The 142,133-nt window shown below is 46.3% G+C and overlaps 8 protein-coding genes across 20 annotated transcripts; 3 read left to right on the top strand and 5 right to left on the bottom strand.

The window, feature by feature from the left end:
- Positions 1-1,742: 1,742 nt before the first annotated feature.
- Positions 1,743-10,446, bottom strand: LOC131269651 (uncharacterized). Of its 2 annotated transcripts, XM_058272121.1 has the most exons (5): positions 10,282-10,446; positions 8,235-10,223; positions 7,547-7,671; positions 2,710-4,549; positions 1,743-2,602 (listed from the first exon to the last, which is right to left on the bottom strand). In XM_058272121.1, the coding sequence occupies exons 1-5, from the start codon at positions 10,399-10,401 to the stop codon at positions 2,579-2,581; spliced, it is 4,098 nt and encodes a 1,365-aa protein (XP_058128104.1). In that variant the 5' UTR covers positions 10,402-10,446; the 3' UTR covers positions 1,743-2,578. The 2 variants fall into 2 exon arrangements, with proteins under 2 accessions (XP_058128104.1, XP_058128103.1); XM_058272120.1 differs by having other exon boundaries at positions 1,743-4,549.
- LOC131269654 (uncharacterized) lies at positions 2,436-116,586 on the top strand. 2 transcript variants are annotated; one of them, XM_058272129.1, is made up of 8 exons: positions 2,436-2,447; positions 109,095-109,533; positions 109,598-109,692; positions 111,141-112,350; positions 113,058-113,812; positions 114,467-114,663; positions 114,772-114,876; positions 114,969-116,586. In XM_058272129.1, exons 2-8 carry the CDS (start codon positions 109,494-109,496, stop codon positions 115,027-115,029), a joined length of 2,463 nt encoding a protein of 820 aa, XP_058128112.1. In that variant the 5' UTR covers positions 2,436-2,447; positions 109,095-109,493; the 3' UTR covers positions 115,030-116,586. The 2 variants fall into 2 exon arrangements, with proteins under 2 accessions (XP_058128112.1, XP_058128110.1); XM_058272127.1 differs by lacking the exon at positions 2,436-2,447 and adding an exon at positions 108,372-108,468 and having other exon boundaries at positions 108,566-109,533.
- LOC131269652 (WD repeat-containing protein 44) lies at positions 12,976-20,901 on the top strand. 4 transcript variants are annotated; one of them, XM_058272122.1, is made up of 9 exons: positions 12,976-13,228; positions 13,379-13,589; positions 14,095-14,184; positions 14,624-14,768; positions 14,858-15,013; positions 16,155-18,464; positions 18,970-19,190; positions 19,269-19,400; positions 19,461-20,901. In XM_058272122.1, exons 1-9 carry the CDS (start codon positions 13,125-13,127, stop codon positions 19,611-19,613), a joined length of 3,522 nt encoding a protein of 1,173 aa, XP_058128105.1. In that variant the 5' UTR covers positions 12,976-13,124; the 3' UTR covers positions 19,614-20,901. The 4 variants fall into 4 exon arrangements, with proteins under 4 accessions (XP_058128105.1, XP_058128106.1, XP_058128107.1 ...); XM_058272123.1 differs by having other exon boundaries at positions 18,970-19,184; XM_058272124.1 differs by lacking the exon at positions 14,095-14,184.
- Positions 21,028-25,279, bottom strand: LOC131269653 (beta-mannosidase). Its single transcript, XM_058272126.1, has 7 exons — positions 25,144-25,279; positions 24,872-25,021; positions 24,636-24,772; positions 24,189-24,565; positions 23,712-24,106; positions 22,377-22,850; positions 21,028-22,307 (listed from the first exon to the last, which is right to left on the bottom strand). Exons 1-7 carry the CDS (start codon positions 25,277-25,279, stop codon positions 21,202-21,204), a joined length of 2,775 nt encoding a protein of 924 aa, XP_058128109.1. The 3' UTR covers positions 21,028-21,201.
- On the bottom strand, positions 29,088-41,766 carry LOC131269660 (progestin and adipoQ receptor family member 3). Its single transcript, XM_058272138.1, has 5 exons — positions 41,522-41,766; positions 32,885-33,469; positions 32,627-32,815; positions 31,832-32,003; positions 29,088-30,282 (listed from the first exon to the last, which is right to left on the bottom strand). Exons 1-5 carry the CDS (start codon positions 41,681-41,683, stop codon positions 30,218-30,220), a joined length of 1,173 nt encoding a protein of 390 aa, XP_058128121.1. The 5' UTR covers positions 41,684-41,766; the 3' UTR covers positions 29,088-30,217.
- Positions 47,768-61,212, bottom strand: LOC131269662 (ubiquitin-conjugating enzyme E2-17 kDa). Of its 6 annotated transcripts, none has more exons than XM_058272145.1 (7): positions 61,153-61,212; positions 57,578-57,646; positions 57,155-57,489; positions 54,331-54,394; positions 51,808-51,839; positions 50,635-50,818; positions 47,768-50,053 (listed from the first exon to the last, which is right to left on the bottom strand). In XM_058272145.1, the coding sequence occupies exons 3-7, from the start codon at positions 57,176-57,178 to the stop codon at positions 49,914-49,916; spliced, it is 444 nt and encodes a 147-aa protein (XP_058128128.1). In that variant the 5' UTR covers positions 57,179-57,489; positions 57,578-57,646; positions 61,153-61,212; the 3' UTR covers positions 47,768-49,913. The 6 variants fall into 6 exon arrangements, with proteins under 6 accessions (XP_058128128.1, XP_058128124.1, XP_058128127.1 ...); XM_058272141.1 differs by having other exon boundaries at positions 61,047-61,167; XM_058272144.1 differs by lacking the exon at positions 61,153-61,212 and adding an exon at positions 60,526-60,575.
- On the top strand, positions 62,809-98,697 carry LOC131269649 (uncharacterized). Of its 3 annotated transcripts, XR_009179013.1 has the most exons (11): positions 63,079-63,220; positions 63,494-63,943; positions 77,431-77,544; positions 79,150-79,295; positions 79,402-79,969; positions 80,124-80,995; positions 81,535-81,952; positions 87,654-87,752; positions 87,831-89,177; positions 94,986-97,110; positions 97,173-98,697. XR_009179013.1 is itself a non-coding variant. In XM_058272117.1 (10 exons), exons 2-10 carry the CDS (start codon positions 63,680-63,682, stop codon positions 96,498-96,500), a joined length of 5,343 nt encoding a protein of 1,780 aa, XP_058128100.1. In that variant the 5' UTR covers positions 62,809-62,873; positions 63,494-63,679; the 3' UTR covers positions 96,501-98,697. The 3 variants fall into 3 exon arrangements, 2 of the variants coding, with proteins under 2 accessions (XP_058128100.1, XP_058128099.1); XM_058272117.1 differs by lacking the exon at positions 63,079-63,220 and adding an exon at positions 62,809-62,873 and having other exon boundaries at positions 94,986-98,697; XM_058272116.1 differs by having other exon boundaries at positions 94,986-98,697.
- LOC131269656 (uncharacterized) lies at positions 100,345-103,019 on the bottom strand. The gene is made up of 2 exons (XM_058272130.1): positions 102,543-103,019; positions 100,345-102,342 (listed from the first exon to the last, which is right to left on the bottom strand). The coding sequence occupies exons 1-2, from the start codon at positions 102,848-102,850 to the stop codon at positions 100,728-100,730; spliced, it is 1,923 nt and encodes a 640-aa protein (XP_058128113.1). The 5' UTR covers positions 102,851-103,019; the 3' UTR covers positions 100,345-100,727.
- Positions 116,587-142,133: the final 25,547 nt, after the last annotated feature.

Here is a 142,133-nt window from a genome sequence, read left to right on the forward strand (position 1 = left end):
AAGAAAACACAGAAAGAAAATGAAAAGAAAACACAGTTTGTTTTGTTAAGTTTTTCTTCAAATAGATTGCAGCATACCGTCGCTTTGTTTTTATTCAGAGTTCATATACGTCCCAGCCTAATCTTATTATTTATCTCTACTCTCTGTGTGTTTTGCTTGAATGGTTTTTTGTTGTTGTTTGATGTCTTTTTGCTTGTCTGTTGCGGAACGATCACTTCTAGTATTTCGTGTATTTGCTTGTACACAGTTTGTGTTACGTAGGTAGATTTTCGCATTGCTCATTTTATTATTTCCTCATTATTTTGCTTTCACACTCGCTCGTTTTATGTTGCTTATGGTTTTGTCTTTTGCTTTTCAATTTGCTTTGTTGCCTATTGCTGGACAAACGAACGACGCCGAGAACGCAGCATCAGACAATATTACTTCCGTTTTTGCACAAGAATAGTTTAAAAATGTTTTAGCGTGGTGTACGTTCTACACCCCCGGCCAGCGTTCCGGTTTTAAGGGTTCGATGGGCAGTCAGTAACGAACGCAAGACCAGGGATGTTCGAACCGGAGCTGATTGCTGCGCGTCACCGTACGTTCCATTTGTACGGTGGCTTGCTCACGAAAAACCGACCGGTATGTAGTATGAAAATATTCTAAACCTAGCGATAAATCCTACGTATGTACACAATATGGTTTTGTCAGCAATCTACTTTTGATGTCCTCCTCCTCCTCCGTCGCTCGGGGTGCACGTAACCTACACTCACAGTTAGAATAAACCCTTGTTAGTTGCTTCTCACATTAAGATTGCATCGTGCCAACTTGCACGGAGTCCCATTCTCTGATGTCCTCTGCTCGACAGATACGGTAGAATATAATTGATATTAGCTTAAACCTAGCGTTCCCGCGAATTCTTTCCGCGTGGATTGTTGGCGTTCGGCGTATGGAAGGGGTGGTAAGTGTGCGCGCCTTTCTTTGCCGGCAGTAATCGAGTCGCATACGGTGTGACACGGGGCAGCAAACTGAGCTCGCTCGCTGGCCGTCCAGACAGCCAGAGATGCTCCTAGTCGGTCGAGCAACTCTCTAGCAGTTCCGCGGCGCTACCACCGCTTCTTATAATACTAATTCCTACTATCTGACCCTCCCTTAGGGAGGGTTTGGTGAACGTCACGCGGCTTTTTATCACCTTCCGCGCGAGGCTCTAGTTTCGTGTATTTCGTTTGTTTTTTCTGGCTTCACATCGCACCCCGCGCCAGTCGATCGCCGAGATTTCCGGTTGTGCTGTTTGCCGCTCATTTTGCCTCGTACCTCTAGATCGTGTGCCTGTCCATGATTAATGATAAAAAATCCGGCGCATCGTTTCTATCCTAAAGCCAGCGCAAGCCGCCTGGGAGTCTTTCCATCGGTCCTGGTGTTGCGAATAAGACGTATTCGATAAATAAGAAAAAAAAACTATCTACAAAAAGGAACAAAAAGAACATCCTTGCATCGCTCAGCCCAGTGGCCGTGCCTGCCTCGGGGCGTCTACGGAAACGAACGGCCTGGTTGCCGCAAACACCATGACGTGATTGGTATGCTGTTTTTTGGGGGGAATTAAATTTAAACTAATCGGCGCGCCACTCCATCCTTCCGCCACGCCGAAGAACACACCGGGCGTACGTAAACCAGCTTCGTACGGCTTTGCTTCCCCCTAATCTTACGTTTGCGGGAACGAAACGAGGGAAACGAAAACGAAAACAAAAACATATCCTTAGAAGTTAAGATGCGTCTCCTGGACAACGGGATATTGACAAGGTTGAAATTTACTAAACAAATACTGTACAACGATTGCCCGCTGGACGCCAAACAGTGTGCACACACCCGAGGTGTGCCACTAAAACGCGCCACCCCCGCGGTGTTGGCCATTGGCTCTCTATTGCACCCTATCGCTGCGCACGGATGATGAGTCTCACATAAGTTTGGGATACTTGTTACAAATCTCTATGCAAACGACGAAGGTGGTGATCCTTAACGGAAACCACCAGTCAAGACCACATTAGCAATGTGGAAGAAACAATGACATAAAACCAAACTCCAATAAGAGTTAGGCGAAGAGGAGTGCAAAATTTAACATTTAAAATCATTATTCAATTTAGCAAAGGTTTGTTTCGAGTAAAAAAAAAGTCGCCAGCGACTAAAAATAAAAATAGAAAAATACAATTGTACGACAAAAGACGTACACAAATGCGAAAAGTAAAATAGTTATAAAAAAAATATAACAGATGCCCGCCCTCGCCTACGATAAAAGTAAGCTGAGAGAAGCGCGCTGGCGGTTGTTATGATGGTGATAACATTGTACGACGAAAGACGTACGTAAATGCTAAAATAGTAAAGTTGATAGATGCGCACTCACGGACGTTAAATGTCCGTGTGATAAAAACTGCACAACGCAAGGTGTGTGCGAAATTGAGAAAAGTAAAATTGTTAAGTTGATAGATGTGCGATCCGGTGATAAAATCGTGCACCGAAAGGTGTCCGAGGTTAAGTTGATAGATGCGCGCGCCGGCGGATGTTATCCGGGTGATAAAACTGTTTGCGCGCAAGAAACGATGATCTATGCGCGTTCCCGTGCGAGACACTTAAAAATGGTAAAATAAATTAATAAAACAGTCGAAGGGAAATGCAAACTAATGGTCCGCCTTAGCCTTCCGCCGTCAGGGGATCGCGCGCGTGATGGATACGCACGTGCTTGTTGTGGTTGGTCTTGGTGGAGGACGTCTTGCCGCAGATGTTGCACGCGTACGGCCGCTCGCCGGAGTGCATGCGCTTGTGCTCGGTCAGGTAGTACTTCCGGTGGAACTGGCGGCCACACTCGTCACACTTGTGGCTCTTGTCCGTCTCGTGCTCGCGCGAGTGCCGCAGCCAGTTGTACTTGCGGATGAACTGGCGCCCGCAGTGGTTGCACGTGTACGGCCGTATCGAACGGTGCGCGTTCACGTGCGTGAGGTAGTCCGACTCGCGCACGAAGCCGGCCGGGCAGAGGGTGCACTGGAACGGCTTCATGGTCGGGTTGGCGTGCGTCCACTTGTGCTGCTTCAGGTTCCAGTTGGTGGTGAAGTGCTTGTTGCAGATGCCGCACGAGAACACCAGCCGCTCCTCGGTGTGCGTCTCCATGTGGCGCCGCATGCTCGCCTTGGTGTATGGCTGCTGGCAGACGGTGCACGGTTCCGTTTTGTTCTTCAGCTTCGCGTACTGCAGCGTGTGCGACAGCCGGATGTGGCGCGTCAGGCTGTTCTGGTGGATGAACTTCTCGCGGCAGTACGGACACGGTTTCGGCTTCTGCTCGTGCGTCTCCTTGTGCCACTCCATCTTGGCACGGGTGGGAAACACGTCGCCGCACTGCGAGCACACGTACTCGTGCTTCACCGCCACCTTGTTGAGGTGGTAGCGGTTGCTGTGCTGCGCCAGGTTGGAGAAGCGCTTGAAGTGCCGGTTGCACAGCTTGCAGCGAATCGGTGCGTGCCCCGAGTGGACGCGCATGTGCTCGATCAGCTTCTGCTTGATCACAAAGTGCTTCCCGCACACCCGGCACCCGTGCTCCTTGATGCCGAGGTGGCGCTTAAGGTGGAGGGCGAAGTTGCGCCACTGCTTGAAGTGGCGCCCGCACGCCATACACTCGGCCGGATGGACCATCAGGTGAGCGTTGAACTGGTTGAAGCGCTCGAACTCGGCCCGGCAGACGGCGCACACGAATAACCGCTTGCGCACCACCGTCGTGGTGGGCGTCATGAGCACCAGCGTGTTCGACGGTTGCGCACCGAGCTCATACTTGCGCTGTATCTCCTGCCGCAGCCAGTGGTAGTCCATCACCACCGGGGCCAGCGGCTCGGGCGGAGGCTTCTCCCCGGTAACGCCTGTCTTTACATCCTCCGTGAGAAGGCCCGAACCTAGCAGCTCGGATGGCAGCGACAGTTCCAGCTGCTGCTGCTGCTGCTGATGATGCTGCAGCTCTCCCGGCTGCGTTTGCAACTGTAGCGCTTCTTCCGGATGCACGCTTCGCATATGCTCCCGCCGTTGCTTGATCGAGCTGAACGGCTCCATGCACTTGACGCAGCGATATGTTCGGGGGATCCCACTTCCGGACGGTTTGCTGGACCCACGCGACCCGGACGGTCCGGTGGTTCGCGCCTTCGTCGGGCCGTAGTGATGAGATGAGGGGGCAAACTCCTCAAAATCTAACGCTCCGGTCCCTTTCGGCAAGTATTTCTCCTCCCGCATACCCTCCACATACGGCACGAGTATAGCGGATTGTTCCACTACCTGTTGTTGGTGCTGCTGCTGGTCCTGATGGAGCTGTAATTCGAGATTAGCACCCAGCTCACCGAACGGCACCTTCGGTATAGTGCTTTTCATAGACCCACTGCGCTCTCTTTCCTCCTCGTCCTCATCTTCACCTGGTACGTCATCCTCATCATAGTCGTCTTCATCTTCGTCACCAACGACTTCTTTTTTGTATCCCCCCACGGGAACACTACCCCGCGACGGGTAATTGGTAAGGGACGCCTGTGAGCCTGATGAGAACGGGCTGTGGGATAGAACGAAGTGTCATTCATTGTCGAAACGAATACAACTAGTGAACAGCACAGCCTATGTTAATAGTAGTAGTAACAGTGAACAACACAAGCACCTAATCCTCTAGTTAGCAGTGAAACTAAAACAACGCACGTTCCGGTACGTTTCTATCCAAAGGCCACCAAAGCTCCTGACGTTTCCGTTGGTAGTGTTCGAATGGGATGTGTGTAGGATGAATGTTAGAAACTATCTACAAAAGGAACAAAAAGAACGAAGGAACGGGCTGCGCAAACCATGACGTGACGGACATCATGATGAGAACCGTCCTAACGGCGGAAAACGGCAATACCGTCGAATAATGCTAAATTTTCATCGTTTGATTCCCACGACCAATAAGTTTCCCTGGCGGACGTATCGATGTTAGTAGGTTTTAATCAATTAATGCCCTTCCAATTCCCCAATCACCGACGATCTGAAAAGAACCCATGTTCATAAAGGAGAAGGATTGAAATACAGCGTTTACATCACAAGAACGTTGCTACTTGCGATCTAAGCCCCTGTTAGGGGCCCTCCCGCGGCCACTCAAGTCCGCACTCACCGTTTAAACCCACCACTGCTCGATGGGCCGCTTTGCTAACCGGCGTAACCGCTCGGCTGCCACGGAACCCATTAGCTCCTTTTGTTTCATTAATTTTGTCAGACTTACATTTCATTTTGCAAGACAAAAATCTCAACATCATCAGATCTCCGCGAAGATCTGTCTGCGAGGTCAACGCTTGCATGAAGTACTGATTGTAGCAGGATAATGTGCAATGTGGTCAGCCAAAATTAAGAGAAAACAAAATTCTAACACACAATAAACGAAGAAGAATGAAAAATTTATAATTTTTAAATTGTTGCCTGACAATGAAAATTAGTTAAATGTGCAATTGAAAGATGTGCGATAGCGAATTGTGTACGACAGTGAAGTTAGTTAAAAAGATAGATGCGCGCAGGTGATTGTTCTGATGGTGGGTGAAAAGCTGTACGCTACCGTGCCCGTATTACCGAAAGGTGTACGAAAATGCAAATTAGTGCAAAAGTGAAAATTCATTAAATTGATATGTACGCGCACAAGTTTCTAATACGCGCACAAATTTGCAAAAGTGAAAATTCATTAAATTGATATATACGCGCACAAGTTTCTAATACGCGCACAAATTTGCAAACGTGAAAATTAATTAAATTGCGTATATATCAATTTAATGATTTTTTTCTAATACGCGCACAAGTTTCTAATACGCGCACAAATTTCTAATAGACGCACAAATTTCTAATAGGCGCACAAGTTTCTACTAGGCGCACAAGTTTCTAATACGCGCACAAATTTACAAAAGTGAAAATTAATTAAATTGCGTATATATCAATTTAATGATTTTTTTCTAATACGCGCACAAGTTTCTAATACGCGCACAAATTTCTAATAGGCGCACAAGTTTCTACTAGGCGCACAAGTTTCTAATACGCGCACAAATTTACAAAAGTGAAAATTAATTAAATTGCGTATATATCAATTTAATGATTTTTTTCTAATACGCGCACAAGTTTCTAATACGCGCACAAATTTCTAATAGGCGCACAAATTTCTAATAGGCGCACAAGTTTCTACTAGGCGCACAAGTTTCTAATACGCGCACAAATTTACAAAAGTGAAAATTCATTAAATTGCGTATATATCAATTTAATTATTTTTTTCTAATACGCGCACAAGTTTCTAATACGCGCACCAATTTCTAATAGACGCACAAATTTCTAATAGGCGCACAAGTTTCTACTAGGCGCACAAGTTTCTAATACGCGCACAAATTTGCAAACGTGAAAATTAATTAAATTGCGTATATATCAATTTAATGATTTTTTTCTAATACGCGCACAAGTTTCTAATACGCGCACAAATTTCTAATAGGCGCATAAGTTTTAAATAGGCGCACAAGTTTCTACTAGGCCCACAAAATTGCAAAAGTGAAAATTCATTAAATTGATATATACGCGTACAAGTTTCTAATACGCGCACAAATTTCTAATGGATGTACAAATTTCTAATAGGCGCACAAGTTTCTAATACGCGCACAAATTTCTAATAGACGCACAAGTTTCTAATACGCGCACAAATTTACAAAAGTGAAAATTAATTAAATTGATATATACGCGTACAAGTTTCTAATACGCGCACAAATTTCTAATGGATGTACAAATTTCTAATAGGCGCACAAGTTTCTAATACGCGCACAAATTTCTAATAGACGCACAAGTTTCTAATACGCGCACAAATTTACAAAAGTGAAAATTCATTAAATTGATATATACGCGTACAAGTTTCTAATACGCGCACAAATTTACAAAAGTGAAAATTAATTAAATTGATATATACGCGTACAAGTTTCTAATACGCGCACAAATTTCTAATGGATGTACAAATTTCTAATAGGCGCACAAGTTTCTAATACGCGCACAAATTTCTAATAGGCGCACAAGTTTCTAATACGCGCACAAATTTACAAAAGTGAAAATTAATTAAATTGATATATACGCGTACAAGTTTCTAATACGCGCACAAATTTCTAATGGATGTACAAATTTCTAATAGGCGCACAAGTTTCTAATACGCGCACAAATTTCTAATAGACGCACAAGTTTCTAATACGCGCACAAATTTACAAAAGTGAAAATTAATTAAATTGATATATACGCGTACAAGTTTCTAATACGCGCACAAATTTCTAATGGATGTACAAATTTCTAATAGGCGCACAAGTTTCTAATACGCGCACAAATTTCTAATAGACGCACATGTTTCTAATACGCGCACAAATTTACAAAAGTGAAAATTAATTAAATTGATATATACGCGCACAAATTTCTAATAGACGCACAAGCTTCTAATATGCGCACAAGTTGGTAATACGCGCATAAGTGTCAGTTTGCTAGTTGACTAGAAAGTGACTAGAATGAAAGCTGTGCCACTACGTACAATGGCATCCGGGAAATTGCCGCGCTATGGGTGCCCAAACGGTTGCTCAGATTCCAGCACTCCTGGGCCGTCGAGTAGTCGTAAGAGCTCGGGTAGACAGGGATGTTCTCGCTGACGGCACACAGCTGCACAGATGGAATAGAAAGGAAAGAAGAAACATTAGGCTAGGCTCGAGGGTTCCGTTTTCGTATGTTGGATTCAAAATACAGAATTATAGGATTGATAAAATAGTCCTAAAGGCCTAAATTTAACACTACAATACATTGCCTTAGAATCTAGCTTGAATGCTATTAAGCAGTCTTTCTGGCCACTCTTTTACAAATGCTGTAACTTCGTCCTTTTGGAATTAGTAAACGGTTATTTTTAAAGTTGGCGTTTATGGTTTGTGTTTGGAAAATATAAGGGATGGAAAACCTTTCGACCGACCTTTTTTCATCTTTTACCTAAGTTGGAGGGTGTATCGAAAACCAAAAATGCATTGACTACCTTAACTAATATACCAAAAAGTAGCCATTTACAGATCAGAAAAATCTACAAAAAGGACGAAAATTATATAGCGTGGTAACACAAAAGAGCGGTCAAAAAGAATTCGCGCCTGGTCAAGGTTGGTTCTCGGGGAACTGGAGAAACAAGTAAGACCTTTAAGAAATGTTTGCTTCGATTTTAAGAAAAGCCTGTTTTTACTTACCCGTTTCCAAGGAGTCAACTCCATATCTCCGTTGCTCTCCTGCTCGGAAATTTCCCCCTTCGCTGGCATCTTTTCGTCCGTGCGTATGTTGAGGCTTTCCGTGGAGGGTGCCCGCTCCATGCTGCACGAGACGATCGAGGAGGCCAGCGACATGGCCGACGACGAATGGCGGCTGGTGGAGATGGCCGCGTTGGTCACCGCCGGCTTGTCGTCTGTGCCCGTGATGTCGGTATCCTCTTCTTCCTCCATGGAGGAATTATCCTCGCCGTATGATGCCGCTGTGCCGTGCCCCCCACCATTACCCGCACCACCATTGTGTGCACCGATCGGACTGGCACTGGCGCTCCGGTCGGCACTGCCGAGTAGCCCGCCATTGGCCGCAAGCACAGCACTGCTGTACTGGGGGCTGAAACGGTGAGCCCACACGCCCGGGACCGCCTCGCTGTCGTCCGGCGACGAAGCACCGCTGGTGAAAGCTGAGTTGGTGGATAGTGCGCGATGGAATTCGCTGGCGTAGTCGACGTCGGCGTGGCTGTAGAGCTGGAAGGGGTGCTGCTGCTGCTGTCGGCGATCGCCGTCCGACGCGCCAGACGATGCGATAGGCCCGACGACGCTCTCTGATGCAGCACGCGACGATGGACCGGCTTCGAGGAAATCCTTCACGTCGTAACTCTGCCGATAGTACGAGGCCGGGCGATGGACACCAGCGGCTGCACCAGCGCCAGAATGTTGTTCGAAAGCACCAGCCGCACCTGCAAACTTCGACGTCGACGACAGCGACGGTCCACCGACTTCGAGGAAATCCTTCACGTCGCGATGTTGTTCGATGGAGGCCGGTGGCGTGCGTGGGTCCGTCTCGACGATAACGTCGTCGCCAGCGACAGGCGGTGGAGTTGTGGGGATGACAGTAGCTGGTTGCGCATCCATCGTGGCTGGCTGTTGCTGGGCTTGGAACAACATGCCTTCGATTTTTACCGGTGTCGCCGCAGCTTGCATCGCGTTCATCTCACAAAGCTCGGCAAACGACGAAATGGACGAAGACATCGTGCGATCTTCGGAGTACAGGACCGCGTCCTGCGAGAGCATACTTTCCGTTGGCTTCCGGTCGACGAGATCCTCCGTTTCCACCTCGACCTCGACCATCGCCGTCGCGTCGACCATTTCGAAACACTCCAAGGATGCACGCGGCAGCAGCGGCGGCTCCTGGTCGACGATCGCATGGTAAACTGCCGGTGGTTCACTCTCCGGATTTGGCTCCAGCTTTACCAGCTGCTGGGGTATGTCACGCCTCCCGCGACGGCACCGGCTCATCTCATTACCGGAAAAGCGGTTGGACGAATGGCCCTCCTTCCTTTTCCGGTTGCCGCCTTGGCGTCCTCCTTGGCGTGTATTTTGGTACTTCCGGTCGTTTTCCTTATTGTCACTACTACTATGCCCCGACTGCTGACCGCCACCAGAGCCAGACCCACCATTCTGCCCCGGATCGTCCTCCCAGTCGCTTTCCTCTGCTACCTCCTCCTCGTCATCGTCCTCATCGTCGTCGTCTTCTTCCTCCTCGTCCCCCTCATCTGGCAAGTCCTCTTCACGTGCTAGGATCGGCTCGAGTTCGATTTCCTCCTCGGCCACTTCAGGACTGCAGCGCTGCTTGGTAGCGACAACCGCCTGGTGCCTCTTATGCGATTCTACCTTTCCTCCCGTTGACATGCGTGCCGTTAAGGTGATACGTCGATGTCTACGGTGCTGCGACTCGGTAGCGGTGCTGGTGGTGTGCTCCCTGGAGGAGGACGGACGCACCGGGGATGCAGGTGGGTGTGGAGTTTTACGAATAACGCTCGTCTCCAACCCCACCCCCAACGAATTGACCGCTGGGTGGCCTTCCCCGGGGGTGTTGATGCGTGCCCGCTTCCCATCGTAGCGATGCAAACCCGAGGGTCGCACCGGTCGTACCAACTGCGTCGTAGGTTCGGGGTCGTCTGTCGCGCTGCGCAGCTGTAAATTTATGTATTTTCCATTAGGGTTAAGAAGTTTATGAATCAAATTTAATTACCTTCACGTTGCTAAGGACGGTCACACTGGGCTTGCGTGGTGAACTAATACACTCCACACTGCTACTGCTGCCGCTGCTCACCGTTATGATCGACTCCGCTTTTGGCGGCGACAACCGCATCAATACCTCCTCCGTGGTGGTTGTTTGTGTTGTTCCACGGATATGACTTCGTTCTATTGTTTTGTATTGTACCGCCCGATGGTGGTTACTAATCTCGAAGCCATAGGATGTCTGCTTAAAAGGCGTACCATATTCCCTGCCCAGTAGTCTGGCCAGTACTTCATCCTCATGAACCAGGTAGGAATCCGCCAGCGATAGCCCAGACGGTCCGGCCTCAACGGTGCCTTCGCTGGACCCTGCTGTAGGTCCGGTCTCAACGGTCTCTTTACTAGATGGCAGCTGTCCGCTACTAGCCGGTATTGGCAGCTGTCCGCAACTAGCCGGTATCGGCAGCTGTCCGCTACTGACCGTTTGAGTGATAAGATTATTGGAATTAATCTGGGTGGCCCGACTATACGGAGGAGGCGGTCCAGAGTATAGTTCGTTGGTATATCGAGGCTGGTATGGGACTGGTCGTGCAGCACCTGATGATAAGTTGGCTGGGTTTGTGGGTTGCGAGATTATCAATGGCCCGTCATTTGGAGATACTTCGATTGCTGCTGCTGGTATTGCTGGCGCTGCAGCGGCGGCTGACAGGGGAGCGATCAATGCTGGTTGGTTAGCGGCTACATTCAACGGTACTGGTGCGTTCAACGCTGGTTGCGGCGGTCGACGATTTGCCGTTGCTGCCACCAGTCTTACGAGTTGCTCCTTTTCGTGAGTGTTTAAATGCTCCTCCAAAGTTATCCCGGTCCTCAAGAAAAGAGTACAAACCGGGCACTCTGTTTCTGTGTTCATTCTGTAGCTAGTTTTATTCTGTAGCTTTTGTAGCTTTTTAAACGAAAGATGGAATTCACAATTAAAACGATTGACAAAAAAACATGAAGAAAATAGCACAGTAAAGCATACACTGCCCGCAAACATTGCATGAAATCCGAATATTTCAACTAATTTCGCTTCCATCGGTTTCCGGAGTCAATCAATACTCATCTAGTAGGCTGCGGAGACACTGGCCCTTTCTGTCTCTGTCTGTGAAAGGATCCGACTTCACGCACACAGTAACGCCCACCGATGTGAACAACTATGCAATTCGGTGGAGGTAACACATTTGACAAACGCTAAAATGAAATGTCTGAAGTAAAACAACTCCCTCAGAGTTTTGCTTCAGACATTTCATTTTTTTTCCCAGCATTTTACAATAACTCCATGGTTGTTCAAAATGAAAGCCCCAGCAATCTGCCACCAGCAACGGAACAAGGCCTTGCACTGCTGTTTGTCCCTCTCACTCGAATTAATCAAGCGGAAGGTTCTCACTCACTCCCGTGTTGCTGCTGGTATCATTTAATTGTGAGCAGATGCACAACCCACAAACCAGAATCGATCGGTCGAAAAAATCACAAAATGGCATACGCTAGCAAACCTAACCCTAGAAACTGTAATATTGCTACCTTCCAACGTAAACGATTGCAATCCGACAATTGGTGAATGTGTCGTGCCTTGCTTACCTGATTCGAAGCAAATGAAGACTTTTGTTCCAGCAAAACGGTGACTGCTAATTCACGACGACCATCGACGATGACTGCTTCTTGCTGAATGCCTCTGGCTTTTGGCATTTGGCTCGGCCAGTGTTGCCAAAGCGCTAGAATGTTGTTACAGACATTACACGACGAATGCGATTCGAGCAGCCCAGATGTCAGGTACTTAAAATCGAGCAGCTTTGTTTCCACCGAGGCTTTTAACGAAGGTGTTTAAGCGCGAGTAACCGCAAGTCCTCACTAGACATTTCAAACGGGTTTCGCCCAAAAGCTCCTCAACACAAATAAAAAACTGCTTATTTTTGTAAGGGCCGAGGCCGACTGACACAAAATTGGAAGGATTTTCGAGCACTCGAGCAGCTTTTCAAGCAGAATTGCTTTTTAAAGCTCGTAATTTTGTGTCACTTTGAGTCTGGTGACATCGTACGGTATAATACATCCGTACCTTTTATCGGTAAAATCCCACATCAAATTTCTCCCATCCGAAAGTGCCGTCGTGGCTACACCATTTGTGAGCGGATGTATCTAAAAGGTATGCAATGGGTGAAACAAATGCTGTTGTGTGAACCGTTTGTATTGAATGACTCGTTAAATTAAAGATTATGGATATACTAAACAGGATGTACAACATGAACCTCCTCATGGATTACCTGCATGAGTTTTTAAAAATTCGGCTACGCAATCAACCTACGAGTACGGTATGAGAGGGGCCCACGGGTGGTCATTCAAATCAGTACAGTGTCGGCTCGAATGCCGGCACTCTTGGCCTCTGGCAGCTTCCTTCTTTTATAAGATTGCAGTAGATGACGATCCTTTCTTGAAATAAACTGATTGATCTCAACATCTGGAAATAGTAAAATCACACGAGGTCCGAATAAAAGCATTCGAGCAAACAGCTCGATTTCGGGCGCACATAGACTGTGCGAAAAACTACCCTTGCTGGCAACACTGCTACGAAAGTTAAGAAAAGCGTTCAGCTGTGTGGAAACATCATCTATCGATCATCATCAGCTGCTGTCAATGGTGAGTCAGTAAGTTGTCATTGGTTCAGTACGAAAATTTCTGACGGTGTTCCGATGGAAATCCACCAGTTCATAAAAATTGCGTTTAAAAAACAACAAAATATTTCACTGCTCATACCTTTGCGCACCAGAACCGAGGTCATCCAGTAAAGCGCAATACCGAATCCGTGAAAACGCCGATCATACCATGGCCAGCGGTAGCGAGAGCTCGGACGAGTTTTACGATGCTATGGACGACAGTCTAGTGGCTAAAACGCTAGACGAAACGACCATTAGCAGCAGCAGTAGCAAGTAAGGAATCCTGTACTTCAGTATATGAATATTTTAAATGTTCTTTTATCCATCATTGTCCGTGTTCGCTCATGGAGGAATTTGTCTACCACTCGAACAGCCTACTTTTTTACTGAATCACTAATGCGTTTTTGATTTCCAATCGCACAGGAGACGTCCCGGAAGATCGCACGATACTGAACTAAATGCAGCTTTCAGCACATTAAGCCTGGAGCAACCAAACCGTTCCCACCATGGACAACCGGCCGACGAAAGTGGCGCTCATGTGTCTTCAAAAGAACCTTCAAAGAGTCCCAAATTGGGTGCTGCTGCGGGTTTCGCAGCGTCCGTAGCAGAACACGTCTTCAAGGAACCAAAATCAGTGAGTAGTGCATTGGAAGACACTGTATAGATTTGCATGCGTTAATTTGTATCTTATTGGGATGTGTTTCCTTACTTGAATATGTATTTATTGTATTTTTTTTTTATAAGTTCGTCTTGAATTCGCTCGCAAAAGCCGCGCGTCGCGAATTTATCGCATCTAATTATTGTAGGCAGTGTTCAACAAAGATGTATATTTGTTTTTATAACCGTTCCGCAAGCTCCGTTCCGTTAGCCCTTTTGCCGACTACCAATAGAAGGTGCGCCTGAAACACCATGACAGCACCATCAACCTGCGGCACCATCAACCTCTTCCAATCGGCCTAACAACAATCAATGCACACCGGGATGAATAGCGGAAATCGTTACACACACTTTTTTTTGTGGCACTATACACATCTATTGGGACAATGGCAAAGGGTCAACCTAATCATTTCTACTTTCTCTGGCCGCTAGAGTTGTTCGTCATTGTTCAATACGTTTATTTTTTTATTTCTTTACTGTAGCTTCGTAGTCAACGATTTCACGAGTTTCGCCAAGCAATGCAAAACGATGATGACGAGAATCCGGGCAATATACTGACACCCGATTCACAGGTATAATACTCAAGCCACCTTTGGAACATATCAAAAGAGAAAATCTCAGCCTATTTGTATCGCTGAAATGATTAAACAACAACATACTACAAAATAGCATCTTCGTTAGCGAATGAACTTGATCATCACTAAAATCGGTGGGACGATCTGCCTTTTGCTCAATACGCTTTTAATATTTTTTTTATTATGTTTAGCCTGTTAACCGTTGTTCGTAAGGTAGTCTAAACGATAGTATACATGAGGTTCTTGTGAATGTTTAGTTTATTTCACTAGTTTCTTTTTCGTTCCTATTACTTTCCTCAGTGACAAATCTTTTGCATGGTATATACAAATATGCAGATAGGGTGGCTATCAAATAGTTAAACTAAAAGAAATCAAATTGATGCAAAGCGTTTTAAGCTATTCCGAATAACTCTTCCACTTGGTTGCTGCATTCCAGAACAGCTCCGTTGAAGGTGTCTATGTGGCACCCCGGTCTAACTATCCTTTCCGGGTGATCGAGAGTGATGTCACCAGCATTCACAGTATCTGCTCACTTGGAATCGTTGGACGCATCATGGCTGGAGGCAGCATCGATGCCAGTGGTATGCACGTTATTCTAAACTACTTTTATATTTGATCGATCCGAATAACGACTGGCTTTCTTTTTCTATGCGCTTCCTTTTCGTTCTAGGGCATAGCGTCGGAAAGGACTCTACAGCGGTAAAGCAGGTGCAACCACAGGCGATTAGCAAGCAGCAACAATCGCTTCTTCAGCAGCAGCAACCAGCGAGTAAAAAAGGAGCACAAGGCGGTGAAGTTGTCGCGGGCACAAGCCGGGTAAAATTAGGTAAATCGAACAAATCGAAGGAATCGAAAAAATCGAAGGAATCGAAGAAATCGAAGGGATCGAAGAAATCGAATGGAATAAGGAAGCGCCCCAAAAGGCGCTTCCCTGTTAAAAAATGGCAGCTAGTTTTATTGAAGTTTTTATTTCAAAGCGGTAGTAAGTGTTATTGGACTGGTTTATATATTTTCCAATATCTGTGCGATCATATTGAAACGCGGCGTACCTATTTTCTGGACGATGCGTTTGTTTTTCGCATTTCTTTTTTTAATTCAATTTTTTTTCAGCTTACCATGACGGTTATAGTCGAATATCTAATTTACTGCTTCAAAGACTGCGTACTATAAATTGAAACTTTTCGTTGATATTTTCCCATAGGTAACCAGTAAACGATCCGTATTTTAAGAATGGCAGTACGCAATTTCAGTCTATAAAATAGACTCGAAGTTTATATTCGAAAAATAGTATAGTTTGACGATGCCTTCTAAATAATTCTATATATATATATCATCTGAAATTATCTATACCTTACAAAACAGACTACGTTGAATTGTAAGAATTATTAACGTGATTGTGTTTTTGAAACAAATCGCATAAAGGAAAAGTTTGAAACATAAGATTTTTCTTTGTGGGAATTGTATTGAATTTTGTATCCAATTTTGGATTGGATGTGAACTAAAGAAATTCCATAGCTTGAGAAGATTCTTAACAGACAGATATGATTAACGTGCATCGTATAACTTTTGGTAGACTTTAGTTCGATCTGACTTCATGAACAGAGTTTTAACTTAAAGCTCAAAAGAAAATGACAGAGAAGTATAGTGCGCGTGTGGTTTCAAATAACATACAGTATTTTATTTGAGAATTGTTATCTCATTCCAAATTACCCAAACTTTACAAAACAGACTATGATGCACTGGAACAATTATTAAAGTTTTTGTTTTTCTTAAACAAATCCCGTAAGGAAGAAATATTAAACAAAACATTTTTCTCCATGGGAAAAGATATTGAATGTAAAACAAAGAAAGTGTATACCTTGAGGAGATACTTGGGAGAAAGATAAGTTTAGCATCGTGTGTGCATTATTTGAACTATTAGTCTCATACTAAACTAACTTAACTTTATGTTGTGTCGTGTCGTACAGATTCGAGCACAAAGGAACCCACGGTGTCGACGAAGACAAATGAGATGCTAAGTGCGGTCATCTCCACCGTCACCATACCGCTTGCGGAGTCACGCCCGGTCGCTCCACCGCGTAGGAAGAAAAAAATGCGCAAACTGTCCAGCAGCTCCTCCGACCAGTGCACGGCCAACGAGCCCGGCGGGGGTGGAGGTGCGGGCACCAGCGACCAACAGCCGACGGATAGCTCCTCGAGCGAGGTACTGATGGTGAAGTCGGCTCAATCGCAACCCATGATCGCAAAGCTGTCGACGGACGACCTGGCGTCCAGGGGTGAAGCCCCGGCCAGCGGCACGAACGGGGGCAGTATCGTCAGTAGCGGCTCCGATGGTACCACAACGACGGGCGGTGCGGACAGCTACAGTGGCAAAACGTTACCGTCCCCCGCTACGCTCGAGTCGATAACGCGCGAAATCGAAAACTCGTTCGAGGAAGCGGCGAGTGCGGTGGCCGGTAGCGTCGGTGGCTCGGGTGCGATGCTAATAAACGGCGGTACCGGGTCGTTGACGCGCCTTGCCAGCACGCCCACAGCCGTGACGTCCGTCGGTGGTAGCGGGGCCGGTGGCTTGTCCCGGTGCACCACAACGCAGCTCAGCCCCACCGGGAGCATGAAGAGCGTCTCGGCGATGGCTCGCGCCAGCTGGACCGACAACTCACAGGGGCTCATCTCGCGTGTCACCAAGGGCCAGTACGTGGTAAAGCCAACGGACGGGGTGTTCAACAAGGCGGAGGGCCCGTCGGGCGATGAGATTGCGCGGATCGACCGAATCCACAAGGAGTTTCTGAGCAACATCAGCAACAGTGGTAGCATCGGTGGAACCGGTGCAGCTGGTGGTGGTGGTGGTGCTGGTCCCGGTAGGGGCAGCCTCGGTAGCCATCGCAAGAACTACTCCATCACGGGCACGAACAGCCTGGAGGGTGGCATGCGCACAAGCCTGATGGCGAAGCAGCTGCACGTGAAGGAACGCCGAAAGTCGGCCGGCGACGAGGATATGCTGAAGCAGTTGAACATGTACGTGCGCACACGCACCAGCTCCGGCAAGCAGCTGACGGACATGGAGATCCTCGAGCAGGTGCCGGTGAAAAACCTCGACACGGGCGAGAACTTCCCGCTGTCGGCGGTGGAAGAGAAGCTGCCGCAGTGCATTAACCCGCTCTCGCTGCACATCATGCGCCTGACCAGTCACATCCCCGAGACGGACGAGGAGTCGGTGGGCCCGGGCCAGCCCGGCGACTCGGACTCGGTGCAGCCCGGCTACGAGGAGGAGCTGGAGGCCGAGGGACTCGAGGGCGGGCGGTTGAAGCGGCGCACGGCCGCCAAGCTGAAGCGCTTCTTCCGCACGACGGCGAAGAAAACGGTCAGCAAGGCCAAGTCCATCGCGTCGGAGGTGTCGCACGCCCGGCACAAGGAGGACGTCGCCGACATCCAGGACGTGAGCAACCCGGAGCAGAACATCAAGATCAAAGCGTCCAGCACAAACAAGGGCCCGTACGACTTTGCCAAGCTGCAGCACGTGCAGGATCTGACCGGCGTGCACACCGTCGCCGTGTGGTGCATGAAGTTTAGCAGCTGCGGGCGCCTGCTAGCGACCGCCGGCCAGGACCGGGTGCTCTGCATCTGGGTGCTGAAGGACGCGTACCCATTCTTTCAGGCGCTGCGAACCAAATACAATGCCGCGGACCAAAAGTCGTCGCCGACGCCGTCGGAAGAGTCGCTCAACTCGACGCTGAACGCGGCGCACGCCGCCGAGGACGGTGCGGCCCTGCCGGAACCACCGGACGACGTCTCGCCCGGCCCCTTCATGCCGCACTCGTTCTGCACGTACTCCGGCCACACGTCCGACCTGCTCGACGTGTCCTGGTCGAAGAACTACTTCATCCTCTCGAGCTCGATGGACAAGACGGTGCGGCTGTGGCATATCTCGCGCCGGGAGTGCCTCTGCTGCTTCCAGCACATCGACTTCGTGACGGCGATCGCGTTTCATCCGCGCGACGACCGCTACTTCCTCAGCGGCAGCCTCGACGGCAAGCTGCGCCTGTGGAACATACCGGAGAAGAAGGTGGCGCTGTGGAACGAGGTGGACGGCCAGACGAAGCTCATCACGGCGGCGAACTTCTGCGCCAACGGGAAGTTTGCCGTCGTCGGCTCGTACGACGGTCGCTGCATTTTCTACAACACCGACCAGCTGAAGTACCATACGCAGATACACGTGCGCTCGACTCGGGGCCGCAACGCGATCGGGCGCAAGATTAGTGGTATCGAGCCGATGCCTGGTAGGTATTTAGCTTACGCTTTCCGTCTCTTCCCTTTAAAACGTCAAAATTAATTTTGTGAAGAGTGAAAACAGATTTTAGTGGTAGCAGTAATTTAATTTCCGATACATTTTTCACTTACAATTGCAGATATTAGTTTTTTAAATATTACTGGGTTCGACATTGAATGTTTTGTTTTACTCTCGATAAAGAAATGAAAAATAATCTAAAATTAACATACCTACTACCTTACTAAAAATAACTAAAAATTGAATATTCAACTATTGTGAATTATAATTTCATGATAAATTATAGATAAATTACATACCGTGTGCAGTGACTGACGTACTTTTAGGAAGAACTTTTAGGTTAGGAATTACCTTTTGTGAAGTTTGACAAATTGAAATCTAATTTTTGCTAGAAATTTTCTTGCTTAAACGGTTTGAAACACACTTTAATTAATTTTATAAAGAAATTAAGGTTGATACAACCCGCTAACCTCTCTGCGCTACCTATCCTATTTTAGGTGAGGACAAAATCCTGGTTACATCCAACGACAGTCGCATCCGACTGTACGACCTGCGTGATCTTAACTTGAGCTGCAAATACAAGGGCTACTTCAACTCGTCGTCACAGATCAAGGCATCGTTCAGCCACGACGGCAAGTACATCATATCCGGCTCGGAGAATCAGTGCATCTACATTTGGAAGACGCACCACGAGTACACCAAACTCAGCTCGGTAGGGGTAGGTTCCCGTTGGCGAGGCGGCTCGGTACGCTAATGTTTGGCCCCTTTTTGTGACTCTTTTTTGCTCGACGTGCAGGTGCGGCGCGACCGGAGTGACTTCTGGGAAGGTATCAAGGCGCACAACGCGACGGTCACTTGTGCAATATTCGCTCCACACCCGGAAGCCATCATCAAACCGGATCCGGACGAGTCGACGAGTGCAGACAATGTGAGTGTAAGTGTTATCCCTAAAGAAATCACGTTACTAAATGGATGCATAACTTTGCAGATTTCGGTAAATCAATCGTTCGCCGAGCAGAGCAAAAAAGCATGCCGAGGGTACGTGATGGTAAGCGCTGACTTCAATGGCTGCATCAAGGTGTTTATCAACAAGACGAAGCCGAAACACAGCAGCCTGCCGTACACGGCGATAGCGGACTAACTGGTGCTGCTTCCGGTATATCAATGGGCTAATGGGGACGTTGGGATTTATCTGCGATTCATTACACGGCAACACGATGGTCGCCAAAGAGTGGAGTTAGGCGCGCGCTTCATCGCCCAGCATGAGAATGGGAAGAGAACATTTAAGTTATTAACATATTACACTGTGAATGTAGCTGTAGTCTTGCCAATCCACGGCACCACCAGCAGCAACCCGGGTTGGGTAACACTCGGAAAACGGTCACACTGTAATTACAGGCTCTAGAACTAGGATAACACCAATATGTGTTTGTTGCGTAGCAGCTGTAGGCATAATTGGGATCTGGGGGAAAAAAGAAAGGAATTGGCTACCGCCGGAACGGAAAACGACCCGGTGCCGGTGAGCGTTTAGGGCACGAGTTAAACGTAGGGAGGCACTCCTATCCCATCTGCTTCTCCATTGCTCTCTGTTTGCGTGGGTTTTGGTTTTATAGTACAAGCTTCCGAGACGCCAATGCTTCCAATGTGCAATGCTGTTCACCATTACAAGGCGCACCAAAATTTGTGTTCTAGAAATAGCCATCGTAATATCGATTATTAAACAAAAAAACAAACACACTCACACACACGCGTACACAGATATAAACAAACATGTTTGCTAGTCCTTATCCATGCTAGTGTTACTTTTACTCATCCCCGCGTATTAAATTAGATATTTTATATGTTCCTTCAGTTGTTTGCGTACGGTACCGGCTGTGTATTGTGTTGGTGGTTTTTTTTTTTTGGTTCAAATATAGGTGTACTCTAGTGTGCGGTGCTGCACGCAGGCTGCCGGTGCGCCACGGGGTTGGTGTTCGCACACATGTTGATACGAGCTGTATGTACCTAGTTGTAGTTTCTGTTTATTACTTTTGATTATATATATAAATATTTATATACATATTAGCGCACCAACCCCCCACACAACCAAGTTCAAACCAACCTGTTTGTAATAGAGGACCGTGGCACCAGCACCACCAAGTGGCAGCAGTTTCTAGCGTTATGGTACAATCGAACGGTGCTTGGGTAGTGACTAACTATACTGACGCGGGAGGAGCATTGCACGGGAAAAGACAAAACCATTGCAGTAGCAAGGCAAAGAAACCAATGACCGGAAAATGGCGAGAGCGTACGAAACGAACCAATCCCGAAGGATGTCGCGACCCGAGAAGCAAACGAGTGAATGAAAGTCGAATTGAAACGCAAGACAGATGATAATTAGTCGTAGAGGAATCCAGTCAGTGTCAAAAGGACGGGTGGAACCAATAAGAAAATTAAAACTATACAAAAAAACAAACACACACAGTAAAACAGAAAGATCGCGCAGAATTACACGTAAATATTGTTGATTTAGCTGTAGCTAATATATTTAACAAATTATCCGTTTCCTACTTTTTTATGTACGTAAATGTATGTGTCCTAGTTCTTCGGGGGGGGAGGTTAGTAGTTGATATATTACAGTTTGGCGGCGAAAGGGTTTCGTTTTAGTGTCAGGAATTTGTTTTCATCACTCCTATATATAACCCTTCGGCCTTTTATCAAAAGCTGATGGTATGGCGGACGAAGCCACTCTAATGGGCGAGCAGCTCATTGACCGTCTGCACGGTAATGTCGCGTGCCAGGATCTTACTGCGGCACCCCGGATCGACGCAGGTCAGCTGGACGGTGCGCAGCGGTTGAAACTGCAGGAAGCCGTTGGCGGAGAACTGGCACTGCTTGAGGGTGCTGTTTTCCGGTGTTAGCTGCAGGTAGACGAAGAGGGCCGGTGCACGGACGGACACTTCCAGGCTGACGCTGGTGAGGTTGTTGCGATCGCTGCAGACCGCCGACACGACGCTCACGGTGACGAGGGTCGGCGCGGTCATAGCGCTTCGGACGTTCTTCAGCTTGTCGAGCAGGACGAAGTTTTCCGCCAGCTGCTGGGGTTGGCCGTCGGGAGTGGCGGAGCGGCTGGCAACGAGCAGCAGGAGATGGTCGGCCGGCCGCAGCCCCTTCTTTGCGAGGTACCCATAGACGTCCCATTTGACGACGATTGCGACCGAGTTCGGTGGCACGCGGATGGCCTGGTGTTTGATCTTGTCGACCGGCTGGAAGCTACCGTAGCGGTGCAGGCGTAGCTCGACGTCCCACAGCTCGTCGGCGGACGGATCGAGGGTGTCGCGTATCGCCCACACCTCCAGCTCCCGCCTGGCGTTTACGAACGCTACCAGATGCTCCGGGGCGAAGATGGCACGCAGCCAAACGTGCAGCAGCTTGAACGTGCCGCCATACTCGATCGACGACCAGGACGGTGCGATCCAGACGTCGTTCAGCTGCCAGTACAGGGCGCCCATGGTGTGGTAGTCGTTGCGGTGCGCCCGGTACACCTCCGTCTCCGCCTTCACGATCATCGCCTGGGACAGCTGGCTCAGGTAAATCAGTGTCGGCCAGTAACTGGTCGCGGCCGGGTCGGACGGCACCGGTAGGTTGTACTCGATCATCTTCAGAATCGGCTCGTTGCCGAGCGGGCTGTGCTGCCGGTGCCGGATCAACTCGCCCAGCTCCGTCGCGCTGTAGCTGCGCGCCTCCGGCCAGCTGGTGAACGCCGGGAACGACTGGTACCCGTACTCCGACACGAACCGCCCGCCACGATATAGCGCCGCATCCCATCCGTCCAGGAAGTAGTTGTAGTAATGCACTGAAACGAAGACAAACATATCGAAAACAAAGCCTCTCATCGGCTTCACCTTTCGGTTGGGGCCTTTACCATCGCCGTACAGCGGATCCTGCGGGTTCTGCGCAATGTAGTCCTCCTTTAGCGATTGGTCACCGTTGGAGGGTGAGGAGACGAGCACCGTACGCCACCTGTCGATCGCCTCCACCTCCGGCAGCACCGTGCGCACGTACAGCTCGACGTACTGCTCGTAGTAGACGCTGTAGTTGGCCTGCGTCTTGTACCAGTTCTGGCGCAGGGCCACCTCGTTCTCGTTGTTCGTAGCCCACACCGCCACGCTCGGGTGGTACTGGATGCGGCGCACGTTCTGTCGCACCTCGGTGCGCACCGTGCGCAGAAAGTCCGGCTCGGTCGGATACATCGAGCAGGCGAACATCAGGTCGTGCCATAGTAGCAGGCCCAGCTCGTCCGCCAGCCGGTAGAAGTGGTCGCTCTCGTACAGTCCGCCGCCCCACACGCGCAGCATGTTCATGTGTGCATCGCGGGCGGCATACAGCAGGAACTTCACTGTGAATGCAAAACATTTTTAATACCACGATAATGATGATGAGTCCCACCGCTTAGCACAACATAGGTTTGAGCATAGCGGAGTTATCTTGAGATATTTGTTACAAATTTCTAAGCAAATCACGAAGTGGTGGGATCAAACACCAGTCAGGTCTCTTTTTCTTGCATACAGCGGTTAGCACAACTTTCATAGGACAGAAATCGTGGAACCACTGTCCGGAGTGCACAGCCAAAAAAGGCTCTCTCCTATTCATTTAGCCGGTATCTCCCTTGTCCAATGTATGGAAGGGGGTTACCACTTTCAAGGATTGGCAAATTTAGCAAACCTTATCCGTGAGACAGTTGGTCGCGTCGAAAATATGAGAATAGAGTTCCGGAATGGATAGGATCAGATATCAACAAATGGTAGAACTACTCTAGTAGTTCCGCTTGTATCATTCAAATTATGGCATCCTAAAAGTAGTTCTCAAAGCTCTGTCACGACTCTAGTTGGCTTACCACATGCCTTACACAAAGTCCGGAATGGAAGCACACATTCTAGAATAAGTATGATACCAAACATTCCAGAGTTGCGTACGAACTGAACTTCAACTAAGTACACTTGTAGCATTCTATGCCGGCTGCTTTGAAGTTATTCTCAAAGTTTTAACTCGGCCATGACTTTAGTTGGCTGTACTTTGCCTTCCATAAAGTCTTTGCTTCCATTCTTGAACAATTCCAATGCTCTTGGGCATGAGTATGAACTGAACTTTAACTAAGCGGATTTGTGCCATGATCGGATAGATATCTTGAACATCGCCTCGGATAGCCTGATCCTACCAAGAAGGTGTGGATGCTGCTTTGTGCTAAGACGTAGCTTACCGTAGTTCGCATCGTAGGAGCGCTCAGGCAGCACCGACGAGGGAATCCAGTTTGAACCCTTAGCGAAGATCGGGACATCGTTGACCTTAAAGTAGAACATCAGCCCGCCGTCGGTCGCACGCTCCTGGTTCACCTGTACCGTCCGGAAGCCGATGCGGATCACCTTCTCCGAGATGTACGTGTCCGGATGAGGCAGTTTGACGCTGTTGACCGCCGCGTCCGCCCATTTGACGTACAGACTGTAGAGGACCTGTTTGCCGTACCCATTGGGCCACCAGCGTTCGACCGCGTTTCGGCGCACCGTCAGCCGCTGCTCGATGTACAGCTCGCCCTGCGCATCCGTCGTCTTCATGACGCTCAGCGACTGCTCGTTGTCGTTCGCCAGCGGCACTCCACTAGAAAGCGGCAAACAAGAGGATACGAATGTGTTACACCGATGCCGCTGCAACGTTCGAGAGCTTGTGGCCGTAGACGTACATGATTTTGAACGTGAGCACCCCGTCGATCTTCTGGCTGGCGAGGCCGGTCTCGAGGTACACGCCAACCACGATCGCCCACAGGTTGTCTTCCGCCTCGCTAATCACCACCGTTAGGTCGCGGATCAGCGCGGAGCTGTAATACTCGAGGCGCACCTGTTTCCAGATACCCATGGACGGTGCGGCTAGGCCCCAGTCCCACGCGAAGCTAGCTTGCATCTTGCGGATCAGATTCATATGACAGTGGCCGTTGTACACACCCGGTGGACATTCCGGCACGATCGGTGGCAGTGCTGCGTCGCGCGACTTTGCCCGCTCACTTGCCTCAACCACCGGCGACCTAAACTCAACCCTCAGCTCATGCGTACTGCCATCGCACTGGAGCAAGCAGAAGGAGACGCAGATTTAGCGGAACCTTTTCCCCCGGAGATACCAGTCTTCAACTTACCAAGTCCCTGATATCGTACCGATACCGAACGAACATGTTATCGGTCGTACCGAGCTTCCGGTCTCCCAGATGTATGGTGGCGAACGTGTCCACACCGTGGAACGTGAGCAGAACGTAGTTGTAATCTTTTGCTAGGCCTAAGCCGCAACGCAAGTTGTGTAAAAAGAAAGGAAAATAACAAACGTAAAGGGAATAGCTGCCGGAATAAGCCCACCATTGGCTAGTTGTATACGCACACGAAAGATTCGTCCGGTATATCCAGTCGGTCCGGCCGACCCAGCTCGTATTGACGTCGTTGTAGTCCTCCAGCAGGGAACCGATGACCATGCTCTGCTCCAGCGCCGTGTAGACTCCCGATGGGAGCGTTTGGTTCGGTATGACGTAATCTGTAACGCAGTAGAACATTGTTCCGGGGATGAGTAAGATATCCAGCCTCAATTCTAAGCCTTCACCATCATACGTTTGGCATAATTCACCTCAAGTTGGATGGAGGCTAAATCGAACTTACCCGGCTTGCTGTCCTGTATTTGCCAGAGCAGGTCGAGATCGAGCTCGGCGGATCGCTTGGACGTCACATGCTGGTTAAGCATGATCGTCACCAGCAGCAGGATGACGAAGAGAAAGAACTTGAGCGCGTCGAGCATGTTGATGAGGCTGGCCCCGACCACTCGGCGGCCGAAAACCGGAATAACTACTTTCTTTCTGCAGGCTCGATGGATGGGCGCCGTGTGACTTCCGGCACCGATGCCAGGACCTTCTGTCTAGCCGCACTCCAACGCCTATCCTTAATATCTGCTGGATGAAAAATGTTGATTGTTGGTACGCTAAACACTCCACTTGGTATGACCTGGTTGTTCGAGGAGGACCTCGATCCACGATCGATACCAATAAATGGCGTATTCCTTCCTGGCGTGTGCCTCCTGCCGCCAACTTATTGTACCAAAGGTTTCCGGAAAGCTGCTGTTAAATCCGTATGGTTCGGTGTACTTGTTGGTGCGCAACAATGTTGAGCTCGCGCGTTGTACATCATTGGCAGCTGACCGATAGTGCGGCGATGGTAGGCCACCGAGGATCAGTATTATCTCTAAACCAACCCCTTGGGAGCACTCGACATACTATCGGTTGCACGTTCCGTTGACGCACTCACTCCGTCCCTTCTGTTCCCCTTTTTTCTGTCTCTCCCTCCTATCTCTTGTACGTTAATTCCACTTACACTCAGCTTCACTGACTCTGGCGTGCTGCGGCTTAGGTTCACTGCTCCGCGATTCAATCCAATTGACCGACCAACACAATGTCGAAGGTTCTACTACCCGCTTTGTCGCGCGGGTTCTATTGTTGTCGGTCACATCCAAACGCGCGCACATCGATCGTGGTGCGCGATAACAACCGAAACCAATACCGCTGGATGCTGTCCACACGACGGCCGGGACGGACTTCGAAACACCGAACCGTATGCGGCGTCGGCCGGTCGTGAACTGGTTCCGCGACTCTTCAGCATTCGCTTCGCAGCGCAGCGCCCTGTGTCTGTTTATGTTGCTGTATTTCATGTACTACTTGTTCGTTTTGTATTTTTGCAGGTTCACGTTATTCGCGCACACGCGGCACTTCTGAGCACTTTGTCACCCCGCACCCTTGGCCTCTCCTGCTGCCGGCGTACTTTACCCTCGCCTTCGCAGTCCCGTTACGGTTTGGGGCCCTTATTTTTCCTCCTTCCCCTTCTCCCTCGTGCACAATCGCTGCACAATTATCGGTGTGCGTACGTATACGCGCATACGTGCGAGAAAGTGGGTGAAATGTCGTGGTCGAGTCCTGCCTTCTTGGAACAACCAACATGGCGGCGTTTGCAGTTCTTCGTAAGGTTCCGAGCTAGGATTAATTACGGTGATTGAGGGAACCCTAGCAGGAGAACCGATTTTCCACCAGCCTCCACCTCACCACGGGGAAACGACCATTGGCGACGGACTACATACAAGCATTTACATACCATACTTGGTGACTTGGAGGTGGTGTGCGCATTTACGAGTGGTGCATTTCAAGGGATTCTTCCGCAGCCCAAAGGGCGAACGGAAGGTACCGATGGATTTGTTGCTATTGTTGTCGCTTTTCCTGCCCCCACATTCCATCTTTCCCACCCGCGTTGGTATGTGTCACAACCCTCGAGCAGTAGGCAATTGATCGCACTTACAGCAAACTAATTACCGCTACCGGAATCGACCGACTTGGCCGATGGAGTGCAAGGAGTGAGATGGTTTACGTACGACGCCCGTGACGCCTGCTAATCAATCCGGCTGGTCTAAGCCGCCACCAGCGGGTGCCACTTTAAGCACCTCCACGCTTTCCCTCCCCCATCCCCCCGTTGCCAGCCGAGTTACCCTGGCCCGGGCGGTAAGCAGAACGTAAAAATTGCGTTTAATGTTCCATTATCCGCTTTCCGTGCTGAACAAATCGGTAAGGCGGTGGATGCCACACAATTTCGGTTTATTTGCTTTCCCCCTGTATAAATTGTATTACTTGGATGCACCTCATCAGTGCGGGTGTGCAGACAACGGGGATCCTAATCCTTTGTCCCACCCATGAAAAGCAGTATATTGGACGGATTTGACGGATGGCAAACTAGACGAGGTTGAAGCTGAACCTCCCAACAAGTAATGAGTTTGTTAGCAGTATTTTTATTAGTTTTTTGTTCTTTTTTTATATTCTTGAAAATAACATGCTCACTTACTCAAAAATATTAGTGAGAACGTGAGAACCTAAACTTCACAATATGCTACACTGCTCCAAATGTAAAGTAAATATAAATTACTTTAACAAAACTAGTGTTGGTGTGCCAGTCCTAGGACATTTTGCATGTTTTAAAAACAATAAAACTTTGGCCACTTTAGGCCACGGAATGAAAGGTTAGCAAACATCGCGGATGGCAGCAGTTCCAGCTCGCTAATCCCGGAAAAGTTTGCCAGAATCGGCCAAGGACGGGCCGCTTTCCCGGGAAAAGCCGCTTAGGTAACACAATCTCGGTCAGGCCAAAGGGCTCCACGGTCGAACTGGGAACCGGTGTTCGATTACTCCACCAGCTCTATGGTATGTGTTCCTTCCTTTGACCTGAACGTTTTGTTTACTTTTTTGACGAAAACCTAAATCGACATTGTTTAACCATTTATTCGAGGAAATGTAAATAAACATACTGAAAACTGGTATGGAAATGTTATTATTACATTCATTTTCAATGCTCCTACAGTTCTATGCCGATGGAAACAAATAAGGATTAAAAAAACCAACAAGAAAAATAGAAAAATGTTTACGTTTGGTAAAAAAAGCCAAAACCAACTGAATACTATAAATACGTCACTACATGAATTTCGCAACAGTAGAACATGAACGCCGGAGATCCGCAAACACCGGTCACGTTGCTCCTCTCACCCACGGGTCGGGAAAATGCGTGTACGGCATTTTCCGGTGGCTGACTCTCGATCCTTCGATCCGGGAAAAAGTATCGGTTTTCGGTGGGCGTCGCAATGTCGAACAAATTTGTCACAGGTTAACTGGCGCGGGCTGAACCTGCACGTCGCGCTACAATGGGGAGGGTGCAAACACCGACATCCGATTCGACTCCCACGCCATGGTTTAAGTGTCCTTCCTATGGATTCTTGTGCTTTCATTATGCGTCGCACAGTGGGACTTGTGGGATGCGAATCAGCGGCCATTATGATACGATTTTTTCATGCATCTATTTTTAACCGGATTTACTCGAAATTCTACCGATGACGTATTGGTTTTTCCACCCTCTCCATCATCATTTCACGGCGCTAGCACCGCGTATTGTAAAATAGATCGAGATGAAGTTCGCCGATGGAGGCGCATGGTGGATTTCATTTCAAGGCGAGCAAAACGCAAACACGTTTCATTACCGAGCACTATTTTTATTCGTTATCTCATACTTTTGCGCTGTTGTGCATGATCTCTTGAAATTTTATAAACATCTTCGTTTGAAAAACTTAAAATGGCACCATCTTTTGTGTTTTGTTCGGGATTATCTTTTGGAAGCTGGTCTGATCTGAAACGATAGGAATGAATTTTGTCCACATTTATCCACCACTGTGCAGCTGCTCGATGGCCCGGTTAGGTAATCGGCGTGAAAAGGGACGGCACAGGTGAGGCGTTGTGTGCGTTGAAATGGTGATTTGCTGCAAGGCGATCGAAGTGGATTAACCTAACGCTTCACTTCCGCCCGATACAATGCATTGGACCTCGTCTCCCTCGCAAGACAAGTATGCTTTCCCCCAACAAAGGCAATCCAGTGCAAAACAAATGAAAAACAAATCGACAATCACGATACTTACTTCTTCCAACAGTGAACAACATGAACAGCGCATAGCCTAGTTAGTTTCTTGCATATCTATTAAATTAACAATGTAGAATACACCGTATAAGAAAAACTACTACTCCCAATGAGAGCTGCATCCTTTGTTCGTTCATTTCGTTATATTCGCAACTTTGTAATCCATCATCTGCTCACATCACATCACAATTGATTATTCGTTATTGTCGCTCTCTTTTCATCTGTTTGTTCTCTCTCCCGCTGTATTTTCAAGTATCACTGCTTTCGCCTTAGATGTTTCATCATTCCGTTTGTGCGAACGTGTAATTTATGCAACCTCTAACCCTACACTATATAATATATGTTTGAGCAACATTTGGCTCTCCTCTTCCTCCGTCTGCCGTCTGGTTTTAATCTATTCGAAACTCCTTCGCCCTTGTAGCTTCCCGTTCGGACTTTGTTATGTCATTTTCTATTCATCAGATCTCTCTATCCCTGCTAATGGAACTTATTCGATAGCAAAGTCTCATTTCAGCTTCTTAGCCTTCTTAACCCGTCTTTCTCCTTCCACCCGCCTCCCTCCACTGTGCTTGGCAACTGAGGAAAGGACTTTTTTCCCAGAAAAAAAACAAACTATCCTGCCCTCCATCGGCATTCTAGCACGTCTTACCAACCTAAAGTACTACGTTCGACTGCCGCCCTTACTACGATCCTCAGCGGTACCGTCACTTCCGTAAAATAATGCCTGTTGGATCTGGATCTTCCGGAGGAGCCCAAACCCCTAACAAATGGCCTGAGCGACGCCAACGTCAAACTTATCTTGCACTTCGCCGCGAAATTCCAGCATCCAATTTCCATTCCGCGCAGTAGAATCCTTCCTATGTGTCTATCCAGCCGGAGTTTTATCTGGTGCAATCGGTCCATTGGAGAGCCCGAGCACGACAAAGCACCGAGGAAGACCGGAGGAAAGCTGCAGGTTAACGTGGCACACCGAGTTTTTGGTCCGAGTCTCTCGTACTGCACAAATTGGAAGACATTACAACGAGACGTCACCTTCACTCGTGTAGCACCTAGGAGTGATCACCCTAGAGCGGACCGTCTAGAGCACCCTAGGTGCGGCGCCATACGTCTCGGCCATCACACTCTCGCATCGTCGGCAGGCAGGCAGGCAGGCAGGCATGTATCTAAAATAAATCTATCTACGGTGTAGGCTGTCTTTGACTCCTCGCAAGCGCATCCCGTGTTGGCCATCTCAGGTCGACAGCGACTACGCGTACTGTGGCACGCCGGCCGAACATCCGTGCGTCATCCGGAACTCGACGTACTTCATACCTGCTCGCAGTGTGGCGGGTGGATAGGCGGTGTGTGTGTTTGTGCGCGTGGGTGTGTGCAGTAGCCGCCGGTTGGTTGTCGATGTTGATCGGTCGATGCGCCTCACAGAAAGGGACGGGAGGGTGTGGCAGCAGGAAGCAGGTGGTTGGTGATGGTGATGGAAGTGTGCCGATGGAAAAGATAGGAAATTGAAGGACCGGGAACGTTAACGTCGTGGACACACACACACACAAACAGTACGGGTGACACAGTGAGGTTAAGCATTAGAATCTTCACGCTTTTTTGTTCGGTCGAGTTCAAGTGTGCACCATCTTTTAGCGAAAGGATACATCTTGGAACTCCATTGAGAACTATGGTTTATGGAGCCGCACGGAAACGTTAGGCAAAGGAGTATGAACGAGTTGAAATTCTTCTCTTGCCAGGACGAATGATAACTGTTTAGTGCATATTAAGATGAGTATTTGAAGCAGTCCTAACGAAAACCAAGAAAGAACCTCGCACGATAAGCAACAGAAATAATGTTCAATCGCAGCACTGAACGTTGTAGCAAGAACATGTCATCGGAGAATAATACTTGATAGTAGTAAACAAACCGGTAAGGATGAAAATTAATTCTGATTACAAAATCTCTAGAGAACAGCGAATGATTAGACAGTAACTTCACGACATGGACAAATGTATTTCACACCTCCAGCGAGTATTCGGAGGTGTGTGGTAACAAAACAACGGGCGATGCTTTACTGGGGAATAAGTACTTTGTGACGGGGAATGGAGGAGTTCGGGCGAAGGGAGCGGGAGGTCCACGGACGAAACAAACGATCAATCTACCGAGAACTGCTGCCGTCGGTTGCCGACCGGAGGAGTGTGAAGCTAGAAGCTGTTCTAGTTCGTGTCGGCAGGTGGATCGGATACCAACATGGCGTAGCATTTAGCCCTATCGTCAACGCATCCATTGTCGACAAGGAAATCGGCAAAGGCAACACCTGTGAAGAGCGAAGGTTTGGTAGAGAGATGGACAGTGTGGTGCTTGGTGTTACTAGGGTATGTCGGTTTTGCCTTCCTAGGATTTCTTTGGAGAGTGGATTGAGGAGCACGGGGAGGAACCACGATGTTGACAGGTGGTTATAGAAAGAGAAATTGTAGTATCCAGTCCGGGTCGCTACTTCAAGGTATCAAGCGTCATCAACAGTTGACTATCATGTGAAACAGTTTCTATATCTACCAAGGTGCAAATCCTTTACCACCTATTTAAATTTCTTCCCATACTCATGAATAAATGTTTACATGTGCTGTGTTGATGGTCTAAATGTGGCAGGCTACTAGATAAAAATATAAATAGCATAGCAGCAGGAGGCTGGTCGGCAAGAGTGTTGAATGGTTTTGGGTACGCTTCATTGCAGCCTTGAGCCGTTTAGCCTGAGCCTGGTACCCTGCGCCATCCATCCACAACCGTCGGCAATATCAGCAGTTCTCGAAGCGAGGGAAGGGATCGTGCAGAGCGAAATAGAGTGGCAGAGGAGGGCAGGTAAAAGGGCGGGTGTACACTTACCGCTGTTGTGCCAATAGCAGAGTGCCGCCAGCACGATCAGGTGCCAGAGGTTGTGCGAGTGACCGATGCAGTCGAACCGACCAGCATACCATCGTTCCGGAATCTTGGTGACGTAGATCAAGAATGCCAGACCAGAGAGCAAGTACATCATTAGGACGCGCGGGATAAACAGCTGACATGTGGAGGAAAAAGGAAATGATTAGGATAGAAAACACCGTGCACAGTTCTATCATGGAATACAAATGAGGACTATCTGACCATGAGGTACTGTACACCTCATTTGTAGTTAAAATCAGAATTCTTTGTTTCTAAAGCTATCAGAGTAGTAATGGCAGTGTTTCTGCTTAGAAGCTTTCGATGGCGAACAGGTCTACACTCAATATAGATATTGATCGTTGCGCATGCAGGCCGGTAACATACATCCAGGCTGTACGAACGTGATTCTTCGTGTGGTGCAAAAACTAGAGGCCACTCTATCGCTTCAATTGAAATTCAAGTCTCAAAATGTTTACCGTTACCTTGGCCATCTGCCATTGACATGACAATTATTGTGCGTGTGTGTGTGTGAGTGAGGAGGATGTGTAGGATGATTCGATGTATGAAGCCATCACCGATAATGCGCGGAACGTTATGCTTGCGACGATGTTGATTTGGTGATGGCCAGGGCCGGAATATTGCTTCACCACACGCCTGACGTTGTCTAGGTCAGGTGTTGGAAATTAGGGCGCGGACTAGTTCAAGGGTAGGGGAGCGTTCGCACACACGGTCCGTGCTTCTGTCCGGAGGTTAGCTTACCTTCACCATGGTGCTCTCGGAGCCGCCCATCACATAGTACCAGTGCAGGGTGGGCACGATGCCGTACGCCGCCCAGGCAACGAACGCCACCATCTTGACGTGCGACGGAACCTTTAGTCGGGGCACCTGCAGGATCATGGCTGCGGTGAAGATGACACCGATGGTGATCATGTAGAAGTACCGAAGAGGCTGCCAAAAACAAAAAGGAGTTGGAAGGTGAACACACGACTGCGAAAGAGTTCGGTGTAGCTCACTCACCTGATTGCACCAGAACGCGTAGTAGATGCCGCTCATGAAGATGGCCAGCAGGGACAGGGCGATGCCGAACAGGTCGAACGCCAGCAGCCGGTCGTAGCTGCTGGCCGAGTGGCACGAGAACGTGTGGTAGATGGAGGAGAAGATCATGCAGAGCTGGAAGGCGCACAGCAGCATGCCGACGATCACCTTGTCGACGGTGGTGGCCTGGATCTGCAGCATCGCGGTGTCGTAGTACGCCAGCAGCAGGAACACGAACAGCCCGAATACGTGGCTCCAGATGTTGACCGTCTCGTTCGTCCACCAGAACATGCTCTCCAGGCAGAGCCGCACCGACAGGTACGTCCGGTAGCCGGTGCGTATGAACGGGTTGAACTGCAGGTGCTCGGGTGCCTCCTCGTAGCAGACGACCTTGTTGCGTCGGCCGCGCCGCTTCCGCTGTACATCCTGGCCCGCTCCTGCGCCCGCTAGCTCCAGCGTGGAGGAGGTGCTGTCGAACTCGCCCGAACCTAGCACCGCCTCGCCGTTCGCCTTCTCCAGCCCATCCTTCCGGCTCAGACCATCGAGCGTGGTGGCACCGGTGATGTTCTGCAACGAAGCGCAACACCGAACGTACTTTTACTTTCCACACCTCGACTGTCTGCCTGTGGGGCTGCCTCATCCAACCATCGACGTAATCGAGGTGTAAGTCTTGCGATACCTCGCCATGGCGCGAATGCGGGCCAAGGTGAAACACAAAACCCCGCCTACCAAAACAATCGAGGCCAGTTTTACATCACCGATCCGGTCACTCCACTAAACCTGACCCCGTTTTCCCCGAGCGCCTCTACCTCAGGTTGTGCTGTGATGAGCAGATCAGTGGACTCCCGCGAACCATTCGTATCTGTCCTTTCACTGTCTTACTCTAATGTGACAGTCCGACATCGAAAAACATTCCAGTTTGCACAAAACAGAAATTTCCCTATGACCCACTTCCGTGTTGCGATGCGAACGACGGAGTTTGTTGCCCTCGAAATGTTGAAACCGGTTTCTCCCTCCACTCACCCCCCCTCTCACTATTTGTTGTCAACAAATACACCATCTTTCACCTTCGGTCAAACATCTAGCTTACGTATGCCGATACATCCCGCCGGAGGAAAGAAACTATCTGCGGGTTTAAGCGTTTATCCCCAAGCCTGTGTTAAGTAATTCACGAGGTCGCACATTCTAGTGGCGTTGTTACACAACGTAAGGAATCCTGCACCGGAGACAACAACGTTGTTGTCACCTCAGAATCTCTTAGAAGTCGCGAGATTTTCCACCGTTAAACAGGCGGTAAATCATCCAGCTATTGAGAACATTCCTGGTGAAACCAACCGTAGGGGAAAGTGGGGCAAGGTGCATTATGCAATCTACAAATATATGAAGTAATGGAATATGTTTGTTATCATTTTTCATAGATCCTATAAGAATTTCATGACTCTTCATCCAAATTTAAAACAAATAAAACAAGATAAAGCAAAGCGAATTCTATGAAAAGCATAGAAGTTCTTGAACGTATACAACATGTAGTCAAATATTGTATTTAAGGAATACTGAAAAAGATTGGATATTTTTTTGTGGTAGAAAAAGTATTAAAAAATCGAAATGTGAACATTTTGGAAACAATTCTCGAATAGACCTCGGGAAATAAAGGTTTTTAGTTTAAGGGGCGCATATTGCCCCACATGCCCCTACATTCTTTTATACCACAATTTGTACCAGGCATGGAATCGGGAGGTGAAACATATTGAGACGGCACTTTTTCCACAATCAGCCCGATGTATAGCTACGATGTAAGCTATACGTGATACGTATATAACCACTAATCGAAGCAGTACAGTAAGTTTGACTATGAGGGCAGTCAAATTATTAGCTTGATCATAAAGCAATGGTTCTTCATCCCGTCATAATTTCATGCTCTTAACCAAGACACCCTTTGCAGATGGTAACATCCGCGTGCGTAAGGCTCTGGAGGGTAATACACTGTGTTTATTCCGCACGCGCTAAGCCTACCTTGCAGTAAGTCGTCATTGGGACGGTCCTGTTTTGCACGCCTGTCCTATGTTCTAGTAGCAACTTGATGAACCTAGACTCTAGTGAAATAAGCCAACTGGCTTGCTGTCCCCAACGGGAGGGACAGTAAGCTAGTGGAGTTTGACTGCAAAATATCCTATCTCTGGGGCTGCCACAAACATATGCACACACATATATACACAAACACACGAATATACACGGAAGTCCGCTTGCTCCTCTTTTACACTAGGAAACCGCAAACGGTAGCTTCGTTTGGTTGTAGAAGGAAGGATTTGATAGGGTGACTTTCTTTCGCCGGGACCAAAATCAGTAAGCTGGCTGGAGTCTCGACTCCAAACTTCACACACGCACGACAATCCTGTTGCAAGGATCGGCCGATTGAATTGCGGACCGACACGGCACGGATGCGAGGGCAATCACGATGATATCTGGCACAGATAGGTCGGCACGGTTCAACCACCGATCGGTGACTGTTTTTCTCTTGCTCGACTTGCCCGGCCCAACCGCCATCCGAAAGCCGGCCGTGCGCCTTTTCCAGTACCACTGGAGGGGATGGGGTGCCGAGGGAAATGTTGGGGGGAGGAGTGGACGAATGTGAAGGCGCGGGGGTGCGATCGTGCGAGCGAACGAGTCCGAATCAGCTGATTCCAAAACAACGTGCCACATTAGGGCGGCTGGCTTCCTTGCTCCAAGGTGGTTCGAGTTGGATAAACAGATTTAGCGACAGATTCCTGCCAAATTTCTCCAAAATAATACTAGGGACTGTCAGAGTTGTATGTCACATCTTTTAAGCTTGTGATTGTTGAGGATTTGGAGGATTTTGGCACATTAAATAATTTTACGAAACCTCAAATTCGCGACTTCTTATGACTATCCTGTGAATTCTATATCACATCTTTTAAGCTTGCGATTGTCGAGGATTTTGAGGATTTCTGGAACATTAAATAATAAGAGACCTCAAATCCGCGACTTCTTATGACTATCCTGTGAATTCTATATCACATCTTTCAAGCTTGAGATTGTCGAGGATTTTGAGGAATTCTGGAACATTAAATAATTTTACGAGACCTCAAAACTGGTATCATAACAAAGTTTGTCATTGCTTTTCCGCAGAATACCCTGAGTATCAATGAATTGCAATTGACAGTTAAACTCTGACTTCTAATGGCTATCCTAACCTTAGTCGGGGGAGCCCTAAGTTGTTTGGATAAAGAGCGTACAGTCCATAGTCGGGCGAGGTTGTATGATCATGCATATCGATAAAGTAAAAGTGAGTTTGGTGTAACCTTAATTACAGAGGCGTTTCACAACTCACGACTTAGCCAAATGTCACATCCGAGGGAATGTACGATGCCATAGTGATTTGGTTTTGTTGATATGTATCTGTGCCGACAAGACAAAATTAGGTTAAACTGTCCCCAAAAAGCCAAAACAGTAGACGCCTGAGGCCCGAGGGACTGCGAGGGAGATCCGTGGTCGGGACGGGGCGACGGGAAAAACCGCCGATGTTGGAACGTGAAACGAGTCCCAGTCCCTCAGCAGTTGGCAACCACAAGAGGCGCGCATGGTCTGGAAGTGGTGCTAAGGTCGCGCATCTTACGATGCGTTATGTAACGCAGGCGTGTGCGGCGGGGGGTTGTTGGAGGGATGGATGGGGAGGTCTGTAGCGGTGAGTCTTTTATCTCACCCGCGGCTGAGCTACGAAGATCGCGCTCTCGCGACTCTCATTCTCACCGGCGTTTTTGGGAAGGATTGAAAGTGAGACGCGAAATATAGCGACTATCGGTAGCGATCAACAAGGCTTGCTTCATCCTCCGAGCGCCGAGTGGGGGGGGTGTGTGGAGAAGGGGGTTGGTGTGTATTGTGGGGCAAAAGCATTACAGTTCTGCGCAAAAATGGTGACGACACGGTGGCGTTGTTTTGCCCGATGGGTTTTTTTTTCTTCGTCTCTTTGCTCAATCTCATCTCGCACATATGAGCGGGTTGTGGGACGGCAACGCCAGGCCAGCAAAGCCGGAGCGAGAGACCTATAGAGAGGAGGGGAAAGGAAACGAGCAGAAACTGGTAGTCCAATCATCATCCCCCACCCGACACACAGGGCAGACCACAACAGCCCCCATCGCAAGGGTAGGAAGCGATGCTGAGGCAACGAGGTGCTGAACCATTTCGACATCGGCATGAATGACGCAGAGATTTGCAATTACCCCCGGCCACGGCTCGATCGTTATACAACGAAGCCATGCCGCCTTCCGAGCGCCGGGTGGAAATGTTTCTACCTGCCCGGTGTCAGCGCGAGGCGGCGATGGTGGTCTCCGGCTCCGGCTGTCGCAAAACGCATCCGATGGCAACACCTGTGCTTGGTGGAAACAGACCGAGCCGATAAACAAAAAAACCGATTCGGCATATAGGTACGAACTTCGCACGGCACGGCGTGTGTTGCCTCTATTGCCACACCACCTCTCCTACAACTTGCCCTAGGCGGCGAAGGACGCCGATTCCGCACGACTTGTACACCTCAAGGACTAGCTGTTGCTGGATGTAAATAGAGTTGTAACTCACATACATCCTATGACCATTTTTATGCTAGGTTTATAAGCCTTGCAGATATACCAACGCGGCTGAGAACTATCTGACAACAACTAGCGGGGATCATCCTGTCGTGACGTGTACATTCACGCAGAGTTAATCTGCGTACAAGAATGTTTTTTTGGTGAATTGAGGCGCCATCTTCCGAGGCGTGAACCATTCCGAGCTCGTACCGGAACGAGATGCTCACTTCACACACCGCAACGTGCTCGAGATGGAAGGCCCCGATAGACAGGATGGGGACCTGACCTGAATCGGGACAACAATAAGCGAACGTCAGCCAACGCCAGCGCCGACTGTGGCCTGGCGTTCATTACGTTGCGGATCGCCGATCAGAGGTTGCGCGCTTCCGCAATTGGGGCTTGTGAAAAGTGTGCTAGAGTAAAACGAAATAAAAAGAGGTAATAATAAACAGACAAACTGCCCGAACACCCAAACCTCCGATTGCCCTGATTGCCGCAACGTTTTAACAACAACAACAACAACAGCAACAAAAAACGGAGCTACTTTACTCAGCACTTTTTCCGCTACTTATGGCTTTCGATGCGAACGATAGAAGCTTAAAGTGGCACCAGGTAAGTGAAGGTGAATGCAAGAAAACGTTTTTCACACCATGCCAACCACGGATACAGCCCGCTACCTGCCAACATTTGCTGTAGGGCCGAACACTAGGGTGACATTACTTCGAGATTGTGTCTTTGACCAGGCGTTTCCGACACGCATCAAATTTCGCCTTTTTTCGATATGTTTCTGATCTTCTGCTGTGAAGTACTCTGACGGGGCCGAATTTTTATCAATTTTGGGTTTTACTTTAATATTTTCAGATGAAAATCCGTTACCCCGAAGTAAAAGATTGCGGTTGGAAGAGGATACACAAACATATTTGTCGTGTGCCAAAAAGTGGGATCCATTTGTGACATCGTAAAACTACGAGTTATTTTTCTAATGTATCCAATGTCTAACGTAATGTAATCGAACCTATCTTACACAATTCTGTGCAAACCTTTTTTCCATGCTGAAGTGTTTTACTCGATCTTTTCTTTTTTTAAACTGTACTTATAAACTGGTGCATTAACCAATCCAAAAAGATAAAATATCTTGAAAAATGTCTTTTTTAAAAGAGTGGTCAAAATGTGAGACAAATATTTTTGAATACAGTTTTGGATTCCTAGAAGGGTTTTGTTTGAAACATCATTGAACTGTTTTCGCGATATTTGAAAGAAAAACACAAAAATGGTAAAATGGACCAACGTTTCGATTCTAGTGTTAAGGATTTGAAATCAAAAATTTCCGGGCACAGATTGAGAATGCTTGCCGGGCGAAACTTGTGGCACCGTGAAGTCCTCCAGCGAAGTACCTTCAACCGAGGCATGCCTACACCGGCCAGTGGCCGCTGACCTGATTTTTATACTATTTTCAATTCCCGTCCTCCTCATTTTGAGCTTGGCCACTTGACCACAGCACGCGGATCGACCGGTTCCGAGCGTAAACATGTTGATGTTCCGATGCCACCGGTTTACTTTTTAACCCATTGCTAACCGTTTTGCCAACAGCCAACCCACAGTAAAACATCAAACAACTGCAACGAACTGACCGATGCAGTTTAGCGAACCTCCGAGGTTGACGGTGGCCTGGTTCGAAAATTCTGACAACTGCATTAATATATGTTTTCATGCGACTCATCGAAATCGCAAAAATCGCCCCCCGGGGGGAATTGTCGTTTGTTTTTGCTTGGAGTTTCCGAGTCGTGCACCCTTCCATCGTTCAGTTCTCATTTGTATCCGTTAATGTATCCTCCCTTTCGCTTTGTCGCATTTTACCATTGCCCTTTAAGAGGTGTTTGGCCTGACACGAAGGAGGCACAATTTACGAAGGAAAACAGTCGTTTGGAACCGTTGATCAATGGGCCGATGTTTTGTCGCGAAGCTGATGGCAAAGACAATCAGCGCGTTTTTTTACCGCCAACCGCTACCGCAACCACGTGGGCCAGATTTCTCCACCATAATTTCTTTTGAAAATCTTTTCTTTTCCAGCAGAAAGGGGAGGGCACCCCGCGTTTGTAGGAGATCGACAGTGAGTTGGGCAGGAGAGGCGAGGAAAATGGTACCTCTCCGCGGGCCAAAAACAATCATCCGGAAATCGGATGTACGCACGTGCATGTGCACGTTTGCGAAAAGAGCTAATAATAAGCTACAAATTGGTGGCCGGCGTTTGTTTTTTTGCGCCACGTGCGCTCCGCTGCAGCCGGCTTGAGCGGGCAAAGAAGAAGAGGGGGGGGAGAAAGCTCGCGAGAAAAAGAGTGGAAGATCTTCCCTAATTGGCGTAGATAAACTTTGCCAACGGTGTTACGGTTTGTTCCGTATCCCTTCGAGCATGCAAACATCGCATTGCATCGGTTTGGGGCGTACATCTTCGAAGGGTTGAAAGCCGGCGACACAGATCTACGCGACGGGGGGGAACGGCAGCGGGTGATTGCGGCAGCGAAATCGAAACAAACAAACCGGCGCACTCCTCTGAACTGGCAACCACACTCTTTTTTTTACATCCCTGCCCGCACGCATTTGCGCATCTTCTTGGGCTTGAAATCCAGCGTTCCATGCGGCTTGCTGTGTACAGTTACTCGGTGAAGTGACCGTACAGGTACGGGTTTCGATTTTTAACCCCATTTTCTCATTGTTGTTGTTTGACAAGTAGACCACAGTTTAATAAACAGCATGAAGGACAACCTTCCACACGCATGAATACAATTTACTATTCTATTGTCTTTTCTTGTGAAAAGTCTTTGGGACAACTTAGGAACTTTGACTGCCTTTTCGACTCGAGCGAGAAAAAGGAGTGATCATCCTGACACCAAAACATGATACGTGAAGAATCGATCGATATCTCAGCAGATACAACAGCTGTCAAAAACAAACGAACTTTTAGAATATCTGGCTATATCGCTAAACAAAGAACGTTAGCTCATTTTTGATGGTGGTGTATTAGAGAATTGCGAACTCACAACATTGTGCAATACACTTTTCTCTTTTCACCTAATGCACTAATTTAATTGAATATTTTTTCTAATTGTTAAGCAGTAAACAAATGGCAGGTTGGCTTCAAACGATGGTAAATTTAAAACACCAGGAAAAGACTGCCTTACTGATCAATAAATGCATAACAATCCATATGGCAAAGCGTACGTTAAACAAAGTTCAAGTAGATTGAAATTAACCAAATGTTCCAACGTATGTACTCAAGAAATTCTCACATCATGGCTGCACGGATTCTTTTCTGAGTCACTGTATTCTGAGAAATAAATTGTGCCTAGTAAATGCACAGTTTGAAGGGTTTGAAAATGTTGTGCATGTAAGTTTAACCAAAACGCTTCAGTGAGGGACGTCGATGTGTCTTCCGTAGGTCAGATGAATCTGGCATCTCTATGGTGTCTCCAACTCAACCCGTGGCTTGACGTCCTCGGTCTCCGGTCAATTGAAGGCAATCAGCAGCAGCAGCCGGACATTCGAGCGGCGTCAATGGAAACACAAAAGGACACACCATAGAGCATGATAGAACGCAGATTGTTGCAACCTCGAGCTACCTTTCTATTGATAATCACTCGAAACGTTGAACTCATTAAATTCTGAACGAGAAACTACCGCGAATTCAACTGACCGATGAATCAGAGATGGGTTTTGCATGTTGATGTGTAATAAAAGTAAAGATACATACTTTAGAGATTGGCATTTTTGGTTTGTTCGTGCCCTTATCTGCGCACGGGGAACCTTGGGTGAATGCAACCTACGTCTATCTAGCACGGAAGGCCTCTCGTGTAGGTTTCGCCAACTCGCTCGCAAAACCCGCGTGACCGAACCGAATGGCGCAGGCGCGATTGGATGGACGACCCGGGGTGGTGTTTGAAAACGTGACCCCGAGCTTAATGTGGTGAATTTAATTCCTCCACGCGGGGTTCTGATTCAATCAAATCGGTCGGTCGGTCGGTCTGCGCCGCACGCTTACCTTATGTCGCTGGAAGCACCCGGCGGTCTGCGCGGCCGTCGCCATGGTGCCCGGCGCGGAGTACCCGGTGGAGACGGTGGCCCGCAAGATACACTTGGTCCCGCAGCCGGCCGACGCTTCCGGCAGCAGTTCCGCCTTCAGCAGCTCGTTCCACTCGTTCATTGCCTTTGCAATGGCGCCGAGGTTGATGGACGGGCGGGCGTGTGGGATCGGGGGGTGAGGGAGGCGGTGGCTATTTGATTGGAGCCCTGGTCGGTTCCAGCAGCGGGTCTCACAGGAAGCGCATGCGAGCTATGGGAAAACAGAGAGAAACGGCGTTATTACTAAGAAAGATAGGACGTCTTTAAAAACTCAATCGGGAGGAAATTCTGCTGCGAACCGCTTGTTGTCTAGCGTGTGTACGCCGTCTTTTTTTTACTAGTAATTGAATTTGTCACGATGGTCACTAGCCATTAGAAACCTTCCGCATTTACTACCATTCCCCCCTAGTTTGCCAAATTAACTTCGAGTAGAGTTTTATCCACACTCGCGCTGTGCTTTTGCTGTCGATGAACACCGAGAGGTTTATGAGGCTCCCATAACTGCAAGAATGTTTAACCTGATGGCGAGTTATAATGGCTATGTATGCTGTTTTTTTTCCTTTTCTTCGCAAGGTGTATTAACATTAAAAAGGGAAAAACGTGTGTAATTAACTGTGCTCGTCAGTTTAGTTTTTGTTTTGTTCACGGCAGCATTATCGCTTCATTCGCTTGTAAATCCTTCAGAGCCACTTAACACACCGAGGTCTGGACGAACAATCACCCGAAGGTTCACTTTCGGGAGGTTTCAAGAAAGGTTTGCAGCTTCCCAGAAGAGTTTCTGCGTGGTACCGTAGGTCGAAGCGTAAGGTATCCAATATTGTTTGGTGAAAGCTGCACCCCTTCGGCGACATTGAAAGGACTGACGGGCGTTTGAGCTATGTCCTTCCGGGTTTGGTTTGGCCCCTTTGTCTTCTCCGTGGTCCGAAGGCCGGAAGCGTAAAGTGTTTGCAATGCTGAAAAGAAAGCGAAATCTCGTTGCACCGGACGGCGTGCTGCAGTGTTTTGTCTGCCCCTCTCTCTGCCAAACAGACCCGTGTGCATGCACGAAGGGAAAATGGCAAACCATCTCGGTGTGTTTGTGCTTCAGCAATGCATTAATGGCGTTATGGAGTGGAAAGCTTTTACCACGAGGCACGTCAAAACCGATCAATCCCGGATGCTGCCGACACTTGGTTTGGAGGTGAGCGGAAAATGAGTGAGTAAGGGGGCGGGGAGACTACCATTAGGCTGCTATTCATTGAGGTGCCGATTGTGGCGATACAGTATTTCCCCTTCTGCATTCAGTTGTTTGTTTAATTTTCCTCCTTCGTGGTTCCGAACCGATGAACAAATTAAAAAATGTTTGTTTCGCTGTTCAACTTGCGAAAAACAACTACCATCAAGCCTTCCAAACTACCGCTGACCACCCTTGATCCCTTGCCGACGAACCCGAAAGTCTGCTTATCGCAGTGGTTGGCACGATAAGGGCGGACCACTTCGATCCGATTATCAGCTGTCATCGCGAACCGTGCGCCAAAGATCTTCCTTTTCTTCTTTCTTTGTCCTTCTGCCGAGGCTGTTCCACGAGTGCACGTGTGCTTGCAAGAAGTCCACTACTAGCACGGCCCAACGTCTCGTGCGTCCGGGGCACCGGAACCTTGCCCATAGTGCTAGTGTAGCCGCAATGCACCGAATAGTATTGCGAATCTAATGACGCAAGGACACACGGCCAGCCGAGAGTCCCTGCAGTACCGGAGCGCAAGTTTCCGTCTGTCTGCCCCTAGCACGTGCGTGTGTGTGTGTTTCCTTTTCCGCATGGTCACGCGAGCTCTACTATCTCCGGAGTACATTCGGTCACAGATGGATACTGAGAACGCTCAGCGAAACCGGGGTGTCCTTTCGTCCTTTATACGTTTTAGGTCCGTGTACTTTCTCTCTTTCTCTCCGCCTCTCTTGCTCGAAGCACGCACCGTTGTTTATCCGCATTGCACCGAACCCGGTGTTTTGTTCTGATTCATCATTTCAAACAAAATACTTCACAAATTTCAGGCTTTAAACGTGTCCGATTTGAAACAATTGAATGATTTCAATTCATTAAGGTAGTTCACTAGGATGAACGAATTCCAGTAGACATCCTATTAGGTTGTTCTGGTAAGGATAGCACACGCACAAAACGCAACTACGCACGGTGGTGATGGAGGGGAGGGGTGGGGGAGAGAAAGTTGAACCGGAATTTGGACGCACAACTCGCGGCTCGGCCCTACCGTGCCGACAAGAAAGGTTAAAAAGAAACCGCGAAATTGTACGCGTTTTTCGGCACACCTGTGAACCACACCGGAGCAGTACACACCGACGGACGCAGACACACAGCGAGACTCGCGGTTTTTCGCGCGGATCGTCGTATTCGATCGTGGTACACACACCTGTGATCTGAGGGCTGGCCAACCGCTGTACCGCTCGCGTTGGCGCTGGAACGGGAAATGAGCCAACCGACGTGCCGCTCCAGCGAACGTTGCGCCAACTTCGAGAGCGCGGCGTAGAGCGACGTGCTTGCTGAAAACAAGCTCGTTCACACACACACACGCCGATCCTTCTCAGTCAATGCTCCAGCGCAGGGGTCGGCAAAGTTCCCAAGCTCAAACTACTTTTTTGTAGTCAAAAAACCTGCCTTCTTAAACAAAACTTTACATTCCAATCTAATGTAAGCCCCCTCCTTGAGGGAACAAAGTAGTCGGTCCATTCAACAATCATTTTTACAGTTTGCCTCTTGCCACGTGAACAAAACTGTGAACCAAAATGAGAAAGACCGCGGCGCAACACACCCTTCTTGATATGTCTTTGACAAGCTTCACATTTTATATGATTTTGTTATCTACGGTTACAAAACACGGCTGATTGTTCCATTAAAATTATTCAAATTGGTTTTACCCACCCACAAAATATTTGCTTTGTTGCACACTTCCACTTTTACGTATATCACGAGGAGATTTCGAAAATAACAAATTGATGTGTTTTTTCCTATGCATGTGTAGAATAAAAACATATAATGGATTTAGGATCCACAATGCCAAATGGAATTAGTTTAGTAATCTGGAGAATTGTTTAGCTTGCCAAACAATCGATACATAAATTTTAACTTCTGAAATTCATCACAATCGGTTTAACTAATTCAAATGAACAGACCCTACAGAGATAAGAAGGTAGGGCACTTTCAAAAGATTTTGCACCGGATTTCTGGTCTGCAGACGTACGCTGATCTGCCTTTGCTTCCATCAGACTCACTCCAAAACAAATTAACGTTTCGAACCCCTGCTTCCCAAACGCCAAGCTCGAGCAATCGACTCCACTCCACCACGCACAAGTACTATATTAAGTGCACTGCGCTGTATAGTGCCTATACCTTGGTAGGGGAACACAAGGCAACAACGGCATCCCGGAGAACCCTGAAATATATGAAGGCAAAAGATGTTTTATAATGGATGACCGTCGTAAGACCATTTAACATCTACATACGTTTCTACTCTATACATATACCTATTTTAGTCTATTTAAGTTTACAAGTAGTACTACGCTAATTTAAAAGCAGAAGAAAAAAAGGTGAATAATTTCAGAGATGAGTTTAAGCAATTCTGGTTGATAAATAAACCGTGTAAATCGCAATAGATTTGTTTACTTTCGATCACCATGAAAATGTTTTTCATTTACAGAAAGAGTAGGAGCAAAGCAACTTCCTACGAAAAAAGTCGAAAATTAAGAAAAGACCGCCACAGTCGTAACGATATGATTCTTAAAATCAAGATTGTCCCATCTTTAGCAACCAACTTTAGCGTAACGAACTAAACAATGCCATGAAATAACCGTGTAGCTTCTTCCAAGCGGTGCGCAGAACCGTAAACACATTTGAGTTTGGCTCTGCAAATATAGTTACTCTGTTATTTCGATTTATCTAATTATTGTCAGCAAACCACACATGGCAGTTGTAATGCTCCTCATAACCAGCCAATGGTCACATTGACCTCGATACGACTGACAACACTATGAAGCACATTTCCACCCACTCATCCTTTTTCTACTTCACTACCCTTCCTCGAGGATGTTCGCTCGAGCAAAATGACTTACTTCAAAAAGCAAAGCAACGGTGATATTTATAGAAATCTGTTAATACATCGTTAGTTGGTACCATACGCGGTACCATTCAAATTTTATGGCAGAAGAGTTTAGGCACTCCATTTACTGCTTGAAGGTAATGCATCTTTAATTTTGTGCGTCGAATGTAGAAGAATATTTCTGTACATCATTTAAGCAAAATCAATTCTTGGGTGAATCGTAGCGCCTACAAGTAGATTTGTCCATCAAACGAATGATTTTATGCAAAAAGCTACCAGGAAACTAAAAAGAAACGGAAACTGAACACATGAACACGCAGCCATTTTACTTGGGTTTCCTTCTGTTTATTTTAATTTAAATTCAATTTGACTTATAGAAAAAAAAACACGATCCATTTCCATTTTCAGAATTTGTTCTGCGAGCCCTTTTTCCTGGTGGCGCAATCACCTTCCTTTACCGTTCCTGAACGCGCACAACGACGCACTGCTTTCGTTTTTATCTGTAGTTTTCTCTAGCATCAACTACGGCACAGCTCAACAGCGCCGCGAGTCGGACAGAAACATCCCCCTTGCTATTGTGTGCTAGTGGTTAGCATTTCCAAAACGCAATGCGCTGCGGCAACCTATAACTTATCATTTCTTTTTTGTTTTTTGCTGGAGGCATCCTAGAGGATCCCTAAGGTGATGCTGCTCCTGTCGACCGCCTGATTAAGCTTGCTGGCCGGACAGGTTTCGGTTTTTTTGGTGCCAACCTATCAGCCTAGAACAACATAAACTCTGCTGCAAACCAGCCACGATTCTTCATTCCAAGTAGATACAGCAATGGGGTGGTATGTCGCTTTTCCATCGAATGGTGTAGGTCGCGTGCAGACTGTGCTTTCTTAGCTCTTGCTTCTCCTTCATTTAACGGGCTTTGTGTGGAGATGTGTAGTAGGTATAATGTTCCATGCTTCCTTACTTTACACCCCTTGGATGCAGCCTTCCAGTGGGCTGCTTATGGTTGCTTGCATTTTGCGTTTTTCATTTGTTTAAAGCAGAGCATGTAATGTTCATCGCTACCGCTCATTGATCAATTGTCCTCCTTAAACGCGCCCCGAGAGAAGCATCATCCCTGTTTCATCAATCAACGACAATCGTGCACCAGAGTGAGCGCTATAATGTTTAGAGCTAGTAGAGAAACGTTTAGTATAATTTGGTTTGGTTGTGTTGTTTTCAGCATTTTATTTATTTTTATTTTTATTTTCCTTTTCTCTGCTTTTAATCATCTTATCCTCGGTAGTGGCGCTCTAGCCCCTTCTTTAGCTTCTGCCTGTTTTTTTTAGTTGAGTTTACTGCTTCGTTTTTCATTGTAATTTGTTTGTCTATTTGTTTGCCAGAATTGGACACGTTTTGCTATGCTTTTAATGATAGTGATAGCTACTCCTCATTGCTAACCTCGAACCCAAACCGGAGACAGAGAGGCACTGGATGTAGAAACGAAAGAAAAGCATCCCCCTCGAGAAACTAACGAACGAAGTGCAAAGAATCATTTGGGTGGGAACGCGAAAAAGTATAGCGATCCGATCGTAGGTAAAAAAAGTGGTTGGACGCAATTAAACGAAGAAGTTACGCCCACGTCTTTTCCCGGAGGATTAGGTTCCTACTGGCTGAAGCGGTTGTGGCATCTCGAACTACAGCATTACACGAAGCGATATCGCTTTCATCGATCCAGTTCTGTTTAAAGTTAGCGGACTAAACGGACCTACTGTAAAGCAACATATGCTCGTTTACGAGAATTGATGTGGGGACAATTTTAAAACAAATGTTGTGAAAGGAAATGAGGAGGGCAATGAGAAAAACTAACCACACCGGCCAGGAACAGTTGCGGAGACAGAAGCGGAGACGGTGGCCAACACGGGAAGAACATGAGTAAAGATAATATAGCTATATCGTTGGTTTTTTTTAGGTTTTATGTATGTCATATATGTAAGTTTGATATTTATTCTGACTTGCCCTTTTGCTCATAAGTATTGTTATTAGTAATGCCTGTTGTTGTTGAACCGGTCGCTCTGTGTGTTTTACTCTTCGGAAAAAAACCTTTCTGTTTTTGTTTTGTTGCCACTTTCTGGTTTTACCTATTTGAACAAAAGTAATTTTTCTAGATCTATCTGTGGTGTATCTTTTTTTTTTGTTTTCTATTGTTTAAGTTTTTTTACACACAACATATCTTTGCCTTTCCCTTCGCATGCGGATCTCTCTGTTTGTTGCAAGATGCTTTAAGCACATCTTTCTCGCGCATGTGAGTTAAATTTATCGCAAACTGTATGCGTTTTCTTGCTCGCTCTCGGACGACCAAATATACTAAATTATTGATGCGGATCATGAGGATCATCTTTAGTTCTCTAATATTCAGCTATATTACCTTTCCCTAATACGTTTCCCTAAATTCCAGCGATCCATTCGTCTGCGCGTCTCCTGCGTCCTGCACTGTTCGGATGCGTGCCGATCTCCTACTGCCTACCTATGCCTACCACCTCTGCTCCCATCACTCTAACTCGCGCTGCGATTTTCCTTGCCTGACTTTCCCTTCCTCGCTACCGCTGTTTAGTTCCACTGGATTCTCCATATACTTGCATTCAATCGCTGTGTTTGCCGGGTGTTGGCGGTACAGCGCATAAAAAATCGATCTATCAACCGCACGACCGAATAGCATAAAACGGCGATTTTTCATTATCCAAAACCAACCATAGGACTCAATTGCTGAAGAAAAAATAATTTGTGAATTAACTCAGACGGAATAAATATAGACGCTGCTATCGATAATTAAAAAAAAACCTCCAGTGCATTCTGTTGTTGTTTTGCGCACCCATGCATTTGTGTGTGGTTTTAGGGTGGAGGATGGCGCGGCGCAGCGAAGGCGAGCTAGAGCAGCTGAAGAGCAAAACGGCGATTGAATATCGGCGGGTGTATTTGTTCCTCTGGACTGTAGATGAAGGGGGATCGGTGAAAGGAAATGATGGACGAAGAAAAAGAGATGTAAGCGGGAAAGGAAAAGAGGGGGAGGGGGGGGTATAAAAAGAGGAGCAATTACAACAAACCATTAGATATAAACAGTTTCCCTTTGTGACGTTGTGTTTGTGTGTGCATGGTGCTCTAGTCGACAATTATTGAATTGGCATTGATAAATAATGTAGGAACACCAAACACGCGCACCACCGTACAAATTGTAGCTGCTCCAAGGAAATGGGTGGAAGGAAGTTGAGAGAATTAGATGGAAATTAGTAGAGGAAATTGAACACACGGCGGGTTGGTTTGATGATTGATTACCGTCCGTAAACGTGGTTCTCTGTCAGACCTGGCCTAATTCTAGTAGGCTTGGAAAGCATTGATTTCAAATAACGGAAAATAGCATCATTCACCGCTGCCTACCATGCGTAAGACGGTGGGAGAGGAAAGGTACAACTGGGAATGGAACGGAAATGGATTAGAAAGGAACCCCGCTTTCGATCAATTTCTACAGGCCCCCTGTTTCTTAGGGAGTTTTGGAAATCAGTCGCACCAGTCGTCGACCACATCGCCACCGACGGCCGCTTGGTTGTTGCATATGTTACCACTGATAGAATTGATGTAGTGCACGCAGTGGTGGTATTTCTTGACGTGACGATAGTTGGAAAAGATGACGCAGACCGCGCAGCTGAAGTCCGCCTGCTCAACAAGTTGGCCCGCACCACCGGTCGAAGACGCTGCTCCAATCAAGTTGCACTGCTGCTGCTGCTGTTGCTGCCCATCGCCGGCGATGTTGTTGGCGTGAAAGCAGACAGGGAGGAGTAGGAGTAGCCCATACATCAGCTGATGATCGAGCGCTGCCTGAGCTGCTTCGACCTCCTGCTGCTTCTGCTCGTCGTTTACGTTTAAGCTTTTCATTTTGAGGGTGCCGCTGCTAGCGTTGTTGTTGCTGCTGAAGCATACGACCAGCGTGATCTTGTGGTCGATGTTGGTGATGCTCTCATTACGTTGCCCGGTGCGATTTATGCCGACGCCAGTATTGTGGCTTGTTACATTGCTGCTGCCGATGCTAAAGTTTATGATGTAGTTGTTGTTGCTAATAAGGAAGGTGAAACTGTCTCTTCTGCCGTCGCCACTGCTGCTGCTGCTGCTGATGTTTTTGCCGCCGCCAACGCCACTGCCGCTGCTGTTTCTTCTGATGCTACTACAGTAAGCTAGATGTAATGCTTCGTCTGGAACGCATCACATAGCATACTTTCGTGTCCACTCCCGGGCAAGTTCGTTATATTTTTCCCGATCCGTTTTATATATTCTGGCGATCTCGGGCACCAGCGGATCGTCTGGATTTGGATCACATAGCAGAGAGCAGATTGAAAGCAACACTGAAAAAGGTAAAACAAAACAAACAATTAAAAATTTTTTTTTTTTGTGGCACGCATCCCCTAGTGGGACAAGGCCTCTCTCCGAAGAGAGTTTGAGTGACCGAAAGACGGTATATTATAGATCGGTGGTCAGCCGTTCGTAATACCGGAGGGTGCCTGACTCGAGATTCGATCCCACACCTATGGTGTGGTGTTTCCTCGCGCTACCGCTGCGCCATGGGCACCCCCGCATTTAATTTTTTTTATGTGGCACGACATCCCCTAGTGGGACAAGGCCTCTCTCCGAAGAGAGTTTGTGTGACCGAAAGACGGTATATTATAGATCGGTGGTCAGCCGTTCGTAATACCGGAGGGTGCCAGACTCGAGATTCGATCCCACACCTGTGGTGTGGTGTTTCCTCGCGCTACCGCTGCGCCATGGACACCCCCTAATTTGGACATTTAATTTACCTCCGATTAATAATTACTCTAACTAATATCATCAGAGCAGTAAGATTATCTCGAAGGAGTGCGTAAGTTTTTCTACTCCGTTGTTCTTTAATTTTCGAACACATACACAAACACACTCAAACAATACTTACCCTTAGATATGGTGAGCGCGGGTGACCATTGAGATCGTAAAATGTCGAGGCAAATCGACCCGTTACTGTTTATGTTTGGGTGATATATGCGTGTAGTAAAAGCCACTTTAGGCGGTTTAAACGGATAGTCTGTAGGAAAGTGTATTGTTAAGAAGAATACGCCTCCCTGATACGGACTGTCTGGCTGCAAGTAGACAAGGGAGAAGAAGAACATACAAAAAATCATTAGGATAAACAGAAAAAAGTGCGTATAATAATTAAATAATAGATAATGTTTACAATTTCTTTAACTTATAAATAATTTACTTAAAAGAACAAAAGATGCCTGTCCTATAGCACTTCCTTCTGTGCTTCATATGCCGTCTATTATCATCACAATTGAAAAGCTTGATTTTTGAAGATGATTTGCTGCGATTTGTCTTTCATCTAAGCATGAATTTAAATATTAAAAATAAATAAACACAGATTCGTGTAGGGCAAGACCATATTTCTGAACTAAAACCGACCGCACCTATTCTGCAGACCGCGACGCGAAGAAAGCAAAGTGCAGTAAACGTTTCGCATGCAGCACCTTACACTACCTCCTGTTTGTGCAGGGTGTTGGCAAGCTGCATCAGTGCAATAAGCTAGCCAAAACGGAAGTAAACGAGACACCCGAAAGCGCGCAAAGGACACGCGTAGATTAAGGAAGAAAAACGCCTAAGGTCGCCCAACAGTGATTAACATTGCGGAACGCGACACGCTTCGAGAGAAGTAGCCAAACGGCCGGCTTCTTTTTGACACACTGCCAAAAGCTAGCAACCAGACTGTTTTTCCTCAACTACGACTTGTCTGAAGGCAGTGAGCAGTGAGAAAGTTCGAGTGTTCGATTCTCGTGTCATTCTGTTACGATTTGTTTTCTTTAGTTTTCACGGTCTAATCGTACATCAACCACGTCACATTTGATGCCGATAGCCGTAGAACTGGGTCTTAATGTCAATAAAAAAGCGACCGCTCTCTTCTGCTGGTCAATCCTCGAAGTGAAACGATTAATAAGAGCCACTATCTGTGAATACTTCACAGTAGAAGAATGGAGAAAACTCTACAAAAAACTCTGCACAGCTTTTGCAGCAAACTCAGAATAATTCAATTTTCCTCTTTCGAACACGTCGTGTCATCCAAACGCACACTTACCGGGCCCATGATTGTAGCTTGCCAGTGGAATACTGCAAAGAAAGGAGAAAAGAGAAGATAAACATAAATTAGCACACACAGCTGTACTTGGAACATGAACAGAATCAACGCACTGGCCGCATCGATCGCGATTCCCTTGGAATGATTTTGTCTAATTAGCACGGCACAAAGCGTTTCTCAAGCGATTTCTCGTGAAGGTAGCCTGCTGCCTCTCTCAACCAATCTCTAAACCCTTTTGCAGGATGGGAGGCGTGGCGAAGCCTTCCTTCCAGACGCTGCCTGGTTCTGTTTCGGCCGCATTTTTTAACACGGTCCTGCTAATAACGAAGCAAACATGTGTTGCGTTACTCCTATGACCGGCAACGAACAATGGTGGAGTTCCTATAATAGTTTAAGCAAATAGTAGCCTCCGGCACGTCACTTGCCCGGTGCCGCACATGTCAGCAGATGTGCATGCAGCCGTTGAATATAATACGGATTAATATGCTCAATCGTAAACAGGCGACGTCACGCGAACACACGCAGGGAATAAGAAATTGTGCCCGTTTTGAGTTTTAGGTGTTGGATTGTTATTTTTTAATTTTATCTTTCGTAGCGAAATGATGTACCGACGAGTTGTTTCGATATTTCAAAAAAACCTTCTCATCCCCAACAGCTCTCCTGTGAGTTAACCTTTATCTAGGTTATCTAGTAGACCGGCTAAAAAAAAAGCGTAAAAGTGTGTGAGTAAGATAGACGGAAGTTAAAGTGTGGCCTTCCGCGTACGTAAAAACTTGAAGCAAAAACGCTCGACCTTAACGCGCCCAAAGCCTTGTGTGCGCAGAAGCGATGAGAAAGAGAAAACAAGACACCGAAGGTAGAGTGGGACCTGCACATAATTGATTTGCGATGAAAGATACGTAAACGTGTCGTCCGCTTTCCCAGTGGATGAATATACTAGTAATGCATGTGTTTTGTTTGATGCTAACATGTTAAACTGCTGCCATGGAGTGTATCACTATAGATTTAGTATAGTCTAGACTTCCAGCGAAAGGAATAACTATGCTCTCCATGGCAGGCGGCTCCAAAACCGTCGGAAGAGAATGAAATCAAAACAAACGGGGACATTTTCTGCCAACCGGACTGACCAGATCAATATACTAATTGCAAGAGGTACTGGAGATAACACATCATTATTAATGCATTAGGAAAGGCACCCAGTTACCTACCATTAGTGAAGCAACTAATGGGTATGTAATTTATGAATTCATTTATACAACAATATATCACAATAACAGAAAATGCTCATACCAGATATCCTATGCAAAAACCTTCTATCCTCATAAAGGTACCTTCTGGTTGGGCAGGTTTATAGAAATTACACCACATTCCCAAGCACAGCGCAATGGGGTCTGTGGGATAGGCCTAACCACAAACATTGTACTTCGAAGCACGATCGCACGAAGGAACGAAGCAATTGTTGAGTAACAAGAAGGACAGCATCCACTGGGGTTTCATCGCACCAGAGCGATAAGATAACGATGCGGTATACCAACCGAATGGTCGATGCAACGTCTCAGAAAGGAATAGTCTCCTTGGAATTCGCTTCAGAAAGAGAACCAACTGGAAAACATTGACAAAAAAAAATCTATACTTGTACAAAACTAAAACAATGAGAACCAATAATTATGTTGTTTGCCTATCGTTTGCTATCTGTAACTCTTTCTGATCCCTGCGTGTTCTTAATAAGGTTCCGGGTCTATCATGATGTTCGCTCACACTCGAAAACCTTCAGCGAACGCTTATCTGGAAGATAACGTTGTACGAAGAATGATTATGATACCGCAATTCGCCCTCGTATTTTTTTGTTACTTTTAAGTCTTTTGAGCCCAATTGTAGACTTTCTGCCTTTTTTGCTCTGGCGTATCGCGGCTTGTTTTTGGGTCATGAGTGGACGGACGGATCGTGCCCTCACCCACACCCTAAATGCAAGATAATTTTCAGCACATTCAATTTATTGCCCCGTCGCCGAATGGCAGTGCACAGTTGCATAATTTATAATGATACTGATAGGAAACAGTAAAACCCTGTTATGCAGAACTTCCTTTACCAGCGGGTGGAAGAAGTTGAGAATCATCTAGATTTTATCCGGAACATGCAGCATAGATGCATCGGGGCACTTTTAACGTATATTTGGTATCATAGAATACTTTTCCCCAGCAGTCATGATGTTCAACTCATCGACAAATGGAAACGAATAACCAACCATTCCAAAACTTTTGTTATGTAGGTAATCACTATCCTCAGGAGGTCGTTAGTTAATTTTTAACCAAAATAAAAGCTAATAATCGGCAAAATCTGCGTGTGTCGAGAAGAAGATATCAAAATGAATAATCTTGAAGCTTAGGGAATAAAAACAAAGATACAAGAGCGACAAAACCAAAGCATAAGTGATAGAGGTCTGCTGTACGCAGTCATCGGAATCGCGACGACGGCTTCCATAATGTAATTAATATAAGCTAGTTACCAAATTCAGATACTTACGGTCGTCCCCAACTGGACCTGCTGAGCATTGTGCCGGAGGATCTCTCCCCAAGTCTTGTAGTTCCTATGACACGGTGGTCGGTGTTGAGTGCAGCACACAGGGTTCATTGAGAACATAAAATGGATAACAACAATGCCTTGCGTTAGTAATGTATCAACTATTTCGGTACCGTGTTAGCTTTGTGTATACATTGAAAACTGAACGATTTACTCGTTCTCCACGCTGTAGAAGAGAATTTAAAGATCGAATCTGCGCGCTGGGGACACGATCGAACCGGCCGGCTTTAACAGCATCACTCGGGTGCTTTAGTCTGGTTGGTCATGGTGAGGCAGATGATCACGTGTGAATTTATTTATAATTACGAGTGTGTGTAGGTGCGCTAGCCAACGGAATATTCGACAGTGCCGTGTCGTCAACGTGAGGGACACAACGCTCCTGCTATCCGGATGAGAAAGGAGGAAATGCCTGCCACCGGCGGCCGCTTCGTGGGAAAGAAAATTTCACTCCGAACTGAACGCTCTCATAAGAATCGCGGGCAGGGCGCGGACTAGCGTGTATTTCGTTCGCATAATCATCATCCCATCTCACACCGGGTAGGTACGTGGGCCATCGATCAGGCTAAAAATAATTCTCTTTGCCGTTTCGCCACAAGACTAGTACCATTGGCACAAGGCGATGCCGAACCGGTATTCGTCGGCGAGGTTACGCGTTTCATTCCGCGCTTTGCCCGTTCGGTTCCGTCAACATCTCGTTCCGTTCGCCGGCTGGGTATACGGTGAGTAGGAGGATTGATAGACACCATATCGCCACAAAATGTGATCTCCCTCCCCCGTTCGAAATCCCAGCAAGCAAACACTTGTCGACAATTTTATCCTTCATTCAATTACCTTTCGTCAATAAAATGGGGCACGTCCATCAAGAACTACCTGAAGATGAAAATGAGGTAGAAATAAAGTCTTTCCGAACTACAGCAACTGGTGTTCTTTGTTTACTCGTTGCTACCAGGAATTAAAATTTATCGTCAGCTGTACAACAATTCTCCAAATCCACTAAGCTTGGCGAATGGAAAATCATCTAAAAAAATCTCAACTGAAATCGATAAAAAACCGAGGCTAATAATGTCACCGAAGTCAGTGAAAACATTGGACTGCAGGGCACGCTATACAAAGCAACAAACGTTTGGGCAGCGTTTCAATGGTTGCTTTGGTTAAGAACAAAACCCTAGTCCCACACGTCCACCTGTGCCGGTAAAGACGACATAAAGTTAAGAAAATTATCGGGTGCAAGCAAGTAGAGAACGAACTAAACCCACAAAACAATGACCAACTATAGCGTGTTATAGGCATTACCAACTAAGTAAAAAATATTACAAGTTTTAAACAAGGCTGCCTCGAGCCTCTTCTGGAAAGTATGAAGTTAACCTTGTCTTAAATGCTGCTTTTATGTTATTGTAATTTAATACATTAATACGGCAGATCAATGCCGCAGCGTGTTCGATGTGTTCGGTGGTGTGTGATATGGAAATATTGTTTTGTCCAACATTGTATAAACTCGCATCATGCTCTCTCGGCGCGTTTGTTTCTACTGTACAATGACATTCTCTCGCTCCAATCTTTCCAACTATTGAATGCTCGTCTTGTGGCATTTGTGGCGGCTGCTACTGCATTTACAATGGAAATTGTAGTGTCATCGCAAAATCTCAAGCACCATTTTAATGCGATGGGCTTCAACTGCTTGCTCTCTCACATCATATTCCAAAGCAATTGGGTAATGAGCTAGGAAAGAAGATATTACAGTACGTGGACGAGTGTACTTGGGTACAAAACACATCCAAAGCACAATGACTATTTCGCACCAACACGTCGGCGAGACGTCAAATCAACCTCCCATTGCTTAAACTCTCGCTCGCTCTTTCTCTCTCACTCGCATTCGCTCTCATTGCCGCTCGCACAAGTTCTATTTCTCTCCGCCATCCTGCTATCCAGTCAGACGCTCTTGACAAGCAAATTCGATTTTTCGCTGCCTACTGAGAGAGTTCAGCGCTTTCACACACCACCACCACCACCGCCCAAACGACCTGGGTCACGACGACGTCCCCGTGTGACGTGATCGATGTGATGTGCATCGTAAACGGCCATTGTGAACAAGTTTCGAGGAGCCAGACATGGATCTCGGTCCCAATTCCAAGAGCTATTTGATTTCATTACTACCGAAAAACTTTCGGTAAAAAAACTACTTTACAACATTTGTGCAAATACATTTTAGAACGGGCACAACACAAAATGAGCTTCAATTGTTGTTGAAGAAGTGGTAACGATGGAAAAGAAAACGTCATCTCTACAACGGGGCTGTGTCTCGTTACTGTACGGTACCAGTACTGATTTTACATGCAATGCTCGACGACCAGACCAACCTATTTCGAGCCGGGTTCGGGTGCTTATTTATCCAACAACAGCAATCATGCATGCTCGAAACCATGCACACGTTGTGTTAGCAGGTGTACAACATGTGATACACACCAGGGCGAATTTGTCGGCTAACCCATACCAGTAATCCTCGTCATAGAGCGATTGTATTAATCTTTCTGTTGCAAGGTTTCCAAAGCCAATAGCCACAACTACTTTCTTATGCGACTGTACAATTGTTTTACTACAATTATGCTGATGTGCCTGACAAATGGCAACATCCGACGATAGGAGTGAAAGTGTATCACAATGTTCCTTAGATAGTGTTCTGTGGGGTGCATTAATATGTGCATGTAAATTCAATCGACACTCGGTGTGCGAATGTACCGGGTTACTTGCGCGTATTGTTTTTACGTACCTTGTTAATTCTTTTTAATGCCATCTCTCTATACGGCTTTCTGCACCTCTGCTTCGAACGAAAGAATGTGAACGGTTACACCGGACACCGAGCCGCTGATGCTGCGCGCGGGTATATGTGTGTGTTTTTGTTGATTGATGGACAAAAGGACAATGCCCCGCGCTCTTTACTGTTGATTGGTGATCGCTGCAAGACGACTTCTTGCGCTTCGCTCTGGCCGAGACGACTTCCGGTCCCGGTGTGCGCCCGCTGCTGGCTGCTGGCTTCTGCTCTACTGCTGCGCTTGCTTGCACACTCTGCTTGTGATCGGCACACTTGACCTCACGATGGGTATACTGCCAAAATACAACAGGACTTGCTTCGATGAGTCTGTCTACAAATATTTTCCGTACTTCAGCATGATAGCCATCCTTTCTCACTCACCGTAGACTTCGCGGCGTACTCGCACAGACAGCTCACTCCTTCCTGTGGACTCGATTCAACAAAAGATCACTACGACCAGATTGGGGTGTGATGTTGGTGACGGTGCATTCATCCGTGTCCGGTTGCATTTTGCAGAGATTTCCATTTTAGCACCCACGTTGGATTCGTTATCCGCGGCGAAGACGACGTGCAGACGTAGGAGGGTCGCAAGCCGAAAAAAATATAAAACGAAATAACCATTTTTGTTAGTTCCTGCATGTAGCAACTCTCTCGAAGGCGTAAATGTATGTGGATTAGTAAATTTATCGACGAGCCCAAAAATCTAGACCGGATGCGTCACAATGCACCGTGGACGAGTAGACGAAACGAAAAATTCAAGGAATGATGATTGAGCAAGTGATCAAAGTGATCCTTGAACTGCAAGGTAATCGATTTCATGGCACACTCGAGAGAAATGAAGGCTACACAAACCTTCAACCGTGGGGTGGACTCGGTTACAAAATCGCACTAAATTTATACCTGATTTTTCCGATCACTTGGAAGTTAGTGTACCTAAAAAATAAAAAGTATGTTTTAGCCGAAGCAGCAGCCAACAAAATGGGCCACACAACTTGGTGCTGAGATTTGCGTCTGTGTTTGTGAGCACTTTTAGAAATTTGCTACTTCAGAAACATAACCTTAGTTCAGGGATGAAAGTTCCCGCAAGATTTGCTCGCATGGAACAAGTTAGGAAAAAATGAATTCTGTTCCTCCCAGACATAGCCTGCGGTCGGTTACCACACCGTTTCCCCACCTGCTTCCTTTGCTGGCTGGCTAAGGGTTCGCTCGTGGTTAACCTCAAAATATTGCTTTTAATCTTCTTCGATTGCCTTTTTCGCACATCCATTGGTGCGCGATTTGCGAAGCGCTAGGAGTTGTTTTCCTCAGTACCGTTCAATTTCCCAACTCGCATTACGTATGCGTATGGGATAGGTTTTCCTCGGTGCAACCACAAGTCCAGCGAAAGTTGGCTACCAGTGCTGGAAGTTTACCACGGAATCGACGAGTGAGCAAAACGCAACTGCACACATTTTTCCAACTTCCTGCGTAACACCATTCTTTTATTTTAACGCGAAGCGCTGCGGAGAATCTCTTGTAGCTCCCACTTGCTCCGTGTCTCGCTCTCTATCTCTCTCTTTCTCTTCCTCGCTTCGAAATTCAGTTGGTTCCGCCACCATTTTTCTTAACAAGGAAGACCTTGCCCGGTTTTCTTGCCAACACTGCTACGACGGCCTAGGGCCGTCGATTCACTGAATTCGATGAAAAATTTAGCAAAGATAGGTTACTACCTCGCTCGACTTACGCCTATACTCGATAAGTACACTAATTACTGTGCCGGAGGCACCGTGCTGCAAACCAAGGAGAGAAACGTTTCAAGCTGCAAACGGAACAAAACCCGACTAGGTTTCCTACTGTTCCGTGAAACGGCTCGAACGAGATTACCAAGATGGCTACGCTTTCCGCTCACCCTATGACGATGACTAGCTCGATAGAGAAGTTAGCAAGAGGTGCCGACAGTTGTGCACCAATACCAACGCGCACGCACTGCCAGCACTGCTCAGCGAGCGTTGATGGCCGCTGCTCGAAATGTTGGGAAGACTACAATTGCCGCTGCTCGAATTTCGAAGAAAAGCAGTTTGTGTCAAACATGCCGCTCGATCCGAAACGACACGAACGATTTGGCAGCCCACCATATTAGGTCTAGTTAAAGACTCGGTTACACGACAATTGTATCGATTGCATTCACGTCACTTCTTTATGCATTGTTTAGCAAGTAATAAAGATAAAAAAGAAAACCATGAACAAAATCCTGAGCCAGGGAATCAAACACATTTCCATAATGTTTTAAACCTAATATAACTCACTTGCGACTATTTTAAAACCCGTTTGACGCAACCTATGCCGCAATTGAGCTGAGCTGTCAAATCATGACAGCAAACATGTTGTGCATCATGTCTAGCCACCATGTATTAAATCTTTTTGTACGAACAAAAAATTGCAATGGCCGTATTTCAAGAATATCAGCGTAAAACATTTGCGGAAGGGACAGAAATAGGATCAAAGCATTGGAAACAGCGCAACATTGTTAGCGAACTGTCAATGTTAATGTAACCATTTAATGGAACCAGACGCACAATGCAAAACGTGTAGTTCTTGCTGTTCCTTGCTATTTCATCAAACTTAACGCTAACAATAACTTCCGCTTTCGTTGCGGCTGCCAAAGCCGGTACTATTCACGCCAACAAGCAGAGAATAATGATCATGTGAGCATTTCACCCGTAGCGATCATAAATTAATCGCATCCATACACGTACATCAGCTTCGTTGCTGCTCTATTGTCAAAATATGCTACTCCATTGTTCCACTCCGAAACTAGCATGTTTGCTCAAGAATCTGCAGAAAACTTCCTCATCTGTTCAACATGATGACTCATCGCATAATGAATCGGTATTCAGTAGAACTTTCACATGGTAACAATTGGAAGAAAACAACTGAAACAATTATAACCATCGAGCTGAAAGGAACAGTAAAGCAACATGAATATGGTTTCTGAATACCACACTTGCCTTATTTCACATGAAACGAAATGTACATCACCGACATTCTTTTAATGTAAACCTCTTCGAAAACTTATAATATAGCAACCGTACTCACAGTTTACAACGCGATATTGGTGGACAAATTAAGTGAATTTCGCTTTTCCAAGCTACGGAAAGGTATGAAGTTAAGTTAGTTGTAACGTAATTATTCCATTACGATTGATCGGAAGGTTGGTTTAATTGTTCGTGCTGTGCAGCCACAATGAGCAAACAACGAACATGAACGTATACTAATATGGTGGTATTTAAACCGAAAAGGAAAAATCTGAAAAATTGTACCTAAAAGCAAAACGGTACTTTTTTGAATACCTTTTACACTCTGATGTCAAATGATGCATACGAGCATAGATTACAGAACTTTTAGGGAGAAGCAGACTTTCGAGCAACAAAGGAAAGTTGGAAAGTAACTTTAACTTTTAGAATTGTCTAACAACTTCATCAAACGGTGAAAATTACGCAGCTCAAGACGATATTTAAACTGAAAAGCTAATTCGCGTCCACGCTAGAAGTTTTTGAGCACTACTACAATCCCCGTCCGAATACAACTACTTCGATCCAGCTGGCACCACCATGGATTTTTGTTGAAATAGACCCGCAGAGAACTACAGGCACAAACACACTGACACTCGCGCACACGCCACCGAATGGCAAGAAAAGAAAATGGTACGGAGCCACATGGAGATTATTTCAATTGGACTAAAAACACCATTGATCTTTCAAATTGCTTCGAAACGAATAATCTCCGGCTAGCTTACGATCGTTACCACCGTTTTTATGGAAGTTAAACCACCGGAAAAGCTGAAAACCAGTAAAATTTTACATTGCAGTACCTTCGACGTACAGCTGCCCTTCCGAATGAAATTCATCACCAGATCAACTGAACAGCAACTGCCTTGGAACGGACTACGTTACCAGTATGCTCGCTAGAACCCGTACCGTCAGACTATCTTTTCACAGCAAAAAGAACACAGCAACTGAACGCTATCAAACAACCCGTGCTGGCAAATGCTAAACTGCACGTACGACCAAAGTCACCCGACGACTGACTCATCATAATTTCTTCACCTAGGTCTCACTCACACGCTCATACTGACCAATCCTCCGCAGCGGAGTCTTTGACTGCTCGAAATCGAGCTACTCAAATTATCTCGCCCAGCCAGCTATTTCGAGCAATATACGTTAATTTCGGTATTTCGGTATTACAGAGGAGGGTTTGGTCTTGCTTGGGATTCGAACCCACGCCGTCAAAGCCCACGGCACTCGAGGATCGATTTGCTAACCGGCACTACCGCTCGGCTGTGGCGGACTCTTGAAATGAATCTAGTGCATAAACCATACCTTCTTGTATATAAACTAATCAATCGCATTGCAAAGTGTCTCAGATGGAAACGTTTGACACATAATGCTATATGGAAAAGAACATGAATTAACTAGCGCGATTCGCGCGACATCGCGCAAGGCTTTTTTTATATGGAGTTCAGCTCCTGTCAGGCGACGTCGCGCTGTAGTGTGGACCCCGAGTCACACGCTTTCCAGACTGCACCGTCGCGTAACGCGACGTCGCCTGACAGGCGCTGAACTCCATGCAAAAAAAAATCTAGCGCGATTCGCGCGACATTGCGATAGGTTTTTTTTATATGGAGTTCAGCTCCTGTCAGGCGACGTCGCGCTGTAGTGTGGACCCCGTGTCACGCTTTCCAGACTGCACCGTCGCGTAACGCGACGTCGCCTGACAGGCGCTGAACTCCATGCAAAAAAAACCTAGCGCAAATCGGATTTGTATGGAGTTCAGCGCCTGTCAGGCGACGTCGCGCTGTAGTGTGGACCCCGGGTCACGCTTTCCACGCTTTCTAGTCTGCACCGTCGCGTAACGCGACGTCGCCTGACAGGCGCTGAACTCCATGCAAAAACAACCTAGCACGATTCGCGTGACATCGCGCAAGGTTTTTTTTATATGGAGTTCAGCTCCTGTCAGGCGACGTCGCGCTGTAGTGTGGACCCCGAGTGAAGTTCAGCTCCTCTCAGGCGACGTCGCGCTGTAGTGTGGACCCCGAGCTAGATTCAAACATGAAAATGAGCAGAGGACTGTGAACTCAATTTGATAGAAATTGCGGTAAACACAAGCGGCTGGAAAGTTGTGTCAAACGCCATTTTGTCGGTAAATTTTTATGCACAGATGACAGCTAAAAACCCACATCTCAAAAGAATTTAAACAAAATTAAAAGCCGGCCACTTCTTTGACAAAAATATTCCAGTCCTAAAGAAATCGTTATGAAACTTATTTGAATCAATCATGAAGTGAAGATATTATATGCAGGTTCATGCACTTTTAGATACATAGTTACCTTGTATGTTATCGCCTGGTATGGGGGCCTGGTTTATCAATTTATGAGGGACTTTTTCACTGCACTTCATAGTAAATAATCTAGAGAAAAGCCAAAAATTAGGTTGAAATTATTTGGAATTATCTCCTCGCCGTGCTGGAGTCATTCATGACATGAAGATGGAACGAACCTAGCATCACCCAACCCTTGTACGTTGGTTTCCGGTCAGAAGACATTGTGTTGTTTAGCAAGGGGCTAAACCGGACTCTTGAACGATGACTTAGTTTTGACATATGTTTTCATGTTCTCGTTCATAGAAACTGGTTCTAGGAGGTAAAGTTTTTGTTAACATTGTATGTTAAACGAATAAAATGATTTTTTTAAAGCTTGGCTAAGCGAAGTAAACCATTAAATCATGTGAAAAATTAACACTCCGAGTGCGCGCGAGCAACGAAGTGAGCCGTATAAACGTCGGTTCGTTCGAGCGGTCATGTCAAGCGATGAGCCATTAATTTCAGAAGACGTAGTGCCTCGAAACTGTGCGGCTGTGAAAGTGATGGCTTGCAACTAGCCTAGCCGTAAGAATTTGTTTGCTTTGCGTTAGATTTCGGTTTGGAATTGTTTCCGTTCTATACGTGTCTTGTCGTATCGAGCTCTCGAACATGGCTCTTGAGTTGCAGGTGAGAAGTGGGAGTGTATATGCTTTTGAGCAAAAGAAATTAAGCCCAACCCTCCACTTTTGGTTGCGAAGCACGGCCATTTTCTTTCCGTGGGTTGTCAGGCAACGATGTAATAGACTGCTATGATGCATTAACAATGCAGGAAGAAAACTAAAATTGTGAAACGCCTTCGGTTTGCGGAGTAGAAAATCGTCACCAAGCTTTCCTTCCACCGACACTGAGGTGTACATTTCAGTATATTAACGTTTTCTTATCTGTTCTTTTCTTTCACAGTGTTGGTGCCGCGAACAATAGAAAAAATCAAATGGTTAACTGTAGTGATGTGATGTCGGCGGGGACTCCATTGTTGGGCACGGCGGTGATAAAGTGCGTTGCAAAAAATATTTGTTCCTTCTTTGACGAGCAATCATTCGAAACGGCCAACGTTGGCAGTGGTTCCATCGCTACCACGCGTGTGCCATGTCCGAAAACGAACTTGACAAAACGCTCGCTCATGCAATACAGCCGCACGATAAAGTTCACCGCGCGACGTCCCCGCAGCAGCTGCAATCGCAATTTCCGAATTTAGAAGCTGCAGTACATTATCAGAGCAACATCGATCCCAACCCGGCGGGCATTCGGCAGAATTATTACCGGATACCGCGCAATTTTCAACCACCGCAATCAACCACCAACAAAGATGGGCCACGGGTGTGTACATCACTTCCGTTGTACCTTACCAAGGTAAGTGCATGCCTACGCTGGCCGAGTGCGAGTAAAGGCTTAGTAGCTATACTATTATACTGTACATATCGAGCGACATTTGGGTTAATCATTCAAACCGAGGTTTTCAGGATTTCGCCAATAATTTATAGCTTACGATCAGTATCGGTTTCGGTACCGAGGAAACAAGCGGGTCATTGGACCCGCCTCCGTTGGAATGAAATGCCGGTCACCGTATGCGCCAACCGGTTGTCATGCCCTGGCACTGCCGCCAGGATGCGCATCGGTGCGTTTCGTCGTCGGTGTTTCGAAAACACTTTTATTACTTCGACCTGCGGCTGCAGATGGACTGTTTATGTCCTTTAAGTTGAGGTAATTGGCCTGCCGAAAAAGGCTGAATGCTGACCCCGTACATTTTCACGAAGAGGATGTTTTCGTTTTCAATAACAGATTGTAGTTATTCCGTAGCAACGACGTCACTCCTTTCTTCATCGAGCTGAATTCAGTATCCGTTGGGTAGCTTAACGCTTCGGGGTCGATTTTCTAAGGCGCATGTTTTTGTCCACATTCCGTTGCCTCGTTGTGCATACGCGTCAGCGAAACGTCATTTTGCACGAAATAGATATTTGCGACATTGACAATGTGATGGAATGTCTTCCACAGCGGTTGCCCCGTCTCTAAACTTGTCTTAATTGCTTGCTGTACGTCTCGAAGATCCGGCGTGCCAGAATAACATTGCCTGGTATCAATGGTTCAGAACAACTTCGCTACCGTTTGATACGGACAAGGGGATCTGAACTGTTCCATGGTTTGTTACAAGATCATCGAACAGATCAAATGCATGCAAAGGCGTGTTAACGATCCGCCTTGTCATTTGGCATTTGTGTACTTTCTCCTAGGCCCTGCTACAAGATAATCTTATTTTATTTGAAAATCGGACATAAAGAAACAATGTGACAAAGCGGCTCGTCAACGCGCCCTTTCATGTGCTTGATCCTTTCGATGACCTTCTAACAAACTATGGAACAATTCAGATCGCCTTGTCCGTATCAAACGGCTGCCAAATTGTTCTGAACCATTTACATCAGGCGGTGTTATTCTGCCAAGCCGCATCTTCGAGACAACATCAAGCAATTAAGACAAATGTAGAGTCGAGGGGAACTCCTGAGAAATATTCCATTACTGTTACATAACTATCCATGTTACTTCAAACATAACAGTAGTTCATTTCGATTTCGAAATAATCACTGTCCTTGTCGCCAGCGATTATTTTTTGATCGCGATGAAATACTGTTTGATAAATTCTATCTTTTACTGTAACGAAGTCCTGTCGCTGTATGTCAGAAACGGATCAAACGTTTCGACCGAATGATTAAGTTACCTTTCGAGTGATGTAATTTTAATGGCACATCTTGTAATATATTTAAGGACACGAAATAAACTACTCATTGTCATCAATTAGCACAGCAGTATCCTTCATTGTGTGGTGCGTTTTACACGCGAGCTGCTTTCCTTCTTTTGTCGACAACCGTCTCCGTTGATCCGTCTGTTCTTTCCACGTTTAGGCTCTGCATTTCCTCCTTGCTACTTCTCTCTCGGAAGTAATTTTTAATTGTTGTTGGACGTTGTTTCCCCCGTTCGAGGTGTTTCATGACCGTCTGTGATACTGCAAATTGTCAATGTGGACCCGTTACAAGAAAAATATTAATTTCACACGATACATTCGATGAAAATATCTCAAATTTTCAATGTTCGATTTATTGACCTCTTGACATCATCTTTTTGCTTAACGAATAATGGGTAAAGCTACATCGAAACTATCAATTTTGTTTTAGATAATTTATTTGAATACCTTTTTTTGTACGTACGTCTTCGGCAATTTTGGGGGAAAAGTGGTCCTGATGGTGGCGAGGCAGAATGCACCGACACAAACATGGGGGAATGCCATCCAAAACAAACAGGAGTACGAGCAAGGTCGGCAGTGGTTTTGGTCTGCTCGCTCACGAACCTGCTGAACCGTCTAGAAGGACTCAACGGTCTGGGTCGTCCGATGCCATTCTCCACATGGCATGGCCACAGCCCACCATAGTGAAGGGAACTCTGGAATAGATTCGCGCATCAACTGCGACTCCACCTTTTAGAAACCGGCAACGAATGAAAACCTGAATCGACTCCCGATGCATCGGACTGCTCCAACAAATGCTACATCACTGTTGGCCTGCTAGTTTGTTTTGCCACCGGCTCCCAGCCCGGTTGACAGAAATTGACATTGTTGCTGGTACTAAGTAGTTCCAGCAAGAGTCCCAGCAATCTGCCATAGAAAAACTTGCTGGTACTACATGACAGCTGCAAAAAATTTGAATTTTTGTCAACCGGGAGGTCTACTAATGTCACCCGTCTTTTTAAATATCCCTCCATTATACATCACATCGGGATTTTTATCTGCTCATCTGTGGCATATCATCTGGTTCAGCTATTCCGGCTCCTTGCTTCTATTTCTGCTACGTATTTAGTTCCTCCCGCGTAGTGCATCGGATAGAATGCACTTCCTCCGGAGCTGATCCGGATTCGCATCCAATGATCCGACTGAAAGTGCTATGCAGCCCCAGCTTCGTTTGTCCTGAGATGATGAAGCATTAATGCAGGAATTCTCTCTGATACTTCGGATGCATATCGGTTGCTTGCCAACACCCTAGTGTGCATTTCTTGAAACATGTTTATTATCGATACTGGTTTTTAAATTAAGCTAAGATTTTAGACGAGTTCAAAAGAGTGTTCACCCGTTTGTAAGTCAACAGGCGTAGGGCTACGGCAATTGTTGGCAGGGTCGCCGATGAAGCCACCATTTTCTTTGGTTTTTCTTCGTTTATCTGCCGTCTTAAGACATTCGCCCCGTGCTCAATCATTTGGAATGCTTCTACCAATTATATCAATATCATCAGAGGCATATTTCAAGTCCCAGATCGACTTATGTAGAAGAAGGTCCTCAAAGTTTGCACCTTCGTGTCTAGGATTTTATGTGAAGATTTGGTCAGTCCGCTAAATTTCATATTCAGAATCCTGTTGGATAGTTTCTTACCAACTTTTCTGCGTATGAGTAAAATATTTACCAGATAACTAAGAAGCATTTGAATGTGTAGCATTTGAAACACAGATTGAATATGACTTTGTTGCTCATATATCTGAACTTCAATTAATTGAATATCTTTATCAATCTGTGTATAGCCAATCCTCCTGGCATATTCTTTTTATTCAAATGAACCTTACTGCTTTCATCTCTAGTCTTTATAACTAAGTAAAGACACTTTTCGTTGTTTTGTGTATTTTTTACACAAAACTACAGCTACAGTTGTCTTTGTTGGCAAACTACATTCACCAGAGCATATGCACCACCAAGTTCTGCATCTGGCAGTGGTGATGATAATTTAAAAGCTGTTTTCAAACTGCTTTGCGTTTGGAGTATTTTAAAAAAATGTAACATTTATGAACTTCTCCCCAGTAAAGTAACCCAGACCAAATCTTAGGGACATTGATGTTACTACATGTTATGTTTAAATGGTATAACTCAGCTAAAAACATGCCAGTGCATTTTACCCCACCGGGGCATCTTGCCTAACGTTCCCCTACAAATAGTATGTTTGTTCTTGGCTATCATATGGTAGGCTTGGTAAGAGAACCAATAGAAGGCCAGATGGAGAGAATGGTAGAGATACGGCAGAGCAAATCAGCCTTCAGCAGTGAGTAAAGTTTCGGCCTGTGGCGGTGCTGCCACCGTGTCTCTCGTGCATTGTTGGCAAACGAGGAATTAGACACCGTTTGACCCCACGTTACTCTATATTCCTCCAGCAATCCCCTGGCTTCCCGCACCGCTGGCGCATGAGTCATCATGGCGACCGCTACCAAATCGATCTTCCGCGAAGCTCCAACTCTCGCGGAGAGCGATAGAGAGCGGGGAGCACTTATGGAGCAGTTCGGTGGTTTCAGTTTCGTTGAATTTGCAACACGTACCGTCGGGCTCAGAAACTCGCTAACCGTGGTTCGGAGAAGACGTGCGTCGTGCGTGCGTGGTTCCCAGCAGAGCGCGCTCCGCTGCATTCACATTTTGCTTTGGTGGCGTGTTACGCCCGTGCCCGTTCGTTGTTGTGCTGCATTCCGCATCCAGCAGGCAGTAGTGTGGCTCGGACATCGGCCAGCGTTTTTTGGCGAAAGTTGTATGTTGTTGTCGTGCGGTGCTTTCCGAGTGTGGTTGAGCGAGTTGTGATTCCCTTTACATCCAAGCGTTTCTGTGAGGCGCTTTGCGTCGTCCGGAGTTTTATTTTGGCCCGTCGATAAGCTGCGATCGTCATCATGGCCGCACACGTCAAACGAGTTGCACATGCAGCAACAGGCCGTGGCGGATAAAACGAAAACGGAAAAACAAAAATGGTGGAACGAAGGTGCAATTCTTTTTTCTCGTTGGTTTTTGAAACAATCGATTCCGAGCGCCAGCGCAACATACTTGGTTCCGGCTGGTTCGGTTCGATCCATCCGGCAGGCGGAACCCCGCTTCCGTGCGTTTCTCTGCAGCAACAGCAGCAGCAGCAGCTTTTTCACGCAGTAGTGTGTTGGAGGAGACAGGAAGGAAGGAAAAAAAGCCGTAGCAGTATCGCGGTGTAAGTTTTGAGTCATCCACCCGTTTTTTTTTTTTGCTGTAAATGTGCTGCCATAGTCGCAATTGCTAGCTCTCGGAGCGAGAGATAGATGCATTCGGGATCACGTGGATTCGCGGGTTTGAACTCAGTTCCGTTTGAACCACTGGCGCCTGCCCGTTGTTTTGCGCTGTTCGCCAGCTAAGAAGTGCGGGCATGCGTGCGTCCGTACGTGTGTGTGTATGTGTGTGTGTGTGTGTGTGTGTGTGTGTGTGTATGTGCAAAATCTATAAAGTTGCTGGCAATTTCCTATTGTCGTTTTCTCTCTGGACTCGGAATCGTACTTGCTGTGCAATAAAAAATAAAGAAACGAGGCGCTAAAGCAATCGGATTGCGAGTGGTTGATGACGCGTACTACAATCAAAAAACCATACAATCGACAAAACAAAACGTCAAGTGGACGTAGTTTGGGGTCTTCTATCAATAAAATACGCGATTTTGCTTCCCCACTTCTCCCGCCCCACCCGACAATCAACCCGTGGAAAGCATGGAAATGATGGAGGAAATGCATAGGAAACAGGGGCTGGCTCGAGTGATCGAGGGAACGAGCGTCTAGGGGAGCTCCCCGCGGGTGGAATGAAGGGGGGTAAAGGAAGAGAGTAGAAAGCGTGAAGCAAACACGAAAAATGTAACCGAAACATTTGAGAGTGCCGATTGAGCCCCCGATTCCACGAGTGAAAAAAAGGAGGTCCCCCCCGCTGGTGGTGGCCCGGAGCGGCGCGGTGGGGCGTGTGTTAAAAAGAATGTAAAAACAGTGAAAATTTCGATAATTTCGAATTTCGGTGATCGCGCGCGTGCCTATCAAAGAGAAAACGCCGTGTGTCGATTGTGTGTGTGTGTGTGTGTGTATGTGGTGGTTTGTTTGTAAGCAGTGTTAGTGGGGTTTCCCTGGCACGCGTTTGGTAGGGGCAGACCGGAAAAAAGGGTTGGGAGAGGGCAGAAAGGGAGGGGTGGTGGGGGTATATTAGAGGGCATCGCCAACAACGCTCGTGGTCGTCATCGTCGTCCCTCTCGCTTGCTCCATAGTCAACCTTACCTTAGAAAACCTTATCCATAGTGCAGAGGATAGGAAACGGGCTGGAAAAATAGAAAAAGAGAAGTACACAAACACATAACTTCGACTCGAGCCTCTGTGCGACCAGCGTCGCGTGCGAACCCGGGCTGGAGAAAACGACATATTGGCGCCACCAACAACAACAACAACAGCAGCAGCAACCACCACGACTTACAAGTCAAACGACCCTGGGAGAGTTCGCGGTGGTAAGACAACCACAGCCGCGCCGAGAAAGCAGCTGAAGATCGAAGAAGAAGGTAGGATTGATATCCTATATACACACTATTACTACTCTCCTGCCCAACCTAACACCGTGGTTCGGTGTGTTTATCGATCAAATAACCGCGCGGCGGATGTTTATGGACTCCAACGCTTCCGCGAGCGACTTTCTCGTGATCCTAATCGAAGACAAGATACACCTAGGCCAAAGTTGGTGGGTTGGTTGTGCGGAAGGGAGGGAAATATTTGATCGATTCTTCCAAAAGTGAGTAACATTGCCCTGTGCTGGGGGTTAGGCGAACCTTGCTCGCGTGTTTCGTTATTTTGTATCACTTCCTTTGAATGTCCGCAACGACTTCAACTATATCTGTAATTTGCTCTTGCCTTACTTAAGGTTGAAGCTGGCAGGAAATGCCCGACCCTCTAGTAATACAAACGTTCTTCCAAATACAAAACATAGGATGGTGTCATCATTTAACTGGCTCGAAATTTCATTATTGACAGTCATTGCTGCATGGTTCGATGTGGGCTGTAACACATTTAATCCCAGCACGCCTTTGCGATCATCATTTGAGGGTAAGATTCTGCAGTATGTTTCTAAGCGGGAAAGACCCCTGGGATCCTAATCTTCTCCGCACGGATTCTAATTTTGCCAGGTTTTCTGTTGCAATCGAGATGGAGATTAATTGTTGTCAGAATTGTATCGGGTTTTATCCTTTTTTCGCAAACCTAAAAAAAAAGAACTGAAAGCATGCAATTTTCTTAAAGTTACTCCGAAAACACTTTACCAGTGTTAGGGCTGGGAAAAAATATCGAAGAACCATACTGAAGCTTCTGAACTTAGTGGAAAACAAGAAAATGAGACTGGGGAACCATGTAAGTAATGTTGCGAAATCATTTTTTACCGTGACGAAAATTGATGTTATTCTGATGAATACGTTGTGCTAAAATAATGAGGGTAAGGTATGATCATGAATATTTCTTTGAAAAGCATGTTTCTGAAGAATGTCAAAGTATGATGTCAAAGGCAACAAGCTGGATCTCCTCAATTGGCCAGGCCAAAATTACGTCGCAATTCTTTGGAGATATCTAGTGTTGATAACATGACCAACGTTTTACGGTTTTTTACTATTTAGGTTTGCTGAAAGTATGCTAAGGTATATAACGGATTACAAACATGATTTACTTTTCTCAAACGCTCCTGCCTTCCAAACCCACTTGTAATCAAGTGATCCTAGAGACAAATATGTTTTATGACATTATATGACAAAAGTGTTTTTATTATATGTCAACCATCAAAACGAAGTATTACGCTGTAATTAATGTGAAACATAAGATCTAATCAATAAACTTTAAGAATGCTACACAAATATACACGATTTTGCTCCATTGTAGGTGGTCTTTGAGGAACCGTGGAAGTATTATAGGAGAAAATTACGAGTCATTCCCACTGATGATGAAGCAAGATGAAAAGAAAAATGATCTACAAACACAAAACCATGTAAAATTTATGTTCGATATTGCTCAAAATTTACATATATGGCCTAAATCGACATCAACAAGACAAGTGACGTTTGGCAGCTCTTGTCTTCGGCTAGAGCTCTTGTCTTCGGCTTGTTCCTTAGGCACAAAAACACTTGCTTTGGAGACTAAATTTGCTGGCAATGGATGTGTTGAATGTCGCTACAGATATACATTTGCACTCCAGGATGTGTCCAATGTTCATGGCGTTCATATGGTAATCGCATATGAACATAGTAAGATTCTCTTTGCAGGCTTTGGCATATTTCCTCAGCGAATTGCTATGTTCTGCAGCTTGCATGCATCGTTACCACCCAAAACGGAAACGAGTTAAAACGCCGTGCGAGGCTTTGCCCGATTCGCTCCGCTGGATTGCCTCGATCGTGGCGCTCTGACCCTCAAACTGATACTCTGACTCCTCGTAAGACGCTCGAGTAGGAGGAGCCATTAAGCCCATCACCTTGCGATGGATGCGGCAATTCTTGGGGCGAAAGTAACGCGTCTCGCGGCGAGCCTTGTAGCCACCGTGCGTTCGTACTCGATCGGTAGCTCGAATGATATTTATTTGGTATCGCACCCTGGCCTCGCCCTCACCTCGCCGCCTTGTGCTGTGGAAGTGTCGCGGACTTCAGGAGTAGTGGTCGATCTTCCACAATATGCGGTGGTGTTGTCGCCGCCGATGTCCTCGCGCGCAGGAAACCGAGCGGACTCACACGATACATAATTTCAAAACCTTGACCAACTCCTTTCTACTTCCCCCCACAGCGGGTTGCAGTGAGTGTTGGTGTTGCTGGTGTAGGCCAGCAGCGCCAACATATCTTGGTTGGGTGTCTCTTTTGGGTCGGCGACTTTGAATTGCGACCAATTAAACACGGCCGAAGCACGCCGTCGCGTTAGTATTCGCGTGTGTTGGGCGTGGATAGGTCGCAAGTCGTGTGGCTGTGTTTTTTGCTGCTGGTCGTTTTGGCATCAATGTGTTTTACGGTGTTGCCAATCGTCTCTGCGCTTAGCTTCCGTGAGGACACGCCACGATCGTGTTCGATTTTTGTGATCGGCAACAATTTTGTTTAAATGGGCCTTCTCTTCCCAAAAGGCATTACCGACCGAGTTATGCGGGGCAACAAGGCATCTCCTTGAAAGGATAGGGAAGGCAGTTAGTTAGTGTTTCGTGCGTGTGTGGGACCCGCAAAAAACCCGCTGTGCCGTTGTCCTTGACGCTGCGCGGTCAATTTTCGCGTGGGATTCCCTTTTGCTATTCGACTGTGAAACAATATCTCAACTTACCCGAGTCACTTGGTCCTCTCTAGTGGTGTGCTGCCTTGATGTTCTCATCTTTCGACCACTGGGAACGGATGCTAGTTGCACTAACTTTTCCGCTTCAAAGTAAAATCTTTACCATTCGTGACGTTAGGATGAGGCCGAGGTGGTTGTCCAAAACATGACTCACTTTTCGGTTGCAAGAGTTGCTTTCCGAAAAAATCGATTCCTTCGACGAGTTTTTAATTGCGCAACAGCTGACTGACTTTGGCAGTAGCTCGGCGCACATTCCAGGGTGATTGCCTTTTTTTTTTTTAATTTGATGTTTCCATCGAATGGCAGTGGGAATTACGTAACGATAGTGTGTGTGTGTGATCAGGTTCGGTGCAGTTTCGCAGAGTGTGCGCTGAAAGATGGAACGTTACAGGCGTTACGTGCAACCTGATAACCAGTAGTAGTAATAGTAAAGGGCTTGAGTTGGAAGTAAAACGGAGAACTATCAAAATATTTTGCCCCTTTTGTTTCGCTCGGTAATGGATTTTGCTGATCGCATGAAACAAGACAACAACGGGTGTTAACCCCGGCCCGGTTAATAGTTACAAATATTAAATTGGACCTCTCGATGAGGGCTTGTGTTTTAGGTTACCTTAACTTTAGCTGCCTTTAGTGTTAGGCCAGGTAGTAGTAAAAAAGTTTGGTGTTTACTTACGTGTGTGTGTGTGTACGTGTACGCGAGGTGTTGAGCCTCTCGCCGTCCTCTCGATGTGGCCGCTTCGAGCCGTGCGAACGGTCGCCGTCGTCGTCGTCGTCGCCGCCGCCGTCCGTGGGCGCCGACGGCCTCTAACCAAGCCGGACCCATCGTCGTCCGCTAGCGCACTGTCCTTCCAACGTCGCTCGGCGGGTGATCGGCCGTTTTTTCGTGGCTTCCGGGCGCACCCGCGGCGCCACCGTCCTAGAACGGGGTTCCGGGATTGGTGCTAGGGGAAAGGCACCGCCAGTCACCGTACTATCAACACCAACACCAGCAGCAACACTTCTCGTTCGCCTGGTCCGACCGCTCGTGGTGCCAATGGTACTGGTACCGGCGTTCTTCGTGGCCGTGCAGTCTTTCGCATCCAACATAGGCGCACTGCTGAGACACCTCGTAGGTATTACTTCCGGTAAACTACTTCCCGCTACTTTCTATCACGTCTTGCTGCGTGCGCGGTGGAATTTTGAAAGTGCCATCCCCCCCGAACGAAACCGATGTTGGAAAATCGGACTCGGCGGAGGTCAGTTTCTCCTCCACGCACCGCATTAATGGGCAGCGAAGAGCCGAGTGTAGAGTAGCGGAGGGAGGGGGGCAAGTGGTTCCACGCCCGGAACATATCATTCACATGCTCGGCCAGAGACCCGCGACAAGCCTTCTACGGGGCTGCATTCTGGCTCGTACTTTGTTTGTTTATTTTTAAACTTTTAGTTTTGTGGTTTTCGGTCTTCGCTTTTTGACCATCAACAACCAACAACGCCTTCGAGGTCTCTGTCCGTCCAACTTCGTTTGCTGCTGCTGCTGCTGCTGCTGCTGCCTTCCACCTGCCTGTAGCCTTCATGTGCGCGAACTGTAGAAAATTACAGCCCCCCTCCCTCACCGTCTCATATCCTCCAGCATACGGTTGCAACAACGCAACCAAACAGACAAAACAGAAAAACGCATGATGAAAAATGAAACAACATCTTTCAACCTTGTGGAGCACCGCCGCGATCCGCCGTGTTCCGAATGCTCACCAAAGCGCGTCAGGTCTCCCCTCCGAGGGGGGGCGAGGGGGGTATCGATGGTGGCGTCCATTTGCGTTGCGGAAAGTATGGTTACACCACCACCACAGCCGCAATTTCGATGGCAATCCGTCACTGTGAAGCAAATTAAGCCTGCCTGCCTTTTTTGTTGCTTTTCCACCACGTCATCCCCTCCCCACTCCCTCCCTCCCTCCCTCCCTTTGGTTTGATTATGCGTGTGCGGATGCACGTCCTCCGGAGACACAAAACCTCAATTTCCAGGGCTTCGGCGCCGTTATCGAAAACGATCCGATGCTGCGAGGCTGGCTGGCTCTGATTCCATTAAAAATATGCGGCCAGCTAAACAAAGTCGTCCAGTTTTAACGTCCTTGGACACCGCGTTTGCAGCTCGTGCACTTGTTGTTACTATTCACGAATTGTGTATCTGAGTAACTGAGTAAGAATAAGTGAGTGATCTCCTTACTAATGAATGGATAGCATTAAATCACGCACGCGCAGTTGTAGTGTAATTTGAATTCTCCTTGGGAGCTTACTCAAACAGGGGTCCATGTATTTATTTGGGGTAATGAGAGCAAAGAGTAAATTAATAAACAAAATGTTATCAGTTTTCCGAGGGATCTGAATCCTGTGGAATTTTGATCTTCGTTTGGATTTAAAACACTGCGGCAAATAGTTACAATAGGCAATTCTTTTGAGATTCGAAACCAAGCTTTCCGTGAAAGAAGATTCAAACCTCTGTGATGGCTTTTAACTCAAAAAAATGTGGTGTAAAAACTGACGAAATCGTAGCTTATTGAAAATGAGTTGTCGAATCGTAATGTATTCTAGTGTTAATATGTTGCCTAGAAACACATGAGGTGAGGCATCAGGAGGACCTCCTGCTGACTAGGTGCCTCCCTCTTTCAACATCCTAGTCTTGTTCAAATGTTAGCATTATGTTAGGCTGCTTATAACTTCCAGCATTGTTTATTTAATTGACCTAAACAACTGTTTCGAAGTGAGATTAACAGGGACTTACATTGTTTTCAACGTTCAGTTTTGGCTGGATCGCCAGAGATTTTTCTTTTACAGAAAGCTTAAAAATATTTTTGAGTAGTAATTCAACTATCCTTCTTTCTATCTGCTGTTAAAAAGTAACCTCATATTTTTTAAAGAGTAGAAGAGATGATCGTAAGGACTCCGGTCTGGGATAACGCTAAACTACAGACAGCAAAAGTCTAGTCTAACAAAAACGACAGCGAAAGAAAAGTAATCGACAAGGGAAAAAAGTCTGCCAGGAGATACCACGAGACCCTAGTGCCGGAGGTTTGTTTGATAGCTTAAATTATTAGCACAGCTTTTAATTTCACCTCACATTTTGTTATCTTCGCAACACCCTTGTTATGTGATCCGCTGTTATATCGTGGGACGCTCGTTCGAATCGGCGTACGTGCGCTGCTATCTCAAATTTACACAGAGCAGAGGAAGCTAAGAAATCACATAACGTTTGCCATGCGCCGTGCGTGTGCAGCAGCTGGCTTGACTTTCAGGCAATTTCGAGTGGCGCTCATATAGATTTAACTGCCAGAACCAAGCCCGCGTACAATTTCAATACTTCTTCCTAAGTGGGCACTTTGAAATGAATTTGGGGATACAATTATTATTCAACTGAAGTACTTTCCAAACGAATTAAATAGGTTTTAGACAAATCCATCCGGTGGCACTGGTGAAAGTAGATTAAATAACCCCTTTCTTGAAGTACGAATAATTGACCTTGTTTTTGGTTCTTATAATCGTTTTTTATTATTAGAAAACTCTCTTATCTGCTGGTAACGTTTATTGTTATAAGCAATATGATATGTGAAGCAAACACTCGAAACCGCACAATCCAAATGAAAGCTGCTGTACAATCACAATAAATCTCTTTTGTTTATGTGAAAACTTGTTCATTTCGCTCGCTGTGATTAGTCCACAAGGGGAAAACATCTGCATAGCAGGAGTATTTGTGATAACATTTGACTTTCAATGAAGCCTACATAAAATTTGCAACGACAAAATACGTATTTTCAAGGGAATGTATCATTTATGCGAAGTCTCTAGTTAAATTGTGGAAGTGCTACTAATTGTGGTGGTTGGAGCGAACTGGTCACAACGTCGTGCGATCGTGGGTCGTTGTTAAATTCAAATTAAATCTGTGCAGTACAAGAGGCAAAAAGAGAGAGTGAATATAAAGAAGTTTGTATTCCTAAGATGAAGTGATGAGACCATATGATACCGTTGAATTCGTGTATTGAATGAACTCCACTCACCTACGATGTACGTTCGGGGTGTTCTAAACTGCGAAGGACGTGGGTCCAAACAATGATGGATAACCCAGGAATCGAAGGCAACGACATCTATCAACCTCAACACCTCACTCAACACCTCACACCTTCAATATACCGTGACATACAGCGACGTCGAAACAATGGTAGGGCGTGAATTCTATATGGCAAAAACAGGAGTCCATGGAGCGCTACGTGAATGTTGTCAAAACCCAAGTCGGAGTTGGTGGAAATCTGTTCGACTAAACAACCGGATGCTTCGTAAAATCTATATGATCCATCATAAATGGCTGTAGAGTGTTCGTGATACTTCATCTTCCTGAAAAGCTACCAGCTTCCATGATACCTGCAAAGCTATCGATTCCGTGGCGAAATTCTGATAACAAGGCAATTAAAAGCCGACCAAATTGATGTTCCTGTGAAAACAAGTCAATGCCTAAAATAACCACGGAGTATATAGAGATTCTAGTATCGTAGTTCTAGTAGTATATGTTATCCTATACCATAGGTGTATGTTACTATCAGGTTTTTGAAAATGCCAAACTTAGTGACGGAAGGAGTCTTCGCGCCTTTTTCTTTGCAAGAACAATGAAAGAACCATGAATGCTTTACAATTTATTGCAATATCATGCGGTCTAATTAAAATACCAAATACTGCTCAAATTAAAAATCTTAAACCCTTTCTGCTTACAGAGTGACCTGTGCACACTTGTTCCGCGGCCTGGTATGGAGTATGTGCCATTGAGGACTCCAGCTGCCGAGCCGTACCACTACCATCACGTCACCGATCAAACGAAGTCATTACAGGTGAGTCTTTAACTAGGGAATATCATCATCTTTGGAATGATTTCAATGTTCATGTTACGAGCCCTTAAGAAAGATTCAGATCATAAGAAATTTTATATAAAGTGGCTACAGGAGGTAATTCGATAGACAAAGAATGAAATAATTACAATTTTGATGATGGATATCAAAGTGACCTTTCACTCTTTAAGGCATCGCCTTTTAAAGAACGCAAACTTCATACATCTTTTTGAGGGTGTAGAGTGTCCGTCCTGGGTATAACAGGTTTGACCTGAGTTCAAATGACTAATCACATTTCGGAAGAACTTGAAACAAACTGAATCCACCAAAGCGAGCCTTTCCTGTCGACAGACAGAATCCCATCCATAGCCGGGTGGGAGTTGTCAGAAGAATCCCACATATGGTTTTTGCAGCGTGTGCCATTTCAGGCAGCACGAAAATGCGCGACCCTCAAATACATCCCACGTAAGTTACTTTTTTTTTGTTTAAATGATTGAGAAATAGATTGATCAACAAAAAAAAAAGGTTCACGCCGCGGTTGGGTTCTTTAGGGTGGTTTCTCCACACCGGCGGTTTTCCCTAGATGGCGACAAACCTCCTTTTCTTTCGCCCACACTCACACTCCGGGTTGGGGCCGTTCGTCTGCGGCAAGATGGCATCATATACCGTGCGCCGTAAACGTCGCTCCAGCAATTTATACGAAAAAAAGTGGTGAACACAAGCTGTTCGCAAGGGATGAGTGAGTGTTTGCCTACTAGGACGGGCCACCTGGTGCTAAAAGTAATGCAGAAATAGTTCTTACAAACACCCAACACCACATTCGACCTGTTGTTCGTGTGTACGGTGTCGGGTAGAATCTGTCACCCATGTTTTCACTCCATTACGATTTGAGATTCGAACGAGTAGAACAAGGTTTATCGCCTTATAGGAAGGACCGATGGTTTACTTACAGATAAACATAAATATTATACCAACTGGCAGATCTCGTAATAGGTACGCTTGTCGGAATCGCTTCAATATCATCTTCTATGTCATCTCCAAGTGTATTTTCGATACACAGGTGTTCATGGTTGCTTGCATCATTCTGTTACCGTGAGCAAAGTAGTGATAAGAATAACAACTCTTTTTTGGGGATGAGAATGTCATACTGATCTAGAATATTGGAGATTCTTCGATTCAAGGGATTCGAGTGTCAGAAGAGTAAAATTATCAACAAAAAAAAGCAAGTCCAAGAAGGGTTTCCGAGCCTCAAAGAAGCATTTAAATTCCAAAAAGGGATTCGAGTCCCTTTATTTAAATCTCTATGGAAACTCCCACGCTGTCCCATCTGATTCCTTTCCATTCCGCCTGAGTGAGAATCGAAATCGAAATAGTTTTGTAATTTGAATGCCTATTTGGAACTGGAATTGCTACTTGCGACATAAATCATCAAAGAGTTACAAAAAGAGTACGTCATGATCTCACAATAGATTAGTATGATTCCGTTGCCTCACCCTTTATAACTCAGTACGCACATCACTAGTACAACGCAAGATACCTTTTCTGAAGGGACGAAAGCTTCTATATTCGGTATCCTTAATATTTACCCCCCTCGCTTATCGCTCGCAGGAGTTACAGAATGAAGTCGGTGCCCTGTTGGAGTTCCGTGATCTGGTTATTGAAACCTTTCCCGATCTTAAATCCAAGATGGCTTCCTCAGCGGCGAACAGCACCCTCACAGGCATATCGTCGTCCTCTTCGTCCCTGGCGATCCGGTAAGCATTTGTCATTACTTTGACAAGAGCAGAGAGAGGAGGAGAGAGAGTGTATGAAGGTTGTTTACTAAACTGGAGCGCTTGTGGGTGGTACTTGTATCCTTAGGCGTGAGTGGGAACCGGGTGGTATACGGATCCGGCGCAAACTGATACCGAAAGACACGGGCAGCGGCAGCATCGGGGGTGGCGGTTCGAGCAGCACCACCATCATCCCGGGTGGCGGTGGCAGCAACGGTGGCAGCATCAGCAGCAACCACAGCAACACCGCCGGCCTCGGTGCGTCCCCCGGCTCGGCACCGGCGGTTGCCAGTGTTGCTGGCAGCAGCGGCGGCGGCACCACCACGACCGTCCTAAACCATCATCTGCAGCAGCAGCAGCAACATTCGCATCAACACCACCACCATCATCATCAACATCACCATACGCAAACACAGCATGGTAGCAATAGCAGCGGCAACCATCCGCATCAGCAGCAGCAGCAGCAGCAGCAGCAACAGCAGCATTCGTCGTCCTCGCTGATCCGCAGCCGAAGTAACTCCCATAGTGGTAAGAAGGAACCAAAGAGCGGTGAAGGCAACAACGGTAGTGTGATACAGGATTCCGGCTTCTCGACCGAAACGTCCTCCTCGAAGGAGACGCACAGTGCGGCGTCCTCAACGAGTGGTGCTGTGCAGGTAAGCAAAGTACAGAGATCTCTTAAAGCCCTACTCAGTTGGCAATCAGCAGAGAGTGCCCGGTTGCGTTTTTCCACACACTTACCTTATCTTACCTCGAAACATTTCTTCACCTCTTCCCCTCCGTTTTGTTTTCCCCCGTTTTCCTTGGCAGGGAGGTCTCATACTCTCTACGACCATCAATCGACTGGCGGTGGAAACCGAAGATGAACTGTGGAATCTGCTCGATGTGATACATAGGAAGGGCAGTCGGCTCCGGGAGGAGGTCGATCTGCACCTGGAGCGGGAGAAAAGTAGGGCAACCAATTTAGCAATTAATCATCCTTCCCACCACCATCATGCGCACCACCACCCTCCCCATCTACCCCATCCGCATCATCAGCAGCAGCATGTGGTGTCGGCAGTTGTTCCTCCTCCTTCTACTACCTCCAGTGGCGCAGTGGCGTCGGCCGGTGGTGTTGCTACCCACCATCATGGGGCGGCGGCGGCGGCCAGGATCGGTGGAAGCAGCGGCGGAAGCAGTAGTAGTCACAGCAGCAGCAGCAGCTCGGGCAACAATATCACCATCCACCACAGCAACCCGGCGGCGACGACGGCCACCAGCGTTGTGGCCAGTGCTGACGCCAAAAGCTCCACCACCGTTATCGTGTCGGGCGCCGGGCCGACGGTGGCCACCTCGGTGGCGGCCGCGAAAAGCTTCCAAAGCCAGCTGCTGCACACCACCGATCCGGCAGCGGGTGGTGGTGTTGTTGCTGCCGTAGGAGGAGGAGGACAACCGCCGGTGGACCACAATGTACAAATTTTGCGCAACGAGCGCGACCGGCTGCTCGACAAGCTGTCCACGTACGAGGCGGAAACGTTCGCCGGGCGCATCCGGGAGGCGAAGATGCACGACGAGCTCGAGACGCTCACGCTGACCATGCGCGATCTGCAGGAGCAGCTGAAGGTGGCCAACAGTCAGAAGGTCGAGCTGAACAGCAAACTACATGATCTCCATCTGCAAACTGTAAATAGAAGCGCGCCTAGGTACGTGTCGAGTCCAGTCGAGCGTGGGGGTGGTCTTTGCCTAGTGTTGGGTCAAGTAATACCTTTTTTGAAGTACCACACACCACACAGTAAAGAATACACCATCATTGATTTGTTCAGTAATACCTTTAAGTTTTCGTAGATTGTATTTCCCTTATATTTGTAGTGCCTAACTTTATTCCATTTCCACTGGACAGTTCTTCGTCTGTGCACAATTTTTATGTGAATCTCTTACACTTCTTTTGAATGGTCGTCACGAAACTTAAACTCAGTGTATTAAAATTCACTCGATATAGTGTTAGATAATGTTATCGCTATTTTATTAGTTGTTATTAGTGGATATTATATTTCTCTTTTTCCGTATCAACATCGCCTGCTTTTGAAAACACGGTATGACACTTTTACTGTGCTACCATTATTGTGTGTGGTGCCTCACTTTACTGTGCTGTGTGTGTGTGTGTGTGTTGGGTTGCACTCAGCATTAGAGATTTGGCCATTGAAATGAACGCTCTATTGAAATGCTTTTTCTCGATCTCCAGTTCCCCCGAGTCAATTAAAGTTCGTCAGCAACAGCAACAGCATACACCAATACCACCACCTCCAGCGTCGTCAGCATCATTAGCATCGTCATCGTCATCACCCGCCGATGCGCAGCAATCGCCAGCGCACGCACTGAGGGCGCCTTCCCGATACCATCTGCTGCAAGGAAATGGAAAGTCGTCGGCGGCACCACCACCGCTGCCACCACTCGATGATCCGGCCCTGGTGGAGGACCCGAAGACACCCCAATCGGTGGGCGGCGGCGCTGGTCTTGGGCGGCTGGATGCGCTGCTCGGTTCGCCGCCCCGCCTCCAGAAGGTGCGGACGCTCGACTCGAAGAAGATTGCCGCCATCCTGCTGGAGACGAACATCGTCGAGCTGCAGCGTCACCTGCTGACCGTGACGGTGCAGAATCAGGTGAGTGCAAGCAATCAAAACAAAACGACATCCGAAAGGGGGTGAAGTGCAACTTCATATCGGCGCGGGGCAGCGTCACCAACGCTGATAAGATAAACTGGGTGAACCTGTTGTAAACATCATCATACCCGTGCGTGGTCGCCGGGGAACCAACGCGCACACGGTTCGACTTCTAAACCGGCATCGAACTTCCTGCCCAGCTGGTTCCGCTCACTGGTGCGTTGCGATCCACCACCACACACTCACTCCTCTTGGCCACGGCTGTGTGCGTTGGGCGATACCTGCTGGGATGTACCGGTTGGAAAATTAACCTCCATCCTCGCCCCCCCTCCCTCGTCACCTGCGCGTGATTTCCGCTGGTGAGCTCGCGAGCTTCTTCACTCCGGATATTTACTTTTTCCCATCCTGCCCCGTGGGCGCTGCTGCGCGCATTAGGCCTTCGCCAGTATCATCAGCTCCCATATTGCATTCCACGCGTGGACGAGAGTGAGTGGTGGTGGTGGTGGTGGTGGTACCGCTACTAGCGCTTTGCACATATGGGCACACGACGACGGGTGTATCTCTCTATATACCCGGTAGTTTCGTCACCTGCTGCCAGCCAGCACCATAAATCGCCCAGCACAAGCACGGCCGTGGAGAAGAAAATGCCACTAGGGCACGGCAGAAAAGAGACCCGTGCGTGCATAAAACAGGACAAATAAAGGGAGGTAGGGAGAGAGAGAGAGAGAGATACGATGGACCAACTAATCGACGGCAGCAGCAACAGGAAAATTACAGCAAAAAGAAAAATTAAATACGCCTCAGCTCTCTTCGTTTTTCAACAACGCATCATCATGCTCGACTGCGGCTGTGGCGGTGGTCGGTTCAGCTCAGGCGGCCCCAATTACGCGGAAGTCGTGGAACCTATCTGCCTTCCATCCCCATCCGTTTCCTCTTCGAACGGCCACCGCCGCCGCCATGCTCTGGCAGGTTAGCAACCTCGATTTTTGAATTATTCACAATGCACAAGGCCGCTCCTCGTTTCGTTTCTTCAGCTACACCCCGCCGTCCTCCAGTACGTTTACCCCGTGCAGACGCACACACACACACACACCCAGTCATCATTCCGCACAATGTGTGTACGTTGTACTGTTGCTGCTGCTGCTGCTGATGAGTTCTTTGTCCGCGATTAGGCTTGCCAATCATTTCCCTCCCCGCGAGCACGAATTTGGCTGTCCAAAGGGTTGGGTGGGTGTGGGTGAGGGTGGAAAAAAGGGTACATTGGCAGCAGCAACTGCCCAGCGCCAATTGATTCGATGGGGTGCGTTCCGGCGAAAGGAGTGGTCGACGCCAAAATGGAATGTCAGGCAAACACCGACCGACCGACCCTCCGGACCCGACTCTCTGCGAGGTGGTGTGATGCACCGACCACTCCGCCGATCAGCTGTCTGCCTCCCGCCGCACCCTTGGATGATGGCCCCCCCGGGGTGGCGCACCAAGTGTGTGCCCATAGTGCACGCATATGTGGAGTCCACGCCCCGTGGGAAACAGCATAGAATATATGTGTCCGCCGTCGCAGAATAGTGCCAGATGTCGTCTCCCACTGGACGGCATGACCCTTTAACCAGCTGGAGCATCGCATACTACCCTTTATGGGTGGAATACGTACACCTTCTTTTAGCTTTCAATCATACCCTCAAACAATTTATGTTTGCTGTTGCATGATATTCAGTCGTGATAAGCACAAACATTTATAGTCTACAGCGTTTGTGTTTTGTCTATCGTGTACTAAATACTAAATACATAGAATCGTGTAGGAAAGGTTTTATTTAGAAGGTTAATAGAAGGTTTTATTCATGTCATGAGGAAAAGTTCTGACAACGGAGAGGAAAAGTTGAACCCGCACGTAAAACCCAAAGATTGTTTTGATTAAGATTATTGATCAAGATATAAGAAAAGTTTATTTTAACTTCATTGCAAAAGATCAAGCAGGAACAATCAAAATGCTAGCATGTCAAAACTCTGTCCACACAGCAGAACGCAAACGTTTGCTGACACATGTGTCAACATAATTTTGTTTACATCTGAGCATACCGTGAGTTCAGTACTCAAGAGGCAATGGATGAAATATTCAGTTTGCTTTGGTGTACAAAGCAGCTGGAGGATAAATGGTTCGGAAATTGTTTGTTTGAAAATGGCCGCATCGTACGTGCTTTATACGTTCAAGAAAAATGTACCGGAATATTGTAATTCTGACATCCGCAAGATAAACACACGTCAGCTATTGGTGCGTGTAAGTCGTCTTGATTTCAGCAGACGCAAACACTATATCGTATGAAGTACTTAGCATGTTCATTTGTTAGTTTGCATTACATTGGCCGACCAAAATATGGCGCAATTTTCGTCTATTTCTTTTCCTGTTTCATTTTCTACTTTCAGTTTTTTTCCCCCTTGTGCTATGTTATACTATTTCCCATTACAATTTTTTCGTATGAAAGCTAACTCGATTTCACAAGCGTTCCCCTGTTCGTGATCATCGTGCGCCTTACCTCTTATGGCTAAAAGAAACCAGCGTCCGTAAACTGTAAGGTGTGTCACGTACGCATCAGAAGGCCCTCCTCATTAGTCAAGTGTTGTTTTTTTTCTCTCTCATTACTTCTGGCCCAATAATCTCTTGGCGCTAGGTGGAAAAAGTGGTTGGCGGTTCTTATTTCCTTCCCATTTAAATTTAAATTCCAACTCGCCCCCAGATATTGAGCTCCCCTCCCGACTCCCCCCTTCGTCGCGGCGATGGCACTTTCCCTCCCACCTTTTTTTTTTGCTTCCCAGGTCTGTGACAAATCAAAAACGTTTTAAAGATAAGCAGGTCGTTAGTGTACGCGTGTTCTTGTTTTCGCTTCTTTTTTTTTGGTCGTGCCCCGTCGTGGCTTTCACCCTTTCGTTCCGCCCTATCAAATTATCCTATTAGTCAAACCCTAATTGGATGAGCGCTAGTTAAGTTATGAAACTATTCGGTCGCTGGTGTACGGAGGAATGAAACGCCGCGACACGTCGTCGGTACACGTGGTTCGTTGGGCCAGTTGGGAATTGTGGTTTCTATTCCCCCTCTACCCTCCCTTACCCCCTTACACGATGTGCGCACGGTGGCGTTTGAGTGCGGGAACGAATTTTCCAAGCGACCGTGGAGATGAATGTTTTATTCAGATATCGCTTCCTTGTTTCCCTTCCTCGTTTAATACATATCGAATTTCGATCACCACGAAGGGCCGAACATGCGTAGTAGTAGTAGTATCTTAGCTTGAAAAAATGTGACCTAATGGGTTGTCGCAATAAGTCACATTTTTGTGTCCCACCTTCTGCGGCAAAGGGTTTATCATGATCGCTTTTAATTAACCGGTGCTAGGACGGGAACGTCATGTAGATAATGTAGAACACAATGTTGCCTACTGTCGATCGCTTCCGTCCCCAAAGATCCGATCATCTTTCATTTTCTCGAGCACAACCACGAGAGAGCTCGATTTCCCGGCCGCAGAAACCCCGGCCACGAGCACGGTGGTGGTTGATATGGGAAGAAAACCGACCGAAATCGGCACACAATCGAAAGCTGCCAACCTGTTCCGATGATGATGATGATGGTGGTGGCGAGAGCAACTGCTGCTAGTCGCACCGCCGACCTTCGGGCAGCACGCTTTCTTTTTCCCCATTCCGCAGCTTCGGCTACGTTGCACTTGCGTACGTACAGTGGCTCAGGAACCGGTCATTTGGTTTGACATTTCATCAACCCATATTCCAGAATCTCTCTCCCATATAAAAGAACGATCGTTTGATACGAAAAATCCAGAATATAATTAATGTTAATACACAAATGAGGGAGATGTTGCCTTGCAAACTTAGGTAGAAAGTGAGGTGAAGATTTGTTTGGCAATGAACGTATTTTTGCGACATTTAGATAATATTTTCTAAATCAGGGGTCGGCAAAGTTCGGCCCGCCAACTAATTTTATCCGGCCCGCGCTTTCGGTTTCCTTATCCTCATCTGGCCTTGTCTAGAAAATTTATGTCGACCCCTGTTGTAAAGGATATCAAACATCGTTGGTGAAAGACAATTTTATTGGCAATGAGAAAAAGATACGAAGGGATATACTTTTTTATAGAAATGTTAAAAGATGAACAATTTTGATAAAAAAACAACAAAACAAATTGCTGTTGTGAAATTTTTTTCAAAGAGCAGTACCATTTTGGAACTCCTAAAACCCATATATGACTTGTAACAATATGACATTTTTAGGAATGTTTACCTGGAAAGGAACTTCCAATTTAGGAAGTATCCGGTATTTGAAGTTGTTCCTCTCTTTATACATTTTTTAAATGTTTTGTTCGTCATACTTTTCTTGCGTCGTAATACATATTTTTAAATTACATACAAAATAAATAAGTTATTTGAATGTCAGAATGTGGTCCGTTAGATTTAATGCAAAAACATAATAATCGAGCAAAATGATGTCCATTCATTATCTCATGAAGCCCCACCAGAAACCACTTGTTTTTGTAAAATACAATCGAAAACAGTGCGAAAGCTTTGCTTTGGTGACCGGGCAACTCCTCCGGATTAGGCCACACTGTGCGTGTTGAGTGAAGGTAGAATGGTTTCCCCGGTTGGGGGCACAGATTTTGGAGGCTCTCCCTCTAAACGCCGCGACCAGCTTGCTGAGGAGTAAGGAATGGTGTAGAGGGTTGGAAAAGAAGATGTGATGCCAGCAAATTACCGTTTCGCTTAGCGCTTCTTTTAGCGCTATATGGCACCGGTGCTTCCTCTTCCCCCCCCCCCCGGCCCGGGAAGAGGTTTGAGCTAACGGGGCAACGCAGTTAATCAGTTCTTAGTTTGCACCTTCCCTCGATAGAGCGCGTTTTGGGGTTGTTTTTTTTTTTGGAGTTGCTGCTGCTTCCTCTCCAACACTCTTTCTGCCGGCCGGCCGGTGGTCGTCATTATCGCGGTATGCTTTTTAACCCATTCTTCGCCGATAAGCGCACGTATGGGGGGGGGGGCCTGGAAGGACGTACGGGCGGGGAAGAGTCGGTGCGAGTTAAAATACCGGTTGGTCAAAACCGAAATTGACCAACCGTTGCAGCGCCCTTTTGAACGGGGTCTTGCTTAGTTTGCTAAGTTTATTATCAAAAGCTGCGTGGTTGCAACAACATCGTCGTCGTCGTCGTGTACGAAACGGAACATCTCTCTGCTCACCCCAAGATACGGTTGGGGGGAGATCATGCCAAAAGATCTACGCGTCTTACGTGTGCGCGGAATGACGTGGCCAAATCCTGCGGCCCGAAATGAAGGGCATATGTAGACGCCTCCCGACCCTATCTCCGATGTGGATCGCGTAACATCTTTCCGCCCGATGCGCAACGTTGGTTTGACAGAGGACAAATTATCACGTCCACCACACAGCTCCAACGTATTTCGACGGCCCGACGACGATCTATGCTAGTTTTTACCCCCTTAACAGCGGCGCACGATTTTCGTTTGGAAAAACGAACACCAAACAACTCCCCTTTGAACGGTTAGAAAATAAATACATGGAGGGTTTTTTTGTGAATGTGAATGATGGAATTACCTATTACTTTACAGTCAGGTGGTTTCAGCATAATGAACCCTGCGGAACCCGTTACCTAGAATGTTTCAACTCATTCGTAACCTTCTTCTTTGCCCGACCCCAAAACAGATACTGCAGCAGCGGCTGGAACAGGCCACCCGGTCCCGGCTCTTCCTGAGTGAAAAGTTTGAAAAGTCGAAAGAAGATCTGGACGACCTAAGGTTTCAGGTGAGTGGAGTTAGAGTGGCGTTGGGAGTGAACGCGGGGTGAACCGGGCTAACTCTGCCGTGTCTGCTTCCTATTTAGCTGATGGAAAAATCGATCGAACTCGAGGGCACCAAGGCGCAGCTGCGGGTAATTGAATCGAAATCAACGAGCGGCGGTAAATCGGCGCCCCCGTCGGCCGAGACTAGTCCCGAGCATCATCATACGGCGGCCGGGCGAGGTGCCACGGGCCAGCAACAGCAGCACCACCACAACGCTGGTCACTTGATGCAGCACCATCAGCTGCACCATCACCACCAGCACCATCATCATCACCATCAGCATCATGCGAACGTGGTGTCGTCGGTGACCGTCAACAGTCAGCTCGCGATGCGTCTGCCCTCGTCGCAGGTGTCGACGCCGTCGATGAAGGCGATGACGCCGGTCGCCATGGACGATATGATCGCGCTGCACCACAGTAGCAGCACCGAATCGGCGCAGGACCAGGCGGAGCGGGACATCAGCATCGGCGGGAATCGGTTGCATCAACAGCAGAATCTGCAGCAGCAGCAGCAGCAAACGCAGCACCAAGCACCGGAAACGCCACGGCGACGTCCTTCGAAAATACCACTCCCCGGCACGAAAGGATCGGCGGCTCCAAAGCCACCGAGTGGGCGAAACTTCTCCGCAACGCCCACCCCCACGACACCGACGGGTCCGTCAGCGATGCAAAGGCCACTAGGAGGGGGCGGCTCATCCGGGCCGTCGTCGAACCGCAGCCTCACGAAGAGCACCGGCAGCCTGTACGTGCGATCCGTCGATGCCGGCTCGTTCGGTGCCGCCGGACAGCATCCGCATGCGGGCGCGGGCGCGACCACGGGTGCTGGCAGTAGCTGGCGAAACAGCAGCAGCAGCAGCAGCAACAACAGCAAGGAGACGCCGTCGCTGGAGAAATCGCGCTCCTCATCGATACCGATCTCCTCGTCGTCGGCGCCCAAGCTCGTTGGCGGTACAGGCCAACCGCCGCCGGTTTCGCCGCCCCACCGGCCAGCGCCTACGATGATGACGCTACCGCCACCCCCGATTCCGCCCACCGCCTACGGTGGTGTGATCAGCTCGTCCCCGTTGCCGCGCCCCAAGCGCGACACCCTCACGACCAAGGTGAAGAACTGTGATAGCCTATCCCGCAAGCAGTCCTTGCGAAAGGACGCACCCAGCACCAACACCAACGCCACCAGCATTGGCAGCGGTCAGTCGACTACCTCCGCGGCACCGCCGGCACCGGCGATACGCGAGCGCAAACCGAGTGCCGGCGGCGGCGGGGGCGTTCTCCGGCACGCCTCGAGCACCTCGCTCGGCTCCGCGGACACGCCGTCGTCGGCGACGGGGGGCACCAACGTAAGCTCAGCCACCAGCAACACCACCACCACACCCAGCGACAACGGCAAGGTACGCAACACTCGATCGTCCTTTTGGAACTGGCTGAAAATCTAAAGGGTTTCGTCGCGGAAAAAGCGTTCTTCCATCCGGCGAGGCAGAGCAGACACAGACGGCGGCTGAAACCATATTCACCATTCACCATTACCACCACCAACACTACCACCATCGATAAAAAAACAAACATTCAACCCAACCACTATTATGTATCCTCCTACCCATCCCTCCACCCACTTGCCTCCTCCGTGCCTGGGACGCCACGGCGGGGTGGGGAGGGCCCTATAGACGGCAACATACTATACACATAGGCCTTACAGTCTCGAGAAGCGATGACGCAGGATGACCGCAGTCAGCCAGGCAGCCAGGCAGCTTACCTCCCTTACTCTTACCTTCTTCTTGTGCCCAAAACTCGACACAATCCACTCTCCTACGCTTGTACGCTCTACTTCCCCGATCATCGATCAAGGACTTGTTTCCACTGAACTCTCTATCCAACAATTATTGGATTAGAAGCACTAGAACTTTGCGGTTCTGCTGCGGTCGAACAACTGGCTTTTCCAGTTTTTTTTCTTGACTTTCGGTAATGAGGGTAAAAACTCAAGTCGGTTCTCCCATTTAATTTTAATTTCGTCAACATAAAGACCGATTGGACTCGAGCGGTAACAAACAAACTGTTTTCCCCACCGTAAGGGGAAACGTTGTTCCATGTGCAATAGTTTTTGTTTTTCCAAAGAGGAAACTTCTATCTACTTTGCTTGAATTCATAACGTTTATGTTTTACCAATGTTGCTATCTTTTTTCTATACACTTTACTAGTTGTGTTAGAGTTACTTTTTGCAATATAGATTAAGAGCGAAAAAGCAAGTACTACATTGATTACCGTTTGCCTTGTGTTGACACACCCTAAGCCTTTCGAAAGTTCACCCTACCACACAAACCGGAATACCAAGTGGTGCCCGTGGCCGGCGTTCAGAACCGCTCACCTTCTTCTTTTGCACTTAGAAACATTGAAACAGATAAGGGGGGGATAGTGGCGCATTTGCTTTTACCAGCCATCAGTACCGACCGAAATCCTGCACGTTACTGTTATCCTCTTAATGTATGCGTGTGTGTGTGTGTGTGCGCGAGCGTATGTGTGTGTGTGTAACAAAATACGTTGTATTACTCACTCTCAAACCCTCCACAAAAGCCTTCTCGTGCTCGCTCCTTTAATCGAACGAAGTTCTCTGTATCAATTTCTTTGTATCCCTCACTTTTTTCGATGGAATGCGACACTGTTTGTGTGTGTGTATGTGTGTGGGTGTTAGGTCAAGCTTTTCGACCGATGATTAGGTATCCTTAAGACGCAACCCCGCGCGGGCAAAGGAAACTAGCAAGTGACTTACTACAGGGCGTGCGTGTAGGGGCGATCCTTGGTCTGTTGTCGTGCCGCTCTGGAATTTGTTGTTTGTTCGTTGTACTGTTTTCAAAGTGTCAGCTGATGGTCGGTTGGTTGACTACTCTCGATGCTGATGAAAATTAAAAAAAAAACTATGTGCGCACTGCAAGCTTACACGACAACGCTCGTTTCGGCGGGCTATCGCAAAACCGATGCAGAAAATTGGGCTCGCGAAGCGAAGATTTTGCGCCGTGGACACGAATTGGAAAACAATCGGAGAGAAAGGGGAAGGAGGGAGCGATGTTCGTTCGATGTAAAGCATTAACCTTCGGACCCCTTCCCAACCCCGCTGCCAGTGTGGAAACTATGTTCCCTCACCTTTGCAATGATAAAGATTACAACAACAACAACAGAAAAAGCTGATGTTTTGTATCTCAAAAGTAAAAAAAAAACGAGAAAAAAAACAAGGAAAAAACAACAGATGAGCCTTCGGGGTTGTGCTTCGCCGGTGTTACGAATCTACCAATGATACACCTCGCTGACCACGTTGATCATCGATGCGAACATACGAAAATACAATTTAAGTGCCTCCAGAGTGAACATCGGGCGGACAAAAAACACCGAGTTACAACGATCAGCGTGGATACAACAATGGCGGCCGCCCGCCCCGCCCGAAATATGTTGCGTAAAAAAACCTCGGCCAAGCTCGAAGCTGCCTGCCAATCGATGTCGAAAGTGGTTCAACAATCACTTGCCACACCTCACTCTGCGAAGAGAGGAGCGAAAAAAAAGGCAAACACCCCAATTAGACGACTATGAGCCGGAAATGAGTGAGAAATGAAAACGCTAAGCCAACTCGAGAGGACGGATGACGGGATGACGTTCCGCGCAGGATTTAACTGTGGCCCATGGATGCAGGAGGCGAAGGCTGCCGCTGCCGCCGCCGCCGCCGCCGCCGCTACTACTATTGTCATTTGCTCTACTACTACTACTACTACTACTACTACTTCTCGTACTACTACTACCAACACTACCTACCACTACTACTACCAGTGCTACTACCACAACCACCAACTGCTACTCTAGCGCGCGGGGTACATACCTGTTTCTTCTCGTTTCGTAAGTCCTGTGATTTTGTTTCTGTTTTTTTTTTTTCTTTTAAATTAACGTTTTGCGTTCCGTTTGTGTTCTCCTTTACTTTCTTTGTAATTCTTCTTCTGTTTATCTTTCTGGTGTCTCTAATTTTCCATACACATATTCCACTCTGCGGAGTCACGTGCAAAACAGAATTTAAGTAACACCCCTTAGAATAATTAGGTTCAATTGGCTAATCATTAGGCTTTAATTGTGTATCATTTTACATTTGCAAAATCATCATCTCTTCCAAACCACATGCTACCATCTCTCCCCATCTCATTTCTTTCTCTTCTTCTCCATCGTTGTGCCACTAATTTCTAGCTTCACTTGTTCACTACATTTTTACACACCCGTCGGGTTGTATCTCCTGTGAGGTAGTCTTTTCTTTGATGGTACATTTCTTCTTCTTTCATTTTCACTGCATCCATCATTTGGTTCCCTCTTTTTGTTGGCTTTCGTAGTGCCTTCGGTATCGTGCATGCAACCAACGTAGTGTATATGCCATTGTTGCCATTGGTTCTCTTATTTACACCGAACATACCACGCGTCCATTACATGTTTATCGCTACAGCAACCGCGCCGAGCTCACTTTCATCGCCGCATTTTTGTGTCTGCAGTTTTGTAACGTTTCACCGTTGCTTCCGGGGAGCCATTCCATTCCTTCCCTCGATTGCTTTTCCCTTCCTGGCTTCCCTTCCACACAGCATCAGGCTCTCGGCATCAAAAATAAGTCGCAGCGCTTTCCAACTGTAATTTAGTGCCAATCCGATTCGATGTGCATCATACACAGCATTAACGATGAAAAACTTAAATTACATCTACAACAGGTCATTATTCTTGACTCACTTCATCGAAATACCATAAAAGTCACCTATGAACGGTTTTACTTGAGATAGATTCGTTCCTTTGTAAGCGCGGGTTTTACTTGTATGTCTTGTAATCATATTCACCACGTATATCCCAACTTGCCCGTCTAGTTTTTCTTTACGTGAAGGATGTTCCTTAAACATTAAATCGTGCCTTGTATCTTTAGTTTCCCTCGTTCTCTAGTCTCCCCCATTTCCTAAATTTTTTTTCTGTATCTCGCCCTCTATCGCCCTCCCGTCTATCATAGTCCAATCCTAACGTTCAGTTGTGGCTTAGTTTTACAGATCATGCGTAAGAGTAGATGTTTGTGTGTGCCTGCGTGTTGGTGTTTGTGTATGCACGTGTGTGTATGTGTGTGTGTCTGTATGTGTGCTTCTAATTGGCAACATTTTCACCACAAATATCTATTTTCATTTGTTCACCTCAATTATTTATTTCCGTTCCAAACTGTTTCCTTCGCATTTCATTGTTTCATCCAATTAACAACGTCCTGCGTGTCCTGTTCATTTGATCAGTCCTGTCATTTTCATTTTCTTCCATGTTGTTTGGTTTCTGGCCTTAAGTTTCGTATGCTTATTCTTTCCGGTTTAGTTTGTTTTTACTTCCCTTTAGTTTCTTTAATGTTTCCCTAATCGTTTGGTGTATCTGCGGGATTCGGTTGTAGTTTGAGTTTGTGCTAAGGTTTTTTGGCGTTATTTTCTCGTACTGCGTGTTTACCCGCCGCCCCCCCCCCCCCCCCCCCCCCCCCCAAAACGCGAGATTGCGATTACACGCTGTCTTATCATCTATCCCGTTTTTTTCTTGCTGTACTGCGCGCTAGGCCTGTTGAGGACCTGAAATGGTGTTGATGTTCGAAAACGTGGCGGGTTATCACCAGAGGGTCACAAATTGGTTAGAAGAATTCTTTTACCTCGACTGGAAGCTTGTTATTCGATCACTTTTTCCAAAAAACAAACGTAACACATGCTAGTCTTACATTAAGTAAGACCGTTGAGCTACCGAGGGTAAAATCGGGCGCGAAGGACACGGAAAGCGGAAAGTAGGTGGATTGAGAAGGGTTGAGTACTGCTGGTACTGTATGGCTGCTTGGTTGAATGCAACCACTTCCGGCTGCCTCGTTTGCACGAATCCTTGAAAGGTTGAGGCTTTTTTCAAAGCTATCAATCGAAGTGTTTTGCTTCATTTACTGTACTGTTTCTCTTGTTTACTCAATCAAACTGCTCACACAACAGCTTTGTTTTAACAAGGGCAGGAGGCTTTATCCGTTTTTTATTGTTACTGGTTGTAAAAGTAAAATGTATGCATGCTGAAAAACAGCCCATATAGTCACAAACAATGCACAAAAACAGAGCGAGGAAGTTGGTTGTTCAAACGATAGCTAATTATTCATCTTCACGTAAGAACATTGGTTCACAATAAGGCACGCGCATCTTAAGAACATTGCATGCTCAAGAACAATGCTGTGTCGGACCATCATCGGGAAGTTCCGAAGTTCAAGCTCTAAATTACAACGTTCCATTTTAATCGCACTGTTACAATGTTTAGTGTAAGAAGAGTAACCTATCTGTTCGGGGTATCTTTAGCGTAGCGCTATAAGCTAATCAGCTGTAGGTATTCAGTCATCCACTGTTTAGACGTTTAGTACAAACGCTCCACACGCATTTATCCATCCAACGTAGCATATTACCCGTCACTAATATGTTCACATAAATTTAAACACACATGTTAGCCCCTCTTTCCACACCCTCACCCTCTCTCTGATGCCTGTCGCTGCACCATCCCTATCTGCACCACCGTTATCCTCTGCTCCATTCGCTTTTTGCGCGCACCTCACTCTGTTACTACTAGTTCTGTTTTGCTTTGGACGGAGAGGAGGGAGGACGTGGTCCAGAAAAATGGTTCCGGTTTTTCTGTGTTTCCTTGTGAAAAATTGAAAATGTGAAAATTATCACTTCTTTCGGCTCCCTAAACGAGGTAAACATGACCAACAAAACAAAAACAAAAACAAAGGGTTGCACATGGATGCTGGGTGAAAGGAAAACAGAACAACTAACCATACTTGACATTGTTTTGCGGTGCCATTTTCGGTTCAGGAAGGGATGGTGTATATGTATGTAACGAAAAATTATTCAGACACACTCGCACTCATCACCTTTTTTTTCTCTAAATGATAGAAACCAAAGCGGAACAAATCTTTCCTTCAACCAACCCATAACCAAGACGATTGTGTCGTGACTTTCGCGATTACTTATCTTGTTTTTCTCACTCTTTTCTCTTTCTCTCCGTGTCTCTCTCTCTCTCTCTCTCTTTCTTCCCCGTTTGTCTGTTTCTCTTATTTCTGTTTGTTTTCCTGTTACAACTTTAATCTGTACGGCTCGGTGCAATGATGGTCTCTTCAACGCATTGTGTGTTTCTCGATTGGTTGCGACCATCAACAGGCCCGGAGAAGTAACACGTTCCGGCTGGCAAAATCGACGCTGACGCCCCTGCTGCTGGCTACCGGACCGCCCGGGCCCGGCTTCATCGTAGCGTCCCCGTTGCCCGGCATTGGAGTGACCGGCACGAAACCGTCGGGATCGGTGGAAGCCGCCACCGCCGCCATGTCTCACCGAGGTAATGGAGGATCGGCACGCACGAGATCGAAAACGTCGACCGGTGGGACGACGGCCGGTGCGCCGCCTGCCGTTGTCCGTGCCTCTTTTTCTACCCCTTCCATGGCGAGCGTGCTGCGTGACGAAGACGCCGGTGGCACGCCCGGCCAAAGAGTCGCCCGGAACCTGATCGGCGAATATCTCGCTGCGAAGAAGACCAAGTGTGACTTTCAGCAGCAGCAGCAGCATCAGATGTCAATACCACCACCAATTTTTCACGTCCATCAACTGACTTCTTCTCGGCATATCAATCAACAGCACCAGCAGCGAGAAATGGAGGAGTTGGCGTACAAACATCCGATCCTGTTGAAAGCCGACGAGGACGAAGAGGATGAAGAGGTGGCGCTGGGTGGCGCAAGTCGTCCGCTCGACAGTGAAGACGATTCGTCGATCGAACTGGTGCTGCAGGATGATTCGAGGGACGATCAACAACACTCGAATATGTTGAGCTATGGCAGCAAAAATGGCGACGAGGACGACACGAGTGCGGCGAACGAATCGCTGATCGTGCCGCGGCCAAAGATGATAGCATTCCACTCGCTCAAGGGTACGAAGGAGGGCCAGCGGCGGCCCGGATCGCCGACGATCGTCACCACGACGAGTACCACCACCTGCCGGCTGGTCGGAAAGGTGAACCCGAACATCCTGAAGACTTGGGAGCAGCTGAGCGGGCAGCAAGCGCACAACTCGTGCGTGCACCAGCAGCAACGCTCCGCCTCGACTGGCCGATTGCTTCTGCTGGCGGAAGCCGCCGGCGTGGGCACCACCGGAACCGTCCGTCAACCACTACGACGTACGGCGGCGGCGGCTAGCTCGAGCGGGTGTCTTTACTTCGACACCGAAACCGAGCACCACGACGACGACGACGACGACCAAGGCGATGATGGTGAGAGTGCGGACGAGCGGCAGAGCTGCCTGCTTTACTGTCCCCAGCAGCGCGCCTACCCCCACGACGAGGGCGAGCGTGAAGAGGAGGACGTGATGATCGAGTTCAAGGTGAACAAGCTGCAGCATCATCCGGCGGCGGCGACGACCGTTTCGGACAGCAGGACCACCTCCTCTGGACCTCCTCCCGTCGGTAGCACCTCCTCTGAAGGGGTCGATTTCTACGACAGCATCGACGCGGACAGCACGCCACTACCACCGGGCACTTACACAGCCGGGATGCTTCTCGCCGATAATGATAGGCCGCCGGAAAACAGCTACACCGATCTGCCCAGCGTCGCTGGCGGCGAGGGTCTAGCCGAGTTCACCTCGATCGATCGCAAGCGGCTTTGGTCGATCGAAATCAGCGAACAGTGACGTAAAACCCCCGGGAGCAGTAGTCGTTGCTCTTATCAGTATTTTAAAACCATTCTCGGAGCCGCCACACACACCTACCTCGGTGTTGTAGCGTCGGTGCATTATTTAATCTTCTTTTTTGTTTTTCTTTTAAACTACAAACCGTTGCATGCATTCCGTACTTTTGTGAGTCGAGCACAGGGCAAAGGCGAGAAGACTTGGATGCAGGAGTGTTGGTGAAGCTAGTGCAGATCTGCATTGTTGTGAGATAGAACCGTTGATTACTTGATAAAAGAGCGGGAGTTTTATAAAAATAACAAATTTTTACTATCAAGCTCTCTGCCTCATGCTAAACATGGTCGTTTGTACGCATGCAATCGAAAATCAACCTTTCGCGGGGCATCAGTTCGATCGAGAAAGGGAAAGGATCATGGCACCCACGCAAGAAAAGGATAACAGTTCCGGTGGTTTTTCGTCCGTACGCTTGTGGTTCCCCAGGAGGGAATATAGAGAAAAACCTTCCCACCCATCTAGTCATCGCGCAGTGAAAGTAAACGTGGCCGTCGGTGGGGAACGAAGCTTACATATATCCTTCGAAATAGCAGCTAGCGCAGCTCTCGGTTCGAGATAGGTAGGCTTTTCGCTGCGAGATCATAACCCGCTTGACACCTATCCATTTTCTTTTTCTTCTAGAAGGTGTTGTTTCTTGTAGAGAGAGAGCATTGTGGTGGTTCGCCTCACCGGTGGTTTGCAGGCGAAATGCAAAGCACACGGGTTTGATGCGCCATTTTTTCCGCCGCGTGCTTAAGCAAGCAGGACGAGCATACGACGAGCGAAGAAGAGTTCATTGCCAGCTGCCCGAAAACATTCAAAATTGAACTAGTGGAAGAACCCCCGGACCAGTGTTTGACTGACCGATTGTTTCAACTCGCGATTTCTTCAAACCATAGCAAGTTTGTTTATTGGTTTCTTTAAGTTTCGCCGACCCAAGAATGAGGATCGATCCACATTTTATACATTCCTGCCTTGGTACCCAAAACATGTGGTACGATCCACTGGTCGGCAGCTGTTTGTTTCAGTTTTACCTGGCAATACTATGTACCAACGATTCCGTTGTCTTGAGCTATTAACTATCTGCACTTCACGAGGAATCTTTGCAAGATCAGCACTGGCATTAACAACTTTGGTTGTTTGACATATAGAAAAGGCAAATATTTCCTTCACACTTATTCCCGCGCCCAAAGCATTTGAAATGGAGTTTTCTTGTGAGCATGACCGCATGCTATGAATGCTCTCCTGTCCAAGGATGTGGATTGAAAACTACTGGGTTTTATTTCCATTCTTCAGCATGCCGCACGAGCCAAAGCATTATGTAGATGCAACAGCAAGAACAATTTACAATCGGCACGATGCAGTACGCAAGTAGCTTAGGTGAAATGGATGTGCGTTGCAAAACTTAGCAGATACTTAGTAGAACAGATAAAGATCATGGTTGTGGGGTGTTTTTGTGGGCGTGTGCGTGCGTGTTTAGGGTTGCGTTATCGCGGGATGAGGCTGTAACTTGTCCCCTTCTCTTCTTTTCTTACTGCAAGTGGTGTAAGGATTACATTTTAAGATTTTGACGAATACAAAATGTAGCAACAAAATGGAAACAAACAGAAAAAAAACAAACCAGGGATAAATATTGTAAATAACTTAGGCGGTGGCCAGGATACATTTTACGAACACATTTTAGCGTGAGGCAGAGGTATGTGTGCCGAACCGTGGCAAATTCAAACATATTCCAAACGATACTGACCCACTATTCTCATATGAATCAACTAAATCAAGTCAAACCCGGTGGAGAGAGCACGGAGAGAAGCGCATCCTTCTATTGTACGTTCGGCGCAGGGAAGGTGGGAAACGGACAGGACAGGAGTGTATGTTTGTACGTCGTCGGGTTGGGTGGTGCCGGAAGTGCGGAGATCTATCGATCTGCCGTGCTCTCGATGTAGGTTTATTGCGTGTTTTGTTTTGTTTTCCTTTCACTTCAGTAAAACGGTTTTTCTTGATTTGTTTGTGTCAGCTCTCGAACTAACGGGTACAATTAAGTATTTTTTTTTACATTATATAATAATTAATATTAACGTTCTTATTTGTGATCTACATTTTCCAACAATTATTATGTATATTTTGTTACTTAGAAGATAGGCGAAACTCTGCAACACCTTCGACAACACTTTCGGCGTACTTTTGTGTGTTTCTCTTGTTGACTGGAACGGTGATTTTGATGTGATTTTCAGTTGTCTCTATGTTACGTTGTGAGGGTTTGTCTTAAAGGAAAAAAAATATCGCTGGCAGCAGAGCGTGGTTCCATTATCTTACCGCCGGTTTTATTTTCCCTTCCCTCCGTCTTCCCCTCTATGGCTCTCTCGCACTAGGTTGCATATTTTGATATCATATCTGTAAATAGGTTTTTCGCACGAGGATCAAGAAAAACAAAATATGTAAAGGAAAGCGTACAGGTTACGCTTTTTAAGGATATTACATACCGAACCGGGTTAAAAAGGGTAGAGCGGACGATTAGAAAACTCTTCAGGAGCGCGTTGATATTCGGGCCAACCCTCGCCTCATCCCAGCCCTTTTCCAGTCCACAGCTATTAATTAAGATGTGCAAAAACAACAACAACAACAAAAACGGTGCGAAAGGAAAGACGAATCGCGGAAATAACGAGGCTGAGTAGCCCGCACTGTAGTGGACAAGTAAAAGCTTCTGCATTCTAGGGAAAACGGTAAAACATAACAGAAAACTCATAACCCATCGCTGGATGGAAGAATAGGTTGCGGGATGATGGTGAAGGGGTAAATCAAACGAAATGAGTGAAACAAAGAAACGAAGAAGGTACCATCCGAGGCTTAACATTGATATAGCAGCAACTGTGCTAGCTTAGTTCCCGTCCCATTTGCCGGACTGGGGGACTAATACGAGGTGAACTTCATCTACTACTGATACCTACTACTATAACCGCTACTACTCTTAATACAGCTGCATGTAAAACTGCAACTAGAACTGCAACTACTACGAAACGTCGCCGACGACGGTAACTGGAAACGAATTGATGATGATCAGTAACCAAGATTATTATTATTATTATATTATTATTATTATTATTATGACCTATTACTGCTATTAATGCTACTGCGATTATTATTATTATTATTATAACTATCGTGACTAGAATTGTCATTATTATCAACATGATGATCATTATACTTATTATTAATATTAAAATTATTATGTGAATGATAAAAGAAACCTGTAATTTCAGCTAGGCGTATAGGAATTGGAGCGGAAAAGGGACGGGACGGTGGGGATAGTAGAAATGTAATAAAATTGGGACAAAACGTGTTGAAGATGCTAGTTATATATTTGAAATTTCAATTCAACGTTATGTATTTCAAAGAATAAAAAGATTTGAAATGAAATGAACACTGTGAACGTGAAGTTAGTCCGGTTTCACTTGGTGCGTGCGTTGGGTGAAATTATTTCACTCCTACCATAGGGATGAGAGAAGACGAACGATTGCATGGTAAATATTCGGCAGCAACAAACGAACGAAAATCGCACCTTCCAGAGCGTTATAATGAAAGAAACTTATTAATATTTACGATACACGTTAATTAGCAACAACCTAACCCTGTGTATGACGATTTCTTCAACGACGAGTGCATGGCGGATTCACAACGAAAGAACAAGGGCAAATACAAAACTCAACAGCAGATACGTTTAAATCATACAAACCAGCAGCCAATCGAATAAACCTTCCGTCGTGTGTAAAATTCCAGGAATAAAAGACAAAGTTTTTGAAAATGGAACGCTAATTCGATTTTATTGTTTTTGTTGTAATTCCTAACCTGCTCTCGATTATAATAATAAAAAAAAAACAATCTGAGTAACATACGTCTTCGAACGTACTTAAATTTGATTGAGACGCGCTAATGGAAAACTGTAATGCGCTGGTTCCATTTGTTGTAGAGTGCATACTGGTTTTCGAGGAAAACAAATTTAATAAAGTAATATATTCATATAGTCTAACGAATCGCAGCACTCTTCTGACAAAAAAAAAAAAATAAATCTAGTCACATGACCACATGATCCATCCATCTTTTCTAGGCGAATAATTCTAGGTACAGCCTTTGGTCATTAAAATAAGGAAAAAGTATTACTAACTCATGTGACTTTAAAAAAAAAAAAAATTAAAAACTTCTTTAGTTAGCCGTTTCATTCTCCGACGGCTGTGTTTCGGTGCCCCCCACTGACGGTGTTTCCACGACATGGCACGGCTGTGTGTCGATGTCTGTTTTGCCTTGGGCGAGCGTGGTCTTATTCAACGCATCTAGCAGTTGTCGGGCGGTTGGACGATCAGCTGGCAGGACCTCAGTACAGATGTGGAACAGCTCCACGAGCGGAAGATGCTCCTCGCCGATGTCAATGTGGCTGGGGATAGGCGGCCGAGTTCCCAGGACGGCATAGTTAAGGTACTGGCCGTCCTCGTAGTCTTCATCTTCCTCGTAGTCAGCCTCTTCCTGTGGAAATTCATCGTAGCCGTCGGAACCCACCTCCAATGTTTCGTACTCTGCTTCGTCTAAATCCTCGTCGAAATCCTCGTCTAAATCCTCGTCTGAATCCTCGTCGTCGGATTCGTCGCTACTGATGCAGATGATTTCCACTGCAGGTGCCTTTTTTTCGGGTATTAGCTCCTCGCCATTGCTGTCTAGTATCGGAATAAGCGTAGTCGGATTACCATCATCCGCGTTGCTGGACGTCGTTTCCGGCGAAACCACACTACCACTGGCCGCGATGGTTTCTTCACTCGTGGTCTCGAGCTTCTTCAGCACAGGTTCAGCACAGGTCTCTTCAGCGTTGCTGGACGTCGTATCCAGCGAAACCACACCATCAGTGGCCGCGATGGTTTCTTCACTCGTGGTCTCGAGCTTCTTCGCCTCATCGCCTTTGTTGGACGTCGAATCCAGCGAAATCACACCAGTGACCGCGATGGAGTCTACACCTGTGGTATTGAGCTTCTTCAGCATAGGTTCCTCATCAACATTACTGGACGTCGAAACCGCAGGAACAGTGGCCGGGATGGATTCTACACCCGCCGTCTTGATCTTCTTCTGCAAAGGTTCCTCATCATCGTCCGATAATACAACCTTGCACGGCTCTTCCGCTAACTCAATATCTTCATCTTCACCATAATCATTTGAATCTCCTTCCGGGAAATCTTCGTCGCTTTCTGCGCCCTCTTCATCGTCAGCTTCACCATCGGCGGACATGTCCAACCGACGTTTGGCAACACTTGCCGGGTGTGTAATTACCTCATCCATAATGCCCGCAAAGGTGTGTGGCGGTGTCAGTGTTAGCGTTTCATAAATTGTCAATCCAAAGGCGAAAATATCCGCCTTTACACTAATAAGCGCGGGATCATTTTTAAAAACTTCCGGCGCTGACCACAGCGTCGTCCCTATGTAGCGTGCGTTCGGAGCCTTTACGCGGTCCAGGTAGCCTTTGTTGTTTAACGGAACGCTTACGCCGAAGTCGCAAATCTTGGCATTTTCAAAATCCTTGTTAATCAGTATATTAAAGGACTTCAAGTCGCCGTGGAGGATGTGTGCGTCTTCATGGAGGTACACTAGCCCGCTTAGCACATCGATGGCCATTCTTTTGGCCTTATCGGCCTCCAACGGACCCGCGTTCTTTGCGTATCGTTTTTCCAGAATGTCCCCGAGCGATGAGTTGCAGTACTCTAGCGCAAGAAAACTAACGCCAACACCTATTGTATCATAGCCTCTGAAACCTACTATGTTAGGATGTTTAAGATTTCTGCAAAGTCAAACGAAACGAACGAAATTAGTTATCGAATTTATAAAAAATGCATAACAAAAAATTTTCGACAAAAGTTCGACACTCCTGGGTGGCAGCAGGCCGAACTGTCACATCGAAAATGAATAGGCCGAATGGCGTTCACATAAACACACCGTTCAAAGGATGCACAAAAAAAAAAGAAAAACAATCTTGCTTACTCCACTATATCTGCTTCCTCCGACAGACGCTTGTCAAACATGGCTCTATTACTCGGATCCCGTGCACTGAGCATCTTGATCGCCCACGGTGAGCGTTCCTCGGTGGTTAGATTGCGCTTCACAACATAAACTTGCACACCGGTGCCATAACCTAGCGTCTTCACTAACGGTGTTGGCGGCAATTCCATGACACTCGCCTCCAAGTCGCAGTTGGCTGGATTTTTCTCCGACGGCATCAACTCGACGCTCTTGTGCTTGTTAAGCATCTCCAGCATCGACAGCTTCCACGGTGTTTCATTTTTGTCCATCTTCCGATAACTCGTTCTTTATCGACGTTTATTCTAACTTTGTACGGCTAGTAGCTAGCAAGCTTGTAGCTCCGACGAAAAGGCTTGCCTGAGGCACCTACACTGGAATTTACTGTACTGAAATTGACGATTTGGCCCATAAGGCACGGACAAACCTAGCTAGGACACTTCCTTTCAGTTCGGCGTCTGGAGCGAAAGTGAACTGTTTGCCCGCGTGATTTCCTACAGGCTACCAACGGTTGCACATTGACAGTGTTGCCAAAACTAACACCGAACGAAACAACCCAAGCAACCCAAGTTTATGTTCATTACCAACAAGCGAGGGTTCATTCGCTCTTTTCAAATAAACGAATGAACGATCGATCTTGAGAATATCCCAAAAATGTGACCGAGGGGCTGAATGGATGGTGGGAAGTAGGAGATGATGAAGCTAATAATCTGGAGATGCGAATATGCGAATGTATGAAATAAATCAAAAATAGCTATGTAATGTCGTATGTCAAACTCGGACAAAGGATGTTGACAATAAACCGAATTACACAGTAGAACGTCTATTATTCGGATTGACTGGGAGTCGGATTATCCGGCAATTGAATTATCCATGGATCTGCCAGCTGTCAACCGCAAAATTGTGTTGAGCTTTTCCAGATTGGCAATAATTGTTGCTACTGCAACTTTCGGTAAAAGAGTAAATGAGGCCCCGGCCGCCATGTTTTCGATCGTGGCTACACCTCTTGTGGCCGTTTAAACTGAATGTATGCAATTGGTGATACATTAATTCGTTAAATTCAACCTACGAGTATTTGACCCGTAGTTTGTACCGTTAATTTCGGCTACGTAATCAACCTACAGGTGCGGTTTCATGCTGTCCATCATGAGTGCTATAGTTTACTTACTAATAACTTAACATGTAAAAGTATATTAACCCGCACTCAACCCCCACTGCGTGAGTAGTTTAAACCGTTATGTTCTTTTAAGCGAACCGTTAGCTATCAAATTTTCGAAAAGAATGCATGCGTCGCGCTTTGCATAGCTTCAGGCGCTTAATGTGAACCAGTAGGAAGAGGAAAATCTAGCCCGGGGCCTCATTTGCTCTTTTACCTAACTTTCAGTTCAAAAGGGTTTATTTAACAAATTTCAGTATTTTAAAATCAAACTATGTAGTTATTAATATATTCATGATCGGTAAACATTTTTCATTTTTCGTGTGTTGATATTCTAATTCAACTTAACTCTTTTACTATAAACATGTATCTGACATTTACTTGTATCGAGGCTCGATCATCCATGGAATTCGATTTTCCAAGGTGTGCCCAACTTGATTTGATGGCTTCATTTTTTGTCTTAGCTGGTGTCACTGCTCTGACGCATGTAAATTTAACGTACGTATAAAAGCAAATCCCTTAATTCTATCGAATCGTCGTATGCGTTGTTGTGGTTTTCCCCTAAAAAAGAAATAAATAAAACAATTAATAAGTCTCTCTTTGATAAAAAATATCTGGAATTGCAAATCTGAAAATATCGCATGCGTCGGTGCAGTAGCACTAGCTTAAACCTGTGGTCACAGCTTTCCGCAACCGCATGCGGTTGCGTTTTTGATCCGTCAAACGAGCACAGCTTTAAGCCAAAAATAATACTTTAACACGTTGACTGCAACGCTTATTTTGGTCATGTTTCCCTGAAGGCCAAACTTTTTCTTCATACAATATCGCTGGCTATCATTTTTGATAGCCATGGCCTGCTGGGAAGTGCACAGGTGCTCGAAGCGCACACACACAGCTCGGTGTGATATCCACCATGCTAGTATATTGCTGTATCAACGCTTACGCTGCGAGTCAACGGGCAGCGGTCGCCACACACGACCCTCTCTATTCAGAGTCCGATCCATACTGACTACCCTCTATCCGTGTAACCCGAAACCCAGGATGCCACATCCTCCCTTTGGCAAAAATAAAGCGTTACCTATTCCCACAATTCTCTACTCTCTACACACATGTTCAAGTACCGCTTCGATGGTCTTATTTTCCTACCGCTACGCCCTTCAAACCTCTTATTCTCTTTGAATGACTCTTCCTATCTTCCCTCGCATTACGGTCAAATTTGGCAACCTGGTCCCGATCCCTCAACTCCTCGTCTTGAGGACGTGCTGAATCAACATTAATATTAGGGAGCAGATTCCTCACTGCTCTACCAAACAATCAATTGTGCTGGAGGAATTTTCGTCACGTGATGCGGCCATGAGTTGTATGCAACCACATAGTCAGCCAAAACATCCTTCCAATTCTGTTTTTTTCAGCCTAGCTACGGTTACCCTTTGATTCGCATACCCTTTTAATACCTCTCGGAACCAAGCACGCAATGTACCAACCGGGGATCCCCATCGCTATTGGAATCGAACTGCGGAGGCATAGGGCACCCGGTGATCATCTGGTTGATTTCACCGGCAATCAGCACCAGCTTGATTTTCACCTTACTCACCAATACCAAACCGCTGTTCCGTGCCACCGGCCTAATATTCATGTTTCATCCTGTTTCTTTATTCGTGCATATGGGCTACCGTTTGCTCTTCAAGCAGTCTAAAACAAAAACAAACAAAACAAAACAAAACTCAACGCTTTTCTGCACTGGTCATGGGCCGAACCCGACTCAGTGACATTCGCGATCACCGCTCCGCTCTGTTGGTCATGGGCCGAACCCGACTCAACTTTCGTACCCTCTCTCTCACTGGCCATGGGCCGAACCCGACTCAGTGGTGCCTCCGATATTACCTCTCTGTTGGTCATGGGCCGAACCCGACTCAGCTTTCGTACTCTCTCTCACTGGCCATGGGCCGAACCCGACTCAGTGGTGTCTCCGATATTGTCTCTCTGTTGGTCATGGGCCGAACCCGACTCAACTGTCGCACTCTCTCTCACTGGCCATGGGCCGAACCCGACTCAGTGGTGCCTCCGATATTACCTCTCTGTTGGTCATGGGCCGAACCCGACTCAACTGTCGCACTCTCTCTCACTGGCCATGGGCCGAACCCGACTCAGTGGTGCCTCCGATATTACCTCTCTGTTGGTCATGGGCCGAACCCGACTCAACTGTCGCACTCTTGCTCACTGGCCATGGGCCGAACCTCACTCAGTGGTGTCTGCGAAAATGTTATCAAATGCCCCTTTGTTGGTCATGGGCCGATCCCGACTCAACTGTCTTCCCAAAAATACTGTCTTCACATACGCGTCCTCCTTTCTTCATCACTACCGGTTATCAATTTTCCACTTCGTTATCATGGCAGGATCGCCAATGTGATATCCACCATGCTAGTATATTGCTGTATCAACGCTTACGCTGCGAGTCAACGGGCAGCGGTCGCCACACACGACCCTCTCTATTCAGAGTCCGATCCATACTGACTACCCTCTATCCGTGTAACCCGAAACCCAGGATGCCACACTCGGCAATTGATATTTTTCTGGTTTTTTGCCTTTAACACCTTATTGTTTATTTCTATTGGCGTTATTATTAAATATATAGCGCCTCAAGATTTCTCCAATAAACGGCTTACGTATAAGCAGCGTGACTGCATCCGTCTCGTTCACCCAATAGACACGCAACGACATTTAGCGAAAGAGACAAAGCGATTCACATGTGATTCAATAAACAAAAACCTTCCACTAAAACAGCTTGTAACTTTTTTCATACCACAATTATTGTAAAACCAACCACAAATTAAGCTAGACAAGAGATGAAACTACAGTCTGTTCTCGAGTTACGCGGTTCTCGACTTACGCGGATTCGGAGATACGCGGTTTTCAAAATTTGACAGTAGATTGGGTTTATTACATCGATTTAAATTCCTGAGATGTACAACCACACGAATAAATGAGTAAATTACACATTTGCATAACTTACGCTTTTTATTTCGTTTGTTGCAATTTATGTAGTTTGAATACGCTTGCAGTGCATTCATATTAATGGACAAAGAAAATTTTTGAATATTCTATGATACATATGTACACAAGAGCTCGATCTCTTAACTCCTAGTATAAACTATGTGTCAAGCAATATTCGAGGTACGCGGAAATTCGAGATACGCGGATTTCTGTGGAACGCAAAAACCGCGTAACTCGGGAACAGACTGTATGTAACTACCAAAGGATTTGTAGGTAAGAGTTGTCATTAAGAAGATATAGTACTTCAAAAATCATGGTAGGTGGCTATCAAAAATGATAGCCATGGCCCCCCAGGAAACATCACTGGCTATCAAAAATGATAGCCATGGCAGTCAACGTGTTAATGTTTGAATATACCACTTATATGAGCATTCAATCTCATTAAAGTCTACTAGGAACAATATTTACTGTTGACATATAATAACACAAGAGTCTGCGGCAAGAATCAAACTCGTTTGATTTTTTAGTACAGAAACCGCAAGGTCTTGCGTCTGCGGTGACAGCCCAAGACAGCTCCTATCTCTCCCATGGGAAAAAACGCAACCGCATGCGGTTGCGCAAAGCTGTGATCAGGGGTTAACACCTTGCCGTCGGGATACACCGTACGATGTAATGAATCGCCGACCGAAAAACAGATTTGCGCACATTTTGACAGTTGACTGACCAACTGACAGCATATTACCGTTTGCAATGGTTGCTTTGTGCCTCGTGTAAACTAAGCATAAAGCGTTGCGACATCGTGAATTGTGCGGACATCAATGTATTAATGAGTAAACTGTTGTAAACCCGCCGTGAGTTCATGACATCAATACAATTTCAAGTGAACTGATGAGTTCACGATGAACGCCACGAAGCGTGAAGTTCACTTCTAGTCGATTGGGACGCGACATGCTGTCAATGATGATGGGCGAAATGCGGGGCGAAATATATCGATGATAAAAAAGATTTATTTATTTACATTTACATTACATATGTCTTCCATTTAAAGAAAATATATATATTTCATAATTAATCGGGGCAAATTACACGGACGATAGGTAATTCGTGCCTCATAATTTCAGAAATATAATGCAATTCGTTTTCAAATGGAAGAAAACATATAGATTCAATGTTTAATAATATTAATTGATTGTATTTTGCACACAACTTTAGCGACGATAACGATTTCACAGCGAAGATTACAGCTTTTTGGGCGCCTTTTTTATCGTTTTACGTATATATGCCTTTTATGAAACAGTTGTATCCATTATATTCTTTACATTTGACCGTATAATGTATTTTTTCTTTAAATTTTTTACAGTTTCATTGTGAATTTCGGTACCAAGAGCAGAAAATCATGCCCAATTGCTGCATAAAACGACACACACAATTGAGATGGTTAGTTTTTGGTTGCACAACTAAGGATCGTGCCGTTTAAAAAATATTTCATATTCCAAATTCATATTCCGTACAACGGGCTCGCTTTCATTTTCTAAATCCAACGGCAGCCATCTTAGAGACATAGATCCAGCACTATAGACTCGTTGCTATGCGATGTCATGGCCTGCCAATTTGCAGCATGCTTTCCTTTTTTTTGTTGGTCGGCGAGCAGCTGCCTACATCGTCGTACGATATTGATGTTCGCTTTTCGTGTTCAGCGAACGCCAGCAGTAGTAAATTGAACAATGTTCCAGTAGCCAGGTAAAGAAAATGGGCGCATAACAATCTGTAACAGTAGCCCCGCGAGAAGTGCGTACCTACTTTTGCTTTTTAACAATAATTCTTTGTGTTTTGTTAGCTATCCACCCAACCTTTTCTTCGCCGGAGGTCAATGATCAAGCGCCGTCTGGTTCGCGTTTTCAAAAGCAGTGTCGAAGGGCTCCGCAGTGGCGACAGCCCTAGGGAACAATTGATCGGTGTTCGACAGGGAATAAAAAAGAGTTTTGTGTTCCGGCAATCCGTCCTGTGTTTCGCAACAGCCAGCGAGCTGTTTACCAGGAAGTGTCGCTTAGTTCGACATCTCTACCCGCGGGCCCTCTAAGGGCGAAGCACCGAGCAGCAGCTGTGTCGAACCTAATTTCCTTGGAAGTGTAAGGGACAATGCTTGAGATTTTTCCCACAACGAGCAGGCGGTGCACAAGTGGAGCATCTGTTTTTACCCGTCACTCGCGCTTCGGTAGCTGATTCGGTCGACATTTAGCACGGGGCGTGTGTTTGTATGTGTGCGCGGTAGTGTTTCGTTCCTTTGTGTTTTTTTTGGTTTAATGTGCTCTTTTTTTTAAAAAAATCATCCTCAACGGGTCGTGTCTTTGGTTGAAAAATAAAAGCCCACGACGGTGCTGAGGGCTACCTTTCGTTGGCACGCAGTCTAGTCTGGAACGTTTCCAGCAAACCGGAAACGGTGACCGTGCCGTCGTTAGTGTTGGTGGCCACCAGCGCGCATTCCTGTCACCAAACTGGTCTCGCGATCCGCGATCAACGCAAACCAACAGTCAAACGGGCGATCGTCCATCACCTTGACGCACACCAACACACACACACTTGCAGCCCCCAGCGCCCACACGGGGGTTGACATCGAGGCGTAGTGACAGTCAATCAACTCCAGGGGTGTGATTTGGGGTGCCCTGAAAGAACTGATCTCAGATCCTATCCATCCGAGCACCGAAGGCACAGGCTTTGTTCGCCGTCGGAACAGCCGGCCGGTCGGAACACACCAGGGTGGTGCAATGTGGAAGTGTCACAAATGTGGCAAACCCGTCTTCTTCGGTAAGAGGCTACTAATATCGTCTTTCTTGGGCCTGTTTGTTGACAATTGTTTCCTTGATTTTAGCGGAACGCAAGCAGTCGCTCGGCTACGATTGGCATCCGGAATGTTTGCGGTGTGAGGAGTGTGGCAAGCGGCTCAACCCAGGCCAGCACGCTGAGGTAAGCAAACCCTCCCATCCCCTCCTCCATGTTCATCCCTTTTTGGGTTGGGGTCCCTGCGGTCAGTGGCATTGTTTGAAACTTTCGTTCAGTGCGCTCTCTTCTCATAGTGTACCATCGGTTTTTGGCCGTCGCGTAGTGTGTTATTTGCTTCGAATCCGGCCATCGTCGCAGCCGAGCAATTGCGTGTCGTTCTAGGGAGATAACACTCACACGTGCACACCCTTCGCGGAATCACAGCCAATGTTGTACGCACTTCACACGAATAGCCCGTGTGGTGCGGGAGCGTTATGCCAACCTTGTTTTTTTTATTTTGTTTTGTTTGCTTTGCACCAGCTCTATTGTGCGTGCGGGAGAGCGATCTCGCCAAGATAAGCGTTTTTCCAGAAATTGAAATCTACCCGTGATGGGCAAACGAATAAACAAACAGACTGAGTCAGGGTAGACGGTTGGATGTTTTGCGAGTTTGCTTTGCCATCATTCTCCCTTGGTTCAGCAAAGACTGTGCAACTTTTAAGGGCTATGTTGTCCCTCTCATTCTCGGAACATACCTTTACAGCATGAAATGAGTCATTCGGCGGAAGCTATGGAACGACACGGAAGAACAAATGCAAAGGAATTTAGACAAAAACGAATTGGAACGATCTGTGTGGTAAGGATTGTTCCCTTTACGCGGAACGGCTTTTGCAACAAATGCAAAGAAATTTAAACAAAACCGAATGCGTTCGATCTTAAACTCTTTAGTCATTATTGTTTGCTTTATTTCTGCAAAGTGAGTTTTGTTATGGAACGAAAATGTAAAGAAATGATCTTAAATCGTATGTTTAGAAGTGTCTCCATCGTTTAGCCACGTGACGGGGAAGAACAAATGTGAAGAAATGTAGACAAAAACGAATTCGATCGATCTTAAGATACATTTACTACCTGTAACGCCTGTGCAGAAATGAAATGTGTTCAATATGTTTTCAATTTTACCGTCGGTGATTGGTCATCAACACTCTCAATAGTTTAAAATATCTTTTGCTTTCTTCCGTTATCCTCTATAGTACATAGGGTTAAATTTGAATATTAGGTGTAAAAAACTAAATCAAAATCTTTTTATTTAAAATTACCTTAAATTTGTTCACCCTATCTTTTGTTAAGCTAAATTTAATACATGTCGTAGAAATTTGATGTATTTAATACACTTTGAACATAATCGTCGAAGATTGGTGATCACATTTGCTCGAATAATTATTTTGATCAGTGGCCCAAAATAAGGTCATAAGGAATATGAGATATCGGTGTGATAAAGTAGTAGCTACAAAAACCCTAAACGTTGCGACGTGTGCGTGATAAAAAGTGGACATATTTTTTAAAAGTGCTTTTGAAAATAGTTTCGTCGTTATCATTTCTGTGGCAGCTTGTCGCGCGAATTCTCATAGCGCTATTTTTCCCGTTTTTTGCAGCATAAAGGCGTGCCGTACTGTCATGTGCCTTGTTATGGAGCCTTGTTTGGGCCGCAGCTATTCGGCCATGGCACCCGGGTGGAGTCACACAAGAGCTTCGGCCAGCCGGACCAGAAAAAGCAGGCCATTCAGCGATCGCCCGCCGGACCGACGGTACCACGGGGTCATCTCGAGACGAAGCTACGCTGCTACAACCAGTTCCACAATAGCCGCAGCATGGAGATACGGAGCCGCGAGGTGAATGGGCGGCTGGTGCTCGAAGGTGCATTGCGCATCTACTGGGGCGTGCAGGGCATGATCCACCTGAAGGAGGACGACGACCAGCGGACGGTGGTGACGGTGCGCAAACGCAACTCCTACCGCCAGAGCACCCCGGTGTCGCTGATAAGTGCGGCGGGTGGCGAGAAGGGAATGGCGAGCGACGATGACGAGCCGGAGGAAGGGAAGGACGTTGCTCGCCAGCCAGCATCGATGACATCGAGCTTGACGGAACCTACGGCCGACAGCAACAACGATACGACGACGATTTCGGAGAGCATCTCGTACGACACGCTCAGTCTGTCGTCGGAGCTGAACTCGAATTTCGACGCGTCCTCGAAGCCGAACTCGTCGGCCGAGTCGTCGAAGGAAACGTCCCCCAGTCATGCGGCGTCGGCGGCTGCCAAATACGTGACGCTTCCGCCGAAGTTGGGCGTGAAGCAGCTCGATTGGGACGAAATCGACGAGCTGCTGCAGGTCGAGCGGAAGGTGGACGGAGGCGAGAAGCTGTACCGCACGATGCCATCGCCGCTGCCGGGCGACCGCAGTCTGGCGAGCGAGAGCAGCATCACCGACACGGACTACAAGACGCTTACGCCAAACAGTGGCACCGAGCTGGGCAGCTCGTCCGGAGACAGCAGCGATCGGACGACAACCGGCGGGCCGGATGCGTCGACAAGCGTCGGTACCACCACCGACGACGAGTTCCGGACGCCCGAGGCGACGCTCCGCTCGCACGATTACGAGGCGTTCAAGCGGCAGATCAGTCGAGAGTTTGCCAACGGTGCGGCCGAGATGGGCACGACCGACGGGACGCTCAAGTTGAACCAGCCGATCGATCCGGCGCGCATCAACGACTCGCTCAAGCTGTACAACGACGGTGTGATGAACCGCAGCCTTTCGGACGAGCAGTGTCGGAACGTGTTCTCGCTTCCTGCTTCCAATATTACGGGTAAGTAAACCGACCAACCGTTCCGTTGATCCAATTAAGCTGCATAGTGACAGAGGTGTACGACACATAGTAGTTGAAAGTTCTCTTAACTCTCTAAAGACACACGTGACAAGATATAATACATTCTACCATATGGGCACGATTTTATACTATGTTGTGTTTTTGATTATGTCGTTGATAAGCAGTCTAGGCGAACTTTGAATTTATGTAAGCTTGAAAGTGTCAGAACAATTTCAATTCATTTCTCACCATGTAGTTCGCTCGTTTGTGTGTTTTCCGCCTTCTACCCAGCTTTCAGAAGCTTAAATATCATCCTGAAAATTTGTTAATTATGTTTTCAACGCAATTTTTGTTCAAACTGTGAATGTTTATTTTGTGTGACTTTGTTTAATAAGTGTTTGATCTGTGTGTGTGTATGCATTGTTTTTATTTCGTTGTTTTTTGTATCTAACCATGTGAAGAAATTATTTTGCGTAAATTCCACTGTCCGAGTGCTATTGGAACTATTTTAAATTGGTTGTAGATTTACAGCCATGTCAGTTGGATGCAAGTATCTATTAATGTTTCCCTACTGTACTAGTTGCTATGGCGATGGCGTAGTACCTTGCGATGAGCGTTTTGTGTATTTTCATACAAAGATGAGATTTTGCATTAAGTATTTTTACGTTATTATATACGTTACTATTGTGTTCATATGTTTTCGCCAGGTTCGTTCCACGTCGAAGGCCAGCACAGTGTTAGTGGAAGTATTGATGACGACGATGTACCGACACTGCGTCATCCAGCGAACGGAGGAGGACCCCAGAACCATTTGCAACGTAGTCATTACACGCGGCACTCAAACGGTGCCGGCACCGGTCAGAGGAGAACCCAGCAGCCACCGGATGATTCGTCCAACGCCACCACTAATGGTCCGGGAGGTGATGGCGGTGGTGTTACATCGCCCGGCACGGATACCGACAGCTGGACAGCCGATCGCGGGCTGCTGCGCTCGAAGTCACAGGGTAACCACTACTCAGGCAACAGCTTCATGGACAGTGACGCCGATGATGCTGGCTCGGAAACGCTGAAACCGTCCGCCGGACCTCCAGCGTCCATCCATATCCGCATGGATTGCTACGACGAGCTCGAGAGCGTCTCATCCTCGACCCGGGGTCACGGGTTGCCGAATGACATCCCGGCGACGGCGCCACACCCAGCCACGGCCATGGCGGCGTCCCACGAGTATAGCACGAGCATCAGCGGCCACCCGGTGACGGATGATGGCGTCGTCTTGCGCAAGCCACCGAAGACGGGCTCCACCGCCATCAAGCGGCGCTCGGGAAATCGGCGCTCGCGTACCAAGCTGAAGCGCCGATGCTCGATCAACGGTCACTTTTACAACCGTGAAACTTCCTTCTTCACTCCACCGTACGGTTCGCAGATGAACGTGTGGGTCACCTCGCTGGTCAACACACAGGAGGTACGTTTACTCCTCAGCTCTTATGTTGTTGTTTGATAGAATGGAGAGAAAAGTATATATTACTGTTTGAACTTAGAAGCAGTATTACAAACAGCATACAGCTAGGAAAATAGAGGAGTTCCTTTTTTGTGTTTTTTGGCACACAGCAGTTTGTTTTTAAAGTTAAGCACTGATTCTCCACGTGCGATAACCGAGTTATCTACATGATATCGAAATGTTAGCCTTTCCACCATCACTTTTGATTTGATTTTGTAAAAGCTTCAAAAAATATTACTTCCGATTTCTCTCACCATTTATTTCATTTTTGACATAATGTAGAGTACAGAAGTACAAAATTCAATAACGACTTTATTATGATTGTGGATTGTTTGCCATTCGAACTGATTGCTACATCATAAAGCATCATGAAGGTATAAATTACAATTCTTTTTTTTTGTATTTTCTGAGTCTAATAATTCAAGATCTGTTGAGCTAAGATATGAACAAGATGTGTTAACTAAATAATATTTTTGCGTTGTTTCGAAAACAAACCTGAACCTGACGGATACGTTATGTGTTCAAATATTTTTGCACTCTTTCTCCAGTAATGCTTTATACGAAACAAATGATCAATTTCAGTTTCATTAATTAGAACTCATTTGCTTTTATTTCTAGGTGATTAATCTTCTACTGGAAAAGTATAAGGTGGAATCACGGGCGGAAAATTTTGCACTCTTCATCGTGCGCGACAATGGCGAGCAGAAGAAGTTAAAGGAGGACGACTACCCGCTAGTGACGCGCGTCATTCTCGGTCCGCACGAGGACATCGCCAAGCTCTTCCTGATGGACGGCCAGCAAACGCAAGAGATAAGGTTTGTTGCAGCAGCCACATCCCCCTTTCGAAACGTCAGTTTTAATTAACTTGTATTCGTTCTCTGTTCTCTATTTGTTCTGCTGGATTGTTATTGCCGGACGAGCAGCAGCGAGGTGGCACAGTTTCTCAATCTCTCCATTCCGGAGTGCCGTGCCATCCTGGGCCGATACCACGAGGAGGAGCAGCGTGAACTTCATCGAATACGGTTAAAGTGAGTTTGTGAAACACAAGCATCTGGCCGTAAACTCAACAAGTATGGGTGGTTTCTCTAACGTTCTTTTCCTTCTCTTTTTGTGCCCACAGATTTGCCGAGCTACGCAAACGTATCATTCAACGGATGGAATCGCTTAAAGTTAGGCTGTAAGAATGCGAGCAAATGGAACAATAATAAGGTAAAGCAGCAGCGTATTTTTTCCGTAACGGTGCCGAATATTCTTCGCAAAGGACGCAGTTGAAGCAATCAATCGAATAGTAATGATATTGTTGATGTTTGTTTGTTAAAGACAGACCTTCCTCCCCCCACCCTTCAAACGATAGATAGCGCGATAGAAAATGAGTGATAGTGTGCACCGGTCGGGGGTGAAAAGTACGCGTATCAGCAGGACCGAACGTATTGTGTGACCCTTATCCCCCCCCCCCAAAGCCCCAGATAGTGTGTAACCTCTCAGTGTATAGTATTTTTGTGTACCGTTTGATACCGTTTAACTGTTCAGGACATCGTGTTGTAGGTTTTAATTTTTTGTCTCTTGTTTTTTTTTCATGATCAAAACGTGACTATAGTCATTTTTAGTAAACATTTCAAATCACGTAATGATATTGTTGCAAGAAAGCGGTAGCCCACGGGCCACTTAAGATTTTTGTTTTGGTGCCACACATTCATGCTGGGTTGTTTTTTGTCCGTTTCAACGGTTAGTGAGAGTGAGACACTTTCGATACGCAACGATATGAAGCTTTCGAGAAGGGAAGGGTTCCTTGGGAGGGAACTGACGGTGATGAGGTGTAGAATGCTCCCGTGGGGTGCCATCCGCAGCGACTGCGGTGGCAACTTTCAACTAATCAAGGGAGGTATCAATTCGAAGCGAAGGAAAAGTTCGCGTGTATTGTAAGAAGTGTAGTAGCTCTTAGTCACTCTAGAACAAAACGACCGTCTATCGGCGTTCGGCGGTGACGAACACAATCATCTCAGAGATATTTTACCCAAGAAGACTCAGAATAAGCCTTATCCGAGCACGCTTCGCCAGTATTCGATCCTAGCGGGTCTCGGTCGCGTTTGTGTGGAAAGGGGAGTTGCGTGGTACGGTGTGGTGTGTGCAGAACGCAGAGGTGACGATAAGCAGCGGCGGGTTTTTGAACGAGTCCCGCGGGCGGAGGACACTGTTAGTGCGACGGTCGGCTCAAAAATCCGCTTTCTTCCTATGCTCACTGCATGATACCAATATGACTGAACTCATCCCGCGCGTGCCAAAAAGCGTTGCGCGCACTCAAAAAAGTCTTATCAACCTAGTAGCGTTAGCGATTAGGCAAATCTCATGCAAAGCTACGGCGATAGTCGAAAACGAAAGTTAAAATAAACAAAGAGCAATTGTACGAAAGCAATGTGGCTACCAAGAGCTATGTAAGATATACAAAGAACAATCGGTAGACGAAGGATACAAGGGATGTGCAAAATGAGCGACCGAGGTACCGTAGAGCGCTCTTTTTCCAACGTAAAAAATATCAGCTTAGAGTGTTCGTATTATTGCCCCAAGTTGCTTCAACAAAACGATACGGATTGCCTACAGGCAAAGTTAATCTCGAGGTGAGAGCAGGCATTACTAGAATCTCCCGAGTATGGCGAAAAGGGGTGAACGAGTAGTGAATGAGCGATAGTGGAACTTAATTATTAAAGGAAAATATAAGGCAATGATCAATATTTCGCATACACATTTGCGTAAGTGCTTTATTTAAAAAGCTTAGTTTATTTCCTTAAATTTGTTTGACATGTCCCAAAAGCATATGCCATATTACATGTAAGCTTTACAGCATAAACCGTATGAGTTCTATTGGTATTCTTCCCAGAGAATAATGTACAATCAAGTTCACTTTATTTATGTTACCAATTGTCCAGCCCAAGTGCATTATTTTTTGTTTACATTGGAAAATGTGATCATATCTGCGATATAAGAATTGAAAAAACAGCTTGGACAATTTTCACTCTGTATCGATTGTGTTAATTGAAATTCGTCTCTTTAAAGGTATCACATTAGGGTCGCCGTTGTTCACCAAAGCAACAGCAGCAAGCGAACGTCAAAAGAAAGGCTCCTTTTAGCCAACCGTTTCCCCCCCACCTCTTCGATTGCTTTCGACCGCTTTGCCGAGGGGGCTGAGATGGTTTTTTGCAAACCCCTCGTCGCCGCAGCCCTGTCCGACACGGGGCTTTCACTTTTAAGCTAGGGCTCGGACCGGTTTTTTGGTAAATTTTTACGCGACCACCGCCCGGACCGCACGGCCGGCCGCCCTTGAAGCAGTTCAGTTTTTGTTTGCCATGGGCTGAGGAAGCGTTAAAGGAGGTACCGGTTCGCACGGAACGGACAACGCGGATGATGTAATCCGGATGATGGCATATCATCTGCCCGCTATTTTTCGGACCCGCTTCGAAAGTGTGTCGCCATTGCGATTCCATCCTCCCGTGTTATGGATCAATTTTATCCTGATTTAGCCTAAAGCAGAGGTGAATAGGAGGTCAGAAAACAGCTTGTTATGTTTAGTCTATTCATTTTCAGTTTAGTGATGGGGCATTATTCAAAATGGTCCTAAAGCCAAACTTTTTTAAACTATGGAAAACCAATACATTTCGGGTGATCGGAATGTTTTGCTAGATATTCAATCATGTGTCGGTGTATATAAAATAATTGCTTTTTTGGTTGTTTGCTGGGAACAAATAATTCTATCTCTGCTTCCTGTCGGTCGATATTGATTGTTTACCTTAATCCCAAACCAATCTACAATAGACTGATCATCCGCGATCGTCCAGGATTGGTTTTACTATTTCTTTTACTGTCACACACTGATTTAGTTGTTGACTGTTGACAATTGGGCAATTGGGTTTGTTATCTTAAAAACCCAAGGCTAGAAATTAAGATGGTTGGAAAAATAAAACAATAAATAATTACTGTGTATGTAGTAACTAAGTAACTTTGTGTTTCTTGAATAAACATTCTCTTCGAATATTTAGATTAAATGTTTTGCTGTTGCCTAACATTACGGCCGTTGTCCTTAATATGAAAGTAACTAAACTTCATGATTGTTTTCTTAACATATCAATTACCGCGGATACTGCTATTCCGGTTTGTTTGCTGCTGGCAAGAATGATTAAAGTTTTAAAATTAAAATTTGTTTACATGTCTACGAAGCATTGAAGGTAGGTGATTAATTTGTGCAAACATGTTGACTTACGACTGTATGTGACCTTGCCATAGCACTGTTTCCTCATGGTTTCCATTTCATATGCAGTCGCGTCCAGTATTTTCTTGCTGTTGAAAATCATCCTCAAACCTGGCTGGGATTAACACTGTCAATAATGAACTGTTAATCCATTGCCGGACCCGGGGATGGAGTAGTTAACACCTCACCGGTCGATACACACAGACACACAAATTAGGATACGGTTGTTAATAATGCAACTGGCTGGCAGCAAGAGTCGTTTCGACTGTGTTTCTGTATGCACAATGCACCAGTTTATTGCCTTCGCTCGTGCTACGTGTTTTATTTATATACGTCTTCGCTTCTCCCGGTACAAATGCAAGCATGACATGTCTTCTAAGTGTGTGTGTGTGTGTGTCGCTTAGGGAGGCGGGTGCGCAAGAATGCAATTTGCTGCCGACCGTATGCGCGCTTCGGCCACAAAAGCGCACCGTAGGCTTCACACCCGTTTTCTCTGGCGATCTGTTTGGCGCCCCCTTCCTTTGGCCCGCGTCAACTCACCCTTTTCCCCAACCCCGTTGAGGTGTGTCTTTCACGATGCCCCCTCCTCCGCGCCCGTTCAAGATTCTTACCACCGCCGAACCGATTCCGTCCGCTTGGTGTGGCGTATGCTGTTGTGCTGTTTCCTTCTTCCTGCGCGATTCTTTCGTCAGCGTTCCTTGCCATGGTTGACGCTGGGGCCTGGGCCTGGGCCTGGGTGGGTTTTAGGTTGCGCCTTCGCGTCGGGATTACGGGTGGGAGTCGGGTTGCGCTGCAGTCCAGACGTCACGTGAACCGTAATCCATTGACCTCCGGATGCAGCGACTGGCGCAGCATAAGGGCGGTACTCAACATGCAGATTCGAATGCAACGCCGTCCCCCGCGGGTACCCTACCCTTTTCTTGCGCTTCACACTCCCTCCAAAGCGCCACTTTCACATAGTTGCATTCTTGGCAATTCGTTCCCCCAACGAGTTGCTACACTGGTAAGTTAAGTAAAAGCAGTAGGTGTACATTCAATTGAGTAGAAACGTATGATACAATTGTTCAATGAATAAGCCAGCGTTAATGCGTTCGACTTTTCATAATACAGCAGCAGTTAGGAGAGAGCTGTTTCGAAGTCGATAGAATTGAGCGCTGAAAATGTTGTAAACAGATAAAAACAACATATTAACTAAACTAAACCAACGCTAACTAAATTAATACTATCTTCAATAATATTATAAAAGTTTGTTCTGAATTTTAAAATTCATCCAATTAGTGATTGATGAAAGATTTTACAAACGATGTAAGAGTATTTATTGATAAATTGCAGGTTGGGGAAGAATCAGTTGAGCTCTTAGGATGTTTAGTTGGGGAAACCCATGTACTTTGCGTTTGTTTTCGTAAGAATGCCTCAATCTTATCTATGTTATAGATTATGTTCAATGTGTAAAACAACCTTCAATAATTATTTAAACAAAATTGATTGCAAGTTTTTTGTAACCTTAATTTATTAGTTTTGACAAATGAATTTCAATCCGGAGTATATTCTATTTGCACTTTAAATGCAGGAAATTTGCTGACCGTCTTTCGCAAATATTTAGCTTTAGTACTCCCCAGTGTGTTTATGCCAAACAACTACATTTTTCTGAAGTTTTCCTCCGGGAAGTGCTCTGCTTAAACCATTTCCAAGTAGAGATTTGAATCCTAAGAGTGAGTAAATAAGTTAATAGTCCCCACAAAGAGTCGGATCTCAAATTGATAGTCGAATCTCCAATAGGGGTTTGTAGACGAATTTGGACCTTTCGCTTTTAGAAAAACTATCTTAGTATTTTGATAAAGGCATATTATTTGGTTTAAATTTTTCCTTTTTTGCGAATGATTTATTTTCTCCTTGGTAGACCAACGAGAAAACTCCTTGATGCTACTGTGTTGTATTTGTTTATTACTCCCTGGATTATTGTTGGGGAATTATTTTCTCCCGTTACGCAGATCGAATTCGATTGTTTTTGAAAATAGAATCACTTGAATAACGGAGACTGATAAACACAGGCTCTCGTTCTCAAGTTATGGTAGCCTTTAACTGTTAGTTCAAGGGTAACCGAAAGGCCGCCGCATTTAGATAGGCTTGTTTGGGACCGTTAGTGACGTTTGTTTTTTGGTTCGGTTGACATTCTGAAAACCGCCCCAAAAGTTCGAGAACGAGATCTAATTAGTTCGAAAACGAACGACCTTTTCGCTCGCTCTCCTTCGCGGTGCGATAGTATCCCGTTCCCGCCTTTCGTGTGTGCGAGGGTGAGTCGGTTTTATTTAGTTTTCCGCTTTCCCAATCCCTTCCTCCGGCTCCCGTAGCAACGAGATGATTCACTGGTTGAGGCGAATCGTCGTCGTCGTCGTCGCCGTCTTCGTCGTCCGCTGCTCGCGGGTCAAAAGTTTTCCGTCTTCGATCGATCGATCGATCGGGCGGGCCCCGCCCGCCCTTGCCGTTCCACATCCGGGCATCGAACGAAACCATTTCCCAAACGCTATGGAAGAATGAGCCCGGCACCGTTAGAATTTTGCTTATCCGACCGCTTCGCCGTGCTTTCGGGCCGATGGTACGCGGATGCTGCCTCACCAAAGGTCCGGTCGAGCATTATCGGCTTCTGGCCGATCTTTTGGGTGAACCTTACCTTGTGCTCCCCCGCCCCCCGTGCCGTACTCTGCCTATTGAACCTTCACGCGAGTGCCACCAAATCGAAGAGGGGAAGAAAAGGAAAGACATCCGACCTCGGGGAGAGGTGAGGGGGGGGAGATGGGGACGAGAATGATGATGATGATGATGGTGGTGGTGGTTAGCAATCCGTTAGGCCAGATGTGTCAAACTCGTTTCGTTGGCTGAACTTGAAAAGAAAATCAACAAAATGTTCAAGCAAATGTTCGTTTTCAAAATGTACAAAATTTACCTTCTTCAAGTGTTTCATTAACGTTTGGTTTTGTTTCAATTCAGTATTATTTACTTAACAAATTTATTTATTATTTATTTCTCGCTTAACAACTGGCAACGTTTGTTTTTCATAATTTCATCGATATTTGGTTCAATTGTTTGTGAAATTTTATATATTGCTTTGATTTGATCAAAGATTGATCTGTCAATCTTGTTCTATGGTCTGTTTTATTTGCTTTCAAGTGAGAAAACATGTTTCGCAAAGGTATGTGCTTCCAAAAAGTGACTCAAAATTTTTGCTCACAAAACTTGTTGACGACACTGAAAAGTTTTAACATTTGATTTGGATGAAGTTCCTGGAGTTTTTGTATCACTCGAGCTACAAATCCTTTAGATTTTCCTGTCATAGGTTTTGCTCTATCTGTTGCAATGGAAACAAGTTTCTCGAACGGAAGATCATATATCTTCTCGGTTATTGTCTACCACCAACGAGAGACATTGACATTTATGAGCAATTAATATCTGTTGCTGGCTTAATGCTTTCTGTTATATAAAAATTATTTAAAGTTTTCATTTAGCATACAAAATCTCACTAAATTTCCCGAGGGCCGCATCTAAAGACTACAAGGGCCGCCAGTTTGACATGCCTGCGTTAGGCGATCGTTCGGACCCCCCGCCTTTACCCACCCCTTCTTGCGCCATCGTTTATGTTGTCTCGATCGATCGATGGAACGAACGATCGGCTGGTTCGCGTTGTCGAAAGTCCCACCACTCTGTCACTCGCTTCGCTGTCGTCTGTGTGTGTATGTCTGGCTCCTAACCACCGATGCCACCCCAGCGCCATTTATTCATTCATTCTCAAGCATTTTAGCAACCCGGGAAGCGTCCTTCTTGCGGGTTTTATTTTCGGTAGCTTCCTGTACGCTCTCTGACGTAGAGGAGGGTGGGGGGGAGGAGGATTACTAGTAGCCTCTCACTGCCCTTCTCCATCCCGCGCTGATCGCGATCGGTTTTAGAATGCAAACTATGCGAAATGCCAAAGAGGATGTTCTCCTCTGAAAGAAGCGGGGAAAGGAGAGGTGTGTGTGTGTGCGGGTTATCGAAACAACAACCGTTGACTTCCGACTCGCCGTTCGCGATGGGGGTTGGACGAACAGCTGTAGTGATGTACTGCAAAGCCGCCGGAAACGCAAAAGAACGGACCGTGAGAGAACATTTTTTTGCGAGGGTGAGGGCCGCGGGGAAGGTGTTCTGTGGCAAGGAGAGGGGGTGGATGAAAAAATAAAGGATGTTTCAAAGATCAATAACGCAACAGAAACAAAACAAAAAAACCCAAACAGGAACCGAAGAAACCGTTTGATATTTCCCAACAAGACAACGAGCAATCAAAAGACTCTCTGCCAACAAAAAGCGACGAACCCGTTCGGATGCCGCATTCTACTTTGAACATTTTTTCAAACTTCCTCCAGTCTCCCCCCCTCGTAAAAATAAATTCGGTAACGGGGGAACGAGGGATTAAAATGGTGGATGCAAAATAATTGAATTCCGCTTCGGCCTCCGCCAGCCCTTTTATTATGCTTATGTATTATGCTGCCGGAGTTACGCGCCGTTTTGTGTTGTGTTATTAACTACTTCTCCATTGCACCGTTGCACCGTACCCCGTCGTACTTTCCCCATTGCACAACTGTCCTCTGTTCTCCGTGCAAATCTGTGCGATGTAAATTATGTTACCGAATTCGAGCACTTTTTTTCGCTCCAAATCGTCAAAGTAGCAGTTGCAGATGCTGTGCGTGCGCGGGGAGGGTGGGAAGGGGATAGGGGTGTTGAAGAAAATTTATTACGATCGGGGCAGAATTTATCTCAGATTGCTTTTCTGCACCGGTCGGTTTTTATCAGATCCGGCAAACAAATCAGTCGGGAAAAGGGACGCTGCAGAATGCAGAAGCGGGGGGGGGGGGGGGGGGGGGGGGCTGGAGGGAAAGGGATGGCACGATGATGAATGAATTTAATCACGAACCGGTGGACACATCTGGTTGTGTGGAGTATCGACGGCGACCGGAAACAGGACTCTCTGGTGGGAAAGCGTAAACGTGCGTGTGTTGAACCCATTTCCCTTCGAACGTTAGGATGGAAAAACGCTGTTTGAGGAAAACGTCACCCTTGTGGGCTTCGTTTGCAACCTAGAGACGGTCTAGCAAGCACCCTTGGAGGCTGTGAGTTGTGCACAAACAGGGAACGGCCTCCATTGCTGGCCTCCAGCGATGACCGTACCGGATCGGGTGGTATTGTCGCTCGCTAGGGGGGAAGGGCGGGTTTCGGGAGGGCGGGAGCATGATCCCGGTTGTCTGGTCTGGCCCTAGAGTTCAATGGTTCAATCGTGATACCTTTCCCGGAGCGGATGCTGCGAAAGAAGTTAGAATTCCCAGCGTGGAAAACAAAGTAGAAATCATGTGAAAAGAAAAAGAAAATACAAAAAAAAACACACGCCGGAAAAGGGAAGAAGTGAGTGGGGGGGGAGCTGCGTGGGTGTTGGGTGTAGCGGAGTTTGGGGTGGCAGGTCAAGAGAGGGTCATGTTCCTGGGTGATTGTATTTCTCGGCCTCTTCTCTTTCTTCCCTTTCCGTTAGCCTATTCCTTTTGTTCCCCTTTCTCTTCTTCCTCTCTAAATCCACCCCCCTTTTCGTCCCTTCCTCACCCATCTTTCCCTGTCTCACTATCTTCGTTCGAGTAAAACCACGAACTTCGGGCGCGAAGACCGATTCAAAAAGGGGGAACAGAAAATGCAATATGATTTGTCGAGTTTCGCGGATCGCTAGAAGAGAACAGGGTGAAGAAAGAGTTAACCACACACACACACACACACACACATACAGAGATAGCCACCCACCCAGTCACCCCCAGGGTACGATGTGCATAGGCGTGTTTGGCATAACAACGACCACAGGAAACCGCACGCGAGCGTCTTCTAGGAACTTCTGCATTTTTCGACGGTCAGCTTGCTTGTTCTCTTGTTTTTTTTTCCACATCGCGCCGTTGTTCTGTCGGCAGGAAGGATAGTGTTTTCGTTTCTTACCACTCCGGTTGGGTCCTCCAGCATCTCGTTTCGCGCATTCGAACGTTTCTTCTTCCCAGCGTCGGGCCAGCGGCGCAATTTCGTCGTCAGCTTTATGTCTCCGTCCCCAAATGGGTTAGCGTTTTGTTGAAAGAGAAAAACGCAACACGGGAAGAGAGGGGACGTTTTGGGTCGGTGAGGACGCCGCGGGCCCCCCCCCACCCGTGCCACTCGCGCCGACGAAGGACCAGCAGAAAGAAACACACAAAAGGAATAAACGACGGGCGAGGGCAGAAAAGAAAGAAACGGTACTTGCGCGGTTGAGTCGCTTACGATCGCGCTCGATCGGGCAGGATCATGCGGACGCCGGAATTGTGATTTATTTTGGCACCGTCTCCCTCTCGCGCAACGGTTCGTCTCTCTCTCTCTCTCTCTCTCTCTCTCTCTCTCTCCCTCTCTCTCTCTCTCTCGCTTTTGATCTCTCTTTCTCGCGTGTCTGAATCGGATCCGCTCCGGTTCAACGCTCCCAATAAGTCCTGGCCGAGAGCGGGCATCTCGATCAAGTCCTTCGGGTTGCTCTGCGTTCGCTCTTGGCGCCTCAACCTCTCCAGGATTGGAGAGCATGATGGCGACGATCGGTAGGGTAGCGTGGGGCCATAATGTGCTGTGCACAGTAAAATTTCTATTGTTTAATTTCCAATGTTGCTGACAATCAGTATTCATATCCCGGAGTTATTTGATCGCTTAAGGATTCCCTTTACAGCACTCATAGTTCAGCTTACTGGACTTTTTCACTCTGTGTTTGTCTATAGTTAGCCTTCTCGTACTAGGTCTTGGTTGGGATTCGAACCCACGCCATCGAGGAAGGCCCCACCTCGACACTGGGCTAATTTTGTAACCGGCGTAAGCCCTCGGCTGTCACGGACTTTGTTCTTTCAAATAAATTTCTAATTCTCGTTTGTCTTCTATGTGATCACTCTTGTTATTTTGATCATAAATTTAAAACTTTATATGGTTTTACGTCTTCTACATTAGAAATAATCCTGAACAAATATTTTCTGAAGCATTTTACTCTAAAGGCCGGCTATTTTGCTGGGATTGGAAGCTTGGTCTTGGCACTTGATCGCAATCAGCTCTGTTGTTCAAGATAGATGCTATACCGTTATACTCACCTGTGATTCATGTCACCCGTTTTCTCAAAGATAAGGTGCAACAAGCGCCATGAGGTAGTTGTAGCCGTGACTGCGGCCTCTTGCACTGATGTTATCGTTCTTCGAAAGACTTAATCACCGCCGACTTGTAGAGATTGTCATCGCATCAATATAGAAAATGGGTTTATTATATTTGTTAGTCAAGAGTTACTCTTTTAGTGTCAATCAAAAAAATACGTTTTTGATTCATCACACTATATGAACTTGCATAAGACATTTTATATGGCAGGTTTGGATCAATAACGCATATCGGGAATGAAGTAGGTTTCATCGAGCGATCGATACATTTTTTTCCGCTTTCCGCTTTTTCCGTATCGATCGATATAGATTTATCGGTCAATAAGGCAACCAGTTTTCTGGCTGTCAAACAGCTTCTTTTCTATGGAAGTAAAAATCGCGTGGACGACATTCGTCATTCAATTGTATCCAAGTATCCTTTTTTTACTGCTCAAGTGATACGCTTGATAAACAGATGAAACCAATTGAAAACAAATAATTTAAAAAATAAGTGAATTTGGTGAAAAGAACGAATTGTGTAGCTGACTGGTGTTAGTTGGGTTTTAGTGTACCACCATCAAAAATAATCTTTTAACTCGCTATCGACAGGTCCATGGCACTGGATAGTATATCGATCGATAGCTACTCGACAAATTTGTTCACGTTTGACACCGGTTTTATCCACTGATATATCGGTAGATTATTTTCAACGTTCACTATTGTTTAATGAACCAACCATCCCGAAAATGAATACTTGTTGGACGATATACGATGTCGATCGATACAGAAAAAAACGTATCCGATTGCTCCCAATGTTCGTATGTGGATAGTCGAGGGTCAAGCAGTAAACGCAGCTGCTTGTGTGATGGGGGTGTGTGATGATTTTTTGCAGTAAATTTAAGAAAATTATTTATCATGTTTGGGTATTCAGAAAAATCTGACAGTAATGGCATGGTTATTGTGTTGGCTGTTTAGAACGTGATATCCATCAAACTTTCCATGCTTGGCATTGCCCCAGCTTACACTACGAATCTCGCTTGCTCAGCGAGCTCGGACCGCGATCAGACAGATCATGATCAGCGCGAGAGGCGCGCGAGAGCGCATCTGATTGCTCGCTCACGCGTTACGATCGGCTCTCTCCCGCTCCATGAGGTACGGCCGCCACCTCCACCGCGTCGTTGGAGCCCTTAGCGCGCGCAGGGGGGGCTACAACTCGCCGCGAGTCGCTGTCGCCCGGGAGCACGCATTTAAACTTGGCCGCTTGCCGACGGTGGACGTCCGTGTGTATTCGCGCTGTCTCTGGCTGTACGCGTTCCAGGGTATCGCCCCGTTCGCCTGTTTTTGTTGTTTTCCGTCTACCGTTTCCGTCCACCGTCTCACCGAAACACACACCCTCACGCACTCTAGCAATCCGGGGTGCGTTGTTGCGGTGGTCCTGACGGGACTCGTTGCGTGCGTGCCAACCCTTTTAGTAGTTCCTTTTTTCGCGAATCCTCCCCTCCCCCGACAGTGTTTAGCGTGTGCGTGCGGCACCGGATCGTGACACCGGTGTGAAATCATTAAATCAAAATCGACAACTGAAATCAACGTTCTAGTGATGCCGCTGCTGTGAGTCGGTGCCAAATCGTCGGTGGCTTGTTAGTGCGCTGGCCTTGGTGCGGTCGTGTGTAAAGTGTGCCCTTGTTCACGGCGCGAACCCAAAGGTTCGCAAAAGGTTCGCCCTTTATTACGCCCTGCGTTATTGATCGGTGAGTGAACCTAGCGCGCCTATCCGAAATCAATTCCCATTCCAACGGCACGCACGAAAGCGGACGGGCGGGAGTGTGGCGGGGTCACCCGATACTATGTCACCCCCGGATGTCAGCTGGAGCCCAGCGACGGTGGTGACGGGTGCGACGGCCCAGGCGGCACCGGTGGCGCCGGAGAGCGTGCAGAAGTAGACGAACCCGAATGCCCTAACCGATGCCATATTACCGATCAACCGAACCGAACCAGTCCGTTGAACGCCACGGGATAGTTTGGGGCAGCGTCGCGCGCGTGCGTGTGTTTGTGTACCGCCATCGACCATCATCCTCGCGCCGTGCGTGGGTGTCGAAATACACGGATCCCGGCAGCCGCGGATGAACGCGAGCTGGATGCTATGGCCTCAGGTAAGGCTGCCGAGGGGCTTGGCATGGGGATTTCGCGGCAACGCGTTTGCCGCAATATATATAATTTGCGTTTGTGCGTGTGTGCGTGTGTGTGTGTGTGCACAGTAGCCGGGACGATTGAATGACATAAATCTCCCAGTGAATGCTGGCTGGGCCAGCCGAACTCGATTCGGCAGTACAGGGTGTTCCGGAACGCAACCACCAACTATCAAACAATCGATCAACAAGAGTTTGGTATGGCCGGGTGAAGACTAAGACTGATTATTCGACCAACTGATGAACAATGTTTGGTAAATGTTAGTGAGAGTTAGAGCTATAGCTGATTTCTTTGATTGCCATTTACACTTACCTTACACTGTCGAGCGTTTTGTGAACCTCAATTTAGTACTTGTCAAAGTGAAACGCAACGTTTATTCCACTTAGCACCTCCACTTGGTTAATTATTGCGTTGCTCTGTATCTTATTTTTGACAGCTCCATAACGCAATGTTATTCATTTCTAATTCTTATACATTTTTCCACAGTTTTATTACGGTTTGTTAGTAGTTTACAGACATATCTGGTTATATTTCATTAAAATCAGGTGTTTTTTTTAGTAGAATTTAAACTTTAAGTAGAGTGCAACTAGGTTAGTTAAAAGTTACCAATGGGTGAATGTTTCTTTCATTGATTGGGCTTTAGAAAAACATTTCTGTTTGCTTGGAAAGAAAAACAGAAAACGAAGGTACTTCGCCGAATCTTTCCATTTACAACTTTTTTAAGTTTATATTGGGTAATTAAATTGGATTTTGCAGCGTAATTTTCTTTAGCGGTAGTACTCCAAACTCCGCTGGCATTGCATGCAAAACTAACATTATCGACTGGACTGTGGGGTCCAATTAAAGTGTTTGGCATACGTATTCAATCTCCGAGAGTTTGAGTGCTTTTGCGTGTACCTGATGGCACGTGTAAAGAAAGTCATAATGTCACAAAAAGTGACTTTTAGTAACACTTAAAATCCGAACCGGTCGCTTCCGAACCACCCTGTAAGCACTCAGTGTTTTAACGCCGTTCTCCGTTCGCTTGCGGTGCTTTTTTTTTGGTTCTGTCTCTCAGGTTTGGATTCCACCATTTCTGGTCGTTTGTCGACTCCGTGTGGGTGGAGAGGGCGTGCGCGCGTGCTAAACGGACATACAATCCCTTTTTCGGGGGTAGGTTGACGATAAACGGCTGTTGGAGCCACGAGCTTCGAACTCCCCCGGGGGCCGCGTTGCGTGCTGCGGGGAGTCGCACCGTGCACGAAACGTGCAGCCCCCCCCCCCCCCCCCCCCTTCTTCTTCACTCCAACCCCCAGTGCGGAGTTAATCAAACCGTGCGGCCTGATTTGAGCTGGCACTACACGCTCTTGAACGATGAGGTGAGATTCGAGCTTTTTTGGCTGACGAGCTACGTATGTCCTCTTGTTCACTGTGTCTCCCTCTCCTTCTTTGACATTTGCTAAGTGTCCTCTTTGTCTCCACAACGGTTTGTTATAGGTTGGGGCGGTGTTGCTGGATGACGTCTTCATTCCTACCACATTAAAAATAATCGCACAGCGTAATTAAACAAATCTGTATCATCACCCTGTACGCTTGATACGCTACACGCCCGAGTGACAGCCGTTCGACGTTTCGTGTAATTGAATCGTTGCTTTCCGGCCCATTGTTTACAACCCCGATTCCGATTTGTTTCATTTGCAATTTTAGTTTCGAGCTTCTGCTTCGCTGCGTTAATTGCCGCAAGTGGCGTTAAATGACCAATGAACGCCCGCCTTTCGCTGGTTTTCCCACGTGCGGTTCCGCAAGGCCGGAAAATCGCTTCACTCTCACCTTCACTCGCCCGCTGGGAAGAAGGCACCGGGGCGTGAAAATTGTAAACAACCGCGTGAGAATGCAGTTGTTTTGCCGTTTTCTTCTGTTCTGATTGTTTTCCCACCACGATTCTCAGCTTCTCGCTCTCGTTCTGCGGTTGCGATGAGTTTTCCCCGGCGTTTTTGTCACGTGCCGTGGGCTCGTTGTAACGAACGTAAAAACTCCTACAAATCGTTACTAAAACAAACAGAAACGGGTAGACGGCGGGATAGACACTGTGGGGGGGGAACCGCAAATCATTCCCATTCGGTTTCGGTTTATCGACTAGCAGAACTGGGAACGACCTTGGACGTACAGTGCGGTTTGTTTCCGATATATAGGACATCGCATAGGACAATAAACATTTCAACACCAGGTCCCGGGAACCCTCCGGGGGGAACGACATCATAATTGGGCTATCGAAACCAATAAGTATCCCTATTTCTTTGGCTCGACCTTGGCCCGAAAATGGACGCTCGGAGGGTAAATGTGGATCGGCTCTCGAAAGCTCCAACAGGTTATTGGGGATAATGTGTGTTCTTAGGGCGGCTTACAGCTGGGAAGAGGGCACATTTCGAGCGGCAACGACTAATTTTAACCTTCGCGAATCCCTAGCAGTGCTGAGCAGTGTCAATTTTCTAGCAAGACGTATCCTGTTCCACCCACCCCGGAGGTGGTGTGAAAAAGGTCTCACGGGGTGTAAAACACCCTTAAATCCAATTTGTGCTTCGGTCGCCGGCTCTAATGGTTCGAACAATGTTGTGTTGCGAGTAATCAACGGTACGCGCATTTGGAACAGAACGCTGTCACCTCCGGCGTGCCTTCCCGGTAGTCTTGAGCCGCCGGATTAAAGGTGCAGAGAAAGGTAACCCGAAGCCCACACCCAGGCAACCTTACAGTTTGACACAGGGCCACCATTCCGCCTAAATCGCGGGCCGGGGAGCGGCTGGCCTGGGAGGGAAACAAAAACTTAAGTTGGCACGGAAGCACATAACAACCATATAGCCAGAGTCTAAGTCGGCTCCTGCCCCCTTCGGTGGCAAATCCGGTTTAAGCTCCTCCGGTGAGCCGTTCGGTTCACCGTCTCACAACCGATCGATCTTTCGGTTGGCCCGGCTTGAGACGTGGCTGGCATGTCTTGTACCTTTTTTTTCCCCCCCATTCCAAATCCAGCTTTTCCTCGCATCTTAACCCTCACCGAGACAATGTTGGTTTTTGACACAGACAATGTTGTCTAGAATAGAATTACGGCTGGTTTTTTTAAGACTCATCACCACCAAACAATGGATAGTAGTGGAATCGATTCAAACATTGTGTTAATACTTTGACTGCCACTCTGTTTTAATACATTTGTTTAGTACATTCTTTTTTTTTATATTAAGTGACATAAGTTCAAATAATTTTTTTTTTATAAAATCAAGCAAATACTTAACTTCCCAGAGGATTAATTTTCTGTTTGTTTGTTTTCTTACTTACTTTTGGTTTGATAGTAATAACATTATTTATTTCCAAGTAAACCATAAATCATCAAAATGTGACAATTTCAATGGTTATCCTGCTAATTTCTAACATATTTTACATAGAAATTAAGTCTGGTCCAACATTCTTATAACAAAAGAATTAATATTTAAAAAAAATTACTTTAAAGGGTAATTTTTCGTCAAGTGTTCATTAAACATTCGAAAAAACTTCTACCAAGTGCATGATGCAAGCAAAAATTTAATGAAAGCATGACAAGTGTTTGTGAAAACTAATTTTGATCACCACTTTTGCTATCGATGTGCCTTAAAGGGATGAAGCGAGGATAGGTATTAGCGGATATTTCATTTTATTTCATTTCATTTAATTCTGGCTTGTTTCATTTAATTCATTTGTTTTAATTCTTCAGTCTGGGTCTTTCCCTGGCCCAAGTTTTACATTCTCAACTCATTCTACCGTTTAACATTCTGTTTTTCGTAAGTGCACGGATCTGATATTATCTTGTTTGAAAATTTTTCTAATTGCCATTTAGATCTTTCTTCAATTAATTTTGTTCCTTATATTATCACACTTGATTAACTTTCTGTTTTTTCCATTATTTTATCAGTGGCACATTGACATTTCCATCTTAGAAGCTTTTTTAACACGTTGCGTACCGCGTCACCCAAATATGGGTGACAGAAGTTTTAGTACAACAAAGTTTTTGACTCATAAATAAATGAAAATGCAACATAAAAATTATTATAATATTTTATATAAATTTTTTGGGAGGCTAAGTTTTTGCTTGGCCTTTGAAAACAATCGGTTTAACAAATATTATAAACAAATTGTAATTTCAAAAATTGTACTAAAAAGTGTGCTAAAACGCTTGGTACGCAACGTGTTAAGCTGATTAATTATTCCTTTTCCACACTTTTCAACCTTTTCCAGCCCCGTGTTTCTTTGCTTAAATCATTTCACGCACTGAGGCGCTGTCAAGGCGTGACAAAAGTATTTCCTTCCCTCCCCAAAGTGATGTGTTTCATGGCAAAAAGGGAAGAGAGGCAGTGAAACTATAACTGTGTTGGCGTGGCAATGGGTGACCATAAATGAAACCGACTTCGATCGTCCCATCTAGCTTCCTTTCCTTTCCAACCAGCACTTGTTCAATGAAACAGGGAGGAAACGGTTTGGAGGTGGGTAAACTTTTTAGGGCCCCGTCCATAAAACATTTTGCCTCACTCCTCGGTGGTCAAGTTATTACATTATGATTCCGCTACCTACACAGGGAAACATAAAAAAATTAAAGATTATTATTAAAATACACTGAGAGATAAAATGCTATCGGAACCGTTTTCTTTTATGCTTAATGCGGTTTTCGCTCGACAGCTTTAAGCTTTTCCACTCCGCGCTTCAAGTGGAGTTGTTTCATCAGTTAACGAGAAGCCTTTAGGAATTGATTAATCGTTCATTCGGATGTCCGTCGGATTTGAGTGGGAGTTGTGATTTTTGGGCCGTTTTGAATGAGTCTCTTTTCGTTTTTATCGATGCGCACCCTTCCGTCTTACATTGTGTCTTACGAGGTTTCGGTATTTTTTTTATCACATTTCGCACTCCTACTTCGCCACTGTGTTCCGTGGGCCATTTTTTTTGTTTCCGGTTTTAACCATAAATCACCTTCCTGTTGCTTCTTTTCCTTTTCTGAAATGTATTCAACGAAGTTCGCTACTCCGAGTGCGATTTGGTTGATTTAAATCCTTTCTAACGCTGGCAAGAAGGACAGGCTAAACCGGCGGCGCATGCTCGAAGGGCACTTAGGTGGAATCGAATACCGCTAGTCGCTAATGCAAAACGGACGATCGTTAAAACGATTGTTTTAGGGGAACAAAATGGAGCGGATTACGGACCAGAATTAATAGCAATTGCTGCTCGCATCTCGGAAAAGGCAAATAATTGTGCTCGCGCCCATACGGTCGTTGAAGTCTTCCGTTGCCCTTAACTACATCTTTCGCCCAGGTGTTCCTTCAGACCCTCAGTTCCGAACTGTTTTTCGAGTGGGGTGTATTTTTTGCTTTCTTTTTTTCCTTTCCTTCCAAGTCCTCCCACATCAATCCCGTCCAGAACGGAGGTTCATTGGACTCATTAGCTTCTTCCGAGGCTCAGCATCCCGTAAAGATGCTCCTTTACGTTCCCCCCCCCCCCCTCCCCTTCAAAATATATGTTTTTTTATCCTCCATCCTCCCCCCTTTTATAAAACCTTCATTTCGGAACGTTTTTCGACTATTACCTTGTTCCTGGACGAAAGAATGGACGAAATGGGAGATAAACGGCGGGAAAAATAGAAAGTTCCTGCCGCGCGATCCCCGCTGGCCGCTCTTGCTCCCCTCCATACGACCCGATTTGGGCAAGAAGGGCTCATTCATCTTTGCGGCTCGGTAAAGGCGAAAGATGTTCATTCTTCCGCTCGACGCACGATCGTCTGACTGGTCGACGCACTCATCGATCTTCTAGACAGCGAAATGCATAGGGCGGGGAGGGGATAAGGGGAAGGAAAGGGGGGTGAGCTAGGGCAATCGGAAAAAAATCTGATCACTCATACGCAGCTCGGGTGTGTTCTGCTTCCTTCTCAAGCCCTGCTTATGGTGGTTTTTTTTTATTTACCTTGTGCGTACGGAAAAAAACACTTCGTTTTTGTTTCCATCCCAAGCCCATTTGGCCCATAAGTAGCCTTCTCTCAAACCAATTAGAGGTTTTTGGAGTCAAATGCAATGTTTCAACCAGTATTCGGACGGGATAGCTCTGTGTTTCAATTTTGTTTCAAATATTGAAACCAAACAACTGCAAAGTGTTTTTGTAAAGTTCGTATTATCGTTTGGGAGCTCGGTTGTTAGTTGAATGTTGAAGAAATTATAGAATTTTAAGTAACCTATAAGCAATTAGTAACTTATAAACCGAAACCCCCCAAAAAAATGCACTACATCCAGCATTCAACTTTTTATTTCCTAAATTATAAAATTTTTGTACAGATTAAACTACACAGTTTTGATAATTAAACACATTTTTATAATATCAAACTATAACATTACTTTATGCTATCCAATTCAAAAGTTTTCAGTGAATTGAACCTTTTTTCCAAAGTCTTATTTCGTGCGAAACTATCAAGAACTTTCCGAGACAATCATTTTCCACGAATATTATTTTCTATGAACAAGTTGGGAGAGTTTCTAATTCCTGCATAACCTGCCAGTCATTTTAAAACTGAAAAGGTAGGTTTTTGCGATCTAGCATATTTTTCTAGTAAAAGCTCGTCTATGCTGAAGCAGAGGATGCAATTTTGTATGAAGTGCGAGATGCTAATATTGCTTAATTACAAGTTGTGTCCAGAAGTCGCACAGATTAATTTGTTTTCATACTTGTTCTGTCCACTTCCTTCGTTTTGTTAGTTTTTAATTTTGTTTTATTATCAGAATGGTTGCTAGTTTCATGTTTCTCGGCATGACTTTATTTCAATGCCGTTTCCATTTCCTTCATCTCACGTCCATTGCCGTTATCGAACGCAAAATTAAACCGGACGCTGCGCGCTTCTATTCCCTTTCCTCCCGTAAGCCACTGAGAACGCTTTTACATCTGCATCTTCGTGCATCTTCGACTAGCTGTCAGATGTTTGTTGGATCTCTCGCTCATTTCTACCTTTTCTCCGTTGCCGATTTTGCGACTCCATGCCGCGAACAGCGAACTTGTTTGACGTTTTTACCATCAGCAAATATATTAATGCGACAAAAAGAGGAGGGGGGGGGGGGGGGGGGGGACGCGAAGCGCGATAAGACGTGCACAAAACTACCGCGGTTCGTCAGCGGAACAGGTTCACCTTCTGAAGGACGATGGATGGAGAAAAGAGTTAAATTGCAAACAAGGAAAACAAAAACGAGCAGCAAAACCGGAAAGCGAACCCCGGAGAAGGAAATGGGAGGAAGAAAATCGACAGGAATTTAATGGCACACGTAAATGGCGCGAGAGGCGCACGGGGATAAGCGACTTATTTCTTCTGCTGTGTGTTTCTTCTTACATTTTATATTGAGCTATGGCCGGATTGTGCCTCACAGCGTTTGAATGAATTCCTCGGGCTTATAATAAAACCGATGTCAGGCGAATACTATTTTCCAGTTTAGAAAACAGTTAGGTTATTCTACAAAACTGTGAAGTCCCACTTCATTCGAAGAAATACTTTGAGATGTGGAATTTTGAGCTAGTTTATTTTGATTCGATTGAAAGGATTAAACTGGTATTTCATTATGTTGTTACTATAACGATTGTATCGATGATTTGGTCGTACTGCTATTTTCTGCAATTTTTATTCCTCTGTTTTCGTGGCTTTAAACATTTAGTTTAAATATGCTCTAATTTTTGATTTCTAATATAAATTATCATTTTCAAATTTCATAAAATGTACTACCATTTGATATTAAGAAATATGCAAAAAGAAAAAAGTTCTAAGCAAAGATTACTGTTGTTTCATGATTTTATTACATTACACTTTTCCACTTCTCTTGTCGAGAAGAAGTGCTGTAAAATAATCCTCTGTATCCGATTGCAGCATTTGAAAAACTGAGCGTTGTGCTATACAAATGTGTGTGCAATATGCAAATTGGGAAATTTTTTGATGCTAATTTTTTTAATGAAAATGCAAACTGGGAAGTTTTTTGTATTTCAAATAATGTTTCGATTGCAGTTATTTTTCCACAAGATTGATTCGTGCATTTTCGTGGTCTTAGACACAAAGTTCAAACATGCTCTCTTTCTTATTTCAATTATGTACTTTAAATTTTATAAACCTAAGCATCATTTCACATTAAGAAATGTGCAATTTTATTTCATTAATCAATTTGTCAAGATTAAAAATATAAGTTCTCAAAGTTTTCCTACGTTTTGCTCGTTTTTTTTCTTTTCTTGAGAAGAAATGTAGTACAATAGTCCTCTTTACCAGTTTACTGAAATTTGCTATATAAAAATGTGTGCAACAGGTAAATTGTGATTAATTTATTCATAATTAAATTTCATAATTAAATACTTAACTTGATTAAGATTTAATGTAATTAGAATATGGTTCAAAATTACTGCAAAGAAATCTTTTGATTTTTGAGATCGTACACTCTAAATGATGCCTGATCTATGAAGCTTTTGATTCGACTGCTGGTTAAAAAGAGCCAACGTTGATTCTGCATCCGCTTGACGACGCGAAATTGCAGCATTTCGCCGCAGTTGCAAACTACATCCCGATCGTTACCCCGGAGGCGCCTTAAAAATGGCCAATTTAATGCCGATTTGATGGCTACCGCGGGCAAATTACCCTCCCGCCCTCGGTTTCCCGTGTGTTTTCTCCTGGCTTCCGGAGCGCCGACGTCTAATGCGCCACTTCCGCTGGCGCGATTGAACTCATTAGCTTCAGCCGCTCGTCGTTAGTCGGTTGGGCCGGTGACGATTACGCAGATTTTTTTTTTGAAGGTACGACCCGTTTCGTTCGGCGACTACAATTAGTCCGGAGCGCCAAGTGTTAGGGGTGGTTTTTTGACTTTCGAATTCGAGATCGAACCATCGGTTTCTCTTCTTCAAAATTGCAAGTTCCGCTATGCCTCTTGCGTTACGAAGCGTTACTTTTCACTTAGCGGGAAGTATGTCACTTAAATCGCTCCCCGATTTCAAAAATTCGATTTGACACCAAGACCTCAATTTGTTCTTGTTCGACCATCGGATAGCACTAACGTTTTTTTTTCCGTCACGTACGTTATCTTTCTCGAAAGCCCTTGATGGGAGGAAAACCCAAAATTAATAGTAAAATAAATCAAAACATTCTGATGCCCTTCGATGGCGATGCCATGCGGTCGCTTTGAGCTTTATCCCGCGCCTTTTTTTCCACCTCAAGGTCGATCGAAGCTTTCCTTGGCGTTGATTATCCCCCAGATTTCCTCCCCCCATCCACCGCGCACGGGAAAACTGTGTCGATGGATTTTTTAATGTCCCACTCGCGACCCGATTTTTCCAACCTCAACCTAAAACGGCGTGCAGTAATCTATTTAACCCCGCAGGGAGGTAATGAAACAGAAGAAAAATGTCGAGGTCCACCTGGTTTTTCCCTCCCCTTCCGTTGTTGGAAATTTTAATCGCTCCGATTTCGGTTCTGGCAGGAATTTCGGATTGGCCGTAAAGATTGGTAAAAGGGGTACATCGTTTGACCGTTTAGCTTTGGTGGTGGAAGGCCGGGGAAGTGGGAGGGAAGGCTTCCGTTTGGGATTGATATTTCAGGGGGTTTGCGCGTTTGAATTGAAGTTTGTCCAAGGCCACGAAAAGCACACTTAAGATAAGCGGAATGAAAAGCTGCGGGGGTGGATCTGCAGCAGAAAGGGGGTGCAAGCGAAAAGGATAAAGGGGACGAGAACACGGTTCGATTTGGAAAGGGTCCCAGGGAAGTTTTACGACGATATTGGCCTTCGCGTGAATTGAAAAGACGATCGGACAGATTTCGGCGCTTTTGGAACGAAAAAAAAAACATCACGATTCGGACCTCTCTAATCGTTGTAGAAGGAGTGTAGGGGGTTGCAGAGGAAAGGGAAACCATTCTGCGAGGTTTCTACCCCCCCCCCCCCCCTCCATCAGCTGGCTGAGGATAGCTTGTAAGTGTTTTATGACTAATGACTACCATTTTGTTCCGATTTTCGATTCTTATTCTGTTCCAATCTAAAGGGAAACAAAAACCCCACCGGAATGTCGTGAAAAAGCCCCCTATTTGCGGTCCAACCCGCTCATGCCCCCCCCCCCTTTCCTCCGGGGGGGAAGAATAAAGCGAGAAAATCCCACTTACAACCTACGCCGAAAATCCATTAGCGAACGGGAAAAAAAAGGTGCGAAGGAAAATGGACACGGGAAGCTTGGAAACCCCCCTCCCCCCTCTGGGCGAGGAAAACCTTAAGACACTCCTCTTCGGTGAGTGATTTACGCGCGATCGCGCGGAAAAACTCGCCGTTGGTCGATTTTAATCGGGGTTGTCCCCCTTTTCGCGCTTTCGGGAAACGCCAAACCTTGGCTTAGTTTCTGGCCGGTCTAGAACCACTAGAACGGGTGGGGGTAGGGGGGCAAGTGATGCGCCCGGTGAAAATGGTATTTTATTTTTCATGTGTAAACACACTTTGCCTCAAGGCAAACGCAGACGTTGTGTAAAGGGAAATTACTCCGGGCAGGAAATTTGGTGGGATGTTTTCCCTGATAGGGGGAGTGTTTTCCCTGCGATTAACACATTTCGTCACTATCAGCGCTACGGTATCTGCTCCACTTTTTCTGGGGCACGGCTGCCATTATCTGTTCCACCAATTGTTTTTCATCGACGAGGAAATTAGCATAAACTTCTGATGGAAAGTGGCGAAGATGTTTTGGAGTGGGAGGAGAGGGGGTTGTGGGGTTTGGTGCTCTAATTGAGGGCAGAAGAAAAACACCGAAATTTTCCATTGCGGAAGGTCATTTGGGAGCTCTTTACTTACCGAAGGAAACCCGAATTTTCCCGCCATTCAAAACCAATTGCGTGCCGCCATTTCCCGTATGAATGTGTGCCGGAAGAGGAGAGGGGGAGGGCTACGGGTGACACGGGGCGACCTTCAAGGACATCCCGGCGGGGGTTGTTTATCTACAATCGTCATCAACATCATCATCATCATCGCCAACGCTTGTCCGAATATTCATGGACACGGCCCACACACACACTTTCACACGGGCTGTGAGTTCCGGAAAAGCTGAACGATATTATCTCTACCATTCCCCCCCCCCCCCCCCCCCCCACCACGGCGCGGGACACTGGCATTGGCCTACTCGGATGGATAGTGCTTGATAGCAATCTACAGCGGGCGAATCGGGGGAAAATGTCTACCGGAAGGACGAACACAGCGCGCTGAAAAAGTGGGCCTCATTGACCGTTTGACTCTCCTCCTCCCCCCCTCGGGAAATTTCCCTTCGACGTTTGAGTGATTGTCTGTGTGACGCGTGTAGAATGTCACACGCGGCAGGACACGCAACTGTCACGTATGAATACCTGCGCTTCGGAACACTCATGGAAATTATTGAGCTTTGGTGTGGGAAAGGGTGGAGGCGGTGGGAGGCTTCGGGTGTCGGTATTACTTTCCTTTTTTTCCCTCTTCCCAAACGAACCACTTTCGAACAAGTGCCCTATGCAGTTGTTAACCTTTGCGCGTGGTACAAGCACAGATACGTTCAACTACTTGCACTTTCATTCAGGGACACTGAACTGTGATCATTGTTGTTTCACAGACTCGGCTTTGATGTTATACAGAATATATTATATTTGGTTTTTAAATTTTAAATATTTGTCTTTCGAAACTGGGTTTGTTTTTTATATTTGAGTTGACAAATGGAAAACAAAATCGTGCAATAAACATTTCGAGACAGCCCTGTGTCACTGCTTTTTGCTTATTGTTTCGACCAATCCTTACAACTACGTCCTTGGTGGTGTGAATTGTTTTATTCTAGTACCACTTCTTACCTTTAAATAGGACTATTTTGTTGTTTTAAGTACTTTCTGTATACAAGTAATCATATTTTTATTTTATTTTAAACATTAACTGAACGTCCAACAATGTCAAGGAATGTTGAATGCTGTTCACTGAACAAGAACTACCCCACAATTCGCAATACATGGAAACACATTTCCTGTTCAAATATAATTGAAATTAAAATGATTCTTTTAACGTAATGTTTAACTGCTTAACATTTAAATTACTTTCGGAGGTGTACACGTTCCTAATATGAAACATAAATCGTTGATCGCTTGGGGATAGTCAAACGAAACTCATTAAAAAGGTTTTTAGTAGACTGGAGAACATAAGTATTAGTTTAGATTCATTCAAAAGTTAGAAGAAAACATGGTTAATTTCATTTATTTTATATTGTTTTAGTTTTATTTTATTTTATTTTGAAGCAGTCATGTCCCGAATTAAATTTAGTTTGTTCTTTCGAATGAATCTGAAAAGAAAATAATGCAACACCTTAGAAAAGTGTTATTTTTAATTTAACACGTTGTCTACCACGCTATTTTAGTTTATATTTTTAGTACAATCGTTTTCGATCAAATTTGGTTAAATTAATCAATTGTTTTCGTAAATCGATCAAAAACTAGACTGCCGTGGGGATACATTAGTGTAAAGGACTGATGTTGACTGCTGCTGTTATCCACTTTTGGGTGTCGTTTTGTGACAAAATTATACAGAAAAACTTGCTCGTCTTTAACAAAATTATTCCTTTACTTAAAATACTCCTTATTCCTGTATTATTTACGAAATTATTCCTTTAAAATATTTACTTTCAAATAGAAGTATAATTTTTCCGAGTGCATAAGTGTCAAACCGAAAGTAATCCAACACCGCTAGAAAGTGTTTAAGTACTTCAAAATGTTTTGTTTCTAAATTATGCACCTCGACTCGTCGTCCTTGACAAAACTATTCCTTCTAAATATAACCCTCCAAACGGAATCATATGTTTACAAATCACATGCGCCCTTTGCGTGTCGCGTGCAGCTCGTGTGACCGTTGTTTGGTTTCGCCGGTTCTGGTTTCGTTTGTCGTCAGCCGTGTTGCGAATGTCAACAGCGCTGTTGCGCTACTCGCAGAGTGCTTTTTGCACACACAGATAAGCCGATTCTTTAATGCGCCACCGTTTGGCAGCGTTGAAAGGAATTAATATCTAACTAACGATCACTTAATAAAGCTGTAAAACGTTAACAACTATATGAAAGAAATGAAATAAAAACGCACAATGTAAATACGGCACGGTCCAACAATGGACGGGTGATAATCCTTCGCGGCGATCGGTCGTAAAAAAAAAGGAACAGTGGAATCGGTTTCCAAGTGCGCTATTTTATTATTATTATAATTTTATCTTCTCGCCTCCTCGTGCGATAAGGACATGCCATCCCGGCGATAATCCGCGGCGCCCGGCAAAACCTCGTAGTGGCATGTGGGGTGTGTTTCTTTTTCCTTTTAACGCAGGATATTAAAGAAAAAGAGGGTTGTAAAATTCCATCTGAGAGGCTCGCTCGTTTGGGGCGATTCGGGTGGATTTATTTTAAATACTTCAACGTTGAGCGGTGCCAATCTGCGGTTCGGTTCCGTTTTTCGCTGATTGGCACCATCCTCCCCCCCCTTCCCCCTCGAATGTGGCCCATTACTTTCAACTCTAGCTGGAACGACCTGAGTTTGTAGGTTTTAGGCAAAATGTGTCTCATTTAAATTTAAATCTTTTAATTCGCTCGCGAGATATGTGTGTGTATGTGTGTGTGTGTGTGTGTGGGGCGGTTTTTTGGTGAATCTTCCCTCCTTCTTCTCAACCTATCACCCCTCTTCCCTCCTCCTCCGCAACCCATCTGCCTTGTAGTATAAAGTGAGGTAGAACCGGCTTTTCCGAGCCGTTTTCCACGATTGCGACGGCCCGCTTCGGGTGTTTGTCGGGTCCGGCCGTTCGTTGTGGTCAGTACCGTTACCGAGGTGACTGCATTCGCCTGCTCTCCCCCCCCCCACACCATCCTTATCCTGAAAAGGGCTTCCACTCCTCTCGTTCACTCTCTCGTGAGTATTTGTTTTCCCACAAAAGGCTCCCCTCTCCCCCCTCCCGCATGCCGTTGAGAGGCTAAGCCTTCCGTTGCGAAAAGTGGGCCATGAAAGGACACACACACACACACACTGAGGCAGCGTCCGTTACTGTCCATCCTAATTTAAAATAAAATATATTCAAATCAAATCCCTTCGAACACGCAACGGGTAGGGAAAAGAGGGGAGGGGAAGTGTGTGGTAGAGGATCATGCCGGATGTGCCCGCGGGGGGGCGAATGACAACACCGGATACGGTTTGCCAATGGAGTCCATGAGGAGGTCCTTCTGGCTTTTTGTTTTTATTTCTACCTAATTTGTGTCTTTTCTCCCTTTACGTGGCTTAGTTTTGTAACTACCCTGAGATTTAAAGTGTTTCTCTGTATGTATGTGTGTGTGTGTGTGTGTATGCGTGTGGGCTTGTTTGCATGCTTGCAATTTACTTCGATCGTCAAAGACAAACGAGGGATGGAAAAGGCGTTTTAATCGGAGCTTTTGTGTGACGAAGAAAAGGACCTCCACTCCAAAACCAATATGTGTGTATATATGTGTGTGTGTGAGAGAGAGAGAGTGAAGAGGGCTCATTCGGTAGCTTGGTGGGAAAGGGCAGGCGAACACGACAGCCGACGACGCCGAAGGACCCAAAACCTTCGGCCCAGATCCTTTTGCCTTTCCTTGGACCCCCCCTCCTCTTCCCCCCCGTTTCTTGGCCTGCCACGCTTCTCCCGGGTGCTCTGGTGAGCAATA

Source organism: Anopheles coustani, chromosome X (assembly GCF_943734705.1).
Source record: "Anopheles coustani chromosome X, idAnoCousDA_361_x.2, whole genome shotgun sequence".
Lineage (NCBI taxonomy): Eukaryota > Metazoa > Arthropoda > Insecta > Diptera > Culicidae > Anopheles > Anopheles coustani.

Coding starts and splice junctions, on each gene's coding strand:
- LOC131269651 (XM_058272120.1), bottom strand. CDS start 10,401: ATGCGGTTGTCGCCGCCAAAAGCGGAGTCGATCATAACGGTGAGCAGC. Junction 7,672..8,234: donor AGTTGACTCCTTGGAAACGG/GTAAGTAAAAAC, acceptor CCATCTGTGCAG/CTGTGTGCCGTCAGCGAGAA. Junction 4,550..7,546: donor GCAATTTCCCGGATGCCATT/GTACGTAGTGGC, acceptor TCTATCCCACAG/CCCGTTCTCATCAGGCTCAC.
- LOC131269652 (XM_058272122.1), top strand. CDS start 13,125: ATGGCCAGCGGTAGCGAGAGCTCGGACGAGTTTTACGATGCTATGGAC. Junction 13,590..14,094: donor TCTTCAAGGAACCAAAATCA/GTGAGTAGTGCA, acceptor TCTTTACTGTAG/CTTCGTAGTCAACGATTTCA. Junction 15,014..16,154: donor CACAAGCCGGGTAAAATTAG/GTAAATCGAACA, acceptor CGTGTCGTACAG/ATTCGAGCACAAAGGAACCC.
- LOC131269653 (XM_058272126.1), bottom strand. CDS start 25,279: ATGCTCGACGCGCTCAAGTTCTTTCTCTTCGTCATCCTGCTGCTGGTG. Junction 24,566..24,635: donor GGTACGATATCAGGGACTTG/GTAAGTTGAAGA, acceptor TGCTTGCTCCAG/TGCGATGGCAGTACGCATGA. Junction 22,308..22,376: donor GGATCCGCTGTACGGCGATG/GTAAAGGCCCCA, acceptor TCTTCGTTTCAG/TGCATTACTACAACTACTTC.
- LOC131269660 (XM_058272138.1), bottom strand. CDS start 41,683: ATGAACGAGTGGAACGAGCTGCTGAAGGCGGAACTGCTGCCGGAAGCG. Junction 33,470..41,521: donor GGTGCTTCCAGCGACATAAG/GTAAGCGTGCGG, acceptor GCTTCGTTGCAG/AACATCACCGGTGCCACCAC. Junction 32,004..32,626: donor CCGAGAGCACCATGGTGAAG/GTAAGCTAACCT, acceptor TCCACATGTCAG/CTGTTTATCCCGCGCGTCCT.
- LOC131269662 (XM_058272145.1), bottom strand. CDS start 57,178: ATGGCATTAAAAAGAATTAACAAG. Junction 50,819..51,807: donor AAGCTACAATCATGGGCCCG/GTAAGTGTGCGT, acceptor GTCTACTTGCAG/CCAGACAGTCCGTATCAGGG. Junction 50,054..50,634: donor CGCGCTCACCATATCTAAGG/GTAAGTATTGTT, acceptor TACCTTTTTCAG/TGTTGCTTTCAATCTGCTCT.
- LOC131269649 (XM_058272117.1), top strand. CDS start 63,680: ATGTCCGAAAACGAACTTGACAAAACGCTCGCTCATGCAATACAGCCG. Junction 77,545..79,149: donor ATCAAACGAAGTCATTACAG/GTGAGTCTTTAA, acceptor TATCGCTCGCAG/GAGTTACAGAATGAAGTCGG. Junction 79,296..79,401: donor TCTTCGTCCCTGGCGATCCG/GTAAGCATTTGT, acceptor TTGTATCCTTAG/GCGTGAGTGGGAACCGGGTG.
- LOC131269656 (XM_058272130.1), bottom strand. CDS start 102,850: ATGGACAAAAATGAAACACCGTGGAAGCTGTCGATGCTGGAGATGCTT. Junction 102,343..102,542: donor GAGGAAGCAGATATAGTGGA/GTAAGCAAGATT, acceptor TTGACTTTGCAG/AAATCTTAAACATCCTAACA.
- LOC131269654 (XM_058272129.1), top strand. CDS start 109,494: ATGTGGAAGTGTCACAAATGTGGCAAACCCGTCTTCTTCG. Junction 109,693..111,140: donor ACCCAGGCCAGCACGCTGAG/GTAAGCAAACCC, acceptor CGTTTTTTGCAG/CATAAAGGCGTGCCGTACTG. Junction 113,813..114,466: donor CGCTGGTCAACACACAGGAG/GTACGTTTACTC, acceptor TTTTATTTCTAG/GTGATTAATCTTCTACTGGA.